The sequence below is a fragment of the Hyla sarda genome, chromosome 8, assembly GCF_029499605.1.
Source record: "Hyla sarda isolate aHylSar1 chromosome 8, aHylSar1.hap1, whole genome shotgun sequence".
Lineage (NCBI taxonomy): Eukaryota > Metazoa > Chordata > Amphibia > Anura > Hylidae > Hyla > Hyla sarda.
Window position 1 is genome coordinate 13150943 of NC_079196.1, and position 125193 is coordinate 13276135.

General features: G+C 45.6%; 3 protein-coding genes across 5 annotated transcripts; 1 reads left to right on the forward strand and 2 right to left on the reverse strand.

The window, feature by feature from the left end:
* Positions 1-6697: 6697 nt before the first annotated feature.
* HACD2 (3-hydroxyacyl-CoA dehydratase 2) lies at positions 6698-26177 on the reverse strand. The gene is made up of 8 exons (XM_056534398.1): positions 26025-26177; positions 14069-14192; positions 13543-13660; positions 13444-13462; positions 10441-10529; positions 10221-10342; positions 8666-8844; positions 6698-7541 (listed from the first exon to the last, which is right to left on the reverse strand). The coding sequence occupies exons 2-8, from the start codon at positions 14188-14190 to the stop codon at positions 7465-7467; spliced, it is 726 nt and encodes a 241-aa protein (XP_056390373.1). The 5' UTR covers positions 14191-14192; positions 26025-26177; the 3' UTR covers positions 6698-7464.
* Positions 26178-26309: 132 nt separating this feature from the next.
* CEP70 (centrosomal protein 70) lies at positions 26310-51910 on the forward strand. The gene is made up of 19 exons (XM_056534399.1): positions 26310-26441; positions 30368-30407; positions 30605-30627; positions 32764-32854; positions 38879-39002; positions 39503-39683; positions 42188-42363; positions 43157-43216; positions 44508-44604; positions 45298-45386; positions 45773-45850; positions 45962-46067; positions 47763-47861; positions 48126-48296; positions 49208-49362; positions 50705-50859; positions 50986-51100; positions 51484-51563; positions 51660-51910. Exons 2-19 carry the CDS (start codon positions 30392-30394, stop codon positions 51722-51724), a joined length of 1881 nt encoding a protein of 626 aa, XP_056390374.1. The 5' UTR covers positions 26310-26441; positions 30368-30391; the 3' UTR covers positions 51725-51910.
* A 703-nt stretch (positions 51911-52613) lies between these two features.
* Positions 52614-121187, reverse strand: ESYT3 (extended synaptotagmin 3). 3 transcript variants are annotated; one of them, XM_056535333.1, is made up of 23 exons: positions 119149-121187; positions 96680-96721; positions 92300-92434; positions 85399-85475; positions 79123-79192; positions 78738-78827; positions 76571-76626; positions 71874-71994; positions 71607-71783; positions 70390-70472; positions 69398-69446; positions 69229-69318; positions 65872-65934; positions 65711-65773; positions 65427-65489; positions 65064-65150; positions 63180-63329; positions 59259-59632; positions 59091-59180; positions 58459-58590; positions 56190-56295; positions 56035-56084; positions 52614-52955 (listed from the first exon to the last, which is right to left on the reverse strand). In XM_056535333.1, the coding sequence occupies exons 1-23, from the start codon at positions 119698-119700 to the stop codon at positions 52919-52921; spliced, it is 2757 nt and encodes a 918-aa protein (XP_056391308.1). In that variant the 5' UTR covers positions 119701-121187; the 3' UTR covers positions 52614-52918. The 3 variants fall into 3 exon arrangements, with proteins under 3 accessions (XP_056391308.1, XP_056391309.1, XP_056391310.1); XM_056535334.1 differs by lacking the exon at positions 119149-121187 and adding an exon at positions 105770-105882; XM_056535335.1 differs by lacking the exon at positions 119149-121187 and adding an exon at positions 105787-105876.
* Between the last annotated feature and the right edge of the window lie 4006 nt (positions 121188-125193).

The window sequence follows — 125193 nt, forward strand, 5'->3', positions numbered from 1 at the left end:
TTAATCCCATCACGTGTGATACTTTCTGCCGAACCATGTATCTAATACTATCATGTGAAATATTGTCTGCTGAGCCAGTGTATCTAATCTTTTCATGCTTTGTACTGTCTGCTGAACCAGTGTATCTAATTCTATCATGTGTGGTACTGTCTGCAGATCTGCTGTATCTAATCCTATCATGTGTGATACTGTCTGCAGATCTGCTGTATCTAATCCTATCATGTGTGATACTGTCTGTTGAGCCATGAATCTAATCCTATCATGTGTGGTACTGTCTGCTGAGACATGTATCTAATCCTATCATGTGTGATACTTTCTGCTGAGTCATGTATCTAATCCTATCATATGTGATACTGTCTGCAGAGCCATGTATCTAATTCTATCATGTGTGGTACTGTCTGCACATCTGCTGTACCTAATCCTATCATGTGTGATACTGTCTACAGAGCCATGTATCTAATTCTATCATGTGTGGTACTGTCTGCACATCTGCTGTATCTAATCCTATCATGTGTGATACTGTCTGCAGATCTGCTGTATCTAATCCTATCATGTGTGATACTGTCTGCTGAGCCATGTATCTAATCCTATCATGTGTGATACTGTCTGCTGAGTCATGTATCTAATCCTATCATATGTGATACTTTCTGCTGAATCATGTATCTAATCCTATCATGTGTGATACTGTCTGCAGATCTGCTGTATCTAATCCTATCATGTGTGATACTGTCTGTTGAGCCATGAATCTAATCCTATCATGTGCGGTACTGTCTGCTGAGACATGTATCTAATCCTATCATGTGTGATACTTTCTGCTGAGTCATGTATCTAATCCTATCATGTGTGATACTGTCTGCAGAGCCATGTATCTAATTCTATCATGTGTGGTACTGTCTGCACCTCTGCTGTACCTAATCCTATCATGTGTGATACTGTCTACAGAGCCATGTATCTAATTCTATCATGTGTGGTACTCTCTGCAGATCTGCTGTATCTAATTCTATCATGTGTGATACTGTCTGCAGATCTGCTGTATCTAATCCTATCATGTGTGATACTGTCTGCTGAGCCATGTATCTAATCCTATCATGTGTGATACTGTCTGCTGAGCCATGTATCTAATCCTATCATGTGTGATACTGTCTGCTGAGTCATGTATCTAATCCTTTCATATGTGATACTTTCTGCTGAATCATGTATCTAATCCTGTCTGTTGATCAATGTATCTAATCCTATCATATGTGATACTTTCTGCTGAATCATGTATCTAATCCTATCATGTGTGATACTGCCTGCTGAGCTGTGTATCTAATTCTATCATGTGTGATACTTTCTGCTGAGCCATGTATCTAATCCTATCATGTGTGGTACTGTCTGCAGATCCCCCCTTCATATTGTATATATGATACTGCCTAATGAGCCGTGTATCTAATCCCATCACATGTGATACAGCCTACTGAGCCGTGTATCTAATCCCATGATGCACACTCCCCATCCAGTTTCCGGTCCTTCTTGCACTCGTTCTGCGTCCGCTGATAATTGGCGCCATCACAAGGAGACTCGTGGTGGTGGAAGCGGCCGGACCCCGAGATCACATTATGATGGGGGGGGGGGGGGGTGACCTGGGAATATTGGGGGAGATTTATCATAACCTGTCCATAGAAAAAGTTGCTGAGTTGCCCATTGCAACCAATCAGATCGCTTCTTTCATTTTTGAAAAGGCCTCTGAGAAATGAAAGTAATAATCTGATTGGTTGCTATGGGCAACTTTTCCTCTGCACATTGTGCTTGCTCTGGGGTTGTCAGGGTCGCTGTTGATGTTACCATAGTAACCACAGAACAAGGAAAATGGGGAAGATTTATGAAAACCTGTGTAGAGGAAGAACGGGGCAGTTGCCCATAGCAACCAATCAGATCGCTTCTTTTATTTGTAAAGAGACTTGTGAAGAACGAAAGAAGCCATCTGATTGGTTGCTATGGGCAACTGCCCCGTTCTTCCTCTACACAGGTTTTCATAAATCTCCTTCAATAATTCCAGATCCAGTGGTCGGTAAAGGGCTCCACTAGCGCCCCCCATAGACAATGAATGGAGTGTGTGCCCACCCATCGCTCTATGCAAGGGGAAGAATCGGGGCCCGGAGATAGGACCCCTCTCAATCAGACTCATAGGAGATGATACGTTTTTAAAGGGTTACTCCGCTCCCCAGCGTCCGGAACGTTGAGTTCCTAATGTTGCGTGCGGGCTTCCGTGTTCAAGCCACCCCCTCGTGACGTCACGTCCCGCCCCCTCAATGCAAGTCTATGGGAGGGGGCGTCACGCCCCCTCCCATAGACTTGCATTGAGGGGGCGGGATGTGACGTCACATGACGGGGCGTGATGTCTCGAGGGGGCGGGCATGAACGCGGAAGCCTGCACACAGCATTAGGAACTCAACGTTCCGGACGCTGGGGTGCGGAGTAACCCTTTAAGACCTTTTTTTTTTATTTATTTATTTTTAATCAACCACAGTGCCTGATAGCATGCTGGGAGTTGTAGTGTTGCAACAGCTGGAGGCACACTGGCTGGAGAACACTGTTTTAGGGGCTGGAGTACCACTTTAATACAAAAAAAAGAAAAATGGCTGGTGATTCCCATTCAGTAAAATTTTAAGGGTATTTTTTTTTGCGGGTTTTTTTTTTTTTTGCGGGTTTCCCGATGCGTATTTGATAGGGGTCGGGCTCTTCTTGGCTGTCCGCAGCAGATTTTCCGCGGCGGAATTTACGCTGCGGAAAATCCGCCACAGTCCCTGCTGACTTCAATGGGGTTTGTGGCGGATTTTTTCACAGTATACATTCCGCCACGGAAAATCTGCTGCGGACAGCCGAGAAGAGCCCGCCCACTTTCAAATACGCAGCGGAAAACCCGCGCGTGTGAACGTACCCTTAGGGTGCATTCACACCACGTTTTCGCTATACAGTGCCCGTATACGGTTTCAAGATAAAAACCGCACAGAATCGTATAGAAAACCGTATGCATTGACTTAACATTGTAAACCGTATGTCAAACGCATCATCCGCTTTAGTCTGTTTTACGTCTTATATCGTTTTGTCCGTTTTTTTTTTACCCGTACCCAAAACCGTAGACTACCATGTTTTTTTGGTCCGGGTGAAAAACTGTCCTAAACTGTCTATGTTTTTTATTTATTTATTTTTAACATGGAAGTCAATGGGAACCGTACAGAACCACATGTGCGTACAGTTCCATCCGGTTTTCGACTTTGCACGTTTTTTTTTTTTTTCTTGGAATTTCAATCAAACAAGTAAAACTTTATTCAAAATGGAGTGAAAAGTTAAAAACGTATCCTTTTTTTTTTTTCTTAAAAAACGGATGCAAACGGCCATCACTTTTCAAACCGTATACGGGTTAAAATTTGTACACGCGTTTTTATACAGTTTAGTCCGGATTTGAGGAATCCGTTTTTCATCAAAAACCTGATACGGGAACTGTACTGCAAAAACGTGGCGTGAATGCGGCCTAAACTCTGTTATGCAAATTGAAATTTTTTTTTTTGCGCAAAATCAGCACTAAAACATGCAAATAAAAGTTTTTTTTTTTTTTTTTTTAATTAAGCAAAAGAACTTTACACTCTATTTTATGGCCATAAAATGTTACTGAATGTGAATGATCAGCTGTTTTTTTTCATTCAGAGAACAGTGATTTAATGGATAAAAATAAAATATATAGTGTGAACAGGGCCTGAGGCGGCAGTGATAGATATAAAGGGGTTAATGGGACAATACCATTCCCGGTGGGGGGAGGAGGGGGGTGTTCGGACCAACAAGATTATTGTTGTCTTGCGTCATCTCCTTTCCATGTACAGAGCTTCCTCCGTACTGATCGCTGCAGCCAACACAAATAGATTTAAAGGGGAACTCCTCCTGTGAGCAGCACAATCCCTGCGGTCGGGTCCAGACAGGCCGGAGATCATCGCACCGAGGAGGAGGGGAAATAGTTAATGTGAAATCTGCAGACCTTGCCTTTGTACAGTAATGAAGCTGTGTGAATATCCCTAACGCAGTGTTTCCTAAACAGAGTGCCTCCAGCTGTTGCAAAACTACAACTCCCAGGATGCCCGGACAGCCAAAGGCTGTCCGGGCATGCTGGGAGTTGTAGTTTTGCAACAGCTGGAGGCACACTGGTTGGGAAACACTGATCTAATGTGTAGGAGGAGCCTCCCAGCTCTCTCCTTCCATTGCAATCATATGCACACTCAGCTGTACCGAGCATGCATGTGCATGTTTGAGGAAGGGTGGAATACTTTTAAAGGGGTTCTCCAGTGGAAAACTAACTTTCTGGCACCAGTTGATTTAAAAAAAAAAAAAATAATAAACAGATTTGTAAATTACTTCTATTAAAAAAATCTTAATCCTTCCAGTACTTATTAGCTGCTGAATAATACAGAGGAAATTATTTTCTTTTTGGAACACAGAGCTCTATGCTGACATCATGACCATAGTGCTCTCTGCTGACCTCTCTGTCCATTTTAGGAACTGTCCAGAGTAGGAGAAAATCCCCATAGCAAACCTCTCCTGCTCTGGACAGTTCCTAAAATGGACAGAGATGTCAGCAGAGAGCACTGTGGTCATGAGGTCAGCAAAAAGCTCTGTGTTCCAAAAAGAAAAGAATTTCCTCTGTAGTATTCAGCAGCTAATAAGTAGTGGGAGGATTCAGATTTTTTTATTAGAAGTAAATTACAAATCTGTTTAACTTTCTGGCACCAGTTGATTTAAAGAGAAAAAAAAAAAAAAAAAAGTTTTCCACCGGAGTACCCCTTTAAGACAGCTGTATAACCTCCATAGGTCCTGTTTCCCAACCAGTGTGCCTCCAGATGTTGCAAAACTACAACTACCAGCACGCCTGGACAGCTATGCTTGGAGTTGTAGTTTTGCAGCAGCTGGAGGCACACTGGTTGGGAAACACAGCATCAGATGTATGCGTTCACCAATGGCCGAACCGTGTTCCCGATAATGGCAGTCATATGACACGTCCATTAGTGAACACATGGGGGCGCTGTTTCAGACGTGTACGTTGAAGGAAACTTAAAACGGGTCTTCTAAAGCCAAAGCTGGGGACCTTCTCTCCTCCAGACACGCGGAGCACAGATGTTCTTATAGGGGGGCTGGTAATATTGAGACAGAGACCGTACCAGTGAGTCCCCAGTGACCAGAACAGCCAATGAGATGACTCTGTGAACCCACAGGTAGACTGCTATTGGTTGTAATACACAGTACCCAGTGTTCTGTTATTGGGCCCCTCTCCATCGTACACAGCTTTTTCACATTCTCAATATTTCACGGCGTCGGGAACAGAGCAAGGTTTTTTTTGCTAGAAGTCCACACATAGTTACTTCCTCCCTTACTTCTCTAACCAGTCACAAACTCCTCTTTGTAATGCCATCACATAGTGCTGGTGAAAGTGCAGTGAACAGGCTGGCACCGTGGGCTGATGATTTACATAATACAGCACTATAGGCAGCATGTGGAGGGAGAAGGAGATACTGATGCACTTGGCTTTGGTGCTATGCAAGCAGACATAAAAAAAAAGGCAGGAAGGAAAAGGTTACACTAAACACTGAACAGACTGACACTTCTGGGGTATGAGTTATACAGTACTCTACTATAGATGGTATGTTGGAGTAAAGCAAGGAAAAGGTTACACTAAACAGGCTGACACTGCTGGGGGATGAGTTATAGACTACTATAGATGATATGTTGTGGTAAGGCAAGGAAATGGTTACACTGAACAGGCCGACACTGCTGGGGGATGAGTTATACACTACTATAGATGGTATGTTGGGGATTGAATTTGGATGGTGCTATGAGCATAAAAAAAAATAAACAGCAAGGGAGGGGTTACACTAAACACCAAGCTTCTGCTGTGAGGAGAGGGAAGCCTTGATGTACCTTACATGGACAGTGCAGATTCTCTGGACATGAACAGATACTCTGTGCACTGGAGAGAAAGACTGTGCATGTGCTAAACCCTGCCACCACTCTGTTTGCAAAACTACAGCTCCAAGCATGCCCGGACAGCCATTGGCATTTGGACATGCTGGCAGCTGTAGTTTTGCAACAACTCGTTGTCCACAGTTCCGCTCACAAATATAATTTGAAATATAATTACAGGCCCACATAAGACCACTAAGCATCCACAGAGGATGAATGGCTCTGAGCTGCAGTACCAGACACAAACCATAGCCAGGAACGGGGGCGCCGTTAATTGAAGAAACCAAACAGACTATAAAAATTTCAGAAAAACCTTTACTGGATGTGGCCAGCCTCGTCCGTAGAAACATCTACAAAGTTATATTGAGCATGAAACGCCGAGAGTGTAAACAGAACCGGGCTGACTCCATCAAACCGCTCGAGATGCGGGGGGGGGGGGGGGGGGGGGGAAGAAGCTTGGAAATGGCCAGTATAGGGTTAACGCTTGGAGCGCTTTATCCCATTGAGGACTTGTACCATTAGCTGGGGGGGGGGGAAATTTCTATTGGATCGGAGAGCCCTCCCCCCCAATGTTGTGCATCTCCCACCCGCCCCATTTTGTACTGCAGTGTTTTCCAACCAGGGTACCTCCAGCTGTTGCAAAACTACAACTCCCAGCATGCCCGGACAGCCTTCGGCTGTCCGGGCATGCTGGGAGTTGTAGTTTTGCAACAGCTGGAGGTACGCTGGTTGGAAAACACTGTTGTAAAGGATAAAATATGAGGCACAGCGCCATCTAGTGTTATCATTTGATAGTCGTACCTGTCAGTGGTTGGCGGAGGACAGGGCAGTTTAACTCCTCCCTGAGCGCTAGAAGGCATAAATGTTCTGGGTGGGCAGATTAGACCCCCTGCCCTATTCCCATATTTTGGGGAGGGATGAAGGCTGCAGTTCGTCGCTATTTTTCCATGATAGCTAGAACAGTGCCCCCTGCTGGACCAATGCTGAGGTATGATGGTCTATTGGTGCAGGATCGCAGACCTGAGGCAGATTCCAGTGCAGATTTAGAAGAAGCTTCATTGATATTGTACCAGTAGTCGGGGGTCCCCTCTCCCCCCCCCCCACCATGTTTCCACCACTACCTCCCCCATCATCCTCACTCCCTCGCAACAGGAAGTCCACTGCGCATGCAGCAACACAACATCCCGCAACATCAGGGGGTCCGGCTGGCTGGACCAGGAATCAAGCGTTTAGTAGTATAAAAGTAGGAGAGGCAGCCGCGACTGTCCTAGTGCATGCTGGGTAGTGGCCGAGGTTAGTATGTAAACACGCCATCCCTGCAGGCATTTACCTCATCCGGGCATTCTCATAGGAAAGGGCGCACTCAAAAAAAGGCCGCAGCATTTGGGTTTCTAGAAGATTTGGGGGGAGAAAAAAAAAATGTCAAAAAAGGAAAAAGAGGAGAAGAAGAAGAAGAAGGAGATGATGGAACCCGCGGGGTTAATCAGACTTCTTGCGCTCGACGTGAAGAACTTTCCTGCGCTGGTGGATCATGTGGAAGTACAACTGCGGGAAAACTGCGGAGAAAAGAGAGAGATGGATGAGTGCGGAGAAGTGTCAGCGCTGGAGGAGGCTGCTCACAGACAGGTGTACAACGGTGCCCCCTGCTGGAGGAGGCTGCTTACAGACAGGTATACAACGGTGCCCCCTGCTGGAGGAGGCTGCTCACAGACAGGTATACAACGGTGCCCCCCGCTGGAGGAGGCTGCTTACAGACAGGTATACAACGGTGCCCCCCGCTGGAGGAGGCTGCTTACAGACAGGTATACAACGGTGCCCCCCACTGGAGGAGGCTGCTTACAGACAGGTATACAACGGTGCCCCCTGCTGGAGGAGGCTGCTTACAGACAGGTGTACAACGGTGCCCCCCGCTGGAGGATGCTGCTTACAGATAGGTATACAACGGTGCCCCCCGCTGGAGGAGGCTGCTTACAGACAGGTATACAACGGTGCCGCCCTCTGGAGGAGGCTGCTTACAGACAGGTATACAACGGTGCCCCCCGCTGGAGGAGGCTGCTTACAGACAGGTGTACAACGGTGCCCCCCGCTGGAGGAGGCTGCTTACAGACAGGTATACAACGGTGCCCCCCTCTGGAGGAGGCTGCTTACAGACAGGTATACAACGGTCCACAAGACATTTCCGAGTTCAGCGCTCAGAATTGTTTAACGGTCTTACATAGAATAGGACCCCCACATGTTTATAAGCAGTCACAGCTTGTATATCAGCAGCCAGTGGGGTCCCAGCAGTCACAGCTTGTACATCAGCAGTCAGTGGGGTCCCAGCAGTCACAGCTTGTATATCAGCAGCCAGTGGGGTCCCAGCAGTCACAGCTTGTAATTCAGCAGTCAGTGGGGTCCCAGCAGTCACAGCTTGTATATCAGCAGCCAGTGGGGTCCCAGCAGTCACAGCTTGTAATTCAGCAGTCAGTGGGGTCCCAGCAGTCACAGCTTGTATATCAGCAGTCAGTGGGGTCCCAGCAGTCACAGCTTGTATATCAGCAGTCAGTGGGGTCCCAGCAGTCACAGCTTGTATATCAGCAGTCAGTGGGGTCCCAGCAGTCACAGCTTATATATCAGCAGCCAGTGGGGTCCCAGAAATGACACAGGATAAAACATGGTGATGATATAACCAGATACTTACTAGGGATGTAGGACACCATGACGAGGATGAGGAAGGTGTAGTAATCGAATGAGAAGTTGTATTTGTTGGGCAGGCTGATGGAGTACAGGCCGGTCTGCTTGATGTATGGCAGTGCAGCATAGATCGTCAGTAATTCTCCTGCTACCCCCATGGGGTATAAGACAATGAAGAGCGTGTACCTGGAGGAGGAAGACACAGGACAGATATACACAGGTGTAATGGCCCTCAGTGTGTTTACAGGTCGTAGATTTTTACTCTAAGGGGAAGATATGCTGCTTAGGAGGGAGGTTTAAAGAATTAATCCACCCCTACCCAGGGTCCACAGAAACACCGAAGGGGCTGTAACCAGGACAAATACCTGAATCTGCCCCCTCAGATTAGTCTCAGTGAGGTTACTCCATGTCCACCCCACACTCACCTGACCCATCGCCTTAGTGAGGTAAACCCATGCCTCCTGCACACTCACCTGGCCCATCGCCTTAGTGAGGTAATCCCCATGCCTCCTGCACACTCACCTGACCCATCGCCTTAGTGAGGTAAACCCATGTCTCCTGCACACTCACCTGACCCATCGCCTTAGTGAGGTAAACCCATGCCCCTCGCACACTCACCTGGCCCACTGCCTTAGTGAGGTAAACCCCATGCCCCTCGCACACTCACCTGGCCCATCACCTTAGTGAGGTAAACCCATGCCCCTCGCACACTCACCTGGCCCATCGCCTTAGTGAGGTAAACCCATGCCACTCGCACACTCACCTGGCCCATCGCCTTAGTGAGGTAAACCCCATGCCTCCTGCACACTCACCTGGCCCATCGCCTTAGTGAGGTAAACCCATGCCCCTCGCACACTCACCTGGCCCATCGCCTTAGTGAGGTAAACCCATGCCCCTCGCACACTCACCTGGCCCACTGCCTTAGTGAGGTAAACCCATGCCCCTCGCACACTCACCTGGCCCATCACCTTAGTGAGGTAAACCCATGCCCCTCGCACACTCACCTGGCCCATCGCCTTAGTGAGGTAAACCCATGCCACTCGCACATTCACCTGGCCCATCGCCTTAGTGAGGTAAACCCATGCCCCTCGCACACTCACCTGGCCCATCGCCTTAGTGAGGTAAACCCATGCCCCTCGCACACTCACCTGGCCCATCGCCTTAGTGAGGTAAACCCCATGCCCCTCGCACACTCACCTGGCCCATCGCCTTAGAGAGGTAAACCCCATGCCCCTCGCACACTCACCTGGCCCACCGTCTTAGAGAGGTAAACCCATGCCTCCTGCACACTGACCTGGCCCATTGCCTTAGTGAGGTAAACCCATGCGCCCCTCGCACACTCACCTGGCCCACAGTCTTAGAGAGGTAAACCCCATGCCTCCTGCACACTCACCTGGCCCATTGCATTAGAGAGGTAAACCCCATGCCTCCTGCACACTCACCTGGCCCATCGCATTAGAAAGGTAAACCCCATGCCTCCTGCACACTAACCTGGCCCATCACCTTAGAGAGGTAAACCCATGCCCCTCGCAGGTTACCACGTTGCCCCCCCGCACACTTACCTGGCCCACTTGATGATGTATGGCAGATGGTTTAGAAGACTGAAGGTATAAAACGAGTAGCGGATAATTTCAGTGATTGTCCAGGCAACAACAAACAGCAGGACGGAGTCCTCATTCTGAACCTGGAGAGAGAACAGGAGATTAACCCCTTATACTCCTATTCATATCAACACCGTACATTCCCCTCCTCCTTGACCAGTGACAGGGAGTTGGCGCTCACCTCTCTCACGCTGTGTGTGACGGCCCAGGTCAGGAACACCCGAGACGAAACCTGAAACGCAGTGAGGACCACGGAGGAGGGCACGATTCCTGGGGTCAAGAAACGCAGGGAGTCAGTGGTGCCGGTCACTTATCTGTTACTATAATAAGATCATCTGAATGTGACCATACAAGGCTCAGTCCTTCCTCTCCTCCCCCATTAACCCTGCAGGACGGGGATGTACTGAGCACTTATGGTCACAGTCTGCAGTCAATATGAGGTAGATGACTGTCTAATACAGTGTTTTCCAACCAGCGTGCCTCCAGCTGTTGCAAAACTACAACTCCCAGCATGCCCGGACAGCCAAAGGCTGTCCGGGCATGCTGGGAGTTGTAGTTTTGCAACAGCTGGAGGCACCCTGGTTGGAAAACACTGGTCTCATATCTAACGTGTCATGGAGCAGGTGATGGCTTCACAAGGGGCCAAGAAATGTGCTCGGCTTTCACATGGTGACATTAAAGGAGTACTATGGCGCTTTATTTATTAATTTTTTTATTAACCCTTCGTGCCTGGGCTGCAAAATGAAACATGGTCATGGTCATGATGTCAGCAGAGAGCTCTGTGTTCCAAAAAGAAAACAATTTCCTATGTAGTATTCAGCAGCTAATAAGTACTGGAAGGATTAAGATTTTTTAATAGAAGTCATTTACAAATCTGTTTAACTTTCTGGCAACAGTTTATTTAAAAAAAATAAAAGTTTTCCACAGGAGTACCCCTTTAACCCTCCGTGCCCGGGCTGCAAAATGAAACAAAACAAACTTTAACTCACCTGCCTACGTTCCCCCGTTGCTCCGATGTCGGTGTCCCTTTCTCCGGTCCCTGTCTTCTTCCGCTTCCTGCGGGTCGGTGAGTCACGATGCTTTCAGCTTATCACCGGCCGCAGCGGGACATTGCTGCTGAAAGCAGCGTGACTCACCGACCCGCAGGAAGCGGAAGAAGACAGGGACCGGAGAAAGGGACACCGACATCGGAGCAACGGGGGAACGTAGGCAGGTGAGTTAAAGTTTGTTTTGTTTCATTTTGCAGCCCGGGCACGGAGGGTTAAAGGGGTACTCCTGTGGAAAACTTTTTTTTTTTTTTTAAATAAACTGGTGCCAGAAAGTTAAACAGATTTGTAAATTTCTTCTATTAAAACAAATCTTAATCCTTCCAGTACTTAATAGCTGCTGAATACTACATAGGAAATTTTTTCTTTTTGGAACACAGAGCTCTCTGCTGACATCGTGACCACAGTGCTCTCTGCTGACATCTCTGTCCATTTTAGGAACTGTCCAGAGTAGGAGAAAGTCCCCATAACAAACATATGCTGCTCTGGACAGTTCCTAAAATGGACAGAGATGTCAGCAGAGAGCACTGTGCTCGTGATGTAAGCAGAGAGCTCTGTGTTCCAAAAAGAAAATAATTTCCTCTGTAGTATTCAGCAGCTAATAAGTACTGGAAGGATTAAGATTTTTTTTTAATAGAAGTAATTTACAAATATGTTTAACTTTCTGGTACCAGTTGATTTAAAAAAAAAAAAAAAAAATAATAATAATTATTTCCATGGGAGTACCCCTTTAATAAAAAATTAAAAAAAGCACCATAGTACTCCTTTAATCACAATCATACAATTCGGGATCCAGAACATATATAATACAGCGGTGATGAAGCGTGTGTTATATATGAGGACGGCAGCTGGTGGCTCACACTTACTGCACATCCCGGCTTCTATATAAGGATCCATGTTACCTGGCAAGTGCCATATGATTCTCATGTACAGAGTCTGAGGACTGTGATATTATATATATATATATATACACACACACATACAATACGGTATATATCACAGTCCTCAGACTCTGTACATGAGAATATAAAGACTGCGCAGCACAGTTTCCAGGATTAAAAGGAAGACGGTCAGCTTTCTCCCCCAGCACTAACCAGCAGTACTGGCTGGTAGTGCAGGAGACGCTGATCAGTTTGATGCTTAGAGTGCCCGGATCCGCCCTGCCGTTTGGACGTAATCTTTTATTTTAGGTATATGCAAATGAAGTGCTAATTGGCACCGGTCGGGCAAACTGGCACTCTGACTTCAGTGCCACTGGCCGCAGCACCGCCCAGCTCATCAATATTCCTCCCCCTCTCCATTACAGAGCGGAGAGAAGAGGTAGAGGCGGAGGGAGGGGAGGAATATTGATGAGCTGGGAGGCGCTGCAGCCGGCGGCACTGACGTCAGGGTGCCAGTTATCACCTCATTTGCCTATACCAAAAATAGAAGATTACGACCAAACGGCGCGGCGGATCCAGGCCCGGTAAGGATCAAACTGGTCAGAGTCCCCCGCACTACCAGCCAGCACCACTAGTTAGTGCGGGGGGAGAAAGCTGACAGTTTTCATTTAAAGGAGTACTCCACTGGAAAAAAATAAAATGTATTTTATATATTTATTTATTTATTTTTTTAAATCAACTGGTGCCGGAAATTTTAACAGATTTGTAAATTACTTCTATTAAAAAATCTTAATCCTTCCAGTACTTATCAGCTGCTGTATGCTCCACAGGAAGTTCTTTTCTTTTTGAATCTCCTTTCTGTCTGACCACAGTGCTCTCCGCTGACACCTCTGTCCAAGTCAGGAACTGTCCAGAGCAGGAGAGGTTTTCTATGGGGATGTGCTCCAACTCCTAAAATGGACAGAGGTGTCAGCAGAGAGCACTGTGGTCAGACAGAAAAGGAAATTCAAAAAGAAAAGAACTTCCTGTGGAGCATAACAGCAGCCGATATGTACTGGAAGGATTAAGATTTTTTTAATAGAAGTAATTTACAAATCTGTTTAACTTTCTGGCACCAGTAAAATAATAATGTTTTCCAGTGGAGTACCCCTTTAAATGTTTTTCGTGTTGTTCTAATAAAGCATGTTGTTATTATTTGTAACTTACTGCCTGGTGGTCACATACACTGACGCTATGGACGTCCGCCCGGTGACTTACCCAGTGCACAATGTACAATCTGCAAACACAAAGACACCGGTCAGTATCCAGCAAGTCACACAAACCATAGTCAGAAATAGCACAGGAAGCGGCGTTTACCTCCAGCAGCGCTCCGGTCTGGAAGAACTTCAGGGGCCGCTCAATGGAGTAGTAAAGACTGTGGTAACTCCCCTTGGCGAGATACGTGCGCACTAAACCCACCGCTATGACCAGCCATCTGCAAGACAAGGCCTAACAATGAGGTGTTCCCTCCCAGAACCCTAACAGTCCACAGCGCCCCCATGAGGAGAGGAGAGAAACAGGAGACCCCTATATTCCCCATGTGACTAAATAATTCCTGGGGGGGGGGGGGGCTGCTGGGGAAATTATGTGTTATATAAAAGTATAAGATGAGGACGACCTATATTTCCAACATGGATGTATCCGCTATATTAGTGGTCTCCAACCTGCGGACCAACAGATGTTGCAAAACTACAACTCCCAGCATGCCCGGACAGCCGTTGGCTGTCCGGGCATGCTGGGAGTTGTAGTTTTGCAACATCTGGAGGTCCGCAGGTTGGAGACCACTGTACTACATCAGCCTAGGAACCAATGAGCCCCCAACAAAACATCTGGATCTACTCACCCTGCTGTCATGATGACATTATAAATGACCAGATAAGCAGTGGCAAAAGCTCCAGGACCCTTCCTCTTCCTCTGGCTGCCATTCTCCATAGACCTGCTGCTCCCAGAATTTTGGCTCGTCATATCTGTAAGGAAGAGACAGAGTCAGAGCTGCACTCACTATTCTGCTGGTGGGGTCACTGTGTACATACATTACATTACTTATCCTGTACTGATCCTGAGTTATATCCTGTATTATACTCCAGAGCTGTACTCACTATTCTGCTGGCGAGGTCACTGTGTACATACATTACATTACTGATCCTGAGTTATATCCTGTATTATACCCCAGAGCTGTACTCACTATTCTGCTGGTGAGATCACTGTGTACATACATTACATTACTTATCCTGTACTGATCCTGAGTTATATCCTGTATTATACTCCAGAGCTGTACTCACTATTCTGCTGGTGAGATCACTGTGTACATACATTACATTACTTATCCTGTACTGATCCTGAGTTATATCCTGTATTATACTCCAGAGCTGTACTCACTATTCTGCTGGTGAGATCACTGTGTACATACATTACATTACTTATCCTGTACTGATCCTGAGTTATATCCTGTATTATACTCCAGAGCTGTACTCACTATTCTGCTGGTGAGGTCACTGTGTACATACATTACATTACTGATCCTGTACTGATCCTGAGTTATATCCTGTATTATACTCCAGAGCTGTACTCACTATTCTGCTGGTAAGGTCACTGTGTACATACATTACATTATACTGATCCTGAGTTATATCCTGTATTATACTCCAGAGCTGTACTCACTATTCTGCTGGTGAGGTCACTGTGTATATAAATTACATTACTGATCCTGTACTGATCCTGAGTTATATCCTGTATTATACTCCAGAGCTGTACTCACTATTCTGCTGGTGTGATCACTGTGTACATACATTACATTACTTATCCTGTACTGATCCTGAGTTATATATCAGACAGGAGGCGAGTATCTTGCAATAAACCTTTCTTTTAATGCCCATAGCACAAAAAATTACAGAGAATTCATTTCATTAACATTAGAAAAAATTTCATTAAAACTACAACTCCCAGCAGCCCCTGGACTCCCCTCCCCTGGGTCGGAGACCCTATATAAGGGGCTGTCTGGACCTCCTCTTCCTCTTTCTTTCTGCTCATGGCAGATAAGTATTGTCTTCTATATCTCTCTCTCTATCTATATCTCTATCTCTATCTCTATATCTATATATATATATATATATATATATACACACACACACACATATACACACACACACACACACCTTATTGTGTTGAATTGTACGCTGATTCTGAGGTGTGGCAGTTTTTTACAACTGTTCACCCCAGTCTCTTTGAGATAACTTCTTATTATTTTCTTATTATTTTTCTTAATTTCTTCATTTTTCTACTGTTTACACTATCTTTCCAACACGTGGTTTACTGCCATTTCAAAATGGAGGGAATCCATCTATTATGCGATCTTCTCTGGCCAGGGGACTGGCTAGTGAAAATCGACTTGAAGGACGCGTATCTTACCGTCCCCATACACCACACCTCCCAACCTTTCCTAAGGTTTCTGTGGAGGGACCGAATGTGGCAGTTCACCTGCCTTCCGTTCGGATTGTCCTCAGCCCCTTGGTGTTTCACTAAACTGCTCAAACCAGTGATGGCTGTTCTTCGGAGCAGAGGCGTTCGCCTTATCATCTATCTGGACGATCTACTCATTATGGCACGTTCCAGAACGCAGGCCTTGCTGCACAGCCAATGGGCAATTTTGTTGATGGAGGAACTTTGTTTCCTCATCAATCGCAAAAAATCGGTGCTGATACCCTTGCAAGAGATGGAATTCCTGGGTTTCCTAGTGGATACCAAGAGAGCCATCCTGCTGTTACAACAATCCAAGTTGGCTCTGATTCGCAAAGGAATCAGGGCGACGGTGCGCAAGGGTCGGGTATCCTTGCGTATGATTGCACGCATAGTCGGCCTGTTGTCGGCCTCTATTCAGGCAATTTTTCCGGCTCCACTTCCCTATCGAGCCTGCAAAGACTCAAGGCCCTCCATCTACGCCAGGGGCTCCGATATGCGGACGAGGTTCCCCTCTGTCCGGAGTCAGTAGAGAAGCTGCTGTGGTGGCTTCGTCATGCCGTCGAATGGAACGGCAGAACAATTTTCAACTCCTGCCCGGACGTTATCGTAGAGTCCGATGCGAATTGCCAAGGTTGGGGTGCTCGTTGCGGGCAAGACACCACCGGAGGGAGATGGTCAGTAGAGGAAGCTCTTCTCCATATCAATGCTTTAGAACTTCTGGCGGCATTCTTTGCTATCAGGAGTTTTCTCCCTCACACTTCCAACAAGTGTGTGCTTTTACGTATGGACAACGTGGCAGCGGTTCAGTATGTCAACCGCCTTGGGGGCACGAGGTCCAAAGTGCTGGCGGACATCGCGTCCGAATTTTGGCACTTTTGTCTGTCCCGGAATATCATTCCAGTGGCGGAATATCTCCCCGGGATATCCAATACTGTGGCGGATTGGAATTCGCGCTACCTGACGGATTCCAGCGACTGGTCGCTCGACCGTCCGATTTTTCTGGCATTGCGAGACCTTTGGGGTCCGTTACATACAGACCTTTTTGCCTCTCGTCTCAACCGGCAATTACCCCGCTTTTACAGCTGGAGGCCGGACCCGGAAGCGTCAGCAGTAGACGCGTTCCGTCAGATATGGTCACGGGGGACGCATTATGCGTTTCCTCCGTTCAATATGATTACCAGAACCCTTCTCCAAGTAGCAAGTCAGAGGGCGACGGTGGTGCTGATCACCCCTTGGTGGCCAACGCAACCGTGGTTTCCTCTACTGCTGGGGATGGCGATCGATTATCCACGATTGAGTCCCCACTCACCTCAACTTCTTTCGAACCCGATCAAGGGTTATCACCCTCTAATACTGGACAGCAATCTTCCACTCTTAGCGTGGTTGGTTTCGGGGTCTCAGACGCCGGTAACGATCTTTCACAATCGGCTAGAGACCTTCTCGCCTTGGCCTGGGCCCCAGGGACTAGATCGGCATATCGATCTGCCTGGGTCCTGTGGGTTCGTTGGTGTGATCAACGGCAAATTGATGCCGTTCAAGCACCTGTTTCAGTCGTAGTGAACTATTTAGCGGACTCTTGAGTCTGGAAAGTCTTATAGTTCGCTGAACGTCTATCGGTCTGCCATATCGGCATATCATTGCCCGGTGGACGCGTTACCTGTAGGTAAACATCCTCTGGTATGTAGGCTTTTACGGGGAGTAAAATTCAAACGTCCTCCTCGTCCTAGATACCAGTCGACTTGGGATGTCTCCCGTGTGCTAGAACTATTTTCCGCTTGGGAGGACAATGATGTCCTTTCCTTGAAAAACTTATCTATTAAACTTACGACCCTTTTGTGCTTGGTGTCCATAAAAAGGGTATCGGACGTAAAAGCATTGGATATATCCAGACGACAATTTTCGCCTGATGGGGTACGGTTCTCTGTGGTCCGCAGAACTAAGACGAGACTTCAAACAGTCTTCTACCCCTTTTTTCCCGACCACCCACGCCCATGTGTGGTGCGATGTCTGCAACTGTACGAGGCGCGGACTGCAATATTGCGGTCTGTTAGTCATAATCAATTATTAGTCTGCTATGTCAAGCCTCATCTAACGGTAACCTCGGCTACTTTAGCCAGGTGGGTGAGGGTGGCCATGGATATGGCTGGAATTGACGTTTCTCTTTTTGGTGCCCACTCTTCTAGAGGGGCTATGGCCAATAAGGTGGTCACGTCAGGGGGTTCACTCTCGGACCTTTTATTAGCTGCTGATTGGTTGTCTGAGACGACCTTTAGGCAGTTCTATTTTCGGCCGCAGGAACATGTTTCTGTGTCTGTCCTCTGAACGTGTCTGTTCATGTTTCCTGATTAAACTTGTTTAGCTTTAAATTTGCAAGATATGAGCCTCCTGTCTGTATTGTCTGATATATAAATCGGGATTTTCCTAGCTACTGTGACGGAAAATCTAAGTTATATGAAGACAGGAGGCGAGTATCTTCCCTCCCTTCCCACCCTGTTACGTTGTGCTTTCTCGTTTCAGGATATTGAAGAGCGGAACCTGCATCTACGCAGCAGAGTATGAGAAGTCCCTGAGTGACAGCTGTTCTGTTTTGTTCCAGTTGAAACACAGTTACTGGGGGCCCAGTTGGCCCTGACATCCAGTTCCGGAGATGGTATTCGCTTGCCGTCGGAGTGTATCCGGGGTATCAAGATACCGCGCGCTGTTCCGAAGTTCGCACGAAAGAAAGAGGAGGTCCAGACAGCCCCTTATATAGGGTCTCCGACCCAGGGGAGGGGAGCCCAGGGGCTGCTGGGAGTTGTAGTTTTAATTAAATATTTTCTAATGTTAATGAAATGAATTCTCTGTAATTTTTTCTGCTATGGGCATTAAAAGAAAGGTTTAAAGGGGTACTCCGGTGAAAACCTTTTTTCTTTTAAATCAACTGGTGGCAGAAAGTTAAACATATTTGTAAATTACTTCTATTAAAAAATCTTAATCCTTCCAGTACTTATTAGCTGCTGAATGCTACAGAGGAAATTCCTTTCTTTTTGGAACACTGATGACATCACGAGCACAGTGCTCTCTGCTGACATCTCTGTCCATTTTAGCAGCTATGCATAGCAGATGTATGCTAAGGGCAGCATGGTGGCTCAGTGGTTAGCACTGCTTCCTTGCAGCGCTGGGGACTTGGGTTCAAATCCCACTAAGGACAATAATAAATAAAGCGTTATTATAATAACGTCAGCAGAGAAAACTGTGGTCGTGATGTCATCAGAGAGCATTCCAAAAAGAAAAGAATTTCCTATGTAGTATTCAGCAGCTAATAAGTACAGGAAGGATTAAGATTTTTTAATAGAAATAATTTACAAATATGTTTAACTTTCTGCCACCAGTTGATTTAAAAGAAAAAAGGTTTTCACCGGAGTACCCCTTTAATGCAAGATTAGAGCCTCCTGTCTTCATATAACTTAGATTTTTCGTCACGGTAGCTAGGAAAATCCCGACTTATATCCTGTATTATACTCCAGAGCTGCACTCACTAGTCTGCTGGCAAGATCACTGTGTACATACACTACATTACTTATCCTGTACTGATCCTGAGTTATATCCTGTATTATACTCCAGAGCTGTACTCACTATTCTGCTGGTGAGGTCACTATGTACATACATTACATTACTTATCCTGTACTGATCCTGAGTTATATCCCTGTATTATACTCCAGAGCTGTACTCACTATTCTGCTGGTGAGGTCACTGTGTACATACATTACATTACTTATCCTGTCCTGATCCTGAGTTATATATCAGACAGGAGGCTCGTATCTTGCATTAATCTTTCTTTATTAATGCCCATAGCAGAAAATTAACTTTCAGGTTAATGTATTGAAAGAAAAACGTTTTGCAAACTACATCTCCCAGCATCCCCTTTGAGGACTAGTAGCCAATCATAGGCAGATAACTTCTATAAAGGGGACTGCTGTGCCATAACTCCTCCTCTTTCTTTCTGCTCATAGCGACAGATAAGTATTTCTCTTCAACATTTGTACCTGTATACACAAATATAAGTTTTATACCTTCCAAGCATTCGGGGGTACTCTATCTGTACACACCTGACCTTATCCCTGCTGGTGACTGCGTTTATCGGCCGGGTGGTACTGAATTCTGTTTTCCTCACTGACACGGCACTTGTTGCACAGTGTCCCCAGTTTTCACCCTCTATTTTTCCGGCGCAGGTCGCCCCGCTGACGACCCTGCGCTCCGTTCTTTTCCCCCCTTTTGTTCATTCATACCTTTCTCCCGGTGCCATCTTGTGGCACCATTTTCTCCCTCAGTTCGCTGTTCCCGCCACGCATATGGTGAGGGAAGTGGGACTACTGTGTTTCCCAGCAACGCTACCCCTGAAACCCAGGGCGAAATAATTCTTGACTCTCTCGGAGAGCCATTTTTTGACCCGGATGCGATCTCCCACCCTCGCTCCGGAGAATGGGCACCGCTCCCACAGGTCTCTAACTTTGTAGAACACTGGACCCGTAGGTCCCTGGAGAGATCAAATAGAAGTAAACTTAAGGCAGAATGCCCTACACCCTCGATTCCGAGGAAAGTGACCGATACCCCAACGGTAGATCCCATCCTCGTTAAATACCTTACCAAAAATGGTAAATTTCCTAAAAAGGGCATTGAATGGTCCTTTAGATCAATACAGAACCGTATCCTGGATCTTCTGGTCCCTTTGACGAAGATCCTAAACCTTTCTGAGCAGGCCGCTGCATCCAGCCAGCCTGTGGACCTCACCCAACTTAGAGGTTGGGCCCAGAGGGCCATTTGTATGTTGGGAGCCGCAAATACGACTTGCTCGGTCGAAAGGCGGAGATCCATTCTCATGAGATTGGACCCTCAGCTGTCCCATCTCGCTGAGTCAGAACCAGGTCCCTCTGCTGAAGGCATGCTCTTTGGCGATACTCTTATTAAAGATATCAACAAATTTGTGGGCTTATTTACTTCACTGGACAAGGCCCAAACGTCCTTGAAAAAGTCCACTCCCGCAAATAAGGTTTTTGCCAAGGCCGGCAGACATAGGGGCCGCTCTGCCGGCCGATCTAATTATTACAGGCCACCACCCAGAGCTCCAGCTCAATATGCACAGGCTCCTCCATCCTACCATTCCTGTGGCGCAACCCGCGCCGTTCTTCCCTCCCAGTGGTAGACCATGGAGACCACGTGGTGCCCGCTCTTGACCATTCACTGGTGAGTACTCCTCTACATATACCTCACATATCCCAGTGGGGGGCAGACTACAGTCTTTTATCCACGCATGGTCTGCGATTACGGCAGACTCATGGATCCTCAACACGGTGGCAGGGTACCAAATAGAGTTCCACTCCCTTCCGGTGTTGGGCATAATTCAGCCCCCCATACAGTTCTCCGACCTAAACGTTGTTCCCATAGACAACGAATTACAAGATCTCCTGTCCAAATGAGCAGTGATAGAGGTCAATCCAACCTCCACGGGGTTTATCAGCAACCTCTTCTTGGTCAAGAAGAAGGGTGGCGGATTCCGCCCGGTCATAAACCTTCGCAATTTGAACCAACACGTAGTGTATCGACACTTCAAGATGGAAGGGATCCACTTCCTGCGGGACCTCTTGTGGCCGGGGGATTTGGCTGATAAAGGTAGACTTAAAAGACGCCTACCTCACCGTGCCTATTCATCCATCATCCCAACAGTTTCTCCGTTTCCTTTGGAGAGATCGAATGTGGCAATTCACTTGCCTCCCCTTCGGCCTATCGTCCGCCCCATGGTGCTTCACCAAACTCCTGAAGCCTGTGGTGGCATCTCTGCGCAGCAGAGGCGTAAGGATGATCATATATCTGGACGATCTGCTCATTATGGCTCGGTCCAGGACCCAAGCCATTACCCATATGCATTGGACGGTTTCCCTATTACAGGAATTGGGTTTCCTGATCAACCACGAAAAATCTGTGCTCGTCCCGGCTCAGGAAATGGAATTCCTGGGGTTTTTGGTGGATACCAAACAAGCGGTTCTCCAGCTCCCCAAGTCCAAACTAGCCCTTATTCGCAAGGAAATCAGGGCTGTACTTCGCAAGGGTCGCTTATCACTACGCGTCCTTGCGCGTCTAGTGGGCCTGCTATCGGCCTCCATCCAGGCTATATTTCCGGCCCCCCTTCACTATCGGGCCCTTCAGAGACTAAAAACACTGCACCTCCGACAAGGCCTCAGATATGCGGACGAGGTACCTCTGTCCGGAAGCCAAGGAGGAACTACAGTGGTGGCTGCGTCATGCCGTCGACTGGAATGGCAAGACCATATTCAACTCCGCTCGGTGCGGAGAGTCCACTACAGGAGGGACGTGGTCCGCAGAGGAATCTCTATTACGCATCAACGCGCTGGAATTGATTCTTCGCCATAAGAAGTTTCTTACCACACGCATTCAAATGCTGTGTGTTGTTGCGCATGGACAATGTGACAGCGGTTCAATACGTTAACTGCCTGGGAGGTGCGAGATCCAAAATCCTGGCGGATATCGCGAAGGATTTTTGGCACTTCAGTCTTCTCGGCGACATAGTTCCAGTGGCGGAATACATTCCGGGGGTTTCCAACTCGGTGGCAGACTGGAATTCCCGTTACTTAATCGATGCCAGCAACTGGAAGCTGGATCGATCAGTATTCCTGCCGTTACAGCGACTCTGGGGTCCATTTCTCTTGGACCTATTCGCTTCACGTCTCAACCACCAACTGCCCCGCTTTTACAGCTGGAGACCGGACCCGGCAGCTTGCGCAGTCGACGCGTTTCAGGCAACACTGGCCGGCGGGGACGCACTATGCGTTCCCGCCATTTCCTATGATCCCCAAGCTTCTCCTCCATGTGATGACCCAGCGTGCAACGATAGTGTTGATCACCCCCTGGTGGCCGACTCAACCGTGGTTCCCTCTTCTACTGGGGATGGCGATCGATTATCCAGGGTTGCTTCCTCCCCTCCAACATCTCCTCACCAATCCAACCAAGGGTCTCCATCCTCTGGTGTTGGAGGGCACCCTGCCTCTCCTGGCGTGGTTGGTTTCGGGGTCTCGGAATCAGATAACGAACTTTCAAAGTCAGCTAGAGATCTTCTCGCCCTGGCCTGGGCCCCTGGGACTCGATCGGCTTATCGATCAGTGGTCAACTATTTAGCCGACTCCAAGTCAGGGAAGTCATTTAGTTCCATCAACATCTATCGGTCGGCCATCTCGGCCTACCATAATCCGGTAGACACTTTACCCGTCGGCAAACATCCCCTGGTTTTTGTCGACTCTTGAGGGACATTAAGTTTAAACGACCCCCACGTCCCAAATACCAGGCCACTTGGGACGTCGCCAAGCTACTCGACTTATTTTCCGTATGGGCGGATAATGATGACCTTTCCCTACGGTTATTATCTTTTAAACTGACCGTCCTTTTATGTCTGGTCTCCATTAAACGGGTATCAGACGTGAAAGCCTTGGATGTATCCAGACGTCAATTCTCGCCGGATGGCGTTCGGTTTTCGGTCGTCAGTCTTTTATCCCTTTTTCCCTGACCACCCTCGACTCTGTGTTGTTCGTTGCCTTCAGCCACATGAAGCACAGACAGCGGGGTTGCGGTCCTCGGAGTCCTCTCAACTCCTTATTTCCTATGTCCGACCCCATCTGCCAGTGTCATCGGCGACGTTAGTCCGATGGGTTCGATCCGCCATGGACATGGCAGGGATAGATGTTTCCCTTTTCGGCACACACTCTTCCAGGGGCGCCATGGCCACTAAGGTAGTTACCTCAGGGGGCTCCCTTGCGGATCTGCTTTTAGCGGCGGACTGGTCATCAGAGACGACTTTTCGCAGATTCTATTTCAGACCGGAGTCTCACGTATCCATGTCGGCCCTTTCTACTGGGAGCTAATTTACTGGTTATGCATGTCATTTGTAATGTATACTGTTTAGCTTTAAACTTGCAAGATACAAGCCTCCTGTCTGATATATAAATCGAGATTTTCCTAGCTTCTGCGACGGAAAATATTAGTTATATGAAGACAGGAGGCGAGTATCTTCCCTCCCAACCCAACCCTATTATGGTGTTCTTTTTTCTTTTCTGGTTTCAGGATACTGAAGATCGCCTGTGTTTAGGTGTCGGCGGCTGAGATGTTCCTGTTGTTCCAGTTGGGACGTTGTTTCTTCTGTTCGGTTCTTCGGAGGACGACAACCCCGTGGCTGCTCTTGCAACGGCGCTCCGGTTCCAGAGGTCCGTCATCAAGATGTGGAGTCAAGTTGGAGTCTATGTTCGGCTCTCCTGTGTCGGCTATGACGTCGGGTCAAGAAAGAGGAGGAGTTATGGCACAGCAGTCCCCTTTATAGAAGTCATCTGCCTATGATTGGCTACTAGTCCTCAAAGGGGCTGCTGGGAGATGTAGTTTGCAAAATGTTTTTCTTTCAATACATTAACCTGAAAGTTAATTTTCTGCTATGGGCATTAATAAAGAAAGATTAATGCAAGATACGAGCCTCCTGTCTTCATATAACTAATATTTTCCATCGCAGAAGCTAGGAAAATCTCGATTTATATCCTGTATTATACTCCAGAGCTGTACTCACTATGGCCCAGATTTATCAAACTATCTGAGAGTAAAAATGGAGTGATTTTTCCCCAGCGACCAATCACAGCTCAGCTAACGAGCTCTAGTAAAGTGAAAGCTGAGCTGTGATTGGTCGCTGGGGAAAAAAATCACTCAATTTTTACTCTCAGATAGTTTGATAAATCTGGGCCCTTGTGTATGTATACAGGATCCTTGTGCTCCGGTCCCCTCCCTGTATATATTTCTGTATACAGGATCCTTGTGCTCCGGTCCCCTCCCTGTATATACTTCTGTATACAGGATCCTTGTGCTCCGGTCCCCTCCCTGTATATACTTCTGTATACAGAAGCCTTGTGCTCCCGTCCCCTCCCGGTATATACTTCTGTATACAGGATCCTTGTGCTCCGGTCCCCTCCCTGTATATATTTCTGTATACAGGATCCTTGTGCTCCGGTCCCCTCCCTGTATATACTGCTGCTGCTCTATGAGGCTGATAAGGAGGAGATTGTGCTGCAGACTCTGGACTAATAATAGAGCAGATAAGAGCGTCCAGAGGATCCACACTACATGGCCCCCGCACATTATATCATCTATACATTGTATATACAGAGGACGGCTAATATATATATATGGGGCTGCGCATATATACAGGGAGGGATTCTGCTCATATATACAGGGAGGGATTCTGCACATATATACAGGGGGGATTCTGCACATATATACAGAGGGGGATTCTGCACATATATACAGGGAGGGATTCTGCACATATATACAGGGAGGGATTCTGCACATATATACAGGGAGGGATTCTGCACATATATACAGGGAGGGATTCTGCACATATATACAGGGAGGGATTCTGCACATATATACAGGGAGGGATTCTGCACATATATACAGGGGGGATTCTGCACATATATACAGGGAGGGATTCTGCACATATATACAGGGAGGGATTCTGCACATATATACAGGGAGGGATTCTGCACATATATACAGGGGGGATTCTGCTCATATATACAGGGGGGATTCTGCACATATATACAGGGGGGATTCTGCACATATATACAGGGGGGATTCTGCACATATATACAGGGGGGATTCTGCACATATATACAGGGGGGATTCTGCACATATATACAGGGGGGATTCTGCACATATATACAGGGGGGATTCTGCACATATATACAGGGGGGATTCTGTACATATATACAGGGGGGATTCTGTACATATATACAGGGGGGATTCTGCACATATATACAGGGGGGATTCTGCACATATATACAGGGGGGATTCTGCACATATATACAGGGGGGATTCTGCACATATATACAGGGGGGATTCTGCTCATTTATACAGGGGGGATTCTGTTCATTTATACAGGGGGGATTCTGCACATATCTACAGGGAGGATTCTGCACATATATACAGGGAGGATTCTGTTCATTTATACAGGGGGGATTCTGCACATATATACAGGGGGGATTCTGCACATATATACAGGGGGGATTCTGTTCATTTATACAGGGGGGATTCTGCACATATATACAGGGGGGATTCTGCACATATATATACAGGGAGGGATTCTGCACATATATATACAGGGAGGGATTCTGCACATATATATACAGGGGGGATTCTGCACATATATACAGGGGGCCGCTGCCACCTCCCAGGCGCTGCGTTGTGTTTGGGGCCCGAACATTAGTGACCGCCGTCTGCATTGTCCCCGGTCTCTCCCTATGAAGTACATGCATTACCTCCGCCACTCCCGTGTCTCCTCCGCAGGTCTCCGGGGCTCCTTTACCTCACACGGTGCAAGCGCCGCAGCCAAACCTGCTGACATTGACAGGTCACACGCTCATCGCTAATTGGACGAGAAGCCGTTGAGGGCGGGACAATAAAATAACTAAAACATGTTTGGTTGACAACTAGTTCAACGGTCACTGATAAAAGCGGAGTCACCTGCTTCAGTCCAACCAATCAGCTGCCAGAATCCTCCGCCTCTTCCTGACAATACGATTGACGTCTCCTTGGAAACGGACGGAAGCCGGGAGGGAACTCATCAGAACTAAAGCGGCTGAATTTAAACCGTCTGTAAAGTGGACCGCCCCTTCCCGGGACATAGAACTGTCCAGTGTGATCGGGCTGGAAGACACCAAGACTCATAAACGGGGGTGAGCAGATATGAGTGGATATAGTGGTGCAGTGTGGTGTGGTGTGTTGATGAGATGGGAGGTTTAGATTGTGGGGTGCAGTGGGATGATAGGGTGGGGGTTATAGGTTTGAAGAGATGCAATGTGATTACGGGACATGGGGAGGTGGGTAGGTTGTAGATTGGGGGGGAGGGGTGCAGTGTCATGGGGAGGTGGTGGAGGTTGTAGATTGGGGGGTGCAGTGTCATGGGGAGGTGGGGAGGTTGTAGATTGGGGGGGGTGCAGTGTCATGGGGAGGTTGTAGATTGGGGGGTGCAGTGTCATGGGGAGGTGGGTAGGTTGTAGAGTGGGGGGGGGGGTGCAGTGTCATGGGGAGGTGGGTAGGTTGTAGATTGGGGGGGTGCAGTGTCATGGGGAGGTTGTAGATTGGGGGTTCTGTATCATGGCAAGGTGGGTAGGTTGCAGATTGGGGGGGGTGCAGTGTCATGATAGGGTGTGGTTATAGGTTTGAAGAGATGCAATGTGATCACGGGACATTGGACGGGGGTGGGGGTGCAGTGTTATGATAAGGTAGGTAGGTTGTAGATTGGATAAGAGGTTGTAGTTTGGGGGTGCAGTGTGATGGTGAGGTGGGTAGGTTGTAGATTGGGGGGTGTAGTGGGGTGAGGTGAGTAGGTTGTAGATTGGGGGGTGCAGTGTGATGATGAGGTGGGTAGGTTGTAGATTGGGGGGTGCAGTGTGATAAGGTAGGTTGTAGATTGCGGTACAGTGTGATAAGGTAGGTTGTAGATTTGGGGGGTGCAGTGTGATAAGGTAGGTTGTAGATTGGGGGTGCAGTGTGATAAGGTAGGTAGGTTGTAGATTGGGGTGCAGTGTGATGATAAGGTAGGTTGTAGTTTGGGGGGTGCAGTGTGATGGAGAGGTGGGTAGGTTGTTTGTAGATTGGGGGGTGCAGTGTGATAAGGTAGGTAGGTTGTAGATTGGGAGATATAGTGTGATGGTGAGGTGGGTAGGTTGTAGATTGGGGTGCAGTGTGATGGAGAGGTGGGTAGGTTGTAGATTGGGGGATATAGTGTGATGGTAAGGTAGGTTGTAGATTGGGGGTGCAGTGTGATAAGGTAGGTAGGTTGTAGATTGGGGGGTGCAGTGTGATAAGGTAGGTTGGGGGGTGCAGTGTGATAAGGTAGGTTGGGGGGTGCAGTGTGATAAGGTAGGTTGGGGGGTGCAGTGTGATAAGGTAGGTTGTAGGTTGGGGGGTGCAGTGTGATAAGGTAGGTTGTAGGTTGGGGGGTGCAGTGTGATAAGGTAGGTTGTAGGTTGGGGGGTGCAGTGTGATAAGGTAGGTTGTAGGTTGGGGGGTGCAGTGTGATAAGGTAGGTTGTAGGTTGGGGGGTGCAGTGTGATAAGGTAGGTTGTAGATTGGGGGGTGCAGTGTGATAAGGTAGGTTGTAGGTTGGGGGGTGCAGTGTGATAAGGTAGGTTGTAGATTGGGGGGTGCAGTGTGATAAGGTAGGTTGTAGATTGGGGGGTGCAGTGTGATAAGGTAGGTTGTAGATTGGGGGGTGCAGTGTGATAAGGTAGGTTGTAGATTGGGGGGTGCAGTGTGATAAGGTAGGTTGTAGATTGGGGGGTGCAGTGTGATAAGGTAGGTTGTAGATTGGGGGGTGCAGTGTGATAAGGTAGGTTGTAGATTGGGGGGTGCAGTGTGATAAGGTAGGTTGTAGATTGGGGGGTGCAGTGTGATAAGGTAGGTTGTAGATTGGGGGGTGCAGTGTGATAAGGTAGGTTGTAGATTGGGGGGTGCAGTGTGATAAGGTAGGTTGTAGATTGGGGGGTGCAGTGTGATAAGGTAGGTTGTAGATTGGGGGGTGCAGTGTGATAAGGTAGGTTGTAGATTGGGGGGTGCAGTGTGATAAGGTAGGTTGTAGATTGGGGGGTGCAGTGTGATAAGGCAGGTTGTAGATTGGGGGGTGCAGTGTGATAAGGCAGGTTGTAGATTGGGGGGTGCAGTGTGATAAGGCAGGTTGTAGATTGGGGGGTGCAGTGTGATAAGGCAGGTTGTAGATTGGGGGGTGCAGTGTGATAAGGCAGGTTGTAGATTGGGGGGTGCAGTGTGATAAGGCAGGTTGTAGATTGGGGGGGTGCAGTGTGATAAGGCAGGTTGTAGATTGGGGGGGTGCAGTGTGATAAGGCAGGTTGTAGATTGGGGGGGTGCAGTGTGATAAGGCAGGTTGTAGATTGGGGGGGTGCAGTGTGATAAGGCAGGTTGTAGATTGGGGGGGTGCAGTGTGATAAGGCAGGTTGTAGATTGGGGGGGTGCAGTGTGATAAGGCAGGTTGTAGATTGGGGGGGTGCAGTGTGATAAGGCAGGTTGTAGATTGGGGGGGTGCAGTGTGATAAGGCAGGTTGTAGATTGGGGGGGTGCAGTGTGATAAGGCAGGTTGTAGATTGGGGGGGTGCAGTGTGATAAGGCAGGTTGTAGATTGGGGGGGTGCAGTGTGATAAGGTAGGTTGTAGATTGGGGGGGTGCAGTGTGATAAGGTAGGTTGTAGATTGGGGGGGTGCAGTGTGATAAGGTAGGTTGTAGATTGGGGGGGTGCAGTGTGATAAGGTAGGTTGTAGATTGGGGGGGTGCAGTGTGATAAGGTAGGTTGTAGATTGGGGGGGTGCAGTGTGATAAGGTAGGTTGTAGATTGGGGGGGTGCAGTGTGATAAGGTAGGTTGTAGATTGGGGGGGTGCAGTGTGATAAGGTAGGTTGTAGATTGGGGGGGTGCAGTGTGATAAGGTAGGTTGTAGATTGGGGGGGTGCAGTGTGATAAGGTAGGTTGTAGATTGGGGGGGTGCAGTGTGATAAGGTAGGTTGTAGATTGGGGGGGTGCAGTGTGATAAGGTAGGTTGTAGATTGGGGGGGTGCAGTGTGATAAGGTAGGTTGTAGATTGGGGGGGTGCAGTGTGATAAGGTAGGTTGTAGATTGGGGGGGTGCAGTGTGATAAGGTAGGTTGTAGATTGGGGGGGTGCAGTGTGATAAGGTAGGTTGTAGATTGGGGGGGTGCAGTGTGATAAGGTAGGTTGTAGATTGGGGGGGTGCAGTGTGATAAGGTAGGTTGTAGATTGGGGGGGTGCAGTGTGATAAGGTAGGTTGTAGATTGGGGGGGTGCAGTGTGATAAGGTAGGTTGTAGATTGGGGGGGTGCAGTGTGATAAGGTAGGTTGTAGATTGGGGGGGTGCAGTGTGATAAGGTAGGTTGTAGATTGGGGGGGTGCAGTGTGATAAGGTAGGTTGTAGATTGGGGGGGTGCAGTGTGATAAGGTAGGTTGTAGATTGGGGGGGTGCAGTGTGATAAGGTAGGTTGTAGATTGGGGGGGTGCAGTGTGATAAGGTAGGTTGTAGATTGGGGGGGTGCAGTGTGATAAGGTAGGTTGTAGATTGGGGGGGTGCAGTGTGATAAGGTAGGTTGTAGATTGGGGGGGTGCAGTGTGATAAGGTAGGTTGTAGATTGGGGGGGTGCAGTGTGATAAGGTAGGTTGTAGATTGGGGGGGTGCAGTATCATGATAAGGTAGGTTGTAGATTGGGGGGGTGCAGTATCATGATAAGGTAGGTTGTAGATTGGGGGGGTGCAGTATCATGATAAGGTAGGTTGTAGATTGGGGGGGTGCAGTATCATGATAAGGTAGGTTGTAGATTGGGGGGTGCAGTGTGATGCTAAGGTAGGTTGTAGATTGGGGGGTGCAGTGTGATGATAAGGTAGGTTGTAGATTGGGGGGTGCAGTGTGATGGTAAGGTAGGTTGTAGATTGGGGGGTGCAGTGTGATGGTAAGGTAGGTTGTAGATTGGGGGGTGCAGTGTGATGATAAGGTAGGTTGTAGATTGGGGGGTGCAGTGTCATGTTGGGGGTCTCCTCGCCCCTCCTGTATATTTGAGGTAATAATCTTTCTTCCCTGCAGGTTCTGTTGCTCGGTGGAGGGGACATGAGCCGCTCAGCAGGTGAGGACTCTATGGGGTGAATCTTAATTCCTTTATATTTATGGCGCCCACATATTCCACAATGCTGTACATAGCAGGAGACCCCGTATTGGAGTGCGGACCCCTGACACCATGTTCTCCCCTATAACCCGCTGACATCTTCTGCTCATCACTCTTGTGTTCTGGAATAAATAGTTTTATTCACATTTGTTTTACAGACGGTGTTGAAGCTTCTTCTATGGTAAATCCATAATCCTGCCGGAAACATCCGCAGCGCAGGGGCCTTATAGAAGGTTCCAGCCTCTGCCATACTGCTGATCAGCGGCGCCCTCAGACGACTCTCTCTTCTTTCTGTTTAAAGATGTAGAAATATAGAATCATGTATCCCCCTCCCCCCCCCCCCCCCCCCATTCATCTACCTGTACTTTTCCCTTTATCTACCCACACCTCTCTACTTCATCTGTTTTGTTGTGCTGTCCAGTCTTCTATGGTGTGGCACATGTTGTGCGGTCCAGTCTTCTATGGTGTGGTACATGTTGTGCGGTCCAGTCTTCTATGGTGTGGTACATGTTGTGTGGTCCAGTCTTCTATGGTGTGGCACATGTTGTGCGGTCCAGTCTTCTATGGTGTGGTACATGTTGTGTGGTCCAGTCTTCTATGATGTGGTACATGTTGTGCGGTCCAGTCTTCTATGGTGTGGCACATGTTGTGCGGTCCAGTCTTCTATGGTGTGGTACATGTTGTGTGGTCCAGTCTTCTATGGTGTGGTACATGTTGTGCGGTCCAGTCTTCTATGGTGTGGTACATGTTGTGCGGTTCAGTCTTCTATGGTGTGGTACATGTTGTGTGTGCGGTTCAGTCTTCTATGGTGTGGTACATGTTGTGCGGTCCAGTCTTCTATGGTGTGGTACATGTTGTGCGGTTCAGTCTTCTATGGTGTCGTACATGTTGTGTGGTCCAGTCTTCTATGATGTCGTACATGTTGTGTGGTCCAGTCTTCTATGATGTCGTACATGTTGTGCGGTTCAGTCTTCTATGGTGTGGTACATGTTGTGTGTATGGTCCAGTCTTCTATGGTGTGGTACATGTTGTGCGGTTCAGTCTTCTATGGTGTGGTACATGTTGTGTGTATGGTCCAGTCTTCTATGGTGTGGTACATGTTGTGTGTATGGTCCAGTCTTTTATGATGTGGCACATGTTGTGTGTATGGTCCAGTCTTCTATGATGTGGCACATGTTGTGTGTATGGTCCAGTCTTCTATGATGTGGCACATGTTGTGCGGTCCAGTCTTACATGGTTTGACATGTGTTGTGTGGTCCAGTCTTCTATGGTTTGGCATGTGTTGTGTGGTTCAGTCTTCTATGATGTGGCACATGTTGTGTGTATGGTCCAGTCTTACATGGTTTGGCATGTGTTGTGTTGTCCAGTCTTCTATGATTTGGCACATGTTGTGTGTATGGTCCAGTCTTCTATGATGTGGCACATGTTGTGTATGGTCCAGTCTTACATGGTTTGGCATGTGTTGTGTGGTTCAGTCTTCTATGATGTGGCACATGTTGTGTGTATGGTCCAGTCTTACATGGTTTGGCATGTGTTGTGTTGTCCAGTCTTCTATGATGTGGCACATGTTGTGTGTATGGTCCAGTCTTCTATGATGTGGCACATGTTGTGTATGGTCCAGTCTTACATGGTTTGGCATGTGTTGTGTTGTCCAGTCTTCTATGATGTGGCACATGTTGTGTGTATGGTCCAGTCTTCTATGATGTGGCACATGTTGTATATGGTCCAGTCTTACATGGTTTGGCATGTGTTGTGTTGTCCAGTCTTCTATGATGTGGCACATGTTGTGTATGGTTGGTTTGGCATGTGTTGTGTGGTTCAGTCTTCTATGGTGTGGCACATGTTGTGTATGGTCCAGTCTTACATGGTTTGGCATGTGTTGTGTATGGTCCAGTCTTCTATGATGTGGCACATGTTGTGTATGGTCCAGTCTTACATGGTTTGGCATGTGTTGTGTGGTCCAGTCTTCTATGATGTGGCACATGTTGTGTATGGCCCAGTCTTACATGGTTTGGCATGTGTTGTGTTGTCCAGTCTTCTATGATGTGGCACATGTTGTGTATGGTTGGTTTGGCATGTGTTGTGTGGTTCAGTCTTCTATGATGTGGCACATGTTGTGTGTATGGTCCAGTCTTCTATGATGTGGCACATGTTGTATATGGTCCAGTCTTACATGGTTTGGCATGTGTTGTGTGGTCCAGTCTTCTATGATGTGGCACATGTTGTGTATGGTTGGTTTGACATGTGTTGTGTGGTCCTGTCTTCGGTGCTGCCATGTGCTGAGCCATCTGAACGCCTGGCCCTTTATTTTTTGCAGACAGAGCTGTCAGAATGGGAGAATATAAATAAGATTCTGAAACGTCATGGCTGCTCTGCGGTGCCCGTGTCTCCAAGGGACGACCTTTCAGGTAATGGTGTCTATGTGATGTTTAATTTTATCCTACAAGTTTCCGCGGTTGTGGGGGTGCGGGTGGCCGCTTCACCCTGCAGTCCTAATGCCCTAAGACGTGGGAGAGGGGGCTGGCACAGATCTGATGAGGGGTTTATATTGGGCAATGCTGGTGTTGGAGGGGGGGGGGGGGGGGGGGGGGAATCATGTGTAAACTATGCAAAGTCTTTTATTCTATCTGTGGATTCAAGGGAAGGATATATGACATCTGCATTGACTCGGGAACATGTGGGAAAACAAAAACCACTGGCATACTATTCCTTAAAGGGAATCGCTCATCAGCGCCACCTGCACTAACCTGTTATACAGGCTTGTAGTGTGGGGGACACTGATCCAAATGATACTTACCTCGTCAGGATCGGTACCTCTGTTCCGCTCTTCTTCTTTTATTTTTTTATATATATATCTATATCTATATCTAATATATATATATATATATATATATATATATATATATATATATATATATAATCCACTAAGGTACTTGTCCGTACCGTATATTGTTAGGTCTCCCAATAATGTGTAGAACAATTGATAGCGCAAAGGGAACCTTTTAAATTATTTTATTGTATAAACATAACACTCGTGGTAGTGATTAAAATATGTATTAGCCACCATACACTACTTATATTGCCGCATCCATTTGTAGAGATGTATCACAAGTTGTAGTCCATATGTTCCTTTAGGCCACAATGTTCATTAGTGCGTTTTTAAAGTGCATATGAGAGTGTGCGTTTTCTACTTATTATTCAAGGTGCGCTAGTACATTTGTGACCTCTCTTCTGTACGCGCCTCTCACACACCTCGATTGTCCATGTGTGGTAACCGTATTGGTTATGTGCATGTATTAACAGACGTATTGGATCTGCTTTTATTATTCATAGAGGTATTTCGATTGTGTGCCTCTATAGCAACTTAATGTCCATCTGTTAATGGCAAATTATGTCACAGTCTTTTAGATATTTGCACATAGAACGATGCATATTGCACATTATGATCTTGTCTATTTGAATTATTGCACACACTTATTGCACATATTCCTTATTACACATAGCACTTATTGCACTTATCTCTTTTTCGGCTTCTTAAGTAGTTGGTGCTTCTAGTTTCTTTCGGATGGGAGCCTCTTTATAGGTAATTGCCGGTCCGACGCGTTTCCTCTTACGATTCTTCCGGGACTTGTTTTCGGCTTTTTTTACTCCTCCTGTATCCTTTTTAGATGCGGCACTGATGACGGCCGTACTTCAAATGACTTCCCGCCGTGTTTTTATATCTGTAACTCCTCCTACTCCATAGTCACATGTTTTCCTCAGGTCCAATCATAATCTCTTACGTCAGGACTTTTCCTTCAGTATCTTTTACGATCTGGTTGGATCACCTGGGTGTTTTCGGGTGGGGAGTGTATACTATGCGCTCAGGTATGCTTTCCAGCCCTCGTTCTGAGCTCCGGTCTCCATCAATCAGGTAGGTGGCTTGCGTTTCATTCATTTTAACCCTTTATCATCTGGGATTTTCATTTGTTCTTGTGCATTCTTTTCTATTCATTGAAAATTTCTATTTTATAACACAAATATTTGATATTATCATCGTTTGCTTGATTAATTCTTGTGTTATTTTTGTTTTTTGTTATTAATTTTTGTTTTATGTTGGTTTATCTCGGGGTAGTTTATTTTGGGTTATAGTAATTGTTGTTCATCTTTTTGCAGTGAGTTACAGGCTGATGTTATATTTATTTTTGTTTTATTTTATTTTCTTGTACAGTAGGGCCGGCATGTTATTATTTACTTTTTTCATTCGATAAAGCAGGCATATGATAAAGTCATTTAGTCCTCCCGGTTTTGCAGTCTCCAGTGTATATGTCCAGAATGCCTCTCTCTGTAGTAGGCTCCTGTCCCAGTCTCCTCCTCTTGGTGGGGGAGGTATCACTTCTATCACCTGCGCTTTTAAACTTTTAATATCACTTTCGTGTTTGAGTGCAAAGTGATTTGCAACTGGAGTGTCCCTCATATGGATTATATCTCCCACATGCTCCTGTAGCCGTTTCTTAAGGGCTCTGAACGTTTTCCCCACATAATTTGCTGGACACGAGCACGTTAGGAGATATACAACGCCTTTTGTTTCACAGTTCGCGAATTGTTGCATTTTATATTGTTTGCCTGTTACACTGCTTGTGAACTCACTGCTTTTATGTACATATTGGCACATTGTGCATTTACTGCACGGGAAGGTCCCTTTTGGTTTTTCTGTAAACCATCCTTTTTTCTGTTCAGGTTCAAAGTTGCTCCTTATTAGTTTGTCCTTTAGATTTTGTCCACGTTTGTATGTTATTTGTGGGGTATGAGGAATTATACTATCCAGGGTTTTATCCATCCTTAATATTCCCCAGTATTTGTTTAGGATCTCCCGTACTTCATTTGCTTTTTCATCAAAGACTCCAATAACTCTTGTTGCATCGTTGGAGTCCTGCTTTACTTTTGGGGTTAGTAGATGGGATCTATTAGATGTTAAAGCTCTATGGTACGCTTTCTTCAGAACTTTATTCGGGTACCCCCTACTCCTTAGTCTTACCCGTAACTCCCTTGCTTTAGTCTCAAAGTCTCCCAGTGAAGAACAATTCCTTCGTATCCGAAGATATTGTCCCGTTGGTATTCCCCGCTTCAGTGGGCGTGGATGGCAACTGTCCCACTGAAGCAGGGAATTAGTAGCTGTCTCTTTTCTATACACTGTAGTTTGTATGTGACTGTCAGGTGTGATCCATATTTTTAGGTCCAAGAATGCAATATGATCCTTACTTATACAACTGGTAAATTTTAACCCCAAGTTATTTCTATTTAGTATTTCCACGAACCTTAAGAACTTCTCCTCAGTGGACGACCAAATTATGAGAATATTGTCTATTAACCTTAGCCATAAACTTACATGACTGGTCCATGACGCCATCTCCTCACTGAATACCTGTTGGTCCTCCCACCAGTCGAGGTACAGGTTTGCGAAACTGGGGGCGCAGGGGCTCCCCATCGCTGTACCTCGGCTTTGGTGGAAGGACTCCCCCTCAAACTGGAAATAATTCCTGGTGAGAACAAATCTCAATAGTTTCATTACCAGTGTGTTATGCGATGTATATTGAATGCCTCTGGAGCTTAGGAAGTATTGTACTGCCTCCAGACCCTTGTTGTGGGGGATGGAGGAGTACAACGCCTCCACGTCAAGGGATGCTAGTATCGATCCCTCCTCCAATCTTAGGTCTTCCAATTTTTGTAGTACATCTGTCGTATCACAAACAAATGATGGTAGGGCATATACGAAGGGGCCTAAAGGAACATATGGACTACAACTTGTGATACATCTCTACAAATGGATGCGGCAATATAAGTAGTGTATGGTGGCTAATACATATTTTAATCACTACCACGAGTGTTATGTTTATACAATAAAATAATTTAAAAGGTTCCCTTTGCGCTATCAATTGTTCTATATATGTATATGTGTATATATATATATATATATATATATATATATATATATATATATATATAATATATTTATTATTATTATTATTATTATTATTATTATTATATTTTTTTTTTTTTTTTTTTTTTTCTTGGTATGCTAATGAAGAGCTTGGGGTATGGGCGGCACTCTGCTGGCTTGCCCGGGCATGGTGACGTCACTGCTACCTGGTCGGCACTCCGCCAGGTTCATACATATTCATAGCCTTCCTCTGCATGTAGTGTGAAATTAATAAAAAAAAAAAAAGTTGGGACTGTTGGGAACAATTGTGTGTAATTTATTTTATATAACAGATTTGATATATGTAAATGTTGGCACCTCTGAAATTTTTCTAGAAAATGAAGTATTCCTCACAGGAAAGGATTGCAGTAACACATGTTTTGCTATACACATGTTTATTCCCTTTGTGTGTATTGGAACTAAACCAAAAAGGAGGGGAAAAAAAGCAAATTGGACATAATGTCACCAAACTCCAAAAATGGTCTGGACAAAATTATTGGCCCCTTAACTTAATATTTGGTTGCGCACCCTTTGGAAAAAATAAGTGAAATCAGTGTCTTCCTATAACCATCAATAAGCTTCTTACACCTCTCAGCCGGAATGTTGGACCACTCTTCCTATAACCATCAATAAGCTTCTTACACCTCTCAGCCGGAATTTTGGACTACTGTTCCTATAACCATCAATAAGCTCCTTACACCTCTCAGCCGGAATGTTGGACCACTCTTCCTATAATCATCAATAAGCTTCTTACACCTCTCAGCCGGAATGTTGGACCACTCTTCCTATAACCATCAATAAGCTTCTTACACCTCTCAGCCGGGATGTTGGACTCTTCCTTTACAAACTGCTCCAGGTCTCTTATTGGACGGCGCCTTTTCCCAACAGTAATTATAAGATCTCTCCACAGGTGATCAATGGGATTTAGATCTGGACTCATTGCTGACACTTCAGAACTCTCCAGCACTTTGTTGTCATCCATTTCTGGGGCTTTTTGACGTATGTTTGGGGTCATTGTCCTGCTGGAAGACCCAAGATCTTGGACACAAACCCAGCTTTCTGACACTGGGCTGTACAGTGCGACCCAAAATCCATTGGTAATCCTCAGATTTCATGATGTCTTGTACACATTCAAGGCCCCCAGTGCCAGAGGCAGCAAAACAACCCAAAACATCACTGACCTCCACCATATTTCACTGTAGGTGCTGTGTTCTTTTCTTTGTAGGCCTCATTCCGTTTTCGGTAAACGGTAGAATGATTTGCTTTACCAAAAAGCTCTATCTTGGTCTTATCTGTCCACAAGATGTTTTCCCAGAAGGATTTTGGTTACTAAAGTTCATTTTGGCAAAATGTAGTCTTTCTTTTTTCTGTCTGTGTCCGCAGTGGGGTCCTCCTGGGTCTCCTCCATAGTGGGGTCCTCTTGGGTCTCCTCCATAGCGTTTCATTTCATTTAAATGTCGACGGATAGTTCACGCTGATGCTCCCTGAGCCTGCAGGACAGCTTGAATATCTTTGGAACTTGTTTGGGGCTGCTTATCCACCATCTGGACTATCCTGCGTTGACACCTTTCATCAATTTTTCTCTTCCGTCCACGCCCAGGGAGATTAGCTACAGTGCCATGGGTTGTAAACTTCTTGATAATGTTGCGCACTGTGGACAAAGGTAAATCTAGATCTCTGGAGATGGACTTGTAACCTTGAGATTGTTGATATTTTTCCACAATTTTGGTTCTCAAGTCCCCAGACAGTTCTCTTCTCCTCTTTCGGTTGTTCATGCTTAGTGTGGCACACACAGACACACAATGCAAAGTCTAAGTGAACTTCTCTCCTTTTTATCTGCATTCAGGTGTGATTTTTATATTGCCCGCACCTGTTACTTGCCCCAGGTGAGCATAAAGGAGCATCACATGCTTGAAACAATCTTATTTTTCCACAATTTTAAAAGGGTGACAATAATTCTGTCCAGCCCATTTTTGGAGTTTGGGGACATTATGTCCAATTAGCTTTTTTTTTTTTTTTTTTTTCCTCCTTTTTTGGTTTAGTTCCAATACACACAAAGGGAATAAACATGTGTATAGCAAAACATGTGTTACTGCAATCCTTGTCAACATTTACGGCCATGACTGTGTGTGTGTGTGTGTATGTATGTGTGCATAGATATATAATCTTCAAATTTGCAATGGTTAATGTATTGGCTTGAAGTGATACTAATGTAAAAGAATGAAACTAGTTAGTGCCTTATGGTAAAGATAAGTGCCGGATGCCTGTTTTTAATTTAGGTGATGCAAACAAGATAACCACAATCCTTTCTTATAAAAAGCCTCAGGCGGGTGACAACTATTCCCAGGATAACATGTCAGCCGTCTTGTCATTCTGCATGTGAATCCTGGATGTTCTCTCATTGATCGCTGAGGATTCTCCTGACTGCTGGTTCTTCCACCTTGTAATGTTCTGGATTCTTCTCTGTATTTAGGGGGAGTGACCCTAGACTCGCAGGCATCGCTGGCCCTCAGAACCGCCATTAAATCACTTGTGGAAGACACAGAGAGACGTCAGAACCTGATCCACGGCCTCATCCAGTCCAACAACCAACTCAAGTAAGACCCTAAAAGAGTGTGAGGACCCCTCCTGTGCTACCCTGTATACACTGTATCCTGTCACACTGTCTCCTAGAAAGGTTGGCCAAGGTTCAGTATTAATCACCTATCCACAGATATAGCAAGTACTGCAATTAGCCATCCCGCCAGATCTATAGAATTAGAGCAGCGCTGCATACACGTGACCACTGCTACCGCCATACGCATACACATATATATACATACATATACACACACACTGGACTCATCTATTCCTCCTGACTCCTATATATACACACATACACTGGGCTCATCTATTCCTCTTGACTCCTCTATATACACATATATATATATACAGACACACACTGGGCTCATCTATTCCTCCTGACTACTCTATATACACATATATACACTGGACTCATCTATTCTTCCTGACTCCTCTATATACACATATATACACTGGGCTCATCTATTCCTCCTGACTCTTCATATCTTATCAGTCACTTCTATTCTTTCTTCAGAGATGACGTCCGTATGCAGCATGACAGAGCTGGGCACCAGCAGCAGAGAGCGGATGAATTGCAGCGCATACTGGACAGCGTCAAAGCCAAAATCCGGGATCTGGAAGACGAGTTTATCTGTAAGATGCGTCAGCAGCAGAGCGAGGTGACTGGTTTACTGAAGGAGAAGGAAGTGGCACATGTGAGTACTGGCGGAGCACTCGCATATATGTGTATACTGTAGTGCCTGCAGGAGGGGGGTCTCGTACAGTGCATAGTGAAAGTATTCTGCCCCCTTGAACTTTTCGACCTTTTGCCACATTTCAGGCTTCAAACATAAAGATATAAAACTGTAATTTTTTTTGTCAAGAATCAACAACAAGTGGGACACAATCATGAAGTGGAACGAAATTTATTGGATATTTCAAAATTTAACAAATAAAAAACTGAAAATTGGGCGTGCAAAATTATTCAGCACCTTTTTTCTTTCAGTGCAGCAAACTCTCTCCAGAAGTTCAGTGAGGATCTCTGAATGATCCAATATTGACCTAAATGACTAATGATGATAAATAGAATCCACCTGTGTGTAATCAAGTCTCCGTATAAATGCACCTGCACTGTGATAGCCTGAGGTCCGTTTAAAGCGCAGAGAGCATCATGAAGAACAAGGAACACACCAGGCAGGTCCGAGATACTGTTGTGGAGATGTTTAAAGCCGGATTTGGATACAAAAAGATTTCCCAAGCTTTAAACATCCCAAGGGGCACTGTGCAAGCGATAATATTGAAATGGAAGGAGCATCAGACCACTGCAAATCTATGAAGACCTGTCCGTCCCTTTCAGCTCATACAAGGAGAACACTGATCAGAGATTCAGCCAAGAGGCCCATGATCACTCTGGATGATCTGCAGAGATCTACAGCTGAGGTGGGAGACTCTGTCCATAGGACAACAATCAGTCGTATACTGCACAAATCTGGCCTTGATGGAAGACGCATGAAGAAAGCCATTACTTAAAGATATCTATAAAAAGTTTAAAGTTTGCCACAAGCCACCTGGGAGACACTAAACATGGAAGAAGGGGCTCTGGTCAGATGAAACCAAAATCCAACTTTTTGGCAACAATGCAAAACTTTATGTTTGGTGTAAAAGCAACACAGCTCATCACCATGAACACACCATCCCCACTGTCACACATGGTGGGGGCAGCATCATGGTTTGGGGTTTTCTTCAGCAGGGACAGGGAAGATGGTTAAAATTGATGGGAAGATGGATGGAGCCAAATACAGGACCATTCTGGAAGAAAACCTGATGGTGTCTGCAAAAGACCTGAGACTGGGACGGAGATTTGTCCAATCGAGAATCTGTGGAAAGAACTGAAAACTTCTGTTCACAAACGCTCTCCATCCAATCTCACTGAGCTCCAGCTGTTCACAAACGCTCTCCATCCAACCTCACTGACCTCCAGCTGTTCACAAACGCTCTCCATCCAAGCTCACTGACCTCCAGCTGTTCACAAACGCTCTCCATCCAACCTCACTGAGCTCCAGCTGTTCACAAACGCTCTCCATCCAACCTCACTGAGCTCCAGCTGTTCACAAACGCTCTCCATCCAAGCTCACTGACCTCCAGCTGTTCACAAACGCTCTCCATCCAAGCTCACTGACCTCCAGCTGTTCACAAACGCTCTCCATCCAACCTCACTGAGCTCCAGCTGTTCACAAACGCTCTCCATCCAAGCTCACTGACCTCCAGCTGTTCACAAACGCTCTCCATCCAACCTCACTGACCTCCAGCTGTTCACAAACGCTCTCATCCAATCTCACTGACCTCCAGCTGTTCACAAACGCTCTCCATGCAACCTCACTGACCTCCAGCTGTTCACAAACGCTCTCCATCCAACCTCACTGACCTCCAGCTGTTCACAAACGCTCTCATCCAACCTCACTGACCTCCAGCTGTTCACAAACGCTCTCCACCCAACCTCACTGAGCTCCAGCTGTTCACAAACGCTCTCCATCCAACCTCACTGAGCTCCAGCTGATCACAAACACTCTCCATCCAACCTCACTGAGCTCCAGCTGTTCACAAACGCTCTCATCCAACCTCACTGAGCTCCAGCTGTTCACAAACGCTCTCCATCCAACCTCACTGAGCTCCAGCTGTTTTGCAAGGCGGAATGGGCAAAAATTTCAGTCTCTCGATGTGCAAAACTGATAGAGACCTACCCCAAGCGACTTACAGCTGTAATCGCAGCAAAAGGTGGTGCTACAAAGTATTAACTTAAGGGGCCTGAATAATTTTGCACGCCTAATTTTTCAGTTTTATTTATTTTTTTAAAGTTTGAAATATCCAATAAATTTCTTTCCACTTCATGATTGTGTCCCACTTGTTGTTGATTCTTCAAAAAAAATTACAGTTTTATATCTTTATGTTTGATGCCTGAAATGTGGCAAAAGGTCGTAAAGTTCAAGAGGGCCGAATACTTTCACTATGCACTGTATATAAGGGGGCGCAGTAGAGAGTCACATGGTTACTGTTACACTCCTGTTGGCGGCGGTCTGGGTCACTCTGTTACTGGTCAGGGTTGTCCCTGCACATACATTGGATGTCTTGCGGGTCTGGGTGAAGTTTTAACCCTTTATCGTACAAATCATCTGTGTTCCAATCGGCTCATTACACTGACAGATCTTTGTCCTCTCCTCAGAAACATTGTGAGAAGCACCAGGAGAAGCTGCGGGAGCAGGAGCGGAGCATCGCACAGCTGAGGAAGCGTCTGTCCCAGGCGGCGGCTGCAGAGGAGAAGAGGCTGGAGAATAGGAGGAAGAACTTCCGGCGTCTGATGAAGCGGCAGCCACAGGAGAACAACTCTCTGGATCAGCAGTGAGTGTGATGTGGGGTCCGGTCCGGCATTTACCACCACGTCCAACATCGCTAAACCCCATCAATACAAGAACTTAGTTATGTCATTGTCAGATATAAGACAGACTTGAGGAGTGGAGTGCAGCCACTATGAAACTACTGCTCCCAGCATGCCCTGACAATCATCTGATAACAAGGCAGGCTGGGAGTTGTAGTGCCTGGGGTCGCTCACCACTGGGCTGTATTATTAAGCAACACTTCCAGTGATCCAGCCCTAGAAAATCAGCTGACAACAGAGAGCGGCCCGGAGAGTGGGTGGTCACTGCTCTGCTATCCCCCTGATCTGTGATATTGGGCCCCTGACCCTCAGCCCCCCATCTCAGCTTCCTGGCATAGATCACAATTCGTTGGCAAAGAAAAACAGATTTTCCAGCACTTGGCAAAATGCAGTTTTATTGGAAATCCTCAGAATAAAAGCATATAACCACTTCACCTCGACATAGCCATCTTGACGCGTTTCGAGCGCATGCGCTCGAAACGCGTCAAGATGGCTATGTCGAGGTGGTTATATGCTTTTATTCTGAGGATTTCCAATAAAGCTGCATTTTGCCAAGTGCTGGATCATCTGCTTCTCTTGGGCTCTAGTGTCCAATCGATCAGGAAAGTGCGGATCCGCGCCCGGATTTACATAGGGGGTGAGCAGGAATTTCCTTTATACATAGGTCACGATACCCTTGATATAACTCGTGATCACTCTCTGGGTCTCCTGGGCCTGGAAGGATGATGGGACTTATCTCCAGCTTCTTCCTTACAGGATTCTCGATCTCATTGATGGGTACGAGCGACGGGTGAAAAGGCTGCAGGATGAGATCAGGTGAGTGCAGCTCCAAAAGGTGAGTGCAGCTCCAAAAGTGCAGAGTGCAGGCTGATTCAATACCCACATGTGAGAGAGCAGTACTAGCGTGGCCAGACGTCCACCCCTACAACTGTTTCGGACTACAACGTCTCCTGGCCACGCTAGTACTGCTCTCTTACACGTGAGTATTGCTTCAGCCTGCACTCTATGCACTTTTCTTGCATACATCTTAGGATGTGCAACACCTCTATATTATATTAATGTATTGCTGATGCTTTTGCCTCTGTATACTTATACAACTATATTCAGAACACAACTTTCATTTACCCACTGTATTTATTGTATGTATAGCATGTGGCACTTTGACACTTAGCACCCCCATGCACTTCAGCTAGGAGATGCCATTCCTCTGTGTTATGTGTATTTTAATCATGTTTTATTCATAAAGTCAATTATTTCTTTGTTACTTTAGTCTGCCACAGTGTTTCTTCTTTTTGGTTCTGCTATAATACACCCTGGGTATATACAGACCGGGTCATGTTCTGCTATATACTACACCCTGGGTATATACACAGACCGGGTCATGTTCTGCTATAATACATCCTGGGTATATACAGACCGGGTCATGTTCTGCTATAATACAGCCTGGGTATATACAGTCCGGGTCATGTTCTGCTATATACTATACCCTGGGTATATACAGACCGGGTCATGTTCTGCTATAATACAGCCTGGGTATATACAGACCGGGTCATGTTCTGCTATATACTATACCCTGGGTATATACAGACCGGGTCATGTTCTGCTATAATACAGCCTGGGTATATACAGTCCGGGTCATGTTCTGCTATATACTATACCCTGGGTATATACAGTCCGGGTCATGTTCTGCTATATACTACACCTTGGGTATATACAGACCGGGTCATGTTCTGCTATAATACACCCTGGGTATATACAGACCGGGTCATGTTCTGCTATAATACACCCTGGGTATATACAGACCGGGTCATGTTCTGCTATATACTATACCCTGGGTATATACAGACCGGGTCATGTTCTGCTATATACTATACCCTGGGTATATACAGACCGGGTCATGTTCTGCTATATACTACACCCTGGGTATATACAGACCGGGTCATGTTCTGCTATAATACACCCTGGGTATACACAGACCGGGTCATGCTCTGCTATAATACACCCTGGGTATATACAGACCGGGTCATGTTCTGCTATATACTACACCCTGGATATATACAGACCGGGTCGTGTTCTCATTCGGTTTCTCTCTGATTGTTACTTGCAGGAAATATGAATCCTCCAAGGATCCGGTTCTGGAGAAGAGTCATTCTGAAGGTTCACTGGACCTGGACACAACTCCAAATTATAAAGCCCTTATCAAGGTGACGCCCGAGGATTGTGACTGTGATGTGTGTGTCGGGGCCGGTATAATGTCCTATAATTACTTCTCTGTCCCTGCTTGTTCTGCTCGTCCTGTGATGACTTGTGCTGTATACATGGTGGGTGGTCTCCTGGACTGTATACAGGGTGGGTGGTCTCCTGGGCTGTATACAGGGTGTGCGGTCTCCTGGACTGTATACAGGGTGGGTGGTCTCCTGGACTGTATACAGGGTGGGTGGTCTCCTGGACTGTATACAGGGTGGGTGGTCTCCTGGGCTGTATACTTGGTGGGTGGTCTCCTGGGCTGTATACATGGTGGGCGGTCTCCTGGGCTGTATACAGGGTGGGCGCTCTCCTTGGCTGTATACAGGGTGGGCGCTCTCCTGGGCTGTATACAGGGTGGGCGCTCTCCTGGGCTGTATACAGGGTGGGCGCTCTCCTGGGCTGTATACAGGGTGGGCGCTCTCCTGGGCTGTATACAGGGCGGGCGCTCTCCTGGGCTGTATACAGGGCGGGCGCTCTCCTGGGCTGTATACAGGGCGGGCGCTCTCCTGGGCTGTATACAGGGCGGGCGCTCTCCTGGGCTGTATACACGGCGGGCGCTCTCCTGGGCTGTATACAGGGGGGGGCGCTCTCCTGGGCTGTATACACGGCAGGTGGTCTGTATTTGCGGTGACCCTGTCCTCTCCCCGCAGTCTTATCAGGAGCAGATCCGAGATGCCCGGAGGAAGGAAGAGCAGCTGGTGCTGGAGAACGGGCGTCTGCGGGAGGAGATGGAGGCCCGGTACGTGACCAGTGTGTGTGATCAGGACCGGCTGTACGAGAGCTGGTGTCCCCCTGCTGTAGGTACCAGAGTCTCCATATCTGGTCAGAAAGCAGAGCGGCTTCATACAGGTGAAACCCCCTCCCCCCCTCACTGTTCGGCTCTATCCTTGGTGGTGACCAGTGCTCATCATCTTGTGTGTGACTCCCAGAATCAGGCAGTAGCCCTCCCCCCCCCCCCCCCTCACTGTTCGGCTCTATCCTTGGTGGTGACCAGCGCTCATTATCTTGTGTGTGTGACTCCCAGAATCAGGCAGTAGCCCTCCCCCCCCCCCCCCTCGCTGTTCGGCTGTTTCCTATATGGTGTTGTCCACAGATCTGATCACTTGTCTCTTTCCTCCTCCTCAGACCTTCTGTCAGAGAATTCAGAACCTACAAGCAGCAGATGAAGAGAATGGAGAATATTCTGATCCAGAATAACCTCAGGTGAGGACGTGTCCCTCCACCCTGTACAGCAGGAGGGGACACAGTGTAACGGAATAGACGCTACAATGCGGCTGCATTTACAGGTTGTTATTGTTCTGTATTATGGATCAGGTACCGAAGTGGAACCCAAGTGAACAAGGAAGAGGCGGAGCCTCGCAGATCGGATATCATGGGGGCGGAGCTTCTGTCAGATGGTGAATGTCAGCGGCTCTTACAGGTATTCACAAGTGTGCTAGGTGTTCATTATATACTCCCACATCTCTATACATACAGCGCACCCCCAGAATCTAATCATCAGTAAAGGGTGACTCCACCAGCAGAATAGTGAGTGCAGGATATAACTCAGGATGAGTACAGGATAAGTAAAGTGTGTACACAGTGACCTCACCAGCAGAATAGTGAGTACAGCTCTGGAGTTTAATACAGGATATAACTCAGGGTCAGTACAGGATAAGGAATGTAATGTATATACACAGTGACCTCACCAGCAGAATAGTGAGTGCAGCTCTGGAGTATAATACAGGATATAACTCAGGGTCAGTACAGGATAAGTAATGTAATGTAATGTACACAGTGACCTCACCAGCAGAATAGTGAGTACAGCTCTGGAGTATAATACAGGATATAACTCAGGATCAGTACAGGATAAGTAATGGTATGTATGTACACAGTGACCTCACCAGCAGAATAGTGAGTACAGCTCTGGAGCATAATACAGGACATAACTCAGGATCAGTACAGGATAAGTAATGTAATGTAATGTACACAGTGACCTCACCAGCAGAATAGTGAGTACAGCTCTGGAGTATAATACAGGATATAACTCAGGATCAGTACAGGATAAGTAATATAATGTATGTACACAGTGACCTCACCAGCAGAATAGTAAGTACAGCTCTGGGGTATAATACAGGATATAACTCAGGATCAGTACAGGATATGTAATGTAATGTATGTACACAGTGACCTCACCAGCAGAATAGTGAGTACAGCTCTGGTGTATAATACAGGATATAACTCAGGATCAGTACAGGATATGTAATGTAATGTATGTACACAGTGACCTCACCAGCAGAATAGTGAGTACAGCTCTGGAGTATAATACAGGATATAACTCAGGATCAGTACAGGATAAGTAATGTAATGTATATACACAGTGACCTCACCAGCAGAATAGTGAGTACAGCTCTGCAGTATAATACAGGATATAACTCAGGATCAGTACAGGATAAGTAATGTAATGTATATACACAGTGACCTCACCAGCAGAATAGTGAGTACAGCTCTGCAGTATAATACAGGATATAACTCAGGATCAGTACAGGATAAGTAATGTAATGTATGTACACAGTGACCCCACCAGCAGAATAGTGAGTGCAGCTCTGGGGTATAATACAGGATATAACTCAGGATCAGTACAGGATAAGTAATGTAATGTATGTACACAGTGACCTCACCAGCAGAATAGTGAGTACAGCTCTGGTGTATAATACAGGATATAACTCAGGATCAGTACAGGATAAGTAATGTAATGTATATACACAGTGACCTCACCAGCAGAATAGTGAGTACAGCTCTGGAGTATAATACAGGATATAACTCAGGATCAGTACAGGATAAGTAATGTAATGTATATACACAGTGACCTCACCAGCAGAATAGTGAGTACAGCTCTGGAGTATAATACAGGATATAACTCAGGATCAGTACAGGATAAGTAATGTAATGTATGTACACAGTGACCCCACCAGCAGAATAGTGAGTACAGATCTGGGGTATAATACAGGATATAACTCAGGATCAGTACAGGATAAGTAATGTAATGTATGTACACAGTGACCCCACCAGCAGAATAGTGAGTGCAGCTCTGGGGTATAATACAGGATATAACTCTCCTTGTGTTTCGGTACAGAATGTCTGCAGGGAGTTGGGCGCTCAGGATCTGAAGAATCTCCTTCCGGTCGCTGCATCAAAATTCAGAGAAGCAAAAACCTGTTATAAGCTGCACAAGGTGATAACACATCAGAGGAGGAAATGTCTGAGTGCGGCCGTGTTGGTCTGGGGGCGGCCGTGTCGGTCTGGGGGCGGCCGTGTCGGTCTGGGGGCGGCCGTGTCGGTCTGAGTGCGGCCGTGTTGGCCTGAGCACTGACCTCTGGATCCCCAGGACTCTCTAATCGTTCTTCATATAACTTGGTTTCTTATGAAGCGGTTTTCATATTGTGATACCGGACTATGATGTGTGAACACTGTACTGAGAACGTCCTGTGTCTTCCAGATCCTGTCTGATATCAGTGCTGCGCTCCGTGGGCCCCGGGCCCCTCCACTGCTTTATAAACACAGCTCCCGGCTCCAGGAGAACGGAGGGTCAGCAGCCACAGACGAGTCGGCCTTCCTGCATCTGCTGCCGACCATAGAACTGTGGGCCGGAGAGTTACTGTCGCTGCAGGTACAGTGTTTCCCAACCTGGGTGCCTCCAGCTGTTGCAAAACTACAACTCCCAGCATGCCCGGACAGCCGAAGGCTGCGTGTGTGCATATTGGTGTGTGTGTTTTAAGAAAAAAAATTTTTATTTTATTTTATTTTTTTTAAACCCCTGATTGTTCAATAAAAATTCATGATAAAAAAAATCACATGACTTGAAGTTATGAAATGCCATATAGAAAAACACGAGAAAAAAAAGCCAATAAAATACTAATACGAACAGATGCTGTTTTTGATGAAAAAAAAAAGAAAAAAGGCATTTTGGAGTGTTAAAAAAAAAAAAATAAAAAAAATGGCGTATTTCAGAGCTGAAAAAATGAAAGGCATTTTTTTTTATAACACTCCAAAATGACATTTTTTTTAAACATTTTTTTTTTTATTAAAAACAGCATTTATTTAGTATTTTTTAGTGTCATTATTTATTATAGATTAATTTTTTTTTTTTTTTTTTTTTTGGGTGTTTGATCCCCTGTTTTTTTTGTCTTGCAAGACATGTGATTCTTTTAACATGTGACATTTGGGAAGGAGGGGGAAAACCGCCACAAAAAAAAAAAAAAAAAATTTCTTTTTTCCCTTGGCTTTTTTTTATTTTTTCGGCCAAACCAACGTTGAGTGTTCACAGCCTAACACAGACTTCGTAAACAAAAAAAATCCTGCCCGACATGTAATCCATACTGTCGGGGAGATTTTCTATAGGAAATGCGGCGGGAAAAAAAAAATGCATGTACTGCACCAGGTTTATATATTTTATACAATGTTTGCACTAGTGATCAGTTTGATGCGTCCTCTTTGGTGCCCATGATCCTTTGGTGCATGTCTGCCTGTCTGGTGCAGCTTTTATGCTGTCCATATTAATCTGCTCCTTTTGCCTTTAAGGCCCTGCATCGGTCACTGACTAAGCTGAGGCAGAAGCTGCAGCCCGACCAGCAGGGGGACGGAACCGAGGAGGCGTCTGAGGGTGTCCGTGTGGAGGAGCTTCTGCTTCTGGTGGATACAATGATGGAGGATGCAGAGAATCGGAGACAGGTGAGGACCCTGCAGATCCCAAAAGTTATGACAATGAATAGACAACATGACGGCTGCAGTATTAACATCAGCCTCTAGATGGCAGTGCAGACCACGTTCACTGCACAGCAATAGATGCATAACTGCAGCCAGTATGTGTAGAGCGGAAGTCTTCCTTACACACCTGTTACCAACCAAGGTGCCTTCAGCTGTTGCAAAACTGCAACTCCCAGCATGCCTGGACAGCCAAAGGCTGTGTGTGCGCATATTGGTGTGTGTGTGTATTATTAATATTATTATTATTTTTTTTTTTTTAACCCCTGTTCAGTAAAAATGCTAGAGTCACATGATAAAAGAATCACATGACATGAAGTTAGAAAAAAAATACAAGGGCTGAAACGCATATAGAAAAAAACCAACTACAAAAAATATCCTAATACTAATATACACTGTTTTTGCATTTTGGAGTGTTTTAAAAAGTAAAAAAAAATGGCGTATTTCAGAGTTGAAAAATGAGTCATTTATTTTTTTTTTTTTTTATAAAAATTTTTTACTCCAAAATGCCTTTTTTATTTTTTATTTTTTTTAAACAGCATTTATTAGTATTTTTTTTTGTGTTTTTTTATTATTATTATTATTATTATTATTATTATTAAATATATATTTATATATTTTTTTTTTCTTTCTTTTGGTGTTATTCATCTTACAAGACATGTGATTCTTTCAACATTTGACATTTGTGATGACCCTGCAGATCCCAAGACTTATGACAATAAATATAGACCAAAGTATCAAAAACTCATCAAGCTTTATTAGTACAAAATGCACAAAAATAGGACGAACACTTAAAAGCACATAAAATTAGAGATACAACTCCAGATCCACAGGGGCAGGAAGGGGGGGGGGGGGGGGGGGGAATGGTCAGGGTATATCAGATTCATGTATACAATGCCGCAGGTACAAAAATAGATGGGTAATGGGGAAATACAGCAAAATGGGCATTCTTTTGGTGTTATTTATGACAATAAATAGACAACATGACGGCTGCAGTGTTAACATCGGCCTCTAGATGGCAGTGCAGACCATGTTCACTGCAAAGCAATAGATGCATAACTGCAGCCAGTATGTGTAGAGCGGAAGTCTTCCTTACACACCTGTTACCAACCAGGGTGCCTCCAGCTGTTGCAAAACTACAACTCCTAGCATGCCCGGACAGCCTTCGGCTGTCCGGGCATGCTGGGAGTTGTAGTTTTGAAACAGCAGAAAGCACCTTGGTTGGGAACAACAGGTAAGGACTAGAGCAGTCATCCAGGCAGAGCCCGATTCCCATAGTTATGTCCCCTCCTCTGTCCGCAGGGCCCCCCCCGTCTCCCCACACGTGCTGCAGGCGCTCGTCTCCCACTTCCAGAAGCTGTTCGACGTCCCGTCCGTGAGCGGCATCTACCCGCGAATGAACGAACTCTACAGCAAACTGGGCGAAATGAACAACGCCATGAAGAACCTGCGCTGCTTCCTGGGCCTGGGTAATGAAAGCTGCACAACCCCCCCCCCCCCCCCCCATTGTATTGCCTGTAAGGGTCTCCAGGGGTCTGTCCTCCTATTAACCCCATGCGTCCCACCATTAACCTTTCTTTCCCGGATGTCCTCAGATGACACGGCCAGCGCAGGGACAGTGGTGAACGCCGTGGGGAGACTCAGCAAAGAGCAGGAGGAAGGAGGCGGCCAAGGCCTGCAGCGGATCCTCGGCACGCTGGATATAGACAGGTGAGGGGGGCAGCTAAGGATACCATTATAATTCCATGATATGTGTATTTGGAATATACATTGGTTAAAAAAGTTGGATATTTTTGGGTGGAAAAAATGCTGTCCCTGCTGCTTTTGCCTCGACCTTCTTGTCCTCAGTGTACAGAGCCCTGCTTGACCTCAGTGTACAGAGCCCTGCTTGTCCACGGTGTACAGAGCCCTGCTTGTCCTCGGTGTACACTGAGCCCCGCTTGTCCTGCTCTCACTTTGCTGCAGGGACAGAATTTTTTTCACACAAAATTATATACTTTTTTTTAAACCAATGTATACTACAAATATCTTTTTTGCATAAAACATTTTTGCAAATGACAGGAACACTTTAACTCCTGATTTGTTCTCTGCAGCATCATAAACAAGGTCCAGGAGCATGAGGAGTTCTTTCCAGCATTTGAGGAGTTAATAAAGGATCTACTGGATGTTCTAGGTGGGTTTCTGTGGCCATATTACTCGGGGCTGGGGGGGGGGTCCCATGAATTGTCAGCTCCTGTGTCTCACTGCGTTCTTCCATGTTTCTTTCTAGAAATCGAACACCTGGAAGAGATTCTGCCCGAGGTTCAGAGGTTAAAAGATCTGGATGTACGATGATCACTGGTCCAACATGTGACAACTATACTGTCTGGGCATGCTGGGAGTTGTAGTCTTGTAACAGCTGGAGAGCCACAGGCTGGCATGGGAGCAGGGAGCTTCTATAATGTACAGCTAGCTCCCCCTGGTGGACGTACATTATGTGTCTATCAGTGGTCTTCAAACTGTGGCCCTCCAGATGTTGCAAAACTTCAACTCCCAGCATGCCCGGACAGCCAACGGCTGTCCGGGCATGCTGGGAGTTGAAGTTTTGCAACATCTGGAGAACCACAGTTTGAAGACCACTGCTCTAAGGGATACAATGAGAGAAGCCTTGGTTTACCTTTCAGGGACCGTGTGCATCCTCTGGAGGTGGCAGACAGACTTTTTCGTGTCCAGACATGCTGGGAGTTGAAGTTTTGCAACATCTGGAGGGCCACAGTTTGAAAACCACTGCACTCAGGGATATAATGAGAGAGAAGCCTTGATTTACCTTTCAGGGACAGTGTGCATCCTCTGGAGGTGGCAGACAGACTATTTGGTGTCCAGACCTACTGGGAGTTAAAATTTTACAACATCTGGAGTTTGAGACCACTGGTGCATATGGATCGAGCGGCCATGATTGTTCTGTAACGGCTGCCTTGTTGTCATCCAACTTCCCGGACATTTTTATTCACTTAAAGATGGAGTCTCTGGACTCCTTTTTACTTGTATAAAGCTGCAACGTGTCTTAAATAAAAACCAAAGTAACTTTATATACAGTATTATACACCTCCCGTTTTGTGTATACAGCTCGTGTGCAGAGCCATGTGTCTGACCCTTCTCTATCCTAAACTGCCAGGGCTTCGGGTTCGTTCACCTTTTCTTTGTAGTTTTTGCGCCGCTGCTGAAATCAAAACTCAGAAGCCGATTACAATGAAAATAGTTTTATTCTCCGGAATGAATGATGGCGGCGGTGGCGGCGCTGATTCAGTATTTTGGTTTGTTTGTTTCTATCAATAAATAATCAGGTCGGTATAAATACAAGCAAAAGTGGAGCGGTATGTGGGCACAATATGGCGGAGGGGGGCGGGTCCTGGCATATTTTATATACAATATACTTTACATTAATACAGCCCCGCCCCCACAGGAATAAAATCTGCAGTGATATTTTACATATGTACATATTTATTTACAGGCAGATAACATGGCGGCCGAGGGGGAGGGGGGGGGGATTCAGGAGCTCGGGTGACCGGACGCCGTCAGCTCAAACCTGCAAGACACGAAAGCGGCCATTAGGGAGAGAAAGGGACTACAGCAGAATATAACACGGACATGGGGGTCTAACCTTCCAGCTCAATGGGGGGGGGGGGGGGGGGGGGGGGGAGATTTTTACGAAAACCTGTCCAGACTAAAAGTGGTTGAGTTGCCCATAGCAACCAATCAGATCGCTGCTTTCATTTCTCCGAGACCTTTTCAAAAATGAAAGCAGCAATCTGATTGGTTGCTATGGGCAACTCGGCAACGTTTCCTCTGGACAGGTTTTGATAAATCTCCCCCTATCTGTATACTGCTGCTATATCTATGGGATCAGAGTATGTAGTAGGTATACACCTCCCCTCCAGCTCTATCTGTATACTGCTGCTGCTATATCTATGGGATCAGAATATATAGTAGGTATACACCTCCCCTCCAGCTCTATCTGTATACTGCTGCTATCTCGGGTCAGAATATATAGTAGTTCTATACCTCCCCTCCAGCTCTATGGGGGAGATTTGCTGAGTTGCCCATTGGTGCTTTCATTTTTGAAAAAGTCTCTGAAAAATGAAAGCAGCGATCTGATTGGTTGCTATGGGCAAATCAGCAACTTTTCCTCTGGACAGGATTTGATCTGCCTCTCTGTGTATACTGCAGTTCTCTGTATGGGATCAGGATATATATATATATATATAGTAGTTATACACCTCTCCTCCAGCTCCATCTGTATACTGCTGCTGCTATCTCTGTGGGATCAGGATATATAGTAGTTATAGACATCCCCCTCCAGCTCTATCTATATACTGCTGCTATCTCTATGGGATTAGGATATATAGTAGTTATACACCTCTCCTCCAGCTCCATCTGTATACTGCTGCTGCTATCTCTATGGGATTAGGATATATATATATATATATATATTAGTTATAGACATCCCCCTCCAGCTCTATCTATATACTGCTGCTATCTCTATGGGATCAGGATATATAGCAATTATACCCCTCCAACTCAATTTGTATACTGATGCTATTGCTATGGGTTCAACATATATAGCAGTTATAGACATCCCCCTCCAGCTCTATCTATATACTGCTGCTATCTCTATGGGATCAGGATATATAGCAATTATACCCCTCCAGCTCAATTTGTATACTGATGCTATTGCTATGGGTTCAACATATATAGCAGTTATGCCCCTTCTCCCCCGAGGTAGTGTTCACAAAGTTTTTATTTTTTTGCAGTATTTTCCTCAGCAAAATTGTGCTTTAACAGAAATATTGCAAACTGCGGTAATGACGTGTCATTTACTGCAACCTTAACAACGTTGCAGCAAAAACTACTCAATCACTTATGAGTAATCAGTTCACTTGGGATGACCTCCAGCACCAGCAGCCTAATTAATGACCAGGTGCAGTGATCAGACTCTACCCCCCCTCTCTCTGAAAAGTCAGAGGATTCATGGGAAATCTAGGCAGCATTAGGAAATTATTTCAGTGATTAGAATTGGAATCAGGATGGCTGCAAACTCATGCCTGCTACATGGGCTTTAACAGAAAAGCACAATGCATACACAAGAACCTCTACATTATTCTCTCCTAAGAGTCTGTGCTGCACTGTATGAGCAAAAATTAAACAAAAATCACCAAAGTGTGTCTTTAAAGGGGTACTCTGCTGGAAAACTTTTTTTTTTAAATCAACTGGTGCCAGAAAGTTAAACAGATTTGTAAATTATTTCTTTTAAAAAAAAAAATCTTAATCCTTCCAGTACTTACACTTTTCTTTTTGAATGTCCTTTCTGTCTGACCACAGTGCTCTCTGCTGACACCTCTGTTCATTTTAGGAACTGTCCAGCGCAGGAGCCAATCCCCATAGCAAACCTCTCCTGCTCCGGACAGTTCCTGACATGAACAGAGGTGTCAGCAGAGAGCACTGTGGTCAGACTGGAAAGAACTACACAACTTCCTGTAGAGCATACAGCAGCTGATAAGTACTGGAAGGGTTAACATATTATATAGAAGTAATTTACAAATCTGAATAACTTTCTGGCATCAGTTAATTAAAAAAAAAAAAAAAAAACAGTTTTCCAGCGGAGTATCCCTTTTAAGCTTAAAAACTGTGATGTGTTTGGCCCGGAAAGGGAGGATGAGCGAACAAAGAAAGTGAGCTCCTGGGGAGTCACACAGAAGGAAATGAGCAGTACATAACTACTGGGGGAGTACACGAGATCCCAAAAACTTTTGAAATATAAACCTATTAGGCTAAGTTCACACTGCGGATTCTGAGTGCGGCCAGCGCTGACTGAATCTGTCGGTGCTAGGACCGCGCGGACACTGCAGTCTCCAATAGACTGCAATGTGTTCCGCAAGTATTTCCGCCTGAAGAATGAGCAACGCCATTCTTCAGGCGGAAATTTTCAAGCGGATTTTCCGTTCACGAATTCCGAAGTGTGAATTTGTGAACGGAAACCCATTCACTATACCAGTGGTCTTCAACCTGCGGACCTCCAGATGTGTATGCCGGGAGTTGTAGTTTTGCAACATCTGGAGGTCTGCAAGTTGGAGACCGCTGCACTATACTATACATTTTAGTAAGCTGAATTTCTGCCTGCAATTTTAACGCGGAATTGCAGGCGGAAATTCCGTAGTGTGAACCTAGCCTTAAAGGGGTACTCCGCCCCTAGACATCTTATTCCCTATCCAAAGGATAGGGGAGAAGATGTCAGATCGCGGGGGTCCTGCCACTGGGGACCCCTGAGATCTCGGCTGCAGGACCCATCTGTTGGTCGGGAGGCATTAGGATGAGAGCCTCCAGCGCTGCCGGAAGCCGCAACAGGTGGGTCCTGCAGCCGAGATCCCGGGGGTCCCCAGTGGCGGGACCCCCGCGATCTGACATCTTCTCCCCTATCCTTTGGATAGGGGATAAGATGTCTAGGGGCGGAGTACCCCTTTACGCCCTATGAAATAACTTTGGACATCTAATTTAATCTCAGCAGAATTTCCCTTTTATGTATGTACACGGTCCTTGTGCTGGGGTCAGAGGGGACATCTAGGTTCCCATCATGTCACGGTTTGTCCTTCTATGGACCACGGTCTTACCAAGTGGTGAATCCCTGGTCAACGTCTTCCTGGGACAGATCCACCAGCGCCTGTGAGGAAAGGGAACAAGATGTTCATATCATACTGGAGCCCAGAGCGCATAGATACTAGGAGTAGTAGTCGCCCCCTGCTGGTGAGCCGGGTCCATCACTCACCTTCCCCATCTCCTTCCTTTCGTTGGATCCAAACGGCCGATTGTTCTTCACTGCGATGTCCAGCGTCCGCTTCTTGGCGTCTTCAAGGGAAACCAGAAACTCAAACCTGGAGAACGGAGGGAAATTCAATTACTGGGAATCCTGAAAGGGAGAGGGACCCCCCCCCCCATTCTATAGAAAGGTTCTCTGTAATACGCCGCCCCCCATAACTTCATGTCCCAATTTACCTGACCCTGCTCTCATTTTTGACCATCCGCTTGGCCCCAGCTACTGTCTGGAAATGGACTGTAATGGTCTCTGTTGGTGACCCCCAAAGAAAAAGATGGAGGACACCCCCTCACCCCCCCACCTCGAGCCTTTAGAACGTCTTTGGATGTAGCACATAAACCTAAAAGGTCACAGTTCCTGTCCGCAACAACCTGCAAAATGTATACAATGATATTAAAGGGGTACTCCGCTGCTCAGCGTTTGGAGCAAACTATTCCGAAGGCTGGAGCCGGCGCCGGGAGCTTGTGACGGTATAGCCCCGCCCCCTCGTGACATCACACCCCGCCTCCTCAATTTGTTCCAACGCTGGGCAGCGGAGTACCCCTTTAAAAGGGGTACTACCCTGGGAAACATCTTATTGTTACTCAACTGGCGCCAGAAAGTTAAACGGATTTGTAAATTACTTCTGTTTTAAAAATCTTAACCCTTCCAGTACTTATCAGCTGCTGTATGCTCCACAGGAAGTTCTTTTCTTTTTGAATTTCCTTTCTGTCTGACCACAAGTGCTCTCTGCTGACCCCCTCTGTCCATGTCAGGAACTGTCCAGAGTAAGAGAAAATCCCCATAGAAAACCTCTCCTGCTCTGGACAGTACCTGACATGGACAGAGGTGTCAGCAGAGAGCACTGTGGTCAGACAGAAAGGAAATTCAAAAAGAAAAGAACTTCCTGTGGAGCATACAGCAGCTGATAAGTACTGGAAGGATTAAGATTTTTTTTTATAGAAGTAATTTACAAAATCTGTTTAACTTTCTGGCACCGGTTGATTTAAAAAAAAAAAAAAAAGTTTTCCAGTGTAGTACCCCTTTAAGGAGGGGGGACAGGTTCTGACTTTTGGGGTACCCTGGTGAAAGACCGGATCAGTTACAACTACTAGAATCGGAGTAACCACGTGGAGAGACACCTGTGTTGTTGTTCACCTAAGGCTATATAAGTGGCACATAAGTCGCTGCCACCGACAGGATGGATTTTTGTCATCAGTTGTTGCAAACCTACAACTCCCAGCATGCCCAGACAGCCTTCGGCTGTCCGGGCATGCTGGGAGTTGTAGTTTTGCAACAACTGGTGGAACACAGGTTGGGAAACACTGTCCTAGAGAAGCTTGGGGCGAGCGGATCCGCCGCCAAAGGACCCCTACAGGGTGTCTCAGACGTGCCGGCTCGGAGCGGCAATACACCGTTACGAGCAGACAAACTGCAATGTGCGAGTTGCCACGCGCAAGCGCAGTATACTTGCACGTCGCGGCTGCTCTCAACCTAGCTCAGAGAGCAGCGGGAGCGGCGGCAATGTGTACGAGCACACCGCGCATGCCTGGCGACTCGCACATCGCAGCAGTGTGTCTGCTCGTAGCGGTGTATGGCTGTTCCGAGCAGGCACATCCGAGGCACCCTGTAGGGGTGGATCCGCAACGTAAAATACTCTATGGATCCGCTCGTCTCACCGTACCCTGAGCGTTCACACGCTTTTTGTGTTTGCGGGTATTTAAAAGTGGGCGGGCTCTTCTCGGCTGTCCGAAGCAGATTTTCTGCGGCGGAATTTACGCTGCGGAAAATCCGCCGCAGTCCCTACTGACTTCAACGGGGCTTGCGGCGTAAATTCCTCCGTGGAAAATCTGCTGCGGACAGCCGAGAAGAGCCCGCCCCCTTTCAAATACGCAGCGAAAACCCGCAAATACAAAAAGCGCGTGAACGCACCCTAAGATAGGAAACCTTTGGCCTGTTAGGCCATGTTACGGCCTCCACTGAAAATATTAACAATTCTTTCCGCGGAATCCGCTCAGAAATGCATTGCCGTCTTTGGAGAATTCGCATTTCCGAGCGTTCCTAGTGCCTAGTGCCGCTGACTGGAGCAGTTACAAATATATATATATATATATATATATATATATACACACATATATCTTGAGACAATATAGTTCTGATAAAGGACAAGAAGTCGTCTGGTTCGGTGATAACAATGGTCACGTCTGTGTGGTCACATGACTCAGGGAGTTGCACTGCTTACTTCTCATTGTAGATGGGGTTGAGGGTCTTCTTCTTCACCGTTGTCTTCTTGCGGCTGGCCCACCTCCGGTCAGGGAGCAGGTACATGCGCACATAGGGATCAGCTCCGTGATTTGAGCACTGGATCAGGTTCCTTGGTGAGAACACAGAAAACCATGTTAAAGGGGTATTCCAGGAAAAAAAATGTTTTATATATATCTCAACTGGCTCCAGAAAGTTAAACAGATTTGTAAATTACTTCTATTAAAAAATCTTAATCCTTCCAATAATTATCAGCTGCTGAAGTTGAGTTGTTGTTTTCTGTCTGGCAACAGTGCTCTCTGCTGACATCTCTGCTTGTCTCGGGAACTGCACAGAGTAGAAGAGGTTTGCTATGGGGATTTGCTTCTACTCTGGACAGTTCCCGAGACAGGTGTCATCAAAGAGCACTTAGACAGAAAAGAACAACTCAACTTCAGCAGCCCATAAGTACTGAAAGGATTAAGATTTTTTAATAGAAGTAATTTACATATCTGTTTAATTTTCTGGAGCCAGTTGATATATATTTAAAAAAGTCCTGGATAACCCCTTTAATTTCCCAAGAGATTATGGGATGTGGTGAGGTCCAAGAGATATTGGCGCTCCATAAGTTACCTGCAGCCATTGATGGACACAATGAGGGAGCGGCGCAGCGTGGCGTATCGGACAGAGATGTTGACCTCTCCAGTCACCAAACCAGGTCCACTAGAAACATCAAGAGTGACCATTAGAATCATGATACATCGGCGACACTGCTGTCCATAAGGGGTTACTGAGACGCACCTGGGGTCCTCACTGAGGTCAAACACCGAGGAGGCCATGGAGTTAAGCGACATAAGGCTGGGCGCCATTTTGTGCAGGTTTCTTAGGTTGGGGGTGCGAGGAGCGGAGGTGTTACCGGATTGTCCCAGACCAGCTGTTGATATCTGCTCAGATCCCACATGGCTGACTTGTTGGCTCATACTGTTCATGCTCTCCTTCCGGACCACCGCGTTGTGCGGGACGTAGTGGATCTGGCTCTGCTGACTGTCGCTGGGCTTGCGTTGGTTTCCATGGGATTTCTCTTGTTGCATCCGTCTAATGGAGACCGGTCCATGCTTTAAGGAGTTAACTCCAGCGTAGACCGTGTCCGGGTCAGGATCCTCAATGTGCAGGACCTGGGGGGGGAAACATACAGGACCTGTCAGTGATGGAGATATATACAGCATGCGGACAGTGATGGAGATATATACAGCATGCGGACAGTGATGGAGATATATACAGCATGTGGTCAGTGATGGAGATATATACAGCATGCGGACAGTGATGGAGATATATACAGCATGCGGACAGTGATGGAGATATATACAGCATGCGGACAGTGATGGAGATATATACAGCATGTGGTCAGTGATGGAGATATATACAGCATGCGGTCAGTGATGGAGACATATACAGCATGCGGTCAGTGATGGAGACATATACAGCATGCGGTCAGTGATGGAGATATATACAGCATGCGGTCAGTGATGGAGATATATACAGCATGCGGTCAGTGATGGAGACATATACAGCATGCGGTCAGTGATGGAGACATATACAGCATGCGGTCAGTGATGGAGACATATACAGCATGCGGTCAGTGATGGAGACATATACAGCATGCGGTCAGTGATGGAGACATATACAGCATGCGGTCAGTGATGGAGACATATACAGCATGCGGTCAGTGATGGAGATATATACAGCATGCGGTCAGTGATGGAGATATATACAGCATGCGGTCAGTGATGGAGATATATATACAGCATGCGGTCAGTGATGGAGATATATACAGCATGCGGACAGTGATGGAGACATATACAGCATGCGGTCAGTGATGGAGACATATACAGCATGCGGACAGTGATGGAGATATATACAGCATGCGGTCAGTGATGGAGATATATACAGCATGCGGTCAGTGATGGAGATATATACAGCATGCGGTCAGTGATGGAGATATATACAGCATGCGGTCAGTGATGGAGATATATACAGCATGCGGTCAGTGATGGAGATATATACAGCATGCGGTCAGTGATGGAGATATATACAGCATGCGGTCAGTGATGGAGATATATACAGCATGCGGTCAGTGATGGAGATATATACAGCATGCGGTCAGTGATGGAGATATATACAGCATGCGGTCAGTGATGGAGATATATACAGCATGCGGACAGTGATGGAGATATATACAGCATGCGGTCAGTGATGGAGATATATACAGCATGCGGTCAGTGATGGAGATATATACAGCATGCGGTCAGTGATGGAGATATATACAGCATGCGGTCAGTGATGGAGATATATACAGCATGCGGTCAGTGATGGAGATATATACAGCTTGCGGTCAGTGATGGAGATATATACAGCATGCGGTCAGTGATGGAGATATATACAGCATGCGGTCAGTGATGGAGACATACAGCATGCGGTCAGTGATGGAGACATATACAGCATGCGGTCAGTGATGGAGACATATACAGCATGCGGTCAGTGATGGAGACATATACAGCATGCGGTCAGTGATGGAGACATATACAGCATGCGGTCAGTGATGGAGACATATACAGCATGCGGTCAGTGATGGAGACATATACAGCATGCGGTCAGTGATGGAGATATATACAGCATGCGGTCAGTGATGGAGATATATACAGCATGCGGTCAGTGATGGAGACATATACAGCATGCGGTCAGTGATGGAGACATATACAGCATGCGGTCAGTGATGGAGACATATACAGCATGCGGTCAGTGATGGAGACATATACAGCATGCGGTCAGTGATGGAGACATATACAGCATGCGGTCAGTGATGGAGATATATACAGCATGCGGTCAGTGATGGAGACATATACAGCATGCGGTCAGTGATGGAGACATATACAGCATGCGGTCAGTGATGGAGACATATACAGCATGCGGTCAGTGATGGAGACATATACAGCATGCGGTCAGTGATGGAGACATATACAGCATGCGGTCAGTGATGGAGACATATACAGCATGCGGTCAGTGATGGAGACATATACAGCATGCGGTCAGTGATGGAGATATATACAGCATGCGGTCAGTGATGGAGACATATACAGCATGCGGTCAGTGATGGAGATATATACAGCATGCGGTCAGTGATGGAGATATATACAGCATGCGGTCAGTGATAGAGATATATACAGCATGCGGTCAGTGATGGAGATATATACAGCATGCGGTCAGTGATGGAGATATATACAGCATGCGGTCAGTGATGGAGATATATACAGCATGCGGTCAATGATGGAGATATATACAGCATGCGGTCAGTGATGGAGATATATACAGCATGCGGTCAGTGATGGAGATATATACAGCATGCGGTCAGTGATGGAGATATATACAGCATGCGGTCAGTGATGGAGATATATACAGCATGCGGTCAGTGATGGAGATATATACAGCATGCGGTCAGTGATGGAGACATATACAGCATGCGGTCATTGATGGAGACATATACAGCATGCGGTCAGTGATGGAGATATATACAGCATGCGGTCAGTGATGGAGATATATACAGCATGCGGTCAGTGATAGAGATATATACAGCATGCGGTCAGTGATGGAGATATATACAGCATGCGGTCAGTGATGGAGACATATACAGCATGCGGTCAGTGATGGAGATATATACAGCATGCGGTCAGTGATGGAGATATATACAGCATGCGGTCAGTGATGGAGATATATACAGCATGCGGTCAGTGATGGAGACATATACAGCATGCGGTCAGTGATGGAGATATATACAGCATGCGGTCAGTGATAGAGATATATACAGCATGCGGTCAGTGATGGAGATATATACAGCATGCGGACAGTGATGGAGACATATACAGCATGCGGTCAGTGATGGAGACATATACAGCATGCGGTCAGTGATGGAGATATATACAGCATGCGGTCAGTGATGGAGATATATACAGCATGCGGTCAGTGATGGAGATATATACAGCATGCGGTCAGTGATGGAGACATATACAGCATGCGGTCAGTGATGGAGACATATAGAGCATGCGGTCAGTGATGGAGATATATACAGCATGCGGTCAGTGATGGAGATATATACAGCATGCGGTCAGTGATGGAGATATATACAGCATGCGGTCAGTGATGGAGATATATACAGCATGCGGTCAGTGATGGAGATATATACAGCATGCGGTCAGTGATGGAGACATATACAGCATGTGGTCAGTGATGGAGATATATACAGCATGTGGTCAGTGATGGAGATATATACAGCATGCGGTCAGTGATGGAGATATATACAGCATGCGGCCAGTGATGGAGATATATACAGCATGCGGTCAGTGATGGAGATATATACAGCATGCGGTCAGTGATGGAGACATATACAGCATGCGGTCAGTGATGGAGACATATACAGAATGCGGTCAGTGATGGAGATATATACAGCATGCGGTCAGTGATGGGGATATATATACAGCATGCGGTCAGTGATGGAGACATATACAGCATGCGGACAGTGATGGAGACATATACAGCATGCGGTCAGTGATGGAGATATATACAGCATGCGGTCAGTGATGGAGATATATACAGCATGTGGTCAGTGATGGAGATATATACAGCATGCGGTCAATGACAACAATCTGTCTGGAAGGCGCCAGCACTCACCCGGAGAACTATCTTCATCTTGATATAGCTGCTGGGCCCCGAGTTATTGAGAGGGAACTTCTGGTCCACGGTCAGGTTGTCACTGGACAGGAGGCGATGCAGAGGGATGTCCAGCATACCGAGGGCGCACTGCCTGTCATCATCCTTCACCTGGAGACACACGAGACGCCACGTATAATCTACAGCCATCAAACTGATGAACACTACAGGCAAATCACCGCTCCTAATGATAGATTCATCCGCCCACAGAATATCATGGGTGACCGGTCTACACTGCGGTGTGCTACAGTAAACTACACAGCACTGCTCTTGTTGACATCAGGGACATTAAAATAGATATATGAATGATTCATTTTCACAGCAAAAGTCCTGAAATGCTCTCAGTTTTTGCTCCCATTGCTGCTAATCTGTGCTCCTACGGGCTTTGGACAAAATCAGACTCCCTCCGCCTCTGGCAGCTGACAATATAGTCCTTTCTTCTGAGCTACACTGCATTGTACTGCAAAGGATCTGCTCCTTCTTCCTCTGGCAGCTGACAATATATTCCCTTGTACTTTCCCTAAAGGAGTCTTTTCAGCTATACGGCCATGTTGCTGCAAAAGCTCTGCTCCTACCTCTTCTGGCAGTGGAAAATATATTACTTTGTAATTCCCTTACACAGGTCTTTACAGCTACACCACCATGTTACTGCAAAGGCTCTCCTACTACCTCTTCTGGCAGCTGACATTATATTGCCTTATACTTCCTCTATGGGAGTCCTTACAGCTATACTGCCATGTTACTGCAAAGGCTCTGCTCCTACCTCTTCTGGCAACTGACAATATATTCTCTTGTACTTCCCCCACAGGAGTCTTTACAGCTATACTGCCATGTTACTGTAAAGGCTCTTCTCCGACCTCTTCTGGAAGCTAACAATATATTACTTCGTAATTCATGTACACGTGTCTTTACAGTTATAGCACCATGTTACTGCAAAGGCTCTGCTCCTACCTCTTCTGGCAGCTGACAATATATTGCCCCATACTTCCCCTACAGGAGTCTTTACAGCTATACTGCAATGTTACTGTAAAGGCTCTTCTCCGACCTCTTCTGGCAGCTAACAATATATTACTTCGTAATTCATGTACACGAGTCTTTACAGCTATAGAGCCATGTTACTGCAAAGGCTCTGCTCCTACCTCTTCTGGCAGCTGACAATATATTGCCCCATACTTCCCCTACGGGAGTCTTTACAGCTATACTGCCATGTTACTGCAAAGACTTTCCTACTACCTCTTCTGGCAGCTGGCAATATATTCCTTTGTACTTCCCCTACAGGAGTCTGCATAGCTATACTGCCACGTTACTGCAAAGGCTCTGCTCCTACTTCTTCTGGCAGCTGACAATATATTGCCTCATACTTCCCCTACGGGAGTCTTTACAGCTATACTTCCATGTTGCTGCAAAAGTTCTGCTCCTACCTCTTCTGGCAGCTGACAATATATTACTTCGTAATTACCGTACACAAGTCTTTACAGCTATACCGCCATGTTACTGCAAAGACTTTCCTACTACCTCTTCTGGCAGCTGGCAATATATTCCCTTGTATTTCCCCTACAGGAGTCTGCATAGCTATACTGCCATGTTACTGCAAAGGTTCTGCTTCTACCTCTTCTGGCAGCTGATAATAGATTCCCTTGTACTTTCCCTACAGAAGTCTGCATAGCTATGCTGCCATGTAACTGCAAAGGCTCTGCTCCTTCTTCCTCTGGCAGCTGATAATAGATTCCCTTGTACTTCCCCTACAGGAATCTTTACAGCTATACTGTCATGTTACTGCAGAGGCTCTGCTCCTTCCCTGACAAGCAGAAATCTATGAAGTTTGGCGCAAGGCAGCCATGTTACCTCCACATGTAGATGCTGCATGTGTACGTCCTGTATGAAGAAGGCGAAGGCCTGTTCCCACACGGGGTCCTTGGTGTTGGAGCAAGTCTGCAAGAAGAAGAGACATTAATGGTGTACAACAGGCACCAGCCATGACACACACGCTTAGGTCACCTGACTATCGGATCACTGCCCTCCCACCCCGGGCCATTACCGACTTCTTCATTGTACAATATAAAGTAATGGGGCTTCAGGGGGTGGAGCTTATGGACATAAACAAGAAGGTCTCCATTCACTGACAGCAAGCAGCGATATTTAAAATGGTGAGGAAATGCAACCCCCCCGGGGTCGACCATGAATCCCCCGATCCTTGCGGCCACTCACCTTACTCTTCACCGACTTCTTCCCCACACACATGATGACGTACGAGCACGGCTCCCTATCGCCCTGCACGAAACACAGAACAAAAGCTTATAACAAACACCATCACATTCCACCACGTCATTTACCTCATTGTTTCCCAACCAGGGTGCCTTTAGCTGTTCCAAAACTACAACTCCCAGCATGCCCGGACAGCCAACAGCTGGAGGCACCCTGGTAGGAAAACACTGATCTACCCGCTAAAACTGGCTGATAACACAGAACAGTAGTTGCAAATAATAACGCACCCTCGGGATATATCTTTGCTTCCGGGCCGCGTACTCGTTGTTTGAATATTCAAAATGGTTTTTCTGTAGAATGAACAGGACAACATAAGTGAGTGGTGAGGGGTACACATGGAGGCGGGGGTCACAAGGGGGTCACATAATATGTAGAGTATGTCACTTACCGGCAGACAACCGGCGCTGTCCAAATATACTATGACCATGGCGGTGGACGAACCATTATTGGCCTACAGCAGAAAGAAAGGAGCAGAAAGGTGTCAGAAGACGACACATGGCACAGTCTCACCCGTCTCTGAGGTAAATATACAGATATTATATCACTGGTTTACCTCCCTATCTCTGAGGTATATACAATCCCTGTTATTATATCACCAGATCATCACCCATTGTTAAGGTAAATACACTGTTAGGACAACATTGTCCCTCTCTGAAGTGAATACATTGTTAGTTTATCATTGGATCACTCAGATAAATACACTGTCATGTGACTGGGTCAACTCTAAGGTAAATACACTTTTATTATTTGTCTGAGGTAAATACATTGTTATTTTATCACTTGAATCAAAGTTATATATGAGGTAAATACATTTTTATCTTATCAGCATATCACTTCCCAGCTGTGAGGTAAATGCATTTTAATTCTATCAGCATATCAAGGCCATGTCTGAAGTAAATAGATTTTTATTCTATCAGCATATCAATGCCATGTCTGAGGTAAATTAAATTTTAACTACATTTTTATTCTATCATTATATCACCGCCATCTCTGAGGTAAATACATTTTTTTTATTCTACCATCATATCACTGACATCTCTGAAGCAACTACATTTGAATTCTATCATCATATTAACGCCATCTCTGAAGTAACTACGTTTTTATTCTATCATTATATCACCGCCATCTCTGAGGTAAATACATTTTTTTATTCTATCATCTTATCACTGACATCTCTGAAGTAACTACATTTGAATTATATCATCATATCACTGATATCTCTGAGGTAACTACAATTTTATTCTATCATCATATCACCGCCCAACTCTGAGGTAAATACATTTGATTTCTATCATTATATCATCACCATCTCTGAGGTAAATAAATTTTTTTATTCTATCATCATATCACTGATATCTCTTAGGTAACTACAATTTTATTCTATCATCATATCACCGCCCAACTCTAAGGTAACTACATTTGAATTCTATCATCATATCAACGCTATCTCTGAGGTAACTACATTTTTATTCTATCATTATATCACCGCCATCTCTTAGGTAAATAAAAAAAAATTTCTATCATCATATCACTGACATCTCTGAAGTAACTAAATTTTTATTCTATCATCATATCACTGATATCTCTGAGGTAACTACAATTTTATTCTATCATCATATCACCACCCAACTCTGAGGTAAGTACATTTGAATTCTATCATCATATCACTGACATCTCTGAATTAATTACATTTTTATTCTATCATCATATCACCGCCCAACTCTGAGGTAACTACATTTGAATTCTATCATCATATCACTGACATCTCTGAGGTAACTACATTTTTATTCTATCAGCATATCACCGCCCAACTCTGAGGTAAATACACTATATCACTACCATACTAGCCATGTCTAATGTGAATAAATTGTTTTTAGATCACTATTATTAGATCAGCTATAAAAAATAAAAAAAAACAACCTGTCATATTACCGGATCATCATCCATCTCTACAGTAAACTCACTGTTATTCACATCACCACACTGGATCATTGTCCACCACTGAGGTAAATACACTTATATCAAAGCACTGAATCATCGCCTATTGCTGAGGTAAACGCACTATGTGCTATATATATTACCGAATCATCATAATCATCATCAATCTTAGAAAAATATGTCACCAGATCACTGTCACTCATATAAATATGTTATATCAATCATCTCTACTAGTTTCTGTATCACCGCACCAGAACATCACAGCTTCTGAGGTAAGTACGCTGTTATATCTATACGATATCACCATATCATTGTTCGTTTCTGAGGAAAATACACCATTATTATATCGTTTTGTGTAATCACTAGCGCTCCTATGGAGTGGGTGGAGGGGGTTCCCAGAAAAAATTAGTGTTGCTGTCTGGTATAGTTATGGGTCCCTGTCACCCATACATAAATGAATAAATCTAATAAATAAGTAAATAGTGGCGCAACAAAAATATATATAAAACTTACTGTGTTTTATTATTATTGGTTGAAAGACATGTATATGATTGCACAAGTAAATGCGGAAAATATCTCCCACAGGATCACTGGGATATGATGTGAGGTACAAGAGTCCCTGTTAAGCCGAAGGATAATTAGCAATAGATATCACGCCCCGCCCCCTCCCATAGACTTGCATTGAGGGGGCAGGTGGGATATCATGAGTGGGCAGGGCGTGAAATCGTGAGTGGGCGGGGCTATGACATCACAAGCTCCCGGCACAGTTTCCAGCGTTCGGAACAGTTTGTTCCAAACGCTGAGCAGAGGAGTACCCCCTTAGATTTATAAGATTTATCCTGTATAGATGCGCACACCCAATATAGCTAACGCTTCTATTGATAATTATCCTTTGGCTTAACAGGGACTCTTTCAACCACTAATAATGAAACACAGTAAGTTTTATATATATTTTTGTTGCGCCAGTATTTACTTACCATTATTATATCACCTGACCATTGTCCATCTCTGAGGTAAATTCAGAGGTATAGTAGTTAATTGTCACACAAAGTCATCAACAACCTCTGAGGTAAATACAATGTTACTATATCGCTGGATCATTGTCCCATCTCTGAGGTAAATACACTTATGACATCACCTCACTGGATCCTCGCCACCTCTGAGGTAAATACAATGTTACTATATCACTGGATCATTGTCCCATCTCTGAGGTAAATACACTTATGACATCACCTCACTGGATCATCGCCACCTCTGAGGTAAATACAATGTTACTATATCACTGGATCATTGTCCCATCTTTGAGGTAAATACACTTATGACATCACCTCACTGGATCATTGCCACCTCTGAAGTAAATACAATGTTACTATATCACTGGATCATTGTCCCATCTCTGAGGTAAATACACTTATGACATCACCTCACTGGATCCTCGCCACCTCTGAGGTAAATACAGTGTTACTATATCACTGGATCATTGTCCCATCTCTGAGGTAAATACACTTATGACATCACCTCACTGGATCCTCGCCACCTCTGAGGTAAATACAATGTTACTATATCACTGGATCATTGTTCCATCTCTGAGGTAAATACACTTATGACATCACCTCACTGGATCATCGCCACCTCTGAGGTAAATACACTATTATTATATCACCCGATCATCGTTCATCTCTGAGGTGATCACAATCACTACTGATTACCACTGTGACCCTGCAGCATCACTGTCCGGGCGGGCGATGTGAACCTTTATAGAGTTTGAGAGGGAGGGGGGGGTTGTCCTCAATGACAAGTCGCTCACCTCCTGCAGCTTATCCTGAGCAGCCAGCAGCGATAACCACTCGAGCTTCAAGTGAACCGTCCCACTGACCACATCGCTGAGCGGGAACCACTGGAGGGAGAGAAGAAGCAAAGGTCAGCCACAAATCACAGGTCACTGTCCACTCTAAGCACGCCAGAAACCTGCTCACCTCATCCACGATCCGATCCTTCATGACACCCTCCAGACCGATGACCAAACTGTAGAGCACAAAGTGCACACGTTACATATGACCCTCGACATTACCTGTATGACCCCTCAACATCACCTGTATGACCTCCTCCACATCAAACGTATGACCTCCTCCACATCACACGGATGACCTCCTCCACATCACACATATCACCCCCTCCACATTACATGTATGACCTCCTCCACATCACACGTATGACCTCCTCCACATCACACGGATGACCTCCTCCACATCACACATATCACCCCCTCCACATTACATGTATGACCTCCTCCACATCACACGGATGACCTCCTCCACATCACACATATCACCCCCTCCACATTACATGTATGACCTCCTCCACATCACACATATGACCTCCTCCACATCACACGGATGACCTCCTCCACATCACACATATCACCCCCTCCACATTACATGTATGACCTCCTCCACATCACACGTATGACCTCCTCCACATCACACATATGACCTCCTCCACATCACACATGACCTCCTCCACATCACACGTATAACCTCCTCCACATCACACATGACCTCCTCCACATCACACGTATAACCTCCTCCACATCACACATGACCTCCTCCACACCACACGTATAACCTCCTCCACATCACACGTATGACCTCCTCCACATCACACGTATAACCTCCTCCACATCACACGTATGACCTCCTCCACATCACACGTATGACCTCCTCCACATCACACGTATGACCTCCACATCACACGTATGACCTCCTCCACATCACACGTATGACCTCCTCCACATCACACGTATGACCTCTTCCACATCACACGTATGACCTCCTCCACATCACACATATGACCTCCTCTCCATCACACATATCACCCCCTCCACATTACATGTATGACCTCCTAAACATTACATGTATGACCTCCTCTACATTACATGTATGACCCCTCCTCACATAGCTGACATTACCTTCCCAAAAAATCGTCCTTGTCCGGATCCTCATCATAAAGATCGAGTTCCAGGTCCTGCCCGGGAACCTCGTGAATGACAAACTGAGAAAAATGGGCAAAAATTATATACAGGAGAGATATATACTGCACCAGACCATCTATATACACACACAGAACGGTCATATAGATATACTGTACAGAATGTCTATTATGTTTGTATCATGGAGATATCTACCCCATTTTTACATTACGTTGGGATTGGGGCACTGTTATTATATAACCTGATTACCGCCAATCTACAAAGGAAAATACACTTATTATATCAATGGACCCTAACCCCATCTGAGGTAAATACGCTGTTGTTATATCCCTTGATTAACACCTATCTCTCATTACATCACTCACTCATTGCTCATCTTTAAGGTAAATACACTGAAACTAGATCGCCTAGATACTATCATATTACTGTATTACAGCCCATCTCTGAGGTAAATATACTGTTATTAGATCAATGGATCATTGCCTGTGTCTGAAGTGAATATGCTGTTTTTATCACCAAAACAATGTCCATCTCTGAGGTAAATACACTGTTTTTATGTCACTGGATGAACACCTATCTCTGAGGTAAATACGCTGTTGTTGCATCACTGAATCAATGTCCATCTCTGAGGTAAATACACTGTAACTAGACTACTAGATATTGCCCCTCTCTGAGGTAAATACACTGTAACTAGACTACTGGATATTGCCCATCTCTGAGGTAAATACACTGTAACTAGACTACTGGATATTGCCCATCTCTGAGGTAAATATACTGTACCTAGACTACTGGATATTGACCATCTCTGAGGTAAATACACTGTAACTAGACTACTGGATATTGCCAATCTCTGAGGTAAATACACTGTAACTAGACTACTGGATATTACCCATTTCTGAGGTAAATACACTGTAACTAGACTACTGGATATTACCCATCTCTGAGGTAAAAACACTGTAAACAGACTACTAGATATTGCCCATCTCTGAGGTAAATACACTGTAACTAGACTACTGGATATTGCCCATCTCTGGGGTAAATACACTATAACTAGACTACTGGATATTATCCATCTCTGAGGTAAATACACTGTAACTAGACTACTGGATATTTCCCATCTCTGAGGTAAATACATTGCTACGCTGTAGGGAGGAACAGAGATATATTAAATGGGGGTGTTATATACATCCACTCACCTCATACATCTCATTCCAGTGAGGATTAAGAGTACCCTTGATGGTCCGGCTCTTGAAGGTCTGGTTTCCAACCCTCATGACAGAGTATGGGTCAGATTTGCCTTTTATGATGCCCCTCAGATAAGTGTCCTTCGGGATCAAGTTTTCAGCCTCAATGAGATAAACTCTTAATATGCCCTGAAAGGTAAAAAGTGACGTCACAATGTGCTGCCCGACCACCATGACCCAATCACCTCCTACCATGTCCTCTGCCCTTATAATACTAACCTGCGGCACGGGGAATCGGAGCTGGGCAGCATTCACTAAGGCGCTTAAAGGGATAGTGAATCTGTTGGGCAGAACCAGATACGACGCAATGAGGTCGACTATCATCCCATCCGACAGGTCGCTGCAGGAGAAATAACAGGAGAAAACATGAAGTCCTATGTATATAAAGAGGTGACGTTTTGGAACATCTCAAGATTTCTGCTTGCTGTCAGTGAAGGCAAAACCTCTGTCATGACCTGGTTCTGTTCACACAGCTGAAGATTTGGTACAATGTGTCAGACAGGATAATCCTGTGTGAGATAAACAGCCTGTACTTGAGGCTGAGAGATTTATACCGCTGCTATGTTTAGCTCACAGAGGATTGTCTGCACTGGTACACTGTAACAAGGAAGGCGAAATATACAGTGGACTGGACAAGCCCTGATCACCTGACACATTATATATTCCTGCTGGAGCGTAATAAGGGAGCGGCTGATATCTGGAGGTTATACAATGGGGCAAAAAAGTATTTAGTCAGCCACCAATTGTGCAAGTTCTCCCCCTTATAAAGATGAGAGGCTGTAATTATCATCATAGGTTATAACCTCAACTATGAGAGACAGAATGAGAAAAAATATCCATAAAATCACATTGTCTGATTTGTAAATCCCTTTGTCTGATTTGGTCAATAACAAAAGTTCATCTCAATACTCTGTTATATCCCCTTTGTTGGCAATGACAGAGGTCACATGTTTTCTGTCTTCACAAGGTTCTCACACACTGTTGCTGGTATTTTGGCCTGTTCCTCCATGCAGATCTCCTCTAGAGCAGTGATGTTTTGGGCTGTCGCTGGGCAACATGGACTTTCAACTCCCTCCAAAGGTTTTCTATGGGGTTGAGATCTGGAGACTGGCTAGGCCACTCCAGGACCTTGAAATGCTTCTTACGAAGCCACTCCTTCATTGCCCGGACGGTGTGTTTGGGATCATTTTCATGCTGAAAGACCCAGCCACGTTTCATCTTCAATGCCCTTGCTGATGGAAGGAGAATTTCACGATACATGGCCCATTCATTTTTTCCTTTACATGGATCAGTCATCCTGGTCCCTTAGCAGAAATACAGCCCCAAAGCATGATGTTTCCACCCCCATGCTTTGTCACAGTAGGTATGGTGTTCTTTGGATGCAACTCAGCATTCTTTCTCCTCCAAACACGACGAGTTGAGTTTTTACCAAAATGTTCTACTTTGGTTTGATCTGACCATATGACATTATCCCAATCCTCTTCTGGATCATCCAAATGCTCTCTAGCAAACTTCAGACGGGCCCGGACATGTACTGGCTTAAGAAAGGACACGTCTGGCACTGCATGATATGAGTCCCTGGTGGCATAGTGTGTTACTGATGGTAGCCTTTGTTACTTTGGTCCCAGCTCTCTGTAGGTCATTCACTAGGTCCCTCGGGTGGTTCTGGGATTTTTTCTCACCGTTCTTGTGATCATTTTGACACCACGGGGTGAGATCTTGCGTGGAGCCCCAGATCGAGGGAGATTATCATTGGTCTTGTATGTCTTCCATTTTCTAATAATTGCTCCCACAGTTGATTTCTTCACACCAAGCTGCTTGCCTATTGCAGATTCAGTCTTTCCAGCCTGGTGCAGGTCTACAATTTTGTTTCTGGTGTCCTTCGACAGCTCTTTGGTCTTGGCCATAATGGAGTTTGGAGTGTGACTGTTTGAGGTTGTGGACAGGTGTTTTTTTTATACTGATAACAAGTTCAAACAGGAGCCATTAATACAGGTAATGAGTGGAGGACAGAGGAGACTCTTACAGAAGAAGTTACAAGTCTGTGAGAGCCAGAAATCTTTATTTCTTTTCCACCATAATTTACAAATAAATTCTTTATAAATCAGATAATGTGATTTATGGATATTTTTCTCATTCTGTCTCTCATAGTTGAGGTTATAACCTATGATGGAAATTACAGCCTCTCATCTTTATAAGTGGGAGAACTTCGACAATTGGTGACTGACTAAATACTTTTTTGCCCCACTGTATCACTGCTGGAGTGTAATAGGGGAGCGGCTGATATCTGGGGTTATATCAGTGCTGGATTGTAATAAGAGACGCATCAGATATCACTGCTGGAGCAGAATATATTTGTTTGTACAGTGAAGGATGAGATTTCTCCATGTAGTAAAGGCTCCAGGAGTTGATTCTTGTTAATCTGACCTCTAGGGGGCAGTGAGAGGACTGTACAATGAATAGTGCGGTATGTTTCTCATCCATCCATCCACACTGCATTATTCTATCACCGCATACAAATCGCAAGGTGCTGCCAACTGTGCCGCCCCCGGGCTCCCGTCCCAGAACATTCAGGTGAGTCACAATAAGAAGAAGGTTTCACACCTCCCTGAGAGGCCGCACCCGCAGTCACCAGATCTCAGCCATTGTCTCCCACTTATAAATGTCGCCAACACCAGCAACTAAGTGAGGCCTGATCCTATGAATCCTGTACTGGCACACTGTAACGCTGCATGTAACCCCTGTGTATCTACAGACACAAAGTAACCCTGCCTGATGCTTCTGTGTATTATCTACTGACACAATGCAACGCTGCTGATCTAGTAATACACTAGTGCTCAAACTTCTGTGTATTATCTACTGCAGTGTCTCCTAACCAGGGTGCCTCCAGCTGTTGCAAAACTACGAATCCCAACATGCCCGGACAGCCAAAGGCTGTCCGGGCATGCTGGGAGTTGTAGTTTTGCAACAGCTGGAGGCACCATGGTTGGCAAACTTTGATGTACTGACACAAAGTAACGATGTCTGGGCCTCCTGTGTATTATCTACTGACACACTGAAACGCCTCCTGTAATTCCTGTGTATTATCTACTGACACACTGTAACGCCTCCTGATACTCCTGTGTATAATCTACTGACACACTGTAACGCCTCCTGATATTCCTGTGTATTATCTACTGACACACTGTAACGCCTCCTGATACTCCTGTGTATAATCTACTGACACACTGTAACGCCTCCTGATACTCCTGTGTATTATCTACAGACAAACTGTAACGCCTCCTGATACTCCTGTGTATTATCTACTGACACACTGTAACGCCTCCTGATACTCCTGTGTATTATCTACTGACACACTGTAACGCCTCCTGATACTCCTGTGTATAATCTACTGACACACTATAACGCCTCCTGATACTCCTGTGTATTATCTACTGACACAATGTAACGCCTCCTGATACTCCTGTGTATAATCTACTGATACACTGTAACGCCTCCTGATACTCCTGTGTATTATCTACTGACACACTAAAAAGGCCTCCTGATACTCCTGTGTATTATCTACTGACACACTGTAACGCCTCCTGATACTCCTGTGTATTATCTACTGACACACTGTAACGCCTCCTGATACTCCTGTGTATTATCTACTGACACACTGTAACGCCTCCTGATACTCCTGTGTATTACCTACTGACACAATGTAACGCCTCCTGATACTCCTGTGTATTATCTACTGATACACTGTAACGCCTCATGATACTCCTGTGTATTACCTACTGATACACTGTAACGCCTCCTGATATTCCTGTGTATTATCTACTGACACAATGTAACACCTCCTGATACTCCTGTGTATTATCTACTGACACACTGTAACGCCTCCTGATACTCCTGTGTATTATCTACTGACACACTGTAACGCCTCCTGATACTCCTGTGTATTATCTACTGACACACTGCAACGCCTCCTGATACTCCTGTGTATTATCTACTGACACAATCTAACGCCTCCTGATACTCCTGTGTATTATCTACTGACACAATGTAACGCCTCCTGATACTCCTGTGTATTATCTACTGACACACTGTAACGCCTCCTGATACTCCTGTGTATTATCTACTGACACAATCTAACGCCTCCTGATACTCCTGTGTATTATCTACTGACACACTATAACGCCTCCTGATACTCCTGTGTATTATCTACTGACACAATGTAACGCCTCCTGATACTCCTGTGTATTATCTACTGACACAATCTAACGCCTCCTGATACTCCTGTGTATTATCTACTGACACAATGTAACGCCTCCTGATACTCCTGTGTATTATCTACTGACACAATCTAACGCCTCCTGATACTCCTGTGTATTATCTACTGACACACTATAACGCCTCCTGATACTCCTGTGTATTATCTACTGACACAATGTAACGCCTCCTGATACTCCTGTGTATTATCTACTGACACAATGTAACGCCTCCTGATACTCCTGTGTATTATCTACTGACACAATGTAACATTGCCTGTCGTGTCTACGTAAATCTACTGACACATTGTAACGCTGCCCGTGTCTTCCTATAAATTCTGTTGCCTTGTTCACTCCCCACAATAACAACATCCCAACTGTTATTCTCGTTTTCTTCAAAGACATATTGCAAATTGCATACAGCAAACTGGAAATTCCGGTCGTGCGGTTACAGACAGGTCGGTGCAGGACGCGCTCCCCCCCCTCCCCGGGCGCAGGACAAGACCTGCCGGCCCCGAGCTGTGGTCTGGGGGGATGGAGCGGTCAATACCCCCCCCCCCCCCCATACAGGAGAGGTGTGTGGTGCCTCATGTAAGGAGATGCAGAAAGAAACTGATACATTGTAACAAAATGGAGAATTATAATGTAATAATGCGCAGTCACCTGACCCCCGGGATCTCCAGGATGTTGGTTAAACCGGTCCAGTTAATTTCCAGGTGCTGCCAAGAAGAAGAAGCCAATTTTTTTATTTTGTAACATTGCAGGTTTCGTGGAGCCGTTGCAACATATAAAGTACAAACTGTAATGTGACGGTGTCAAACATGGCCGCCGGGGTGCAACAATTGTGCAAGATTTACTGAAGGTTTGAGAATTTGGTGCTATAAGTTCCCACAGGTATAACATGGGGTGTAATGATGGCGCTCAGTGCCAGTCTGCGGCCTCACAAGCCGACACAATATTGTCATGTATGATAAAGGCATCAGACACTGCAGTATGAGTCCAGTTCATAAAAGCCACCCCCGGGGGTCACTGCATTCACCTGGACATGGCCGACTGTACACAACAATTGTTACACATCTGGTAACTCCTGCACCAAATCACATTGGCAGATATTTTACATTAGAACTGCCCATCTACTTTATGTTAGCTGTCCTCACGTATTATTATGACCCCGCTTCTGCCACGTCATCATGATTCTGCTACCCCATCATGACCCCCTCCTGCCACGTCAGCATGATTCTGCTCCCCCCATCATGACCCCCTCCTGCCACGTCAGCATGATTCTGCTCCCCCCATCATGACCCCACTCCTGCCACGTCAGCATGATTCTGCTCCCCCCATCATGACCCCACTCCTGCCACGTCAGCATGATTCTGGTCCCCCCATCATGACCCCACTCCTGCCACGTCAGCATGATTCTGGTCCCCCCATCATGACCCCACTCCTGCCACGTCAGCATGATTCTGCTCCCCCCATCATGACCCCACTCCTGCCACGTCATAATGATTCTGCTCCCCCATCATGACCCCACTCCTGCCACGTCATCAAGATTCTGCTCCCCCATCATGACCCCACTCCTGCCACGTCATCATGATTCTGCTCCCCCATCATGACCCCCTCCTGCCATGTCAGCATGATTCTGCTCCCCCATCATGACCCACTCCTGCCAGGTCATCATGATTCTGCTCCCCCATCATGACCCCCTCCTGCCACGTCAGCATGATTCTGCTCCCCCCATCATGACCCCCTCCTGCCACGTCAGCATGATTCTGCTCCCCCCATCATGACCCCACTCCTGCCACGTCATCATGATTCTGCTCCCCCATCATGACCCCGCTCCAGCCACGTCATCATGACTCTGCTCCCCCATCATGACCCCGCTCCAGCCACATCATCATGACTCTGCTCCCCCCATCATGACCCCACTTCTGCCACGTCATCATGATTCTGCTCCCCCATCATGACCCCGCTCCAGCCACATCATCATGACTCTGCTCCCCCCATCATGACCCCACTCCTGCCATGTCATCATGATTCTGCTCCCCCATCATGACCCGCTCCTGCTATGTCCTCATGATTCTGTACCCCCATCATGATCTCGCTCCCCCATCACTCCCACCAAGTCATGACCATCATGACCCTGCTCTTGCCACGTTATTATGACCCCTTTCCCCCCATTATAACCCTACTCCCACCGCGTCATAAAACCACTCCCTTTTATCTTGACCCCGCTTCCACGTCATTATTACCCAGCTCTCGCCAAGTTTTTGTGATTCTGATTCCCTCACCATGACCCTGCTTCCGCCAAATCATTATGACCCTTCTCCAGTCATGTCATCATGACCCCACTCCCTTCACATTATCATAATCCCACTCCTCCCATCATGGCCCTGCTCCTGCCCATCATTATGGCCCCGCTTCCTTCACATCATCATGACCACGCTCTACCATGTAGTCATGACCTCGCTCCTCCCACATTATCATAACCATGCCTCCCTGACATCATCATAACCCTGCCTCCCTGACGTCATCATAACCCTGCCTCCCTGACGTCATCATAACCCTGCCTCCCTGACATCGTAACCCTGCAACCCCCACATCATCATAATCCTGCTCCCCCACGTCATCATTACCCCATTCCCTCATGTCATCGTGACCTTCTTCCCCCACATTATCATGACCCAGCTCCTGCCACATCATGACCCAGCTCCTGCCACATCATAACCCAGCTCCTGCCACATCATGACCCAGCTCCCGCCACGTCATCATGCTCCTCTTCCCCATCCTCAAGTTCCCTTCTACAGATGAAGCATTGCTATCCCCATCTTACCGGCTTGTGAATGAAGAACATGGTGACAGCTCCAACAAAGGGCACATCTGGGAGAAGAGGCCCCAGGATCACCCGCAGCGTCCCGTGTACCTGGACAGAAGAAGACATCCACATTCAGTGAGGGGGCTGCACTGGGGATAAATAATGGTCTAGATCTCCCCCCACCACCAAATGTAGAGTATGGAGGGGAGGGGTTACCATTTAATTGTGTTGCGTTTTATAGACTTAATTGTATTCTTAAGTTTCTGTAACATTGTAACCGATCCCCAAAATAACAACATACACCCAATATATCCCCCCCCCTCTGGTGCAGCTTGTATCCTTAGATTCGTAACAATAATACAATCTGGGGCCCCCCTTAACCATCCTGCCACCCCCTTCTCACCTGTATGCCCTTTACTCCGGCTTTACACAACTTCTTCACCTCCACGTTGATCTCACAGTCTCCAATGTAGCTGAAAAAAAATGAGGAATCAGTTAGAGGGTCCTCTGATTAACCCCATGTGCGGACCACTATGGCCAATCAGCTGGACAACAACCCCCAGCATGCACGTCCTAGAAAACCACAATAGGCACAAAAGGGAAAAAGCTTTATACTTCTCCAGTTTAGAGTCACAATTTTGTAGCCAGAGCGGAAATATCCCAGAATTCCCTGATCCTTCAGTGTCTGCACTAGAGATCTGTATTCTGAGAAGTAAGATCTATACAGGATCAGTAATGTATGTACACAGTGACCCCACCAGCAGAATAGTGAGTACAGCTCTGGGGTATAATACAGGATATAACTCAGGATCAGTACAGGATAAGTAATGTAATGTAATGTATGTACACAGTGACCTCACCAGCAGAATAGTGAGTACAGCTCTGGAGTATAATACAGGATATAACTCAGGATCAGTACAGGATAAGTAATGTAATGTATGTACACAGTGACCTCACCAGCAGAATAGAGAGTACAGCTCTGGAGTATAATACAGGATATAACTCAGGATCAGTACAGGATAAGTAATGTAATGTATGTACACAGTGACCTCGCCAGCAGAATAGTGAGTACAGCTCTGGAGTATAATACAGGATATAACTCAGGATCAGTACAGGATAAGTAATGTAATGTATATACACAGTGACCCCACCAGCAGAATAGTGAGCGCAGCTCTGGAGTATAATACAGGATATAACTCAGGATCAGTACAGGATAAGTAATGTAATGTATGTACACAGCGATCTCACCAGCAGAATAGTGAGTACAGCTCTGGAGTATAATACAGGATATAACTCAGGATCAGTACAGGATAAGTAATGTAATGTATGTATACAGTGATCTCACCAGCAGAATAGTGAGTACAGCTCTGGAGTATAATACAGGATATAACTCAGGATCAGTACAGGATAAGTAATGTAACGTATATACACAGTGATCTCACCAGCAGAATAGTGAATACAGCTCTGGGGTATAATACAGGATATAACGCAGGATCAGTACAGGATCAGTAATGTTATGTATGTACACAGTGACCTCACCAGCAGAATAGTGAGTGCAGCTCTGGAGTATAATACAGGATATAACTCAGGATCAGTACAGGATAAGTAATGTAATGTATGTACACAGTGACCTCACCAGCAGAATAGTGAGTGCAGCTCTGGAGTATAATACAGGATATAACTCAGGATCAGTACAGGATAAGTAATGTAATGTATGTACACAGTGACCTCACCAGCAGAATAGTGAGTAAAGCTCTGGAGTATAATACAGGATATAACTCAGGATCAGTACAGGATAAGTAATGTAATGTATGTACACAGTGACCTCACCAGCAGAATAGTGAGTACAGCTCTGAAGTATAATACAGGATATAACTCAGGATCAGTACAGGATAAGTAATGTAATGTATGTACACAGTGATCTCACCAGCAGAATAGTGAGTACAGCTCTGAAGTATAATACAGGATATAACTCAGGATCAGTACAGGATAAGTAATGTAATGTATGTACACAGTGACCTCACCAGCAGAATAGTGAGTAAAGCTCTGGAGTATAATACAGGATATAACTCAGGATCAGTACAGGATAAGTAATGTAATGTATGTACACAGTGACCTCACCAGCAGAATAGTGAGTACAGCTCTGAAGTATAATACAGGATATAACTCAGGATCAGTACAGGATAAGTAATGTAATGTATGTACACAGTGATCTCACCAGCAGAATAGTGAGTACAGCTCTGGGGTATAATACAGGATATAACTCAGGATCAGTACAGGATAAGTAATGTAATGTATACACACAGTGACCTCACCAGCAGAATAGTGAGTACAGCTCTGGGGTATAATACAGGATATAACTCAGGATCAGTACAGGATAAGTAATGTAATGTATGTACACAGTGACCCACCAGCAGAATAGTGAGTACAGCTCTGGAGTATAATACAGGATATAACTCAGGATCACAGCGACATTGCCGTTTATGGAGAATATATTGCTATATAACCTGTAATATGATAATATCTCACAGGATGCTCTACAGCAGTGGTCTTCAACCTGCAGACCTCCAGATATTGCAAAACTACAACTCCCAGCATGCCTGGACAGCCAACGGCTGTCCGGGCATGCTGGGAATTGTAGTTTTGCAACATCTGGAGGACCGCAGGTTGAAGACCACTGTTCTACAGGATGTTACATCTGAAGGGATGAGGTGCTGTTAAGCGCTGCCATTGTTTTGCCTCATGAATAATTCTGTCCCCCGGGGGCAGCAGGTGTCCTCTGGGATATAATATGCCTCCCCCACATTATTATCATTACATATCGTCATGTGTCTTGGGATCTGTGCATTATGATCACCAAAAGGCATCAAATTACAGATTAGACATTCTTATAATATGTCAACAAAAGTTACATTTTATTTCCATCATTTACACTTTCAAAATAACAGAAAACAAAAAAATGGCGTCTGCAAAAGTTTGGGCACCCTGCAGAATTTATAGCATGCACTGCCCCCTTTGCAAAGCTGAGACCTGTCAGTGTCATGGATTGTTCCCAATCATCATCTGGGAAGACCAGGTGATGTCAATCTCAAAGGTTTTAAATGCCCAGACTCATCTGACCTTGCCCCAACAATCAGCACCATGGGTTCTTCTAAGCAGTTGTCTAGAAATCTGAAACTGAAAATAGTTGACGCTCACAAAGCTGGATGAGGCTATAAGAAGATAGCAAAATGTTTTCAGATGTCAATATCCTCTGTTCAGAATGTAATTAAGAAATTGCAGTCATCAGGAATAGTGGAAGTTAAAGCAAGATCTGGAAGACCAAGAAAAATATCAGACGGAACAGCTCGGAGGATTGTGAGAAAAACAATTCAAAACTCACGTTTGACTGCACAATCCCTCCAGAAAGATCTGGCAGACACTGGAGTTGTGGTCCACTATTCCACTATAAAGAGATACTTGTACAAATATGGTCTTCATGGAAGAGTCATCAGAAAAAAACCTCTTCTACGTCCTCACCACAAAAATCTGCGTTTGAACTTTGCAAATGAACATATAGACAAGCCTGATGCATTTTGGAAACAAGTTCTGTGGACCGATGAGGTTAAAATTGAACTTTTTGGCCGGAATGAGCAAAGGTACGTTTGGAGAAGAAGGGGAACAGAATTTAATGAAAAGAACCTCTGTCCAACTGTTAAGCATGGGGGTGGATCAATCATGCTTTGGGGTTGTATTGCAGCCAGTGGCACAGGGAACATCTCACGAGTAGAAGGAAAAATGGATTCAATAAAATTCCAGCAAATTTTTGATGCTAACTTGATGCAATCTGTGAAAAAGCTGAAGTTAAAGAGAGGATGGCTTCTACAAATGGATAATGATCCTAAACACACCTCGAAATCCACGGGGGATTACATCAAGAGGCGTAAACTGAAGGTTTTGCCGTGGTCTTCACAATCACCTGACCTCAACATAATTGAAAATCTATGGATAGACCTTAAAAGAGCAGTGCGTGACAGACAGCCCAGAAATCTCAAAGAACTGGAAGACTTTTGTAAGGAAGAATGGGCAAAGATCCCTCAAACAAGAATTGAAAGACTCTTGGCTGGCTACAAAAAGTGTTTACAAGCTGTGATACTTCCCAAAGGGGGCAGTACAAGATATTAACTCTGCAGGGTGCCCAAACTTTTGCAGACGCCATTTTTTTGGTCTTCTGTTATTTTGAAAGTGTAAATGATGGAAATAAAATGTAACTTTTGTTGACATATTATAAGAATGTCTAATCTGTAATTTGATGCCTTTTGGAGATTTTTCCATCTTTCCTTGGCTTCTTTATGCACATTAATACACATTTTTACCTGGGGTGCCCAAACTTTTGATCCCCACTGTAAAGGGGACCTCTCACTTTATTTTAGGGTGACATCTTAGAACTGCAAAAGGAGGGGACGGGACTGTGGCTTCTTACAATCAGCTAAAGGTCCAATCAGAAAGCCAAACAAAGTGAGATCCATGATGACTTTTATCAGTTCTTAGGAGTCGGGGCTGCAGGAAAGTTGGTCACATGACCTGTACTAGCTCTTCTGATTGGCTTAAAGTGCTGACAGAGGGGAGGGGCAAATGTTTTAAGCACAAAATTGGAGGCTTTTGTGTGTGAACAGGGCTCACTGCTCAGTGTACCAAACATGGTCCCTTTAAGAAATGTCACCCCTCCCGCCCTGTGGTCCAACCGCAGTAAAAAGATTCACGGCTCATTTACCTCCCAAATCTAGGACTACGAGGGCCGAGAAAAGCAATGACCAAAGACACGAGTTGTGGCACTGTCCCTTTAAGAACTCTTTCCACGTTAACTATTTCCAGATTTTACTAGTTTTCTATGGATTTCATGAGTCCAATGTGCAGGGAATATTACACGGGCGTGTATATTTATACAGCTGCACCGATCTGCGCTCCCGGCCCGGAACGTGAGGAAACGTCAAACATTAGAAGCGAAATGGAGATAGGATTTAGATGGAGAATTTGAGCCTAAATCTAAACATATGTTGGAACATGGCATTATTACTGAGCCTGTACCGATCCTGACTTACATCATGTCTTATTCTCCACAGCTGCACTCACTATTCTGCTGTTATATCATGTCTTATCCTCCAGAGCTGCACTCCCTATTCTGCTGTTACATCACGTCTTATCCTCTAGTCACCTCCAGAGCTGCACTCACTATTCTGCTGTTACGTCACCTCCAGAGCTGCACTCACTATTCTGCTGTTACATCATGTCTTATACTTCAGTCACCTCCAGAGCTGCACTCACTATTCTGCTGTTACATCACGTCTTATCCTCTAGTCACCTCCAGAGCTGCACTCACTATTCTGCTGTTACATCACGTCTTATCCTCCAGAGCTGCACTCACTATTCTGCTGTTACATCACGTCTTATCCTCCAGAGCTGCACTCACTATTCTGCTGTTACATCACGTCTTATCCTCCAGAGCTGCACTCACTATTCTGCTGTTACATCACATCTTATACTCAGGTCACCTCCGGAGCTGCACTCACTATTCTGCAGTTATATCATGTCTTGTCCTCCAGTCACCTCCAGAGCTGCACTCACTATTCTGCTGTTACATCACATCTTATACTCAGGTCACCTCCAGAGCTGCACTCACTATTCTGCTGATACATCATGTCTTACCCTCTAGTCACCTGCACAGCTGCACTCACTATTCTGATGTACTCCCTATTCTACTGTTGCATCATGTCGTATCCTCCAGTCACCTCTAGAGCTGCACTCACTATTCTGTTGTTACATTATGTCTTATCCTCCACAGCTGCATTCACTATTCTGCTGTTATATCATGTCTTATACTCCAGTCACCTCCAGAGCTGCAGTGCTGTGTATTGCGGAAGCTTAGATGATGAGCAGTAAGAGCTACACTATAGCGTCACATGACTGTCAGGTGGGCGGAGTTACACCGTTGTCTGTTTCAGAGTAACCAGTGTAGTTACATAGCCCCAACTATAACCCATGTAAGGACGACGAATAATCAGGAAATCATCTGCAATCGTCACATATTCCTGAGCAGCTAGTGTAGCCTGAGTAAGGAGGCGGAGACAGCGGCAGCGGCTGCTTGGAGCTGCTGTGTTTGTGACATCATGCCACGCCCCCTCCATTTATGTCTATGGGAGGGGGGCGTGACGGCTAGTACGTGACATGAATGGAGGCGGCGTGGCGGCTGTAGTCGCCAGTCATCCGGCACTGAACGGAGTTCGCTGCGTGAACCGGATGACTGGGGTGCCGCAGCGGAGATCGCGGGGGTCCCCAGTGGCGGGACTCCCGCGATTAGACATCTTATCCCTTATCCTTTAGGGAATAAGATGTTTTTCGGCAGAGTACTCCTTTAATTGTTTTCATCCAGATGAAATCACTAAAAACCCATGGGATCTGATACTTTTCACGGCTGAGGGTTTGTAACATTTGACCTGCACTGATAGATTGTGACAAACCCTCAGCTGTGAACACGGTGTAGGTTCAGAACAAATTTTTTCAAACTTTGGTTACAAACAATAAACTACCTCATTCACTGGCAGCAAGCAGAGGTCTTGAAAATGGTGAAAAATTGAAAGCCCAAGTCTATTATAAAAATGGAGGACAAGGCTCCGCCCCTTCCCTCGGGACTCGTACTCACCAGAGCTGTAAGTCCAGGATGACCTCCCTCTTGTCCACCTTCTTGATGTAGGCCTTCACCCCGTTGATCATCGGAGACTGATCAGGAAATACACAATGAGACAAAGTAATGATACAATGTAGCAAAACCAAACAATGTGTTTTATTCATATAATGCAGTGTTTCCCCACCAGGGTGCCTCCAGTTGTTGCAAAACTACAACTTCCAGCATGCCCGGACAGCCAACGGCTGTCCGGGCATGCTGGGAGTTGTAGTTTTGCAACAGCTGGAGGCACCCTGGTGGGGAAACACTAATATACTATGACACAGTGATACAACATAACAGAATGACCCATGAACTATTGGCGTTCCGTGTAAATTTTGAAGAAAAAAACATTGGGGAAATTAGTTTCACTCTATTTAAAGGGGTACTCCGGTGGAATTATTATTATTTTTTTTTTTTTATTATTTTTTTTACAAATCAATTACAAATCAACTGGTTCCAGAAAGTTATACAGATTTGTCAATTACTTCTATTAAAAAAAAAATCTTAATCCTTCCAGTATTTATAAGCTGCTGTATGCTCCAGAGGAAGTTGTGTAGTTCTTTCCAGTCTGACCACAGTGTTCTCTGCTGCCACCTCTGTCCAGGTCAGGAACTGTCCAGAGTAGGAGAAAATTCCCATAGCAAACCTCTCCTGCTCTGGACAGTTCCTGACACAGACAGAGGTGTCAGCATAGAGCACTGGAAAGAACTACACAACTTCCTCTGGAGCACACAGCAGCTGATAAGTACTGGAAGGATTAAAGGGGTATTCCAGGAAAAAAAATATTTTTATATATCAACTGGCTCCAGAAAGTTTAACAGATTTGTAAATTACTTCTGTTAAAAAAAATCTTAACACTTCCAATAATTATCAGCTGCTGAAGTTGAGTTGTTGTTTTCGGTCTGACAACACTGCTCTCTGCTGACATCTCTGCTTGTCTCGGGAACTGCACAGAGTAGAAGAGGTTTGCTATGGGGATTTGCTTCGACTCTGGACCGTTCCCGAGACAGGTGTCATCAGAGAGCAGAGAAACAGAAAAGAACAACTCAACTTCAGCAGCTCATAAGTACTGAAAGGATTAAGATTTTTTTTTAATAGAAGTAATTCACAAATCTGTTTACCTTTCTGGAGCCAGTTGATATATATATAAAAAAAATGTTTTTTTTTTCCTGGATAACCCAGAAGTACCGTAATCTATTATTTCTGGAACCAGTTGATTTGAAAGAAATAGTTTTAATGATGTGCTCCTAACACACGCCAAATTTTACCTATTTTTGCAAAGTTTCCGAAATGTGGGCATGTTTTTTTCGTTATTTTTTTTTTTTTCACAATTAAAGGGATTTTTGAAAATGTTCATCCTATTTTTAACACTTTTTCCTGCTCTAATTTTTTTTACTTTTAACAGTTAGTGAACTTGTAAAACGTAGTGAATTTTTAATTTGTGGCTCACGTTTTTTTCTTCCTCACCTTCTAGGACCCATCATTTATTTTTTTTTCACTGATAAAGTTGTATTATGGCTTATTTTTTCGTGGGACAAACTGTACTTTTTATTGGCGCACTTTATTGTATCCTATTATGTATTACAAAGCCAGAAAAAAAATTATATGTAGGGCAAAATAAAATAAAAAATATGGAATTGCGCTAATTTTGTGGGGCAATAATTCTTTCAGAGTTCACAATACGGTAAAACTTACGTGTTATCATTATTCTATTGGTCATTGTGATTCCAATGATACCAAACTTGGATAATCTGTTTTGTTCAATGGTTAAAAAAAAAAAAAAAAAAATTTAATTTAAAAATTTAAAAAAACTATTCAGTGCCATGTTCTGACCCGTATAACTTTTTATTTTTCCACCTGAAGAGCTGTGTTTAAACTTTTTTTTTTTTGCGCCATGAGCTGTAGTTTTTACCACATTTGCATACATGTGACTTTTTGATTACATTTTATTTCGTTTTTTGCTGGGATGTGATGTGACCAATAATCAAAATTTTGGCACTCAGATTTTTATTGCGTTTATGCAGTTGACCGTGTAGGATCAGAAATGTAATAGGGGTTATCCAGGAAAAAAACTTTTTTTTTATATATATATATAAACTGGCCCCAGAAAGTTAAACAGATTTGTAAATTACCGGTACTTCTATTAAAAAAATATTAATCCTTTCAGTACTTATGAGCTGCTGAAGTTGAGTCTGTCCAAGTACTCTCTCATGACACCTGTCTCGGGAACTGTCCAGAGTAGAAGCAAATCCCCATAGCAAACCTCGTCTACTCTGTGCAGTTTCTGAGACAAGCAGAGATGTCAGCAGAGAGCACTGTTGCCAGACAGAAAAGAACAACTCAACTTCAGCAGCTGATAATTATTGGAAGGATTAAGATTTTTTAACAGCAGTCATTTACAAATCTGTTTAACTTTCTGGAGCCAGTTGATCTAAAAAAAAAAAAAATAAATAAAGATTTTTTTTTCCTGGAATACCCCTTTAATACTTCAGACAACTATGCATGCAGCAATACCAAATACCGTATGTTAACTATTCTAGTATTTTTTAGAGTTTTATTTAAAAATAGGAAAAACTGAGTTATTGAAAAAATTTTTTTTAGGGGGGGGGTTATATATATATATATATATATATATATATATATATATATATATATATATACTAGAACAAAGCAAAAGGTGCAGCACTCCAATTCCGGTAGAAAAAGATTTGTGTATTTATTCACCACATCTCAAAAATACAGCAACGTTTCAGCTCAACATTAGAGCCTTTCTCAAGCTTAGTGACAACTGCTAGGTAGGGGTTTTTTATACCCAATCAAGTGTTTACAATCAACAAATAATTAAAACAATCTAAAGTGTATAATTCATAATCAATACAGTGCAGTGCATTAATAAAGTGCTCATTCAACATATCACAAAGAGTACTATTACAGTACATAAAGTGCTGGATGATTAAAAACGTATACATAGATAAAAATGCTTGAAACTCTAGACTCATAGTTAATAACATAATTAGTAATATGCGAAACATCTGTAGTAAACATGATTATATATTATAATCGCATGGAAGAACTCACCCGCTCTGTATGTCTAATGGCGCTGACGGCTTGTGGTGTTCGGCTGTGCGCATGCGCCAACCTTCTGACGCGGCCGGCTCGTACTGACTCGCCGGACGCATGCGTCAGAAACCAAAACAAACAAGTCATGTGCCGAAGCACATGACTTGTATGTCAGCTGACCCGTTGCCACGGATACCTCCGACGCAACAAGCTGTCGCAGGTGTCCGAAACGGGAGATTTATAATGAGTACATAGAATAACATGTGGTGGATGTGACATTACTGGTATGAGGCATCACTAGTGCGTAATGTTAACAAGTTAGTACTTGAATATAACTAATACTAAATGGTGCATGGTGTAACACCTGTGCAAAGGTACTCAAAATTAAATACATAAACATTCTGTGAACATACATTATAGTGTTATTCTGTGTAGTTATATAAGGATTCAATTGAATCTAGAGTGTATACCATCCATACAAAGGGTCATAAAGGAAGAGGACACCAAGGGATGGTCAGGGATTCTCGGTGGTCTACCCTAGAACAGGTTGGTATGCATGAGGGATGGTGTGTTATATGTGTCCTAGCAGGTGCTGCTGGAATAGCGGGCACACTCCCGTTTTGGCTGTAGGTGGAGTTTCTCTGGAGATAGGGGACTTTTGTTCCCTCTGTACCGGAGAGACTTCTGGTGGTGTTGGTGGGGCTTCTTACTAGGTGGCTCAACCAGTACCCTACAAACCAGGGAGTTAAGTGACACACACACCAGTCCCTCTGCCTTCAGTTGGAGATCATGTGACCACAATATGTATTCTATTTAATTATTTGGTTCTTTATTTTGTTTAATTTTCTTAAAAAATTTTTTTTATTTGATGATGGTGTTTAATTTTATTTATATTTATTTGTCCATTTTTTCTTTTCGTACATTTATTACATCTTCTTTATTTATTACTTTTTTATTTCATTTTTATCATTTTTTATTAGTTTTGACCCAGAGAATCCCTGACCATCCCTTGGTGTCCTCTTCCTTTATGACCCTTTGTATGGATGGTATACACTCTAGATTCAATTGAATCCTTATATAACTACACAGAATAACACTATAATGTATGTTCACAGAATGTTTATGTATTTAATTTTGAGTACCTTTGCACAGGTGTTACACCATGCACCATTTAGTATTAGTTATATTCAAGTACTAACTTGTTAACATTACGCACTAGTGATGCCTCATACCAGTAATGTCACATCCACCACATGTTATTCTATGTACTCATTATAAATCTCCCGTTTCGGACACCTGCGACAGCTTGTTGCGTCGGAGGTATCCGTGGCAACGGGTCAGCTGACATACAAGTCATGTGCTTCGGCACATGACTTGTTTGTTTTGGTTTCTGACGCATGCGTCCGGCGAGTCAGTACGAGCCGGCCGCGTCAGAAGGTTGGCGCATGCGCACAGCCGAACACCACAAGCCGTCAGCGCCATTAGACATACAGAGCGGGTGAGTTCTTCCATGCGATTATAATATATAATCATGTTTACTACAGATGTTTCGCATATTACTAATTATGTTATTAACTATGAGTCTAGAGTTTCAAGCATTTTTATCTATGTATACGTTTTTAATCATCCAGCACTTTATGTACTGTAATAGTACTCTTTGTGATATGTTGAATGAGCACTTTATTAATGCACTGCACTGTATTGATTATGAATTATACACTTTAGATTGTTTTAATTATTTGTTGATTGTAAACACTTGATTGGGTATAAAAACCCCCTACCTAGCAGTTGTCACTAAGCTTGAGAAAGGCTCTAATGTTGAGCTGAAACGTTGCTGTATTTTTGAGATGTGGTGAATAAATACACAAATCTTTTTCTACCGGAATTGGAGTGCTGCACCTTTTGCTTTGTTCTAGTATCTGTTGGCCTTGATCGGGCCCGGTTTGCTTGGCACCCACTATATATTTTTTTGAGTCGTGCTGCAATATCTTTTGTTTTTATATATATATATATATATTTATTTATTTATTTTTTCCTTTTTTTTTTGCACATTTTTTGGCCCCCCTAGTGGCCTATTATAAGCCATTAGTAGATGCTATTGCATTACAATGATCTATGCTATCTGCGGTCGATTGCTAAGGGCTGCCAAAGGAAGGCAGCCTTCAGCAATCACAGAGCAAGAGAAGCTCGAGGAGCAGAGGTAAGGCCCCTGCAATTACAGCGAGCAGGGGGATGGCTCCCCTAGACACCAGCGATTACCAGCATTTAAAGGGGTATTCCAGGAAAAAACTTTTTTTATATATATTAACTGGTTCCAGAAAGTTAAACAGATTTCTAAATTACTTCTCGGGAAACGCCCAGTTTAGAAGCAAATTCCCATAGCAAACCTCTTCTAAAATGGGCGGTTCCCGAGATATGTGTCATCAGAGATTACTTAGACAGAAAAGAACAACCTAAACTTCAGAAGCTCATAAGTACTGAAAGGATTAAGATTTTTTAATAGAAGTAATTTACAAATCTGTTTAACTTTCTGGAGCCAGTTGATATATAAAAAAAAGTTTTTTCCTGGATAACCCCTTTAATATTTTAAATGCTGTGATCGCTATTGATCATGGGATTTAATCAGTTAAAGGGGTACTCTGCTGCTCAGCGTTTGGAACAAACTGTTCCGAACAATGGAGCCGGAGTCGGGAGCACGTGACGTCATAGCCCCGCCCCTTCATGACGTCACACCCCGCCCCCTCAATGCAAGTCTATGGGAGGGGGCGTGACAGCCGTCACGCCCCCTCCCATAGACTTGCATTGAGGGGGCGGAGCTATGATGTCCCATGCGTCACATGCTCCCGGCGCCGACTCCAGCGTTCGGAACAGTTTGTTCCAAACACTGAGCAGCAGAGTACCCCTTTAAATGACGGACATCGGAGCTGTCTAGCAGTAGGGGATGATTTTACATGTTCTAGAAATAATATTATGCTGTGTTGGATCAGTCCATTATTGTAGGTGGTGACTGCGCATTGGATCATTCCACAGTTAGCTAAGAGCAGGACTTGGCAAATTTGCCAGGATTTCTCTTAACCCCTTAATAGACAATGGACGTAAATGTACGTCCTGATGCGATGGGACTTAAAGGGGTACTCCGACCCTAAGACATCTTTTCCCCTATTCAAAGGGGCCGGCGGTAGCTCCTCCCACACTTTCATTTAGTGGCTTTTAGGTGTCCTTCTCAGCGCTAGATTAAAAGGGGATACATAAGCTTCCAGACATATACGCCGATGCAGGGCTGACAAACACAACCTGGCGCCTAGGATTTGTGGAGCCCTGGCTAAGAGACACTTGGGAGTTAGAAAGGGGAACAATGGCCCAGATTTACCAAACTGTGTGAGAGAAAATGTGAAGTGATTTTCCCCCAGCGACCAATCACAGCTCAGCTTTCACTTTATCACAGCTCGTTAGCTGAGCTGTGATTGGTTGCTGGGGGGAAATCCCTCCACTTTTTCTCTCTCACACAGTTTGATAAATCTGGGCCAATGTCTCCAATAAAAAGGCAATCCCATGAACAAATATTTCAAAAACGTGCAGCAACGCGATCTGAAGAATGTGGAGAAGGACACGTAGACTCTTGTGAGAGCCGCCGAAAAGAGAGAAATGCTGAATGGCTCCAACAAGGAACGGCCGGGGTACGGGAATAACGGAGTGAGGTCACTGTTCACACAACTACTAGTGATACACAGGGACAAAGGGACACAATGGCGGGAATACAACACAAAGGTGCGAGGTAACACAGTGATCACCATTATTCTACACGTCCAATTCTCACCTTCTCTCCAAAGTGAACCTTGGTGAAGGTGAAGGCGTTCAGGTGACTATTAGACGCTCTGACCAGAGGCTCAATCTTTTCTTGGAAGAGTTTCTCCATATATGTACCAATATAAGGCCACATCTGCCGCACAACCTTAATACAAAGAGAAGAACAATCACTTGTCTCCTGATCACCAATATACAGGGAGATGACCGGTCACTAGTGTCCTGATCACCAATATACAGAGAGATGACCGGTTACTAGTGTCCTGATCACCAATATACAGAGATGACCGGTTACTAGTGTCCTGATCACCAATATACAGAGAAATGACCGGTCACTAGTGTCCTGATCACCAATATACAGAGAGATGACCGATCACTAGTGTCCTGATCACCAATATACACAGAGAGATGACCGATCACTAGTGTCCTGATCACCAATATACAGAGAGATGACCGATCACTAGTGTCCTGATCACCAATATACAGAGAGATGACCGATCACTAGTGTCCTGATCACCAATATACAGGGAGATGACCGATCACTAGTGTCCTGATCATCAAAATACAGGAAGATGACCGGTCACTAGTGTCCTGATTACAAATATACAGAGATGACCGGTCACTAGTGTCCTGATCACCAATATACACAGAGATGACCAGTCTCTAGTGTCCTGATCACCAATATACAGAGATGACCGGTCACTAGTGTCCTGATCACCAATATACAGAGAGATGACCGATCACTAGTGTCCTGATCACCAATATACAGAGAGATGACCGGTCACTAGTGTCCTGATCACCAATATACAGAGAGATGACCGATCACTAGTGTCCTGATCATCAATATACAGGGAGATGACCGGTCACTAGTGTCCTGATCACCAATATACAGAGATGACTGGTCACTAGTGTCCTGATCACCAATATACAGAGAGATGACTGGTCACTAGTGTCCTGATCATCAATATACAGGAAGATGACCGGTCACTAGTGTCCTGATCACCAATATACAGAGAGATGACCGGTCACTAGTGTCCTGATCAACAATATACAGAGATGACCGGTCACTAGTGTCCTGATCACCAATATACAGAGATGACCGGTCACTAGTGTCCTGATCACCAATATACAGAGAGATGACCGGTCACTAGTGTCCTGATCAACAATATACAGAGATGACCGGTCACTAGTGTCCTGATCACCAATATACAGAGATGACCGGTCACTAGTGTCCTGATCACCAATATACAGAGATGACCGGTCACTAGTGTCCTGATCACCAATATACAGAGATGACCGGTCACTAGTGTCCTGATCACCAATATACAGAGAGATGACCGGTCACTAGTGTCCTGATCAACAATATACAGAGATGACCGGTCACTAGTGTCCTGATCACCAATATACAGAGATGACCAGTCACTAGTGTCCTGATCACCAATATACAGAGAGATAACCGGTCACTAGTGTCCTGATCACTAATATACATAGATGACCGGTCACTAGTGTCCTGATCACCAATATACACAGAGATGACGGTCACTAGTGTCCTGATCACCAATATACACAGAGATGACCGGTCACTAGTGTCCTGATCACCAATATACACAGAGATGACCGGTTACTAGTGTCCTGATCACCAATATACAGAGATGACCGGTCACTAGTGTCCTGATCACCAATATATAGAGATGACCGGTCACTAGTGTCCTGATCACCAATATACAGAGATGACCGGCCACAAGTGTCCTGATCACCAATATACACAGAGATAACTGGTCACTACTGTCCTGATCACCAATATACACAGAGATGACCGGTTACTAGTGTCCTGATCACCAATATATAGAGAGATGACCACTCACTAGTGTCCTGATCACTAATATACAGAGATGACTGGTCACTAGTGTCCTGATCACCAATATACAGAGATGACCGGTCACTAGTGTCCTGATCACCAATATACAGAGAGATGACCGGTCACTACTGTCCTGATCACCAATATACAGAGAGATGACCGGTCACTAGTGTCCTGATCACCAATATACAGAGAGATGACCGGTCACTAGTGTCCTGATCACCAATATACAGAGAGATGACCGGTCACTAGTGTCCTGATCACCAATATATAGAGAGATGACCACTCACTAGTGTCCTGATCACCAATATACAGAGATGACCGGTCACTAGTGTCCTGATCACCAATATACAGAGAGATGACCGGTCACTACTGTCCTGATCACCAATATACAGAGAGATGACCGGTCACTAGTGTCCTGATCACCAATATATAGAGAGATGACTGTCACTAGTGTCCTGATCACCAATATACAGAGAGATGACCGATCACTAGTGTCCTGATCACCAATATACAGAGAGATGACCGGTCACTACTGTCCTGATCACCAATATACAGAGAGATGACCGGTCACTAGTGTCCTGATCACCAATATATAGAGAGATGACCACTCACTAGTGTCCTGATCACCAATATACAGAGATGACCGGTCACTAGCGTCCTGATCACCAATATACAGAGATGACCGGTCACTAGTGTCCTGATCACCAATATACAGAGAGATGACCGGTCACTACTGTCCTGATCACCAATACACAGAGATGACCGGTCACTAGTGTCCTGATCACCAATATACAGGGAGATGACCACTCACTAGTGTCCTGATCACCAATATACAGAGATGACCGGTCACTAGTGTCCTGATCACCAATATATAGAGAGATGACTGTCACTAGTGTCCTGATCACCAATATACAGAGAGATGACCGATCACTAGTGTCCTGATCACCAATATACAGAGAGATGACCGGTCACTACTGTCCTGATCACCAATATACAGAGAGATGACCGGTCACTAGTGTCCTGATCACCAATATATAGAGAGATGACCACTCACTAGTGTCCTGATCACCAATATACAGAGATGACCGGTCACTAGCGTCCTGATCACCAATATACAGAGATGACCGGTCACTAGTGTCCTGATCACCAATATACAGAGAGATGACCGGTCACTACTGTCCTGATCACCAATACACAGAGATGACCGGTCACTAGTGTCCTGATCACCAATATACAGAGAGATGACCGGTCACTACTGTCCTGATCACCAATACACAGAGATGACCGGTCACTAGTGTCCTGATCACCAATATATAGAGAGATGACCGGTCACTACTGTCCTGATCACCAATACACAGAGATGACCGGTCACTAGTGTCCTGATCACCAATATATAGAGAGATGACCGGTCACTACTGTCCTGATCACCAATACACAGAGATGACCGGTCACTAGTGTCCTGATCACCAATATATAGAGAGATGACCGGTCACTACTGTCCTGATCACCAATACACAGAGATGACCGGTCACTAGTGTCCTGATCACCAATATATAGAGAGATGACCACTCACTAGTGTCCTGATCACCAATATACAGAGAGATGACCGGTCACTAGTGTCCTGATCACCAATATATAGAGAGATGACTGTCACTAGTGTCCTGATCACCAATATACACAGAGATGACCGGTCACTAGTGTCCTGATCACCAATATACACAGAGATGACTGTCACTAGTGTCCTGATCACCAATATACAGAGAGATGACCGGTCACTAGTGTCCTGATCACCAATATACAGAGATTACTGGTCACTAGTGTCCTGATCACCAATATACACAGAGATGACTGTCACTAGTGTCCTGATCACCAATATACAGAGAGATGACCGGTCACTAGTGTCCTGATCACCAATATACAGAGATTACTGGTCACTAGTGTCCTGATCACCAATATACACAGAGATGACCGGTCACTAGTGTCCTGATCACTAATATACAGAGATGACCGGTCACTAGTGTCCTGATCACCAATATACACAGAGATGACCGGTCACTAGTGTCCTGATCACCAATATACAGAGATGACCGGTCACTAGTGTCCTGATCACCAATATACACAGAGATGACCGGTCACTAGTGTCCTGATCACTAATATACAGAGATGACAGGTCACTAGTGTCCTGATCACCAATATACACAGAGATGACCGGTCACTAGTGTCCTGATCACTAATATACAGAGATGACCGGTCACTAGTGTCCTGATCACCAATATACAGGGAGATTACTGGTCACTAGTGTCCTGATCACCAATATACAGGGAGATGACCGGTCACTAGTGTCCTGATCACTAATATACAGAGATGACCGGTCACTAGTGTCCTGATCACTAATATACAGAGATGACCGGTCACTAGTGTCCTGATCACCAATATACAGGGAGATGACCGGTCACTAGTGTCCTGATCACCAATATACAGAGATGACCGGTCACCAGTTCCTTCTGACATTCAGGGAGAGGATTTTGTTACCTTGTTGATCCATTCGACTCGTTCAACATCTGGAAAATTAACCTGTGAAAAGAAAAGACAAAGATGTCAGTGCACAAAGCGTAAGGTGCTAAACCAAGGAACAAATGAAGATCTATATACAGTCACTAGTCACCAAGGAATATATCGGAACTATACACAGTCACTAGTCACCAGGGAATATATCGGAACTATATACAGCCCACTGTCCACCAGGGAATATATCGGAACTATATACAGCCCACTGGTCACCAGGGAATATATCGGAACTATATACAGTCACTAGTCACCAGGGAATATATCGGAACTATACACAGCCCACTGGTCACCAGGGAATATATCGGAACTATACACAGCCCACTGATCACCAGGGAATATATCGTAGCTATACACAGCCCACTGGTCACCAGGGAATATATCGGAACTATACACAGCCCACTGGTCACCAGGGAATATATCGGAACTATACACAGCCCACTGGTCACCAGGGAATATATCGGAACTATATACAGCCCACTGATCACCAGGGAATATATCGGAACTATACACAGCCCACTGGTCACCAGGGAATATATCAGGAACTATATACAGCCCACTGGTCACCAGGGAATATATCGGAAATATGTACAGCCGACTGATCACCAGGGAATATATCGGAACTATACACAGCCCACTGGTCACCAGGGAATATATCGGAACTATATACAGCCCACTGATCACCAGGGAATATATCGGAACTATACACAGCCCACTGGTCACCAGGGAATATATCAGGAACTATATACAGCCCACTGCTCACCAGGGAATATATCAGGAACTATATATAGCCTGTTACGCCGAGCGCTCCGGGTCCCCGCTCCTCCCCGGAGCGCTCACAGTGTTCTCCTGTACGCAGCGCCCCGGTCAGACCTGCTGACCGGGTGCGCTGCGATAATGTCCCCAGCCGGGATGCGATTCGCGATGCGGGACGCGTCCGCTCGCGATGCGCATCCCGACCCGCTTACCAGACTCGTTCCCCGTCTGTGCTGTCCCGGCACACGCGGCCCCGCTCCCTAGGGCGCGCGCGCGCCGGGTCTTTGCGATTTAAAGGACCGGTGCGCCACTGATTGGCGCATGGGTTTTAATCAGTATCTTCACCTGTGCACTTCCCTATAATACCTCACTTCCCCTGCACTTCCTTGCCGGATCTTGTTGCCATTGTGCCAGTGAAAGCGTTTACTTGTGTGTTCCTAGCCTGTGTTCCAGACCTCCTGCCGTTGCCCCTGACTACGATCCTTGCTGCCTGCCCTCACCTTCTGCTACGTCCGACTCTGCTCTTGTCTACTCCTTTGTACCGCGCCTATCTCAGCAGTCAGAGAGGTTGAGCCGTTGCCGGTGGATACGATCTGGTTGCTACCGCCGCTGCAAGTCCATCCCGCTTTGCGGCGGGCTCTGGTGAAAACCAGTAGCAACTTAGAACCGGTCCACCGACACGGTCCACGCCAATCCCTCTCTGACACAGAGGATCCACCTCCAGCCTGCCGAATCCTGAAAGTAGATCCGACCATGGATCCCGCTGAGGTCCCACTGCCAGTTGTCGCTGACCTCACCACGGTGGTCGCCCAGCAGTCGCAACAGATAGCGCAACAAGGCCACCAGCTATCTCAACTGACCGTGATGCTACAGCAGCTTCTACCACAGCTTCAGCAATCTTCTCCTCCGCCAGCTCCTGCACCTCCTCCGCAGCGAGTGGCCGCATCCAGCCTCCGTTTATCATTGACGGACAAATTTGATGGGGACTCTAAAGTTTGCCGTGGTTTTCTCTCACAATGTTCCCTGCATTTGGAGATGATGTCGGACCAATTTCCAACTGAAAGGTCAAAGGTGGCTTTCGTAGTCAGCCTTCAGTCTGGGAAAGCCCTGTCATGGGCCACACCGCTCTGGGACCGCAATGATCCTGTCACTGCCTCTGTACACTCTTTCTTCACGGAGATTCGAAGTGTCTTCGAGGAACCAGCCTGAGCCTCTTCTGCCGAGACTGCCCTGCTGAACCTGGTCCAGGGTAATTCTTCTGTGGGCGAGTACGCCATCCAATTCCGTACTCTCGCCTCCGAATTGTCCTGGAATAACGAGGCCCTCTGCGCGACCTTCAAAAAAGGCCTATCCAGTAACATGAAAGATGTGCTGGCCGCACGAGAAATCCCTGCTAACCTGCATGAACTTATTCATCTGGCCATTGACATGCGTTGACATGCGTTTTTCCGAAAGGCGTCAGGAGCTCCGCCAGGATATGGACTTTGTTCGCACGAGGCGGTTTCTCTCCCCGGCTCCTCTCTTCTCTGGTCCGCTGCAATCCGTTCCTGTGCCTTCCGCCGTGGAGGCTATGCAAGTAGACCGGTCTCGCCTGACACCTCAAGAGAGGACATGCCGCCGCATTGAGAACCTATGCCTGTACTGTGCCTGTACTGTGCCAGTACCGAACACTTCTTGAAGGATTGTCCTATCCGTCCTCCACGTCAGGAAAGACGCACTCCGACTCCGCACAAAGGTGAGACAGCTCTAGGTGTGAACTCTGCTTCTGCACGTCTTACGGTGCCTGTGCGGATTATTTCTTCTACATTCTCCTTCTCAGCTGTGGCCTTCTTGGATTCCGGATCTGCAGGAAATTTTATTTTGGCCTCTTTCGTTAACAGGTTCAACATCCCAGTGACCAGTCTCGCCAGACCCCTCTACATCGCCTCTGTTAATAATGAAAGATTGGACTGTACTGTGCGTTACCGCACGGAACCCCTCTTAATGTGCATTGGACCCCATCACGAAAAGATTGAATTTCTGGTCCTCTCTAACTGCACTTCTGAAATTCTTCTTGGACTACCTTGGCTTCAACACCATTCCCCAACCCTCGATTGGACCACCGGGGAGATCAAGAACTGGGGTACTACTTGCCACAAAAACTGTCTTTTGTCTGCTCCCAGTCCTGTCAGTCAAAACTCTGTGGCTCCTCCGATACCAGGTCTCCCCAAGGCCTATCTGGACTATGCTGATGTTTTTTGCAAAAAACAAGCAGAGACTTTGCCTCCTCACAGGCCTTTTGACTGTCCTATTGATCTCCTCCCTGGTACTACTCCACCCCGGGGCAGAATCTATCCTCTGTCTGCTCCGGAAACACAAGCCATGTCGGATTACATCCAAGAAAATTTAAAAGGGGATTTATCCGCAAGTCTTCCTCCCCTGCCGGAGCTGGATTTTTCTTCGTCTCCAAAAAAGACGTCTCCTTACGACCTTGCATTGATTACCGCGGTCTTAATAAAATCACTATAAAAAACCGCTATCCCCTACCTCTTATCTCGGAACTCTTTGACCTCGTACGTGGCGCCAACATCTTTACCAAATTGGACTTAAGAGGTGCTTATAATCTCATCCGCATCAGGGAGGGGGACGAGTGGAAGACCGCGTTTAACACCAGAGATGGACACTTTGAATATCTGGTTATGCCTTTTGGGCTTTGCAACGCCCCTGCCGTCTTCCAAGACTTTGTAAATGAAATTTTTTGTGATCTTTTATATACCTGTGTTGTGGTCTACTTGGACGATATTTTGATTTTTTCGTCTAACCTAGAAGAACACCGCCGGCATGTCCGCATGGTTCTTCAGAGACTTCGGGACAATCAGTTATATGCCAAAATGGAAAAATGTCTCTTTGAATGTCAATCTCTTCCCTTCCTAGGATACTTAGTCTCTGGCCAGGGACTCCAAATGGACCCGGACAAACTATCAGCCGTATTGGATTGGCCACGCCCCTCCAGACTCCGAGCTATCCAACGTTTCTTGGGGTTTGCCAATTATTACCGACAATTTATTCCACATTTTTCCACTATTGTGGCCCCAATTGTGCCCCTAACCAAGAAAAACGCCAATCCTAAGTCCTGGCCTCCTCAAGCGGAAGAGGCGTTGAACCATCTCAAAACTGCCTTTTCTTCTGCTCCCGTACTCTCCAGACCTGATCCATCTAAACCCTTCTCACTGGAGATAGATGCCTCCTCGGTGGGAGCTGGAGCGGTACTCCTACAGAAAAATTCTTCCGGACATGCTATTACTTGTGGTTTCTTTTCTAGGACCTTCTCACCGGCGGAGAAAAACTACTCCATTGGTGATCGAGAACTACTGGCCATAAAACTGGCTCTCGAGGAATGGAGGCACCTGCTGGAGGGGTCCAAATACCCAATTATTATATACACTGATCACAAGAATCTCTCCTATCTCCAGTCTGCCCAATGGCTGAACCCTCGCCAGGCTAGGTGGTCGTTGTTCTTTGCCCGTTTTAACTTTGAGATTCATTTTCGCCCTGCTGACAAGAACATTAGGGCTGATGCTCTCTCTCGTTCATCGGATGCCTCTGAAATGGAAGCTTCCCCGCAACACATTATTCCTCCGGACTGTCTGATCTCCGCTTCTCCAGCTTCCATCAGACAAACTCCTCCAGGAAAGACCTTCATCCCTCCACGCCAGCGCCTCAGGATTCTCAGGTGGGGACACTCCTCACACCTCGCAGGCCATGCTGGCATCAAAAAATCCGTCCAGCTCATCTCTCGTTTTTATTGGTGGCCTACCCTGGAAGCTGATGTTGCTGATTTTGTTCGGGCTTGTACAGTCTGTGCCCGGGACAAGACCCCTCGCCAGAAGCCTGCCGGTCTCCTCCATCCTCTGCCTGTTCCTGAGCGACCATGGTCTCAGATTGCTATGGACTTTATAACAGACCTGCCTTTATCCCATGGCAACACAGTTATTTGGGTGGTCGTTGATCGGTTCTCCAAGATGGCACATTTTATCCCTCTTCCAGGTCTTCCTTCTGCGCCTCAGTTGGCGAAACAATTTTTTGTGCACATTTTTCGCCTTCACAGGCTTCCTACGCATATCGTCTCGGATAGAGGCGTTCAATTTGTGTCGAAATTCTGGAGGGCCCTCTGTAATCAGCTTAAAATCAAATTAAACTTCTTGTCTTCTTATCATCCCCAATCCAATGGGCAAGTGGAAAGAGTTAATCAGGTTCTTGGTGACTATTTGCAACATTTTGTTTCCTCCCGCCAGGATGACTGGGCCGATCTCCTACCATGGGCCGAATTCTCGTACAATTTCAAAGTCTCTGAGTCTTCCGCTAAATCCCCATTTTTTGTGGTGTACGGCCGTCACCCTCTTCCCCCCCCTCCCCACTCCCATGCCTTCTGGTTTGCCCGCTGTTGATGAGGTGACTCGGGACTTCTCCACCATCTGGAAAGAGACTCAAAAATCTCTCCTACAGGCCTCATCCCGGATGAAGAAACACGCAGACAAAAAAAGAAGAACTCCTCCTGTCTTTTCTCCTGGAGACAAAGTATGGCTCTCCGCCAAGTATGTCCGCTTTCGTGTCCCCAGTTATAAACTGTAACCACGTTATCTTGGTCCTTTTAAAATCAAGAGCCAAATCAACCCTGTCTCCTACAAACTCCATCTTCCTCCTTCTCTCCGTATTCCCAATGCTTTTCATGTCTCTCTCCTTAAACCACTCATCCTTAACCGCTTCTCTCCTAAGGTTGTTGCTCCTACTCCTGTTTCCGGGTCCTCTGACAACTTCTCGGTTAAAGAAATTCTGGCATCCAAGGCGGTCAGAGGTAAAAAAAAAAATTCTTGTAGATTGGGAGAATTGCGGCCCAGAGGAGAGGTCATGGGAACCCGAGGACAACATCCTTGACAAGGAACTTATCCACAAATTCTCAGGTTCTAAAAAGAGGGGGAGACCCAAGGGGGGGGGGTACTGTTACGCCGAGCGCTCCGGGTCCCCGCTCCTCCCCGGAGCGCTCACAGTGTTCTCCTGTTCGCAGCGCCCCGGTCAGACCTGCTGACCGGGTGCGCTGCAATAATGTCCCCAGCCGGGATGCGATTCGCGATGCAGGACGCGTCCGCTCGCGATGCGCATCCCGACCCGCTTACCAGACTCGTTCCCCGTCTGTGCTGTCCCGGCGCGCGCGGCCCCGCTCCCTAGGGCGCGCGAGCGCTGGGTCTTTGCGATTTAAAGGATCGGTGCGCCACTGATTGGCGCATGGGTTTTAATCAGTATCTTCACCTGTGCATTTCCCTATATTACCTCACTTCCCCTGCACTTCCTTGCCGGATCTTGTTGCCTTAGTGCCAGTGAAAGCGTTTCCTAGTGTGTTCCTAGCCTGTGTTCCAGACCTCTTGCCGTTGTCCCTGACTACGATCCTTGCTGCCTGCCCTGACCTTCTGCTACGTCCGACCTTGCTCTTGTCTACTCCCTTGTACCGCGCCTATCTCAGCAGTCAGAGAGGTTGAGCCGTTACCGGTGGACACGACCTGGTTGCTACCGCCGCTGCAAGACCATCCCGCTTTGCGGCGGGCTCTGGTGAAAACCAGTAGCAACTTAGAACCGGTCCACCGACACGGTCCACGCCAATCCCTCTCTGACACAGAGGATCCACCTCCAGCCTGCCGAATCCTGACATAGCCCACTGTCCACCAGGGAATATATCAGGAACTATATACAGTCCACTGGTCACCAGGGAATATATCGGAACTATACATAGCCGACTGATCACCAGGGAATATATCGGAACTATACACAGCCCACTGATCACCAGGGAATATATCGGAACTATATACAGCCCACTGAATATATCAGGAACTATATACAGCCCACTGGTCACCAGGGAATATATCAGGAACAATATACAGCCCACTGGTCACCAGGGAATATATCAGGAACTATATACAGCCAACTGGTCACCAGGGAATATATCAGGAACTATATACAGCCCACTGTCCAACAGGGAATATATCAGGAAATATATACAGCCCACTGTCCACCAGGGAATATATCAGGAACTATATACAGCCCACTGGTCACCAGGGAATATATCAGGAACTATATACAGCCCACTGATCACCAGGGAATATATCAGGAACTATATACAGCCCACTGATTACCAGGGGATATATCAGGAACTTTATACAGCCCACTGTCCACCAGGGAATATATTAGGAACTATATACAGCCCACTGATCACCAGGGAATATATCAAGAACTATATACAGTCCACTGATCACCAGGGAATATATCAGAAACTATATACAGCCCACTGGTCACCAGGGAATATATCAGGAACAATATACAGCCCACTGGTCACCAGGTGATATATCAGGAACTATATACAGCCCACTGGTCACCAGTGGATATATCAGGAACTATATACAGCCCACTGATCACCAAGGAATATATCAGGAACATATACAGCCCACTGTCCACCAGGGAATATATCAGGAACTATATACAGCCCACTGATCACCAGGGAATATATCAGGAACTATATACAGCCCACTGGTCACCAGGGAATATATCAGGAACTATATACAGCCCACTGTCCAACAGGAGATATATCAGGAACTATATACAGCCCACTGGTCACCAGGGAATATATCAAGAACTATATACAGTCCACTGTCCACCAGGGAATATATCAGGAAATATATACAGCCCACTGGTCACCAGGGAATATATCAGGAAATATATACAGCCCACTGGTCACCAGTGATATATCAGGAACTATATACAGCCCACTGTCCACCAGGGAATATATCAGGAACTATATACAGCCCACTGATCACCAGGGAATATATCAGGAACAATATACAGCCCACTGGTCACCAGGGAATATATCAGGAACTATATACAGCCCACTGGTCACCAGGGAATATATCAGAAACCATTGGCCACATGCCCTTTATATACCATCGGTCATATCCACTTTATATATTACAGGAAACATGCACTGTATATACCACAGGCCACATGCACTGTATATACCACAGGTAACATGCACTGTATATACCACAGGTAACATGCACTGTATATACCACAGGTAACATGCACTGTATATACCACAGGTCACATGCACTGTATATACCACCGGTGACATGCACTGTATATACCACCGGTGACATGCACTGTATATACCACCGGTCACATGCACTGTATATACCACCGGTCACATGCACTGTATATACCACCGGTCACATGCACTGTATATACCACAGGTCACATGCACTGTATATACCACAGGTCACATGCACCGTATATACCACAGGTCACATGCACTGTATATACAGCAGGTCACATGCACTGTATATACCACCGGTAACATGCACCGTATATACCACAGGTCACATGCACTGTATACACCACAGGTCACATGCACTGTATATACCACAGGTCACATGCACTGTATATACCACCGGTCACATGCACTGTATATACCACAGGTCACATGCACTGTATATACCACAGGTCACATGCACTGTATATACCACAGGTCACATGCACTGTATATACCACAGGTCACATGCACTGTATATACCACAGGTCACATGCACTGTATATACCACAGGTCACATGCACTGTATATACCACAGGTCACATGCACTGTATATACCACCGGTCACATGCACTGTATATACCACAGGTCACATGCACTGTATATACCTCAGGTCACATGCACTGTATACACCACCGGTCACATGCACTGTATATACCACAGGTCACATGCACTGTATACACCACAGGTCACATGCACTGTATATACCACAGGTCACATGCACTGTATATACCACCGGTCACATGCACTGTATATACCACAGGTCACATGCACTGTATATACCACAGGTCACATGCACTGTATATACCACAGGTCACATGCACTGTATATACCACAGGTCACATGCACTGTATATACCACCGGTCACATGCACTGTATATACCACAGGTCACATGCACTGTATATACCTCAGGTCACATGCACTGTATACACCACAGGTCACATGCACTGTATATACCACAGGTCACATGCACTGTATACACCACAGGTCACATGCACTGTATATACCACAGGTCACATGCACTGTATATACCACAGGTCACATGCACTGTATATACCACAGGTCACATGCACTGTATATACCACAGGTGCCCAGGTAATATATTATTTATCTGTCGCCTTTTGTCTTACAACCAGGTGTACAATATGCTATAACAACCCAATGTACTGAGACACTTTTGCTTTATAGTTACAGTACAGAACGCTGCACCATGTGACCTGCCCACCATCTCCATGGCATCTTGTATAATGTGAGGCGCGTAGGGGGCCGGGCAGGAATGACAAGGACCCGTCCTGCAGGTTCGGTAAGTCTGCGAGCCCAGACATGAGAAAGATACAGAACGTCTCAGAGACAGCGGCGAGGCCGACCGTGTACGCAGACGGCTCCATAACATGCTGTCTCCCATAGCAACCAGAGTCAGGCTTCCATTTTTAAAGAAAGGCCTCTGAGAAATGAAAGCAGGAATGTGATTGGTTGCTATGGGCGACAGCTCCAGCGGTCCTCTTCACAAGGATTGATGAATCTCCCCCTAATGTTTTCAAGATCTCTGCTTGATGTCAGTGAATGGAAACGCAACACACACTGAGGCAGTGTTTCCCCCACCAGGGTGCCTCCAGCTGTTGCAAAACTACAACTCCCAGCATGCCCGGACAGCCTTTGGCTGTCCGGGCATGCTGGGAATTGTAGTTTTGCAACAGCTGGAGGCCCCTGGTTGGGAAACACTACCCTGAGGGTTTGCTGCACACATTAGCCGCTGCTGTGTTTAGCTCCCAGAGCATTGCCTGCACCGCCACATCGTGACAAACCCATCAGCCATCACTTTGATACTACGCTAACGCGGCTGAGCCGGTCAAGGACGACATTTATTTGATCAGCGGTGGTAATGGGGACGGATCCACCTTCATATTCAACAAACAAATATGAAAACAGTGACAGCAACAAATCATGGCGGATTAGATCCGCAGCGTCAACACCCGAAACACACACAGTCCCGGATCATCAGCTGTGGACAGGAAAAGATCCCACGGGACACGCCACCCAGCTGTCCCACGGATCAGAAGAGCAAATCCTCCCGGTTATAGAGACATAGCTGGATTACTAGGGGGTTGGGTCCCCACCTCTCTGGTAGATAGAATGGCGGCCATATTGGTTGTCACCCAGCTTTGCCAGAAACAGATCTAGAACCCATTAGGAGAAGACACTGGAACAGTGAATGTGGTGAAGGATCCGAAACTACATGAGGGGAAAGGTGCATATCGAGGTCCCACACTAAAGATGGAGGTCCTACTCTACAGATGGGGGTCCTATACTACAGATGGAGGTCCTTCACTAAAGATGGAGGTCCTACACTATAGATGGGGGTCCTATACTACAGATGGAGGTCCTACACTAAAGATGGAGGTCCTACACTATAGATGGGGGTCCTATACTACAGATGGAGGTCCTACACTAAAGATGGAGGTCCTACACTATAGATGGGGGTCCTATACTACAGATGGAGGTCCTACACTAAAGATGGAGGTCCTATACTAAAGATGGAGGTCCTACACTACAGATAGAGGTCCCACACTACAGATGGAGGTCCTATACTACAGACGGAGGTCTTATACTAAAGATGGAGGTCCTACACTATAGATGGGGGTCCTATACTATAGATGGGGGTCCTATACTAAAGATGGAGGTCTTATACTAAAGATGGAGGTCCTACACTATAGATGGGGGTCCTATACTACAGATGGAGGTCCTACTCTACAGATGGGGGTCCTATACTACAGATGGAGGTCCTACACTAAAGATGGAGGTCCTATACTAAAGATGGAGGTCCTACGCTACAGATAGAGGTCCCACACTACAGATGGAGGTCCTACACTATAGATGGGGGTCCTATACTAAAGATGGAGGTCTTATACTAAAGATGGAGGTCCTACACTATAGATGGGGGTCCTATACTACAGACGGAGGTCCTATACTAAAGATGGAGGTCCTACACTATAGATGGGGGTCCTATACTACAGACGGAGGTCTTATATTAAAGATGGAGGTCCTACACTATAGATGGGGGTCCTATACTACAGACGGAGGTCCTATACTAAAGATGGAGGTCCTACACTACAGACAGAGGTCCTACACTACAGATGGAGGTCCCACACTACTAATAGAGGTCCTACACTAAAGATGGAGGTCCTACACTACAGACAGAGGTCCTACACTACAGATGAAGGTCCTACACTGCTGATGGAGGTCCTACACTACTGATGGAGGTCCTACACTACAGATGGAGGTCCTACACTATAGATGGGGGTCCTATACTACAGACGGAGGTCCTACACTACAGATAGAGGTCCCACACTACAGATGGAGGTCCTACACTATAGATGGGGGTCCTATACTACAGACGGAGGTCTTATACTATAGATGGAGGTCCTATACTACAGACGGAGGTCCTATACTAAAGATGGAGGTCCTACACTACAGACAGAGGTCCTACACTACAGATGGAGGTCCCACACTACTAATGGAGGTCCTACACTAAAGATGGAGGTCCTACACTACAGACAGAGGTCCTACACTACAGATGAAGGTCCTACACTGCTGATGGAGGTCCTACACTACTGATGGAGGTCCTACACTAAAGATGGAGGTCCTACACTACAGATGGAGGTCCTACACTACAGATGGAGCTCCTACACTAAAGATGGAGGTCCTACACTACAGATAGAGGTCCTACACTACAGACAGAGGTCCTATACTACAGACAGAGATCCTACACTACAGATGGAGGTCCTACACTACAGATGGAGGTCCTATACTGCAGATGGAGGTCCTACACTACAGATGGAGGTCCTATACTGCAGATGGAGGTCCTACACTACAGATGGAGGTCCTACACTACAGATGGAGGTCCTACACTACAGATGGAGGTCCTATACTACACATGGAGGTCCTATACTGCAGATGGAGGTCCTACACTACAGATGGAGGTCCTACACTACAGATGAAGAGCTTACCAGACAGACAGGACACACTACATTCAGAGGCCAGACAATACAGACGCAGGGTCCACACTATAAACAGAGGGCCCACAATACAGACAGAGGGTCCACAATACCAGCCGCCGTCCCATATTAGAGATGGGGATCTACTGCTGGTCCAACACTGCAGGGGGCGGAGGGGCCACATTACTTGCATCCAGTGTAGACAGATACCAAGGGAAGACCCTGTGGCAGCTATTGGGTACCTGGAGAGAAGGGGCCCTATGCTGGTTGGTCCTATTACTTTTTTCTCTTAGTAAAAAGCTGTGGAGAACTTCTCTCTCTCTAAGAAACTGTATTGTCAGCAAATTAATGGAGGGGATATAAAACCAATGGGCCATGGAAAGAAAGGAAAAATATACCCCAGACCTTTCTGGGGTAAAAATCTAGCACCCTAATTGGGGCCTCCTTTCTTCTATTTACGTCATTCACCTGGACTGATACAATGAAACAAACCCCCTTTTCGTAGTTTTCCCCTGTTGTGCACTGAAAATGAGAGGCCACCCAATTGGGGTGTAGAGTAGTGGAAGCCACCTGGGAAATGACCTGGGTGGGAAGCTATAATGGCGGTGGTAATTGCCTCCTTTCATTTTTAGCTGTGATGACGGCAGATTACACAGCAGAGATCTGTGGGCGCAGCACGGCCAGATAATTGCGGCCATTAGGGGATCATCGTTGGGATGATTTGCGTGAGGGGGAGGGGCTGAAAATCACCATACAGCTACATCAATGGACCGGTTATTACAGGCAGAGGACAATCCCTGGGACCACATGACACATTTCTGACAAATGAGGGGGACACTGGTTTAATATAGGACAATTCCAACCCCATCATCCGAAATCATCTTTATGGTTTGTGTGACGCATGGACGGATCCACAGATAGAATATGCACCAAGACCGTCACTGTCCAACCATGGTGGGTGATGGTGCCAACACGGTCAACAATAATACTATTATATGGGGGCAAGAGGTATGTCCCCTCCTAACCTAGATGTAGTTGGTAGATGATAGACGTAGTTGGTAGATGAGAGATGTAGTTGGTAGATGAGAGATGTAGTTGGTAGATGAGACATGTAGTTGGTAGATGATAGATGTAGTTGGTAGATGATAGATGTAGTTGGTGGATGAGAGATGTAGTTGGTAGATGATAGATGTAGTTGGTAGATGATAGATGTAGTTGGTAGATGATAGATGTAGTTGGTAGATGATAGATGTAGTTGGTAGATGATAGATGTAGTTGGTTGATGATAGATGTAGTTGGTGGTTGGTAGATGTAGATGAGAGATGTAGTTGGTAGATGATAGATGTAGTTGGTAGATGATAGATGTAGTTGGTAGATGATAGACGTAGTTGGTAGATGATAGACGTAGTTGGTAGATGATAGACGTAGTTGGTAGATGATAGACGTAGTTGGTAGATGAGAGACGTAGTTGGTAGATGAGAGACGTAGTTGGTATATGAGAGATGTAGTTGGTAGATGAGAGATGTAGTTGGTAGATGAGAGATGTAGTTGGTGGATGATAGATGTAGTTGGTAGATGATAGACGTAGTTGGTAGATGAGAGATGTAGTTGGTAGATGAGAGATGTAGTTGGTGGATGAGAGATGTAGTTGGTGGATGATAGATGTAGTTGGTAGATGATAGACATAGTTGGTAGATGATACACGTAGTTGGTAGATGAGAGATGTAGTTGGTAGATGAGAGATGTAGTTGGTGGATGATAGATGTAGTTGGTAGATGATAGACGTAGTTGGTAGATGATAGACGTAGTTGGTAGATGAGAGATGTAGTTGGTGGATGAGAGATGTAGTTGGTGGATGAGAGATGTAGTTGGTGGATGAGAGATGTAGTTGGTAGATGATAGATGTAGTTGGTGGATGAGAGATGTAGTTGGTAGATGATAGATGTAGTTGGTAGATGATAGATGTAGTTGGTGGTTGGTAGATGTAGATGAGAGATGTAGTTGGTAGATGATAGATGTAGTTGGTAGATGATAGATGTAGTTGGTAGATGATAGACGTAGTTGGTAGATGATAGACGTAGTTGGTAGATGATAGACGTAGTTGGTAGATGATAGACGTAGTTGGTAGATGATACACGTAGTTGGTAGATGAGAGATGTAGTTGGTAGATGAGAGATGTAGTTGGTAGATGAGAGATGTAGTTGGTGGATGATAGATGTAGTTGGTAGATGATAGACGTAGTTGGTAGATGATAGACGTAGTTGGTAGATGAGAGATGTAGTTGGTAGATGAGAGATGTAGTTGGTGGATGAGAGATGTAGTTGGTGGATGATAGATGTAGTTGGTAGATGATAGACATAGATGGTAGATGATACACGTAGTTGGTAGATGAGAGATGTAGTTGGTAGATGAGAGATGTAGTTGGTGGATGATAGATGTAGTTGGTAGATGATAGACGTAGTTGGTAGATGATAGACGTAGTTGGTAGATGAGAGATGTAGTTGGTGGATGAGAGATGTAGTTGGTGGATGAGAGATGTAGTTGGTGGATGATAGATGTAGTTGGTAGATGATAGATGTAGTTGGTGGATGAGAGATGTAGTTGGTAGATGATAGACGTAGTTGGTAGATGATAGACGTAGTTGGTAGATGATAGATGTAGTTGGTAGATGATAGATGTAGTTGGTAGATGATAGACGTAGTTGGTAGATGAGAGATGTAGTTGGTAGATGTTAGATGTAGTTGGTGGATGATAGACGTAGTTGGTAGATGAGAGATGTAGTTGGTAGATGTTAGATGTAGTTGGTAGATGATAGACGTAGTTGGTAGATGATAGATGTAGTTGGTAGATGATAGCTGTAGTTGGTAGATGATAGATGTAGTTGGTAGATGATAGACGTAGTTGGTAGATGAGAGATGTAGTTGGTAGATGATAGATGTGGTTGGTAGATGTAGTTGGTGGTTGGTAGATGTAGATGATAGATGTAGTTGGTAGATGATAGATGTAGTTGGTGGATGATAGATGTAGTTGGTAGATGATAGATGTAGTTGGTAGATGTAGTTGGTAGATGTAGTTGGTGGTTGGTAGATGTAGATGGTAGATGATAGATGTAGTTGGTAGATGATAGATGTAGTTGGTAGATGATAGATGTAGTCAGAGGCGTAGCTTGTAGCTTCTGGGCTCCGATGCAAAATCTGCAAGAGGGCGCCATATGCCAATTATAATACTGGTCTCTTATGGGGCAGATGTGCTTTGGGGCCCCCTTAGGCACCAGGGCCCCGGTGTGACTGCTACATTTGCTACCTCGACAGCTACACCCCTGGATGTAGTTGGTAGATGATAGATGTAGTTGGTAGATTTAGTAGGGAGATGATAGTTGACAGTAGTTGGTAGGTAATAGATTGTAGTTGATACATGTAGTTGGTAGTTGACAGTGGTTGGTAGATGGTAGTTGATAAATGTAGTTGATAGATGGTCTTTGGTAGATAATAGTTGGGAGATAATATAATTAGCTGGTAGATGGTAGTTTGAAGATGGTAATTGGTAGTAGTTGGTAGATAGTAGTTGTCAGATGGCAGTTGGTAGATTCTAGCTGGTAGATGGTAGTTGGGAAATGGAAGATGGTAGTTGGTAGATAGTAGTTGGTAGATTGTAGTTGATAGATGTCATTGTTAGATGTTAGTTGGTAGATGATAGATTGTAGCTGGTAGATGGTAGTTGGGAAATGGAAGATGGTAGTTGGTAGATAGTAGTTGGTAGATCGTAGTTGATAGATGTCATTGTTAGATGTTAGTTGGTAGATGATAGATTGTAGCTGGTAGAGGGTAGTTGGGAAATGGAAGATGGTAGTTGGTAGATAGTAGTTGGTAGATTGTAGTTGATAGATGTCATTGTTAGATGTTAGTTGGTAGATGATAGATTGTAGCTGGTAGATGGTAGTTGGGAAATGGAAGATGGTAGTTGGTAGATAGTAGTTGGTAGATCGTAGTTGATAGATGTCATTGTTAGATGTTAGTTGGTAGATGATAGATTGTAGCTGGTAGAGGGTAGTTGGGAAATGGAAGATGGTAGTTGGTAGATCTTAGTTGATACGATTTTGTTGGTAGATAATAGATTGTAGCTGGGAGATCATAGTTGATAAATGTCATTGTTAGATGTTAGTTTGGTAGATAGTAATTGGGAGATCCTAGTTGATAGACTTTGTTGGTAGATGATAGATTGTAGATGATAGTTGGAAGATCGCAGTTGACAGATTTCATTGTTAGATGTTAGTTGGCAGATCCCATCAGCTGACACCCCAGTAATTCATCATAGTATATAATTAATTTGTTATAAATTGTTGTGACATTCCTGCCGTATGATCCGCTCGCTCTGTTTCCTCCTATCACCTGGCCGCTCCATGCTTCTCCATTGTGGAATGTTGTGATGAATCCATCACCATCCAGAAATGTCTGATTTGTATTTTAAATCACAAGAAAATTTTAGCACAAAAATGAAAAAATTTGGCATGAAAGTTAAAAAAATAAAAAAGTGGTGCGAATGTTGGTCTGACCTCAGGGTGAATATGCTGGGATGTCCGCTCCTGGAAAGATGGTGACTGGTCCTCAGTGTCAGTGAAGAATCTCTCTCACTGTAAAATGATGGACTTCAGAGGCGCGCACACTTCCTAATGAATCACGTGCATTTGATTGACAACACCTGGCTGCTACTTACCCTCTTAATTCCTATGGAAGCAGTCAGGATATACTCAATTTTCTTACCCACTACCTTTGAATTTTTGCCTTGTTTTTATTAAAGGGAACCCGACAGATGGATCAGCCCCACTAACCTGAATATACAGGTGCTCAGTGTGGGTGATCCTGTGATGTCATCGTCTCGCCAATGTCATGTCGCTCTGTCACAGTGACCTGAGGATGGCGGTCACACTCCTGCCACCGCGATGAGCTCCAGACTTAGTGATGGGATCGTCTAATAATGTACATGATGTGGACTGGGAAGGGCCCAAAATACAGACGTGGAGAACTGAATGTGTGAACACGGCCTTATACCCTGCCCTGATCTCCAGCTGAGAGAAGCTGTACATTATAATATTATGATAATCACCTGACGTCCCCTCATCCATTATAACATAATAATCACCTGACGTCCCCTCATCCATTATAACATAATAATCACCTGATGTCCCCTCATCCATTATAACATTATAATCACCTGATGTCTCCTCATCCATTATAACATAATAATCACCTGATGTCCCCTCATCCATTATAACATAATAATCACCTGATGTCTCCTCATCCATTATAACATAATAATCACCTGATGTCTCCTCATCCATTATAACATAATAATCACCTGATGTCTCCTCATCCATTATAACATAATAATCACCTGACGTCCCCTCATCCATTATAACATAATAATCACCTGATGTCCCCTCATCCATTATAACATAATAATCACCTGATGTCCCCTCATCCATTATAACATAATAATCACCTGATGTCCCCTCATCCATTATAACATAATAATCACCTGACGTCCCCTCATCCATTATAACATAATAATCACCTGACGTCCCCTCATCCATTATAACAATAGAATCACCTGACGTCCCCTCATCCATTATAACATAATAATCACCTGATGTCCCCTCATCCATTATAACATAATAATCACCTGATGTCTCCTCATCCATTATAACATAATAATCACCTGATGTCCCCTCATCCATTATAACAATAGAATCACCTGATGTCCCCTCATCCATTATAACAATATAATCACCTGACGTCCCCTCATCCATTATAACAATAGAATCACCTGACGTCTCCTCATCCATTATAACATAATAATCACCTGATGTCCCCTCATCCATTATAACATAATAATCACCTGACGTCCCCTCATCCATTATAACATAATAATCACCTGACGTCCCCTCATCCATTATAACATAATAATCACCTGATGTCCCCTCATCCATTATAACAATAGAATCACCTGATGTCCCCTCATCCATTATAACAATAGAATCACCTGACGTCCCCTCATCCATTATAACATAATAATCACCTGATGTCCCCTCATCCATTATAACAATAGAATCACCTGATGTCTCCTCATCCATTATAACAATAGAATCACCTGACGTCTCCTCATCCATTATAACATAATAATCACCTGATGTCCCCTCATCCATTATAACATAATAATCACCTGACGTCCCCTCATCCATTATAACAATAGAATCACCTGATGTCCCCTCATCCATTATAACAATAGAATCACCTGACGTCTCCTCATCCATTATAACATAATAATCACCTGACGTCCCCTCATCCATTATAACATAATAATCACCTGACGTCCCCTCATCCATTATAACATAATAATCACCTGATGTCCCCTCATCCATTATAACATAATAATCACCTGATGTCTCCTCATCCATTATAACATAATAATCACCTGATGTCTCCTCATCCATTATAACATAATAATCACCTGACGTCCCCTCATCCATTATAACATAATAATCACCTGATGTCTCCTCATCCATTATAACATAATAATCACCTGATGTCCCCTCATCCATTATAACATAATAATCACCTGACGTCCCCTCATCCATTATAACAATAGAATCACCTGATGTCTCCTCATCCATTATAACATAATAATCACCTGATGTCCCCTCATCCATTATAACATAATAATCACCTGACGTCCCCTCATCCATTATAACATAATAATCACCTGACGTCCCCTCATCCATTATAACATAATAATCACCTGACGTCCCCTCATCCATTATAACATAATAATCACCTGATGTCTCCTCATCCATTATAACATAATAATCACCTGACGTCCCCTCATCCATTATAACATAATAATCACCTGATGTCCCCTCATCCATTATAACATAATAATCACCTGATGTCTCCTCATCCATTATAACATAATAATCACCTGACGTCCCCTCATCCATTATAACATAATAATCACCTGACGTCCCCTCATCCATTATAACATAATAATCACCTGATGTCTCCTCATCCATTATAACAATAGAATCACCTGATGTCCCCTCATCCATTATAACAATAGAATCACCTGATGTCCCCTCATCCATTATAACAATAGAATCACCTGATGTCCCCTCATCCATTATAACATAATAATCACCTGATGTCCCCTCATCCATTATAACAATAGAATCACCTGACGTCTCCTCATCCATTATAACATAATAATCACCTGATGTCCCCTCATCCATTATAACATAATAATCACCTGATGTCCCCTCATCCATTATAACAATAGAATCACCTGACGTCTCCTCATCCATTATAACATAATAATCACCTGACGTCCCCTCATCCATTATAACATAATAATCACCTGATGTCTCCTCATCCATTATAACATAATAATCACCTGATGTCTCCTCATCCATTATAACATAATAATCACCTGACGTCTCCTCATCCATTATAACATAATAATCACCTGATGTCTCCTCATCCATTATAACATAATAATCACCTGATGTCTCCTCATCCATTATAACATAATAATCACCTGATGTCTCCTCATCCATTATAACATAATAATCACCTGACGTCTCCTCATCCATTATAACATAATAATCACCTGATGTCCCCTCATCCATTATAACATAATAATCACCTGACGTCCCCTCATCCATTATAACATAATAATCACCTGATGTCTCCTCATCCATTATAACATAATAATCACCTGACGTCCCCTCATCCATTATAACATAATAATCACCTGACGTCCCCTCATCCATTATAACATAATTATCACCTGATGTCCCCTCATCCATTATAACATAATTATCACCTGATGTCTCCTCATCCATTATAACATAATTATCACCTGATGTCCCCTCATCCATTATAACATAATTATCACCTGATGTCTCCTCATCCATTATAACATAATAATCACCTGATGTCCCCTCATCCATTATAACAATAGAATCACCTGACGTCCCCTCATCCATTATAACATTATAATCACCTGATGTCTCCTCATCCATTATAACATAATAATCACCTGACGTCCCCTCATCCATTATAACAATAGAATCACCTGATGTCTCCTCATCCATTATAACATAATAATCACCTGATGTCTCCTCATCCATTATAACATAATAATCACCTGATGTCCCCTCATCCATTATAACATAATAATCACCTGATGTCTCCTCATCCATTATAACATAATAATCACCTGATGTCTCCTCATCCATTATAACATAATAATCACCTGATGTCTCCTCATCCATTATAACATAATAATCACCTGATGTCCCCTCATCCATTATAACATAATAATCACCTGACGTCCCCTCATCCATTATAACATAATAATCACCTGATGTCCCCTCATCCATTATAACATAATAATCACCTGATGTCTCCTCATCCATTATAACATAATAATCACCTCATGTCTCCTCATCCATTATAACAATAGAATCACCTGATGTCTCCTCATCCATTATAACATAATAATCACCTGATGTCCCCTCATCCATTATAACATAATAATCACCTGACGTCCCCTCATCCATTATAACAATAGAATCACCTGACGTCCCCTCATCCATTATAACATAATAATCACCTGACGTCCCCTCATCCATTATAACATAATAATCACCTGATGTCCCCTCATCCATTATAACAATAGAATCACCTGATGTCTCCTCATCCATTATAACATAATAATCACCTGACGTCCCCTCATCCATTATAACATAATAATCACCTGACGTCTCCTCATCCATTATAACATAATAATCACCTGACGTCCCCTCATCCATTATAACATAATAATCACCTGACGTCCCCTCATCCATTATAACATAATAATCACCTGACGTCCCCTCATCCATTATAACATAATAATCACCTGATGTCCCCTCATCCATTATAACATAATAATCACCTGATGTCTCCTCATCCATTATAACATAATAATCACCTGATGTCTCCTCATCCATTATAACAATAGAATCACCTGATGTCTCCTCATCCATTATAACATAATAATCACCTGATGTCCCCTCATCCATTATAACATAATAATCACCTGATGTCTCCTCATCCATTATAACATAATAATCACCTGATGTCCCCTCATCCATTATAACAATAGAATCACCTGATGTCTCCTCATCCATTATAACATAATAATCACCTGACGTCCCCTCATCCATTATAACATAATAATCACCTGATGTCTCCTCATCCATTATAACAATAGAATCACCTGATGTCCCCTCATCCATTATAACATAATAATCACCTGATGTCCCCTCATCCATTATAACATAATAATCACCTGATGTCTCCTCATCCATTATAACATAATAATCACCTGATGTCCCCTCATCCATTATAACAATAGAATCACCTGATGTCTCCTCATCCATTATAACATAATAATCACCTGACGTCCCCTCATCCATTATAACATAATAATCACCTGACGTCCCCTCATCCATTATAACATAATAATCACCTGATGTCTCCTCATCCATTATAACAATAGAATCACCTGATGTCTCCTCATCCATTATAACATAATAATCACCTGATGTCCCCTCATCCATTATAACATAATAATCACCTGATGTCTCCTCATCCATTATAACATAATAATCACCTGATGTCCCCTCATCCATTATAACATAATAATCACCTGATGTCTCCTCATCCATTATAACATAATAATCACCTGATGTCCCCTCATCCATTATAACATAATAATCACCTGATGTCTCCTCATCCATTATAACATAATAATCACCTGACGTCCCCTCATCCATTATAACATAATAATCACCTGATGTCTCCTCATCCATTATAACAATAGAATCACCTGATGTCCCCTCATCCATTATAACAATAGAATCACCTGATGTCCCCTCATCCATTATAACATAATAATCACCTGATGTCTCCTCATCCATTATAACAATAGAATCACCTGATGTCCCCTCATCCATTATAACAATAGAATCACCTGATGTCCCCTCATCCATTATAACATAATAATCACCTGATGTCTCCTCATCCATTATAACAATAGAATCACCTGATGTCCCCTCATCCATTATAACATAATAATCACCTGATGTCCCCTCATCCATTATAACATAATAATCACCTGACGTCCCCTCATCCATTATAACATAATAATCACCTGATGTCTCCTCATCCATTATAACATAATAATCACCTGACGTCCCCTCACCTCATCCATTATAACAATAGAATCACCTGATGTCCCCTCATCCATTATAACATAATAATCACCTGATGTCTCCTCATCCATTATAACATAATAATCACCTGACGTCCCCTCATCCATTATAACATAATAATCACGTGACACCCGCTCATCTATTATAACATTATAATCACGTGACACCCGCTCATCTATTATAACATTATAGTCACGTGACACCCGCTCACCCATTATACGATTATGATAATCGTTCTGAGGCCCCGCCCCCTCGGTCACTCACCCAGGCGGGCAGCTGGTGGGTGTTCAGCCCGCGGGTCACCCCTTGGCTCTCGTTGTCCAGCAGCTCCCAGGCCGCCCGTAGTCGGGCCAACTTGGACTTCTTGTTCCGGTTCCAGAAAATCCAAAGAAAAAGTCCAAAGAGAACCCAGGAAAGACTGAGCCCGAGCCGCCCGCACACATAGACGGGTAACAGGAGCAGCAACACCCGGCACACCGGCCGCAACAACCCGAGCAACAGCAGCGGGTCCCCGGGAAGCGGAAAGCCAGCCTGGACCGGGCCACTGGGGACCGGGCCACTGCTCTGCGGACCTCCATGGACCGGGCCACTGCTCTGCGGACCTCCAGGGACCGGGCAACTGCTCTGCGGACCTCCAGGGACCGGGCAACTGCTCTGCGGACCTCCAGGGACCGGGCAACTGCTCTGCGGACCTCCAGGGACCGGGCCACTGCTCTGCGGACCTCCAGGGACCGGGCAATTGTTCTGCGGACCTCCAGGGACCGGGCAACTACCCTGCGGGCCACCAGGACCCGTATCACCCTCCTGCCTCCTCATCGCTCAGCGTCGCCCGTCATGTCACCAGGGATGCCCGGCACAGTGTGACCCGCCCGGGACAACAACTCCAGGTGACAGGGTGAGGCCCCGCCCCCGACACACCCGGCCGGGCGCACCCACAGCACGCGGGACACCGACCACAAGTCCCATCATCTGCCCTGCTGGCCCTTTAAGAGGAATTTCACCAACAAATCCGCTGACCTGGAATCCTGCGGTTTATGTCACTGTTCAGATTGATGTCAGATGTGGAAGACGCAACGCAGCATTCCTTCAAAAAAGGGAAAAATTATAATAAGGCGAAAACTATAAGAAAATCCCCAGGGACAAAACCAAAGACAAGAACAGAAAATCATACCCTGAAAATAAAATTATTGGGAGGAAGAAAAAGAAGTGATGAGCGAAAAAATATAATATGAAAGTGAAAATAAAATCACTGCGGGCAGAAATGGCGTAAAGTTACAAAAAGGCGAAAGTGAGAGGAAGAAGAATCGGCAAAAATGGCAACAAATGATAAAAAGATGAAAATAGGAAATTACTGTGGGGAGAACCGGGAACAGCGGCAAAAAGGATAAAATGGTGACGGGAAAGAAAAAGCAATTGGAAAAAAAAACAAGGCGAAAGCGAAAAGAGAATCACCAGAAAAAAACAGCGATGGCGACAGAAACTATGGAAGGTGAAAGTGATGCGTCCTGCCTGGTACTGTGGTCACATGACTGCGGTGGCTTCTGACCCTTCATCTATGGCGCTGTCCAGTGACTCCGCGTTTTGATGATTATTCCGGATCTTCTGCTGTTTGACCCTTGGGCGTCGCCTCTTCCTGGAAATAACAAGTTCGCCATAAACGTTCATAATTTCTGAGCGATGGGGGAAACTGCGGACGCTCACGTAACCCCTGTGCCCCTCCTATCACTGTTGCCCCATGTACCCCACCAACATACTCTCTGTGCCTCTCTATCTCTGTGGCCCCCCATGTCTCCTTTCTATGTCTGTCTGTCCACATGCCCCTGTACCCCTCATGTGACCTTTTTTTTGTGAACCTTCTTTATCTGTGGCCCCTCTATACCCTTCTTGTGGCCTCTTGTTTCCCTTCCCATCCTATTGCTGTGGCCTCTTCTATCAGTCTTGTGCCCCTGATGGTTTCCCTCCTGCGCCCCTTGGTGGTTTCCCTTGTGCACTCCTTGGTGGTTTCCCTCCTGTGCCCCTGGCAGTACCCTCCAGTGCCCCATATGGTGGTTTCCCTCCAGTGCCCCATATGGTGGTTTCCCTCCTGTGCCCCAGGCAGGTTTCCCTCCTGTGCCCCGTATGGTGGCTTCCCTCCTGTGCCCCGTATGGTGGCTTCCCTCCTGTGCCCCTGGCGGTTTCCTCCAGTGTTCTTCACATTTCCCTCCAGTGTTCTTCATGTTTCACTCCTGTGCCCCTGGCATTGTCCTCTAGTGTTCCTTGTGTTTCTCTCCTATGCCTCTGGCAGATTACCTCCTGTGCCACATGGTGGTTTCCCTCCTGTGCCCCATGTCTTTTCCTCCTGTGCCCCTGGCGGTTTCCTCCAGTGTTCTTTGTTTCCCTCTTGCACTCCTCGCATTGTCCTCCAGTGTTCCTCCTGTGCCCCTTGTCTTTTCCCTCCTGTGCCCCTTGTCTTTTCCCTCCTGTGCCCCTTGTCTTTTCCCTTCTGTGCCCCTGGCTGTTTCCCTCCTGTGCCCCTTGTCTTTTCCCTTCTGTGCCCCTTGTCTTTTCCCTCCTGTGCCCCTTGTCTTTTCCCTCCTGTGCCCCTTGTCTTTTCCCTCCTGTGCCCCTTGTCTTTTCCCTCCTGTGTCTTTTCCCTCCTGTGCCCCTTGTCTTTTCCCTCCTGTGCCCCTTGTCTTTTCCCTCCTGTGCCCCTTGCGGTTTTCCTCCTGTGCCCCTTGTCTTTTCCCTTCTGTGCCCCTGGCTGTTTCCCTCCTGTGCCCCTGGCTGTTTCCCTCCTGTGCCCCTTGTCTTTTCCCTCCTGTGCCCCTTGTCTTTTCCCTCCTGTGCCCCTTGTCTTTTCCCTCCTGTGCCCCTTGCGGTTTCCCTCCTGTGCCCCTTGCGGTTTCCCTCCTGTGCCCCTTGCGGTTTCCCTCATGTGCCCCTTGTCTTTTCCCTCCTGTGCCCCTTGCGGTTTCCCTCCTGTGCCCCTTGTCTTTTCCCTCCTGTGCCCCTTGTCTTTTCCCTCCTGTGCCCCTTGTCTTTTCCCTCCTGTGCCCCTTGTCTTTTCCCTTCTGTGCCCCTTGTCTTTTCCCTCCTGTGCCCCTTGTGGTTTCCCTCCTGTGCCCCTTGCGGTTTCCCTCCTGTGCCCCTTGCGGTTTCCCTCCTGTGCCCCTTGCGGTTTCCCTCCTGTGCCCCTTGCGGTTTCCCTCCTGTGCCCCTTGCGGTTTCCCTCCTGTGCCCCTTGCGGTTTCCCTCCTGTGCCCCTTGCGGTTTCCCTCCTGTGCCCCTTGCGGTTTCCCTCCTGTGCCCCTTGTCTTTTCCCTCCTGTGCCCCTTGTCTTTTCCCTCCTGTGCCCCTTGTCTTTTCCCTCCTGTGCCCCTGGCGGTTTCCCTCCTGTGCCCCTTGTCTTTTCCCTCCTGTGCCCCTTGCGGTTTCCCTCCTGTGCCCCTTGTCTTTTCCCTCCTGTGCCCCTTGTCTTTTCCCTCCTGTGCCCCTTGTCTTTTCCCTCCTGTGCCCCTTGTCTTTTCCCTCCTGTGCCCCTGGCGGTTTCCCTCCTGTGCCCCTTGTCTTTTCCCTCCTGTGCCCCTTGTCTTTTCCCTCCTGTGCCCCTTGCGGTTTCCCTCCTGTGCCCCTTGTCTTTTCCCTCCTGTGCCCCTTGTCTTTTCCCTCCTGTGCCCCTTGTCTTTTCCCTCCTGTGCCCCTTGTCTTTTCCCTTCTGTGCCCCTTGTCTTTTCCCTCCTGTGCCCCTTGCGGTTTCCCTCCTGTGCCCCTTGCGGTTTCCCTCCTGTGCCCCTTGCGGTTTCCCTCCTGTGCCCCTTGCGGTTTCCCTCCTGTGCCCCTTGCGGTTTCCCTCCTGTGCCCCTTGTCTTTTCCCTCCTGTGCCCCTTGTCTTTTCCCTCCTGTGCCCCTTGCGGTTTCCCTCCTGTGCCCCTTGCGGTTTCCCTCCTGTGCCCCTTGCGGTTTCCCTCCTGTGCCCCTTGTCTTTTCCCTCCTGTGCCCCTTGTCTTTTCCCTCCTGTGCCCCTTGCGGTTTCCCTCCTGTGCCCCTTGTCTTTTCCCTCCTGTGCCCCTTGTCTTTTCCCTCCTGTGCCCCTTGTCTTTTCCCTCCTGTGCCCCTTGTCTTTTCCCTCCTGTGCCCCTTGCGGTTTCCCTCCTGTGCCCCTTGCGGTTTCCCTCCTGTGCCCCTTGCGGTTTCCCTCCTGTGCCCCTTGTCTTTTGCCTCCTGTGCCCCTTGTCTTTTGCCTCCTGTGCCCCTTGCGGTTTCCCTCCTGTGCCCCTTGTCTTTTCCCTCCTGTGCCCCTTGTCTTTTCCCTCCTGTGCCCCTTGCGGTTTCCCTCCTGTGCCCCTTGTCTTTTCCCTCCTGTGCCCCTTGTCTTTTCCCTCCTGTGCCCCTTGTCTTTTCCCTCCTGTGCCCCTTGTCTTTTCCCTCCTGTGCCCCTGGCGGCTTCCCTCCCCTGGCCCTCGTCTTTCCATCCTGTGCACCTGGAGGTTTTCTTCCTTTCATTGTGGTCCCTTGTACCGGAGGAGGCATCGTCACAATAAAGGTGGCAGATCATGAGATGATGATGGGGGGAGTAGTCACGGGGGGGGGGGGGGGTCACGTTTTGGATCTGACACACTGGATGGTTTTATAAACTGCTCAAAAAACTAAAGTGAACACTGCGATAACACATCCTAGATCTGAATGAATGAACTAATCGTATGAAATACTTTCGTCTTTACATAGTTGAATGCGCTGACAAGAAAATCACACAAAAATTATCAATGGAAATCAAATGTATCAACCCCTGGAGGTCTGGATATGGAGTCACTCAAAATCACAGTGGAAAACCCCACTACAGGCTGATCCAACTTTATGTAATGTCCTTAATACAAGTCCCAATGAGGCTCAGTAGTGTGTGTGGCCTCCACGTGCCCGTATGACCTCCCTACAACGTCTGGGCATGATCCTGATGAGGTGAGGGGGTTCTGGCAGTGCTCCTCGCTCCTCGTTGCACAAAGGCGGAGGTAGCGGTCCTGCTGCTGGGTTGTTGCCTTCCTCCGGCCTCCTCCACGTCTCCTGATGTACTGGCCTGTCTCCTGGTAGCGCCTCCATGCTCTGGACACTACGCTGACAGACACAGCAAACCTTCTTGCCACAGCTCGCATTGATGCCATCCTGGATGAGCTGCACTACCTGAGCCACTTGTGTGGGTTGTAGACTCCGTCTCATGCTACCACTAGAGTGAAAGCACCGCCAGCATTCAAAAGTGACCAAAACATCAGACAGGAAGCATAGGAACTGAGAAGTGTTCTGTGGTCACCACCTGCAGAACCACTCCTTTATTGGGGTGTCTTGCTAATTGCCTATAATTTCCACGTGTTGTCTGTTCCATGTGAGATTGATTGTCAATCAGTGTTCTTCCTGAGTGGACAGTGGGATTTCACACAAGTGTCAGTGACTTGGAGTTACATTGTGTTGGTTATGTGTTCCCTTTATTTTTTTGAGCAGTGTATAAAGATTTTAAGGGATTTTAAGATTTAACAAAACCTGTGTGGAGGAAAAGTGGTAGCAACCAATCAGATGGATTCTTTCATGTTTCAGAGCCCTTTTTAAGAATGAAAGAAATTGATCGGTTGCAATTGTCGACTCTTCAGAGCTGAGACTTTGTTACTTTGTGGAGGACATATCTGAAACGTTGGTAGATGAGTTGCACCTCTAGGGGTCATACAGGTTTATTGGGAGATAAATGGGCTCGTCATCTGACTGCAGGGGGTTTGGAGCTGTGTATCAGGATGCGCAGTGGGGGGGGGGGGGGGGAGGGGAGACATGACAGGAGGTGTCTGCACCATGTGCGGTAGGTGAAGCGCGCTCAGGTATGTGCGGCACAGTTGAGGCTCCGTCACTGATCCAGATTCCGGTGCGCTGTGTCATGAGGACGGACGGTGGAGAATGTGGAGTCCCTGGAATGTCGTTCACCCAGAATGCAAAGTATTCCTCCTCACCTGAGAAGAGTCCGGGAAAGAAAGCGAGAAGCATCCGGACAGTACAGGGTTAATTTCCTCATCTACAGTCACATGACGCTCTTGTCATATCAACCTTATACAGGTGTTTCCCAACCAGGGTGCCTCCAGCTGTTGCAAAACTACTACTCCCAGCATGCCCAGGCCAACCAGGGTGCCCTGACCAGCATGCCCGGACAAACCAGTGTGCCTCCAGCTGTTACAAAACTACAACTTCCAGCATGCCCAGGCCAACCAGTGTGCCTCCAGCTGTTGCAAAACTACAACTTCCAGCATGCCCAGGCCAACCAGTGTGCCTCCAGCTGTTGCAAAACTACAACTTCCAGCA

What these genes read in the sequence shown, in the direction of transcription:
- HACD2 (XM_056534398.1), bottom strand. Translation starts at nt 14,190, where the DNA reads ATGACGAGCCAAAATTCTGGGAGCAGCAGGTCTATGGAGAATGGCAGC. An exon ending in AATGTCATCATGACAGCAGG is followed by an intron (nt 13,661 to 14,068) that starts GTGAGTAGATCC and finishes CTTGTCTTGCAG; the next exon opens with ATGGCTGGTCATAGCGGTGG. An exon ending in TACATCATCAAGTGGGCCAG is followed by an intron (nt 8,845 to 10,220) that starts GTAAGTGTGCGG and finishes TTCCTCCTCCAG; the next exon opens with GTACACGCTCTTCATTGTCT.
- ESYT3 (XM_056535333.1), bottom strand. Translation starts at nt 119,700, where the DNA reads ATGAGGAGGCAGGAGGGTGATACGGGTCCTGGTGGCCCGCAGGGTAGT. An exon ending in CCCACCAGCTGCCCGCCTGG is followed by an intron (nt 96,722 to 119,148) that starts GTGAGTGACCGA and finishes TTCTTTTCACAG; the next exon opens with GTTAATTTTCCAGATGTTGA. An exon ending in ATCCTGGACTTACAGCTCTG is followed by an intron (nt 79,193 to 85,398) that starts GTGAGTACGAGT and finishes ATTTTTTTTCAG; the next exon opens with CTACATTGGAGACTGTGAGA.
- CEP70 (XM_056534399.1), top strand. An exon ending in AGGCTGCAGGATGAGATCAG is followed by an intron (nt 43,217 to 44,507) that starts GTGAGTGCAGCT and finishes TGTTACTTGCAG; the next exon opens with GAAATATGAATCCTCCAAGG. An exon ending in CTGATCCAGAATAACCTCAG is followed by an intron (nt 45,851 to 45,961) that starts GTGAGGACGTGT and finishes ATTATGGATCAG; the next exon opens with GTACCGAAGTGGAACCCAAG.